Below are 144,179 nucleotides of genomic sequence, written 5' to 3'. Positions count from 1 at the left end.
TCATCTCTTCTTCTTCCTCTGATCCACATAATAATAACTCTTATTCAGATGCTGTCCCGTGTAGTAATTGCATTGGTTCCTCATCCTCCACTGTACAGGTTGCTTTTTATGCTTCTTGTTTGCTTTTCCCCTTGCCTATAGGTGCAACCGATATTGGCACGAATTGGTCCTCTGGTTTAGCTGCAGTGATTATCACTGTGGTTGGAGTAGATGCAGTACCTGTTGTCAGGGTTGGTGCGGCCACTGTGCTTGGGAATTGATATCACCAGCAGCTGCACTGCCTGTTGCTGTTGGGGTTTGAGTAGCTGCTGTACTTGTCCCTGGGGTTGGTGTAACTGCTGTACTTGGAACTGGAGTAGCGGCGTTATCTATTGTAGTCAGAGTTTGGGTAGCTGCTGGACATGTCACTAGGGTTGGTGTAGTTGCTCTATTTGGAGTTGGAGTTGCTGCATTATCTGTTGTAGTCAGAGTTTGAGTAGCTGCTGTACTTGTCACTAGGGTTGGTGTAGCTGCTGTATTTGGAGTTGGAGTAGCTGAGTTGTCTGTGGTTTTGCCATCAGATCCAGAGACATCTTTCTCCCTTTGAAGGTGCTGGACAGTGTTGAACAGTGCTCTGTAAGCATAGGCCAAGCCCCAGCATGTTGCCATGATTTGTCCCTCTCTAGTATGACCAGGATGACAACACACATCATTTAAGTGTTTTACTCGTTTTTCTGGATTTTGCACTTGTTCAGTGGTGAAGTTCCAAAGCACTGGAGAGGCCCAGTGGAGTAGATACTTGCCCGTACTATCCCACACACCCTGCCACTCATGATTTTCCAGCCTTGGGGAAAATCTGCTGGCCCTCCTATATCGCCATCTAACCCTAGACAAGACCCAAACCCGACTCAAATTTAGAGATCAGACAAAATGGTCATAGGTAAAACACATTCTGTATGTGTGCCAACACAGTGATCCCCATCACAATCAGCAGGCAGGTCTCAAGGGTATCCAAAGGCCATTCAAAACATTCAGAACTCTCAAATGATGCTGTAAATAGTCTGGGGGGGGGGGGGGTGCTGGGAAGGTAATGGAATGTCTCCTTCACAGGTTGACCACTCGAGGAGGGGGAAAAAGATGTGTAATTGCTAAACACTTTTATTATATACCTCCCAAAGTATAGAGGTGGTGACCACACTGGGAACATAAACCAGATCAGTTTCATGATCAATGCTTCTATTGTATTGCAAGTCATTACCATAAAGTACAGTGAAACAAGAACCTTAGCCCAAGCCCGCAGCTGATAAGCACTAAAACAGCAAATACCAGCTGTAAGTAAGGTACGACATGCTGAAACTGTGAGATCAAGAGCAACAACTTTGAGAGGCAATAAATCAGCATTGTGATGAGTGACTATTAATCTGAAACAATAAATGCTTATCACAAATACGATTAGACACACTCTGCTCAGATCTGTCGTTATTTCAACCCTTTGTGCCCCACATTGGGCGCCACAAAGAACTGTTGTGGTTTAAGCCCAGCAGGCAACCCATAACCATGCAGGTGCTCGCTCACCACCCCCTCCTTCCTCCTCCCGCTCCTGGGGGCATGGGGAGCAGAATCGAAAGAATATAACTCCCATGGGTTGAGATAAGAACAGTCCAGTAACTAAGGTATAACACAAAACTACTACTGCTACCACCAATAATAATAATGATAAGGGAAATAACAAGGGAAGAGAATACAACTGCTCACCACCTGCCGACTGATACCCAGCCTGACCTGAGCAGTTATCTGGGCCTTCCGGGCAAATCCCTCCAGTTTATATACTGGGCATGATGTGTGCTGGCATGAAATACTCCTTTTGCTAATTTGGGTCAGGTGTCCTTTCTCTTCTTCCTCCCAGCTTCCTGTGCCTCTCCTCACTGGCAGAGCATGAGGCTGAAATGTCCTTGATTGGGGTAAGCATTACCTAGCAAAATATAAAATCATCAGTGTGTTATCAGCACTGTTCCCAGACTCATCAAAACACAGCAGTGCACCAGCTACTAAGAAAGAGAAAAATAACTTACAGCTGAACCCAGGAGAGTATCCACCCCCCTTATTCCATACCATTCACATAATTTCCCACATTTTTCAATATACCATCGCTTTTTATCTTCTACATACACACACACACACACACAAAAGATAGAGATATCATTCCTTAGTCCATGGACCATCCCGAGTTTGCTGAATTCATTCAGCCTATGATGTCAGGCTCCATCTCTTGTAACAGTCTCTCAGGGCAGGGGAGACGGTGTGTAGTGTTGGATTGTTGCCTGCTGACGACACCACCAAACTTGCCTGGTCACTGTTGAACACATCTGGTTTCATCTAAGTTCATTCTTTGTTGGGGTAATCATGAATCATAGAATAGTTCGGGTTGGAAAGGACCTTAAGAACATCTAGTTCCAACCACCCTGCCATGGGAAGGAACACCACACACTAAACCATGCCGCCCAAGGCTCTGTCCAACCCAGCCTTGAACACTGCCAGGGATGGAGCATTCACCACTTCCTTGGGCAACCTGTTCCAGTGCCTCACAACCCTCATAGTAAAGAACTTCCTCCTTATAGCTAATCTAAACTTCCCCTGTTAAAGTTTGAACCTGTTACCCCTTGTCCAACCACTACAGTCCCTGATGAAGAGTCCCTCTCTGGCATCCCTGTAGGCCCCCCTTCAGACACTGGAAGGCTGCTATGAGCTCTCCACACAGCCTTCAAGAGAACCTGCAGGCTGAACAGCCCCAACTTTCTCAGCCTGTCTTCATATGAGAGGTGCTCCAGTCCCCTGATCATCCTCGTGGCCCTCCTCTGGACTTGTTCCAGCAGCTCTGTGTCCTTTTTATGTCTAGGACACCAGAACTGTACACAACATTTAAAGTGAGGTCTCATGAGAGCAGAGTGGAAATCAAGGTCATTCAATAGTGACCTGAGGACAGTTCTGGAAGAATCTTGCTGCTGCTGCAGTCTTTCCCATGATCTTGCTCTCTGCTGATTCTCTGCTGATGATAATGTCATCACATATATTCTTGTGCTGTAGTGTAGTATTCTTTCTGTAGTGTTGGATTGTTGACTGATGATGACACTGCTGATCTTGTCTGGTCACTGCTGAGCTTGTCTGATTTCGTCAAAGTTCATTCTTTGTTGGGTTGATGATAGGAAGGAAGTCAGGGTCAGTCGATGGTGACCCGAGGACAGTTCTGCTGCTGCTGGCTTTCCCATTACTTCATTATCTGCTGATGAACATGACAGTACATATCTTCTTCGAAAAGCCCAGAGTGGTGGAGATGGGAATCTAGCTTATGGGATATAGAAGTGTTATATAGCAGGCAACAGCATATAATGGAGTTCATTGGCTGTTTTCCCCTGAAATTTAATCCCCTTGAGGTGCACACCAGACTTACCCATCTTCCTTCATTACCCACCAAGTACATCTACGTCCCAGTGTGAAAACAATTCCATGAGTGGGTTTGCCCTTACCAGAAGCAGGAATGACCCAGACTCTCTTCCCCAGCAAATTCTTTATGTGTCCCACAGGAACTTTATCCCCTCTACAGAATGTAAAAGTTCTGATTGGGTTGGGCCAACCATGTTGGCAGATACCCTGGTGCTGACCAACCAGGTGGCTTTTCTATTGTTTGAACTCCTGGGACAGTTTTTCTACAGCTGAAATGATGGAAGTGGTGAGATTGTCTTAAAATTCCTTGCGAGGATAATGCACTTCATCTACTGTTGGTGGTGCTACCTCACTCTATGTCATTGATGCCAATGAGTTGGCATATGATGGTGACGCACTCCGTGTAAGTTTCCTTCACATGTGTTGTGTACATTCGACTTCATCTCGATCTACAGGTGCATTCCCAGCATCCAACCTACGACAGATCATCTCTAGTATGGTTGATTCTCTCAGGGACTGGATGCCTCTCTCTGTCAAGGTCCACTTGTCTGAGCAACTCATAACATCATCCTTGTAGGGAAACCTTTCCTTCACAGCTGCCAAGAACTGCCTCCAAAGGCTGAGGGACCATTTATCTTTTGAAAATGCTTTGTCGATTCCCCCTTCCCTAACAAGTGATCCCAGCTTCTTGGCTTCCTTACCTTCTAGTTTGTGACTGTCGGACCCATTGTCCCAGCATGGGAGCAACTAGGTCACGATGTGCTCCCTGGAAGGTGGGTGAAATCTCTTCTCATATTCCATAGCTTGGTTGAGGTCCAGGATCGAGGAGTCACCTATTTTTCTTCTTCCTCTTTCTCTGATTCATGTATTAATAAATAACTCTTGTTCAGATGTCATCCCCTCTAGTGCATGCATTGGGTCTTCATCTTTCTTCACTGTATGGGTTGTGGCTGTCGTTTGTTTTTCCCCTTGCTTCTAGGGCAACTGATATTGCCACAAATTGGTCCGTCGGGTTATCTTCATTGTCTGTCACTGGGGTTGGAGTGGCTGCAGTGTCTGTCACCGGGGTTGGAGTGGCTGCAGTGTCTGTCACCAGGGTTGGAGTAGCTGCAGTGCCTCTTGTCAGGGATGGTCTAGCTGCTGTGCTTGGGGATTGAGTAGCTGTGTTGTCTTGCTGTCAGGTTTGGAGTAGCTGCTGTGATTGTCGATGGAGGTGGTGTAGCTTCTGTACTTGGAGTTGGAATAGCTGTGTTTGTTACAGTCAGGGATTAAGTAGCTGCGGTGCTTGGTGCTGGAGTTGGAGTAGCTCCATTGTCTGTTGCTTTGCCAACAGATCCAGGGACATCTTTTTCCTGCTCCTTACAGAACGGGGCCCTATAAGTGTAGGCTAAACTCCAGCACATTGTGGTGAGTTGTCCCTCTCTGGTACTGCCAGAACAACAGCACACCTCGTCTAAGTGTTCTGCTAATTTTTCTGGATTCTGCATTTGTTGGAGTGAAATTCCGAAGTACTGGAGTGGCCAAATGGCCTAGGAGCTTGCCCATGTGATCCCACAGACCCTGTCACTTATGACTGCCCAGCCTCGGGAAAGATGTCTTGGTAATATTCTTAAATAGTTGTTTAACCTTAGATAAGACCCAAGCCAGACCCTGCTTAGCTTCTGAGATCGGACAAGATCGGACGTTCTCAGGGTTGTCACACCGTAGGCAAAACATAGAGAGCATATGCATCAACAAGCTGGTTTCCCAACAAAAGAATGCTTTCAAGGGCATTGAAAGGATATTCAAGGTCTTTAACTTTTTATGAATCTACTTCTACCGTAAATGACCTGATGGGGGAGCAGAAGGTGTGAAGGAATATCTCCTTCATAGGTTGACACTGCAAGGGAAGTTAAAAAAAGATGTGTAATTGTTTAAAATTCCCATTACTTGCCTCCCATAGTATAGAGGTGATGACCACACTGAGAACGCATACCAGCCAAGTTTCGTGATCAATGAGTCTATTGCATTACAAGTCATTACCATGAAGTACAGTGAAAAAATAACCTTAGCCTAGGCCGCCCAGCTGATAAACACTAAAACAGAAAATACTGGCTGCAAGTAAGGTATGGCATGTTGATACTCTGAGATCAAGCGCAACAAGTCTGAGATCAAATAAATCAACATTGTAACAAGTGATTATTAATCTTCCCGTGCCTCTCCTCACTGGCAGAGCATGAGACTGAAATGTCCTTGATTGGGATAAGCATTACTTAGCAAGAACTAAAAATCCTGTTGTGTTATCAGCACTGTTCTCAGACTAAAGTCGAAAACACAGCACTGCACCAGCTACTAAGGAGAAAAATAATTTACAGCTGAACCCAGGACACCTTTATTGCTGAAGAGTTAGACCAAACCAAATAAGCCTATCTAAACTTACTGTATGGAAATAACCACTGAGTTTTGTTTATTTGTGAGCTTATGTAACATTGTAAGTATGCAATACAGATAATTTTTCACACAAGAGTGGAGAATGTTTGTAATGACATCGTCAGCTAACAATCCTGGATTGTTTTTTATTATCTTGGGCAGCATCCCAGTTACACTTGTTTTTGTGCACAAACTAGGCCGTTCTCATTCTAATTCTGAGTAAGGAAACTGCCGCGGCCAGGTGGAGGGGAGAAAACACCGACACGATGTAGGTTCACAAAATGCTCCGTTTATTGATTACAAGGCTGCTCTTAATATACTGTCTTACACGCAATCACGCATTACTTGATTGGCTGCTTCACTTTGCCCGCGAGAGGTACACGCTCCACTTTGCCTCTCCTGATTGGTTTCACACCTTCGCTTCAGCTTAGCGTTACATCATGCTTCTGGCATCTTGTTATTGCGCTCCTGTTTTGCTGACCTTGACGCTTCCTCTTCCAGCCTGGGGTCAGAGGTTCACTTTCTCACAGCTTGCTGCAAGCCTGTTAAAGCGCCCATGCTCGACCCCCAACAGGAAACATATAATTTTCTGTTCTCGTTTTAATAATGCAGTTTCGGAGCATGTGTTGGCTAAGTACCCCTCTGAAAATTACTATCCAGTACCTTTCCACTGTCTATTTTTCCTCTCTAATGCAGAAATCTTTGGCATGTGTTCTCCATCTTAGTCCCCTGGACTGACTGTTAGTTCTGTTTCAGCAGTAAAGGCAGATGACTTAGGTGAGAACTGGCCTCAGAGTGTGAATTTAACATTGCCCTAGAGGCTGGGACCTTGCATCTGATGTCACTATGCTATGTAAGATAACTTTCAACCCTGTTGATGCAAATCAGTTCAGGGTGTGGACACACTAATGGATATGGTGTGATAGCAGTTGGGCTATTAAAGGTGTCTGGGGAACTGAGAAACTCCTGGAAGAAGGAGCTGAGGGACAAAGGCTTGCTTAGTCCAGAGAAGAGAAGCCTAAGGTGGGTCTAACAGTTGTCCTTAGAGGTGGTAATAGGGAGGATGTGCCAGACTTTTCTGGGAGATGCACAGCAAAAAGATGAGGGGCAATAGTCATAAGTCATAAGTGGAAGTAACATGTTTTTTTTTACCTGTTTAAAATGACTTTTTTTTTTCAATTGTGAAGCATTGGAGAGACTTTGTTGCTTTTTCTTCAGAAAATAAACAAGTCTCTCACCTTACTCTACATGTCTCTGAGACTGTGCATAACACTGGGACAGGAATTATTCCAGTATCTTGTACAGTGGCAAAACAGAAATATTTCACCTGCTGCCCCCTAAGCTTGAATCACAGACTCAATGAATTGTTGAGATTGGAAGAGACATCTGGAGAATTACACTCCAACCCCCCTGCTCAAAGCAGGTTCAGAATATCAGTTAGTTGAATATCACTCAGCTCAGTGAGTCAGCTTAATACTCAGTAATGATTAAAAATAGAAAAAAGATATTGAGAAAAATCAGGAAAAATATAAACAAAAAAGAAAGTATAATATCACTGTATGCTGTGCACTTTAATCTGTAACATTGTGTGTAAACTTTTGGTTCTATGCATCAAAGGAAATGCAGTAGAAATCCAGAAGGTGGGAAATCATGGAAACAGCATGCCAAATCAAAGCAATGAAACTGCTTCCTCTTGGAGAATGACTGAAGAGTAGGACTTCTTAGCCTCTAAGTGAAGAATATGATAGAAATCCATAAAATCAGAGTGGAATGGAAAACCTGAGGAAGAGATTGCTCAAGTTGACAAGTTTCAAATCCCACGTTGCATTACAACTTACAGCCTTCTGAGTTGTTTATACACTGCCATTTGTTGCTTAACAGAAGAAACCACTTGAGCTATCCACTTCACACTTCTGTTTCTACCCTCATAAAAATAAGGCCATAAACCAAAGTCTCTGAAACTGGACTCTTACCTGATGTTCAGGCTATACAGCAATATAAGAAAACAATGTCTTCCATTTGCTCCTGCTTGATGTATATCATAATTTCTTAAATCTATTGAAAACTCAACTGTTGAGCCGTCAATTTTGAAAGCTCTGCACACACAGGAGTTCCCATACGAAATGGACTTCTACATGGTCTATGCTTTCCCACTTTTTTCACCTTAATTAGAAAGTTATCAAATCTTTCAACAGGAGTGTTTTGGCACCTTTCTATTATCTATGACAACACGTCAGGTGAAAAAACAGAATTTGCAAAAAAGAGGGAGCAGGATATGGGAATATGTTATTTTTGGTGTCATTAGGAGGTACTGGAAAAGAATCAACGTGTTCAGACAAAGACAAAACTATCTTAATTTTCAACATAAGACACAAAAACTGTGGGAATTCTTAAAGTGCCAAGGCCACATAGTGAGCGATCCCGATACCCTGAGCCTTATTACTGTAAAGTAAGAAGATTCTTGGCAGGCATAAGCAAGGTCAACTGTCTCGTTAGGCCTCTGTTATTTTCCAATGAAAACGTGCAGAGAATGATCTCTGCCAAGGTTGTAGTTTCCCACTGTATTTTTAGAGTAAGGTATTTAATTGCAATTGTAACAAGTTATAAACATTAGCTTTGTAAACGGTAGTAACCTCTAGACTAACCAATTAGAGCTCAGTATCCAAGGCTGTTACATAAGAAACCTAAGGGTGTAAGGGTATAAAAGGAGCACTGTATCTGAATAAAGTTTGGCAATCGTTTGATCATATTGATCGTCTCTGCGTTGTCCGGGACTCCTGCGTCAACAAACAACGACTATCTTCAATCCTTGTTGCCAGATATTGTTCTAGTTTCATAAAGTAAGATGGTGAATGATACAACTGTATAGCAATAGGAACCAGAAAAGGGAGAGATGTGGGGAAGGCACCTAAATCCACAGAGGTTAAAAGAATTCTTCCACTCATTTCCATGTTTTTTGATTGAGGCCCTACATAGAATCATAGAAAGTTTAGGGTTGGAAAGGACCTTAAGATCATTCAGTTCCAATCCCCCTGCCACGGGCAGGGACGCCTCACCCTAGACCATGTCACCCAAGGCTCTGTCCAACCTAGCCTGGAACACCGCCAGGGATGGAGCATTTACCACTTCTTTGGGCAACCTGTTCCAGTGCCTCACCACCCTCACAGTAAAGAACTTCCTCCTTTTATGTAACCTGAACTTCCCATTTACTTTTAAACCCATTACCCTTTTTCCTATCACTACAGTCCCTGATGAAGAGTCCCTCTCTGGCATCCTTGTAGGCCCCCTTCAGATACTGGAAGGCTGCTATGAGGTCTCCACGCAGCCTTCTCTTCTCCAGGCTGAACATCATCATTTATGTTTCAGAACAAGCATGTGACCTGGGAAAGCATCTTTTACAATGGCTGTTATGTGGCTGTGATAATAATGCATGGAAAATATATCTTTGTTGACTCACAGAAGAAACTAAATCTGTACCATTTCTATCTGATGCAATGTCTTACTACCAGGTTTTCTTCAGTGACTCCCACTATGGAGCACTCTTTGTACTGGTTTAGGGAAACACTGTTTTGACAGCAAAGTCTCCTTTTGAAGGTTCATTTCTGTACTCACCTGTTTTTCTTGTAGTGGTGTACATGATACTTAACAGAATAGAACAGAATTGTAAAGTCATAAGAAGTAAAGACAGTTTTCAGAACAGCTGCCATTAAAATATACCTTCAACTCTTGAAGAGTTCTGCTCCATGGCATATGCTGTACACCAACAAGTAAACATTACTTTGTTTTCTATATATTATTGTTTGTTTCATTATACTGTGGTATTTCAGATTCTATTTCAAATGCTTCCTCTTGATGATAAGTAATTGCATGTTATAAGATCCAAAGAAGGGTTTGGAGAAAGAGATTAATTTAGCATTGGAATCAAATGATAGCAACTACTTGTTTGCTTCCAAAGACAGCATGGCACAGGGCAAAGTATATTGGGCTTTTCCCAGGTCTGCTTCTTCTTGTCACACAATAATGCAAATTCAGTAAAATGGCACCTTCCTATTTTCCTTTCACATTCACCTATTCTCTAATTTTTAGATGATATATGTATGCTAAGGATGTCCTCATCTTGTTTTGCAACTCTTATTTGACTTTGCATCTTGGATAATTTTTCTGACAAGCTTCCTGGCATATTTTAGCTCTCTCTCAGACCTAACAGGTGAGTACACAACCATCACAGTACCAAGCACTAGGAAATCCATTATCCTATTACCCAGCCAGAACAGAGCATCATAAGTGGCTCTCCTCTTGCTGCTGTAGCTACTCACCACTTCCTGTCAACTCTTCCTTTATGAATTCATTAAAACACTTTCTTTCATTTTCACCTTCACTGACTTTTTCCATGTTCTGGTCATCCCCCCTTCTTTGGTTAGAGACAAACATCTTGTTACCCTCTTCCCTGATTTCACTTCCAGTTGCTGCTGCTGAAATATTCCCTTTTGCCTCATATTTTTCCACACAGCCAAGGCTTTGCACAGCTTTCTCCTTGCATTTACCTTTGGCTCCTTGTCTTTCTCTCCTTCCTCTCACTCATGCCTTTTCTTCACCTTTTTCTCATTTAATTTTCATACCTTAGTACAGGAATTTTCTCTATTTACCAAATCAGGCATCTTCCTCTTTAGCAGACAATGCAGCCCTTTACAGCCACTTTTCATAAAGCTTGCTGCCAAAATGCACTGCTCGACTGTACCCTCCTTGAGGGAACTGTATTATTGACTGAAGAGTATCCACAGTATTTGTATAGCACTGGACAAGCTGATTAAACAATTGATAACAAATCAATGGCACAGCTATGAGAACAGTATTTTAGCTTTCTGAAACAGAATAGTTTTCTTTTAAAGTTTATTCAGTCAGAGAGATAATTCCTGTAATTAAAGTAGTGGAAACCAAAGCATCAACCAAATGAAAATAAGTGATTTAATGTGACATATCACACTTGGAATGCCTCCCTTGCATTGCTCTCATGGGATGGGAAATAGAAGAAGGTGGTGAAACAATAAGAGTAATGAATAATCACACCTTTAGCAAAAATATTGAGTTTAAAGTTCATAATTTGCACAAAAATCTGGATTTTTGCAGCAATTTCATTTCAGAGCAAAGATATTTTTATTTAAAGGCAATTAAATTGGAAAATATGTATTTACAGATTTTTTCTTTAATAGTAATAAGTTTAAATATTTCTATTTTTTCCAAAGGACTTGGAGGTGTACAGCATGACTTGACTAGTTACAATAGAGACTTGCTGGGAAAATGAAGGTCACTTGTATTTTTTAAAACGAAACCTTGTTTTCTGCTAAGCAAGGAAATGCACTGAAACCACCATCAACTTTTCCTGGGTTTGACAATCACAAAAGTCCTCTTTCTGCTCCTCACTATTGACTCACACACCAGTGCATCCCAAGGGACTGTGTACAATAAAACAAGGGATGAGTAATCAGGGAAAGGATGTTTCCCCTCTTCAAGGTATTCACTAAAGCATTCATCCTTTCAGGACTTCCAAACTAATATTTGTTTGGGTTGTAAATCCAATACTGACAATGTTAACATGATCTAAAGACTGTACCATTATCCTGGGTTCAGCTGTAACAGTTATTGCTCTCCTTAGTAGCTAATGCAGTGCTGCATTTTTTACTTCAGTTTAAGAACAATGCTGATAACACACCAATGTTTTTAGTTCTTGCTAAGTAATGCTTACCCCAATCAAGGACTTTTCAGTCTCATGCTCTGCCAGTAAGGAGGGCACAAGAAGCCGGGAGGAAGCAGAGACAGGACCCAAACTAGCCAAAGGAGTATTCCATACCACAGCACATCATGCTCAGTATATAAACTGGGTGGAGTCACCTGGAAGGTCCAGATCGCTGCTTGGGTCGGGCTGGGTATTGGTCAGCGGGTGGTGAGCAATTGTGCTGTGCATCACATGTGTTTACTGTTTTTTTCTCCTTCCCCCTTTTAGTTTTATATTCTCTTCCCTTGCTATTTCCATTATCATTATTATTAGTGGTGGTAATAGTAGTTCTGTATTATACTTTAGTTATTGGACTGTTCTTACCTCAACCTGTTGGATTTACATTCTTTTGGTTCTCCTCCCCGTCCCTCTGTGAGTGGGAGGGAAGAAGGGGGGGAGTGAGCAAGTGGCTGCATGGTTCTGAGTTACCAGCTGGGCTTAAACAACAACAGTCATGTAAATTAAATTTCCTAAAATACATACCAGGTTATGAATATTTCTTCCATTATGGTGCAGGGTCTGTTCTAATTTAAGCTCTCTGAAAGCAGAGTTAAGAGCAAAGCCCAGTAAGAGCAGTCTGATTATTAGACCTGTCTCAAAAGAAAAGACGTATATTCTTCTACAGCTTGGAAAGGGTTATTTTTCAGTTCATTCAAGACACCTTTGGAACAAGTTGATACAATGAAGAAAGCCAACAAGTCCAGAGAAAGAATATTTTAGAATGCATCTGAAAATTTACTCACTGGATTTGAATGTAAACAATAAAAGTCACATTACAATAAGACAAAATAACTGATTTATCAAGAAGAAGCCATGGAGTGTGATTATTAAGTAATGCATTTATTGGGAATTAAGAATTTTCTTCTGCACGAATTACTTAAATCACTACAGGCATGGGTAGTTTGCAGTATTTCTTAATCCTTCCAAAATTTTAATCTTCAAATCTCAAATCCCAACCATCCAAATATGGCTGGCAAATTGGAAAGCAAAGAACAACACTCCAGTTAGTGAATATAAATAAATCAGCTACATTTTATGTAAGCAGAGTGGCTTGTCTTTAGGAATTCAACATTAACACACCACCCAGCAGACCACACAAACCATAAACATCTTTTAGCTCCAAACTACCACAAGCTAGGATTTATTGAACTGTAAGTCAATACTAAACTGGTCAGCTGGAAAGTTCATAATCATCAGAGGTAGTATTCACAGTTCAGGAGATGGGGTCAATCAAGAGCTGGATGCGCATGTGTTATTTTCTACCTTCATGATAAAAAGTGACAACATTCAAAATACTTGATATCAGTATGTCTGAACCTGTGGAGACAGTGTTCTCACAGGAGAATGGATATTTGGTACATGAGCTCTGAATAACTCCGAGGGATACAGCAAGGCCGTGGGAGGCCCGAGGAAGCCTAAGCAAGCAAGATAAGAAGAAGCTGTAATTCACTGAGTGATGAGAACTGTGGACTGTTGGCAAGCGTTCGAGGTCAAGTTCCGACACCTGTGCTTAACCAATTATATGTTAGTCACTAAGGGTCCTCAAGACAAGTATCCAATCATGATATGCCAAATTGCTGTAGGTGTGTGTAAGCAATAGGAGTTAATGCTTTGCAATAAATGGCTTTTTGTCTGATCATATTGATCTCTGACTGAGTCCATTCCGCGGCAAATGCCACCCAAACAGGGACCCTCTATAAGTTCACATTGAAATGGAAGAGGGTGTGAATCGCTGGGCCGCGAAGAAATCGGCTAGAATCGATCTGGCTGGACCAAGATCGGGAGGCAGAAGCCTCGGAGGAGGGAATCCTTGGATCGGAGCCTTGTGAGCCCAGAAGACACTGCGCAGCGCAAATAAGGTGAGCAGCCGGACGGTTGGAAGGGAGCTTAAGGATGGGAAAACAGTTAAGTAAAGAAGAAGTAATGCTTAAGCTCTTCCAACATATCCTCTCTGTGAGAGGGACAGACTATGATGAAGCTATGCTAAAAAGATTGTTGCTCTGGAGTAAGGAGAAGGAGTTAATTGTGGGAGTCGGCGAAGCCTTTAATCTCGAGACTTGGGAAAAAATTACTAAGGAAGAAGCCTCTGATTTATGGATGTTTTCAGTCCTTCTTAAAGTGAAGGGAGCAACCCTTAAAGAGACAGACTTAAAGTTAATGTTGAAATGGTCGAAGACACGTTACACACAGATTGATGAGTATATCGGACTTGAGATCTTTTTGTGGAATGGGGCAGGAGTTAAGCTGTGGAATGCGGCCACTAAAGGTAATGACGCTGTGAAAAGTTTGTTAGTCATTTGGAGAATTGTCTTAGAGACGTTAAAGTCAAAAAATGAGATCATGGAGAGCAGTTGTCCCGTGTCCCCCCCCCCAAACCTCCGCCGGTTGCCGCTGCGGCAGCGAAGACTGAGGACGGGGATGAAGATGATCCTTTCAGCTCAGACCCTATTGACCCCAAGAAGGAGCCTGTGCACATTCACCAGTTTGCTGTTGCTGCTCCTGAGATTCTGACACCTGGTAATGCCAATGCTGACCTGGATGGTGCTTTTGACATGGAGCCTATTCATCCAGAAAAGAAGCCTGATTTGTATCCCCCAGATCCTCGTGATAAATGGGCAGCTGTAAAGGGAGAAGTGAGATGGGTGGGGGATGCAGATGTATTGCGCAGTTTCCCATGGTGTGTGTGCTTCCCACCCGAGATGGAAAGGTCTCCTGTATGCTCTTATCAGGGGTATCGGGCAGAATGTGTCAGACCGTGGAGTTGGGACCCCATATACAAATCCTTTGATACAGTCTGTCGTGGTTTAAACCAAGTCCCCCCACTCCCGGAGAGTTAGGAAGGAGAATCCAAAGAATGTAGCCCCCACGGATTGAGATAAGAATGGTTTAATTGCTAAGGCATAACACAAAACCCCTACTGCCATTTACTACTACAAATAATAATGATACAGCAAACAGCAAGTGAAAAGAATACAACACCCCACCAGCCACCGACCCATAACTCACTCCACCCTGCCTGGCCGAGCACCATGTGCTCCCTCCTCCATTTTCCTCCAGAGCTCTACCCCTCCAGCTTTCTCTTTCCCAGTATGCATCCTGGGCATCACATGCTATGGTATGGAATACCTCATTGCCTAGCCTGGGTCAGGTGCCCTGTCTCTCCTTCCTCCCGGACTCCCCTCCTCCACCTGGCTGGAAAAAAACTTGAACAAAAACACCCTCAAAACATGCTCAAACCATGACAAGTCTCTCTGTGATACTCGTGTACTAGAAGTTGGTAAATATAAGTATGTCCATGTTTCTATCAACCCTTGGAAACCTTTATAGATATTGCTGGCAACTTCTTCCAACATAGGCTGGCCACCTGTGTCAGAACGAGTGTGCATTTTGGTCAGTATAAAAGCCCATGCCTCATGCGATGTGAGGGAGGCAGAGCCTCTGCGGGGACGCCTGCTAAGGTTGAGCCTGCCACCTCGCGCTGCGATGATGCTTCTTGGAGCTGGTTTCCTGATAATCTTCACAAGGTCCTTGTGCCACGTTCTGTATGTGGTACCGTGTAGTGGGAGCAATGATTGTCTGGATTTTGTGTTTCAAATATTGTAGTTGTGTGGAGTGTGCTTGTGGGATCCCAAGCGTGTGTGTGTGTGTGTGATGAGGGCACACGGTGTTCTGTATAATTTTTGTTGTCAGGTTCATGTAAAAGTCTTAACAGGTAGCAGTTTAACATTTTGGGCAAGAAAAGGTTAATGCAAAAGCACGGTTGCTGGCAGATATTTGTTGCTGCTGCCGAGCAGGCTGTGCAAAGCAGGGTGAGCGACTTTGAGAAAAAAAAAAAAAAAAAGAAGGGGAGAACTTCATTGGAACTTCTGGGATCAGCTGATGGGCTGAACCTGCCTTCTCCCCATAGGGACACCTATTGGGTAAGAATTTTATGCATGCTAAATAATTAACTCATTCTAGCTGTTATTAATGACTGTAGGTTTGATGTATATTGCTTCAAGCTTGTTTTCCAGACAATATGGTCTGAGCCATAGGGGTTAGAAAGTATTGCTTTTGATTCTGCATGTGTGATAAAAAAAAAAAGGTAAAGCTACAGCAAACATGACTGTTAACACTGTACAGTATACTTCTGCAGCTGCTTCACAACCCCTTTGCATCAGAATGCTTCTGCTTTAAGGAGTCCCTTTAACCTGTCTATTTCTCAAGAACTGATAACCTGGGAGAGGGGGTATATTTGTGTCCTCCTACCTAGAGGTCCATGGCAGCTGCCTGCAAAGTTTGTCAAGCCTTGCCATGAGCTGGACAGATGAGTGGAAGAACTCGATGCATCATCTACAGAAGCTGACCGTGAAAACCCCAAGCAGAATGAGATAGAGAGAAACAAATGATTGCAAAACCTCACTTGGGGGCAACTGAAAAGCAACAGATTGAATATGTGTGCTTGTAAAGTAGCTATTATTAGAGGTTGGGATTTTGCATATAAAACCACCTGCATTTACTAGCCAGTTGCTAATAAGAAACTATACCTTGTATTGTATGGATTTGTCACTTGTAAGAGATGTTAAAGAATGCAAATTTGCAGCAGATGCTAGAAAATGCTAAGGCAAAAGCTAGAAAGATTTTAGTATGATGGTACTGTTACAAAGCAGGTAGTGGAACAAATTAAGAGGGTGGGAGAACTCCACTGGTAGGAAGTTTCTTTGGTTAGTCACCCACTGCCATCAGCATCTTCAGCATGCTGATGCACTCTGTAATAGTTACTCTGCTAATGTAAATCTGTGTGTGCTTTGCTGTAGTAGTGACTTGTTACTGGATGAAGCAGGTGAAACTCTTAATTGACAACAAGGTTCAAGGACTGGTGTTGACCAAACGCCTGCTACCACAGTCAAGGGCAAGACTGGGTTGGCCTCTGTGTCTGCCACCAAGAAGAACCTTTAGCTCTGCTGCTGGCTGCAACCCAGCAGGCGTCGAGTGATTGGAGACACATGCCATGCCAGACCTTGATGTGAGGGATGGCCTTCGCTGTTATCAGAGAGCCATCCAGGAGAAAAAGGGCAGGCCCAGTTGTGTACAGCTATCGACAGGACCATACTGGCTGCCAGCGAAACGTACAAAGCCCTAGAACTCAACCACATAAAGAAACAGCAATGGTACAAATCTTTGTAAAATCTTTGTAATATCTGTTTTATTATGTGTGACATGGACAAGTATACTGAGCAGATCTGTTAAATCCCCATTAGTCCATCCTGTTACATGGTGTGTAGGATTTACTGGTATGCCACGTGTTATAAAGGTGACTTCAAGTGACTTCAAATCAGACTAATCTTACTGAAATAATGCTACCTAGAGTAGTGGATTGTTCTGTTACACAAGTCAAGCAGTGATAGAGCAGACACAACAAATTGCAAAAACTTGTAGTAAAACTAAAAAGGGGGAGATGTGGAGACAGTGTTCTCACAGGAGAATGGATATTTGGTACATGAGCTCTGAATAACTCCGAGGGATACAGCAAGGCCGTGGGAGGCCCGAGGAAGCCTAAGCAAGCAAGATAAGAAGAAGCTGTAATTCACTGAGTGATGAGAACTGTGGACTGTTGGCAAGCGTTCGAGGTCAAGTTCCGACACCTGTGCTTAACCAATTATATGTTAGTCACTAAGGGTCCTCAAGACAAGTATCCAATCGTGATATGCCAAATTGCTGTAGGTGTGTGTAAGCAATAGTATATAAGGAGTTAATGCTTTGCAATAAATGGCTTTTTGTCTGATCATATTGATCTCTGACTGAGTCCATTCCGCGGCATGAACCCATGACACAGTATTTCTAACAGGAATCCTCTCAGGAAGTAGAGTCTTTGGCTTCACCTTACTGAGACTGCTCTGAGATTTTTGGTCATAAATGAAATTTGAGAAATAATTCAACACTTGATAGCAGCAACATTTATGCTGAGACTTACTGTATAATACTCAATAACCGGCTACAACCTGCCACGTAGATAATCACAGAATCCCAAGGGTTGGAAGGGACCTTGAAAGATCATATAGTCCAACCCCCCTGCAAGAGCAGGGTAACCTAGAGTACATCACACAGGAACTTGTCCAGGCGGGCCTTGAAGATCTCCAACATAGGAGACTCCACAACCCCCCTGGGCAACCTGTTCCAGTGCTCTGTCACTCTTACAGTAAAGAAGTTCTTCCTGATGTTAAAGTGGAACCTCCTATGCTCCAGTTTACACCCATTGTTCCTTGTCCTACCACTGGATATCACTGAAAAAAAGCCTAGCTCCATCATCCTGACACCCACCCTTTACATATTTGTAAACACTGATGAGGTCACCCCTCAGTCTCCTCTTCTCCAAGCTAAAGAGACACAGCTCCCTCAGCCTCTCCTCATAAGGGAGGTCTTCCACTCCCCTAATCATCTTTGTGGCTCTGCGCTGGACTCTTTCAAGCAATTCCCTGTCCTTCTTGAACTGGGGGGCCCAGAACTGGACGCAATCCTCCAGATGCGGCCTCACCAAGGCAGAGTAGAGGGGGAAGAGAACCTCTCTTGACATACTAACCACACCCTTTCTAATGCACCCTAGGATGCCATTTGCCTTCTTGGCCACAAGGGCACATTGCTGGCTCATGGTCATCCTCCTGTCCACCAGGACCCCCAGGTCCCTTTCCCCTTCACTACTTTCCAGCAGGTCAACCCCCAACCTGTACTGGTACATGGGGTTGTTCTTCCCCAGATGCGAGACTCTACACTTGCCCTTGTTGAATTTCATCAAGTTTCTCCCCGCCCAACTCTCCAGCCTGTCCAGGTCTCGCTGAATGGCACATGTCACAGACCTCCAGCTAGATTCTGCCCCATTGACGACAACTCTCTGCCTTCTTCCTTTCAACCAGTTCTTGATCCACCTGATCATCAAGACCACACTTCCTTAGCTTATCTATGAGAATGCTGTGGGAGACAGTATCAAATGCCTTACTGAAATCAAGAAAAAACACATCTACTGCTCTACCATCATCCCTCCACCTAGTCACTTCTTCATAGAAGTCTGTAAGGTTGGTCAAACATGACTTCCCCCTGGTAAAACCATGTTGGCTGTTCTTAATGACCCCCTCATCCTTGATATGCCTAGAGATGGAGTCAAGAATAAGTTGTTCCATCACCTTTCCAGGGACAGAGGTAAGGTTGACCGGTCTATAATTACCCGGGTCCTCTTTCTTGCCCTTCTTATAGACAGGCGTGACATTTGCCATCTTCCAATCCTCAGGCACCTCTCCCGTTTCCCACGGTTTACCAAAGATGATGGAGAGTGGCCTAGCAATGACCTCCACCAGCTCCCTCAGCACCCGTGGGTGCATTCCATCCAGACGCATTGATTTCTAGATGTCCAGATTGCATAGCTGATCCCTAACCCAATCCTCATCTACCAAAGCAAACTCCTCCTTTGTCCTGACTCCTTCTGGGGCTATAGGAATCTGGGGCCCCCAAGGAGAGTCTGCAGGAGTAAAGACAGAGGCAAAGAAAGCATTCAGCACCTCTGCCTTCTTTATATCCTCTGTCTCCAGGGCACCCACCTCGTTCAGCAGCGGGCCTATATTGCCTCTTGTGTTAATTTTATTTGCTATGTATTTTGATTCGGAGAAAACTCCAGGAACATACTTGCCAACAAAGATTTCAAGCTGACAAGCAGGTCTTCTTTCTTGCGGCGCCAAGAAACATGGGGGATAACTCCTCCTAACGTGTGTCTCCCTATTACTACACAAGCCATCCTTTTATAGTCCCTGGGCATACATACATATTCATGAGGCTACGTATGGATTACATCACTTTCCAGAAAGCTCCCCGCTTGTGTACAGAATTGTGGTGGTGTTCACTGAGGGTCGTTTACTTCTTCCAACAATCTTCATCACTTCTGGCAGCCTTTGAAGCACGCACAGTAGATGCTTACACCACAGACATAATAACCCTCATATCCTCCTACTTATCAGTTAGTTTACCTGTAGCATATACTGGACACCTGCTATTCCCAGATACTCCTTATCCCTGCGTCCTGTTTTTCTAGACTGTTTTTTTAAGACTACATCAACTACAACTATTTATCTTCTGCCAGTATGTTCTCTATCTGTACTCTATTTTTTTTCTATGTATTATGCACCTCAGTAATTTTCCACTGCTACTGTTACAAAGCCATCGAACTTAACATTGCTTAAAACTAATTCTAAAGGTCTATATATTCAATTTTGTGATTTTGTGTTCCCCTTGTTTCAATCCCCCCTTTTTCTGTCCTTTTGCAAATTCTTTTGCAACATTTTATATATTACCATTACCACCAAAAGTCCTTTGAAATAATTTCCCATTTCTACTCGGTGCTTAATTTCATTCTTTTCCAATCTTCATAACTGATCATAGATAGTTTACAACACCAGAGGGAACATTATATCATACCACAAGTAGTCAATATTAAAATAATTAACATCAGTATTCTTTCAGCCAGTTGCCTCAACCAGGAGGTATTTGGTAACCATGAAGTTAACTTTTTCCATATTTCTTCAAAACCCCAGGAGGTGTCTTCCACAGCCATCTCATGAAATATCTTAGTTTGTTTCCAAATTTCCTCCAGATCTGTTTCAATTCTGCCACTTTGGTCTATGTAGGAACAACAACTTTCATTGATTATGGAACAAACTCCTCCTTGTGATGCCAATAACATGTCTGGAGCCATTTGTTTTTATACCACTTTAGATAGGCTCGTTATGTTTTCTTGTTCTGCCTGCATTATATCAATATCTTTACTTTCCATTTCCTCTATGGCTGCTGAGATATTTACAATTGCTTTCTCTAATTCACTTACTCCCAAAGATGGAATTAGCCCTCTCACAAAACTATGAAATGCAGTGTGCCGTTCAATAATAGGATTAAACCCTCACTTAATCCGTTTAACAAAACTTCAAATCCAGGTTCCGGAAGGATACCTGTCAATAATAGTAAAATTGGGTATTACAGCACCTAAGGTGCATGCCCCGTTCCAGTTGGGGAGTAAGGTCTTATAACCATTTTCTCCACATAACCAATACCATCCTTTCCCTTTAGGAACGGGCCACCACTGAACTACGATACCATCTATTTTAATAGTGTGATTGCAATTTGAATGGTGACCTACATCTGTGGGATTTAAGCAAGTATAGTCTCCTACCCTGGTTCCTGGTGTAATACATCTTTGTGCACAGGTGTAATATTTATTGCCTGGATTAGGATTAACTATTCCAAATCTCAACCTTCCCTTTGAATACAAATTGCTAGTGTTCACCCACAGATTTGTCCATGAAACAGTGTTAGGAATCGGAACTCCAATTAATGGGAGTTCCAGGCTTTCTCCTGATTTAGGCAACTGTGCACACACTCAACAGTCACTACGATTAAAGACTTCAGTAACATTTTGCATTAATTTCAGGTATAAATTCTGGTTTCAAACTTGTGCACCAGTTATCATATGAGTCCAAATTATGACCAACGCAATTTCATACGTAAGGGTCCTGAAGGTTCGATCTGCCATGTCTTCTCTGGTTCTGGTGCTTTCTTTATTCTTGAATAATGTATCCAAGCAGGTTTTTCCTTTATCTTCAATGCTGTAAAGGTGATCAGTAATATCTGGTACGGTCCACTCCACTTCTTCTGTAGAGGATCTCCTGAAAAATTCTTAACATAAACCCAGTCTCCAGATCTGAAAGGGGGAATCGGATAATCCAAACCTCTTGCTCTTGTCCCTGCTATTCTCTTATTTATCTCCTCCAACTGTTTTCCCAGATTGATTAAAAACTCACACAGATAGTTTTCCCCCACATCCTGAAGACTTTCTCCTTCAAACTGGGTCTGATAGGGTTTTCCATATAAAATTTCAAATGGGCTAACCTCTTCTTTCGACCGAGGTTTAGATGGAATTCTTAATAGAGCCAGTGGTAAACCTTGGTACCAATATAATTTCATTTCCTGACATATTTTACTAATTTGTTGTTTGATCAGATGGTTCATCTTTTCTACTTGTCCACTGGCCTGAGGCCTGTATGGAACATGTAATTCCCAATCAATTTCCAATTTTTGCTAATTTCTTGTAACAATTTTGCACTAAACTCTGAACCTCGGTTGGAAGAAATTGCTGCTGGTACTCCAAAGCAAGGTATTATCTTGTTAGATAATGTTTTAAACAGTTGTCTTGCATTATTTATCCTAGAAGGGAATGCTTCTGGCTAGCCGGAAAAAGTATCTGTTAACTCCAACAAATATCGATAACCGTTTTTCTTGATAATTCAGAAAAATCTATTTGCCAGTGCTGTCCCTGGTAACTTGCTCTCACAACTGTCCCAATTTGGTTTCTATTTTCAGTTTTATGCTTATTCTTAAGACATAGCTGACATTGTTTTGTCACGGATTGAACTGTGGTGTATAGATTTCTTCCTACAATTTGTTTGTCTAAATATTTATATAAAGAGTTGCTACCCCAATGAGTTTTATTATGTTCTCCCTGAACTAACTTCCAGAGTTGGTTATAGGAGATTACAATTCACCCATCAAGTATCTGAACCCAATCTTCTTTATTTTCCTGTCCTTTTAGATCTTGAATCAATATTCTGTCCTCTTTTGAATACCTAGGTTTAGATTTTTCAATTGTTAGTTTGCCACCACGGAATAAGGACATGATTTGTGATTGTTCAACTGCTTGTTTGGCTTCAAAATTGGCCAAATTAATTCCAATTTCCTGATCAGAGTCACCTTGTTGATGTCCTTTACAGTACATAATAGCTACTTCTTCAGGTAGCTGAACAGCCTCCAGTAATTGTGGAATTTCTGTAGCATGTTTGTTCAAAAGTCCTCATTCTTTCCAGATAGCACCATATACATAATCAGTCCAAATATTTATCCTTTTGTCTTTAGCCAATTCCAGGGCTCTCATTAACGCTGTTATTTCTGCCTTCTGGGCAGAGGTGTTCAATGGTAAAGGTTTAGCCCCTGTTACCTGTGAAGTGGTGTTAATGGCATATCCTGCCTTTTGTTTACCATTTTTCATGAAGCTGCTACCATCTGTAAACCAGGAATCAGCATCTTCCAGAGGTTTTTCTTTCAGGACTGGTCAGCTTGAATATACAGTCTCTATGGTGGCCAAGCAGTCATGTGTTAGTGGTTCTGTCGATTGTTCCTGCAAAAAGGATGCTGGATTGACAACATTAGTGACCACAATTTCTATAGCATCTTGTTCCACAAGGGTGGCCTGGTATTTAAAAAAACATGAAGGCGATAACCAGTGGGCTCCTTTCTGTTCCAGGACTGCTGATACCACATGGGACATTAACACAGTAATTTTTGTCCCAAGGTGAATTTGCATGCCTCTTCAATATTCATGACAACGGCTGCCACAGCTCTTAGGCATCTGGGCCATCCTTTGCTCGCTTCATCCAACTTTTTTAAAAACACGTCACTGCCCTTTTGTAGGGTCCTGGTTTTCAAGCAAGGACCCCCAAAGCTATTCCCTGTTCTTCATAGGAATATAGCCAAAAGGATTTAGTTACATCCGGAAGTCACAGAGCTGCAGCTCTCATTAGCTCTGTTTTTAAATTTCTAAAAGCCCCTTCTCCTGAATCAGTCTATTCTAAAGAGGGAGGGTTTCCCTTCAACAGTTCATATAGTGGTCTTACCAGAACACCTTAATCATGGATCCAAAGTCTGCACCATCTAGTCATTCCCAGTAATGTCCGGAGTTCCTTTCCGGTTGATGGAAATAAATTTTGGCTTTCTTTGGCCAATGGTAAGCAAAAGAAAGCATCCTATAAATCTAAGATGACAAACCATTTCTGATTATTATTCAATTTAGTCAATAAATCATACAAATTAGCTACTACTGGACAAATATCCTCTGCAATTCTGTTGACTGCTCTGAGATCTTGAACCAGTCTGCAACTTTTATAATCCTATTTCTTTACTGTCCAGAATATTATATTCCAATTCACATTCAATTCAATAATATATATTTTAAAATTTATCAATGACTTTTTTTTTATTCCCTTTGATCTTCTAATTTTAAGGCATATTTTTTTATTCTAATTGGGCAGGCCCCCCTTTTTATTTCCACTTTGACAGGCAAAGCATTTTTCACCTTACCTGGAACTTAAGATGCCCATACTCCCAGATATACCTGATTAAGGATTTCTTCTATTTCAGGGAGGTCCTCCTGTTTTCTTTTCTGCTGAATTAAAAGATAAACTCAAAACTGCAATTAACTGTTTGTTTTTAACTCTAAATTCCATTCTGCCTTCTTTAAATGTTGCTTCTCACCCTAAGAAAGATTTTAGAGAATTTGGCATGCATAAAATTTTATGCATTCCTATTTGTTTTCCCAATTTATACATTAAGGGTTTCAGAAAGAATGCCTCGTTTTGTTTGTGGGGTTTTTTTTGTTTGGTTGTTTTTTTGGGTTTTTTTTTGGTGGCCAGTAGCTCCCACATCTGTAACAAATTCTTTTCTCTCTGATTTAACACCGAATAAGTTGCTCCTCTATCCACTAAAATTCCACTTTATTTCCTCTAGTTCCTACTTTTAATTTAACCAGTGGATCTGCTAGGGTAGATTCCTCAGGTCCCTGTCAGCCTAGTTCCAATTCAGTTGCTGGAGCCACACCATGGCACTACTCCCCCCCCCCAGGGTCCGATCTCTCCCCCCTCTCTTTCAAAGCAACCAATGCAGCCGAGGCTATAGCACGACCCAGCTTTTTCTTTTCTATCTGTTCCCGATTCCTATACGCTCTCCATGCTTTCTCCAGTCCACATTTATTCAACAACCTCTCAGTCTCGTCTGTCAACATGTCTGTTCCCACTTGTTTGCCTGCCCCAGCACTCATCCCATGCTCAAAGAAAGCAGCTGCTTGAGCTCCCCTCCTTTCCCCCTTGGTTTTCCCTTTTTTTTTTTTTTTTCTCACAGTCACACACCCTGCTCTGCAGGGGCTGCAGATGCCTCTGCAACAGCACTTCTGGTTTAACCCTTTCTGAACTCGGAATGTGCATCTGCCGCTTGGTGCCAGTGACAGTGATCTCTTGCGCCTTATGAATATCAGATAGGACAGATGCAGAGGTTGCTCCTCTCGGACATACCTGTGATAATTTTACAGCCTATCTTCCTGATTACTGTTTTTTAAATTTAAACATCTTTCCCCAGTATCACAGGCTGAACAACACCTCTCCATCTTAACTTTCAGTTTTTCCCTGTCCTTTTCCAAAGCCAAAATTAAGGGATCTGGCGGAGCCATATTAATTTTGCATTGCATCTGTCACTCCACGTGGTCTCTTAAAGTGAAAAACATATCGGCATACATAACTTCATGACATTTTCCTTGCAGCCTCAAAACAACATTAATTGTAGCAAAGTTCAGGTTCCATTTTTAGGCCATTTTTCCTCATCTTCCAAAGTATACAAAGGCCACAATCGGTTACAATATTTTTCAAACCAGCTGGACAACATTTTCTTATTTATCGAGCCCCCAGGAGACTCTCCAAGTTCCTTTCCGTGTGACAAAATGCACCCTAACGGGCTCTTTTGCACGATCTCTTCACTCTGCTGATTTTCCATTATTAATCTCTCACTCACACACACACTAGGGATCCCACAGACACACTCCACACAGTTACAACACTTGAAACAGAGAGAGTAAAATTCTATCAAACAAACCACAATTAATAACACAGTTATAACATCCTGTCATCGATACCAAAATCACAAGACCAAAATCCTTACTGTAAAAAGCCACAAGATCCAAAACCATTTCCACGAGACACCCCCTGCATATTGCAGGACCCAAACCACAAGAAGCCCACTGCTTCTTGAGGGCGTACACCAGTAAAATCCAAAACCTTTTCTACAAGACGCCCACTGTGTCTTGCAGAACCCAAACCACAAGAAGCCCCCTGCTTCTTGTGGGTGTATACCAAAGGGACGCTAGCAGCCGGGTATACGCCTTTACCTATGAGATTTCTTATCTCGATTTACGGAAGGCTTCCAAACCTTGCGTATGCTTACCAAACCAACCCAATTACCAATGTAGTCTTTATGCAAGATGCGCCCTGCACCTTACAGATTATACAAAAGAAAATAATACCTTTTATGAAGATGGTCCTTGTCTGCTCCCACAGTGATCCGAATGAGTCGAGGGGTCCCTCTGGGAAAAATTCCCAAGGGCCCTATGGAGCCCAGTCCCCAGCAGGTCCTGCAGCCGAGCAGAGAGGGTCCCATCTGGGGTGCCAAACTGATTCGGAGAAAACTCCAGGAACAAACTTGCCAACAAAATTTTCAAGCTGACAAGCAGGTATTCTTTATTGCGGCGCTGGGAAACATGGGGGAAAACTCCTCTTAACGTGAGTCTCCCTATTGCTACACAAGCCATCCTTATACGTCTTGTTTAATATCTTTGTTGCTGACATGGACAATGGAATTGAGTGTGCCCTCAGCAAGTTTGCCGATGACACCAAGCTGTGTGGTACTGTTGATACGCTAGAGGGAAGGAATGCCATTCAGAGGGACCTTGACACACTTGTGAGATGTCAAAGGAGGTGATCCTGCCCGTCTACTCTGCTCTCGTGAGACCTCACTTGGAGTATTGTGTTCAGTTCTGGTGTCCTCAACATAAAAAGGACATGGTGCTGTTAGAACATGTCCAGAGGAGGGCCACGAGGATGATCAGGGGACTGGAGCACCTCCCATATGAAGACAGGCTGAGAAAGTTGGGGCTGTTCAGCCTGGAGAACAGAAGGCTGCATGGAGACCTCTTAGCAGCCTTCCAGTATCTGAAGGGGGCCTAGAAGGATGCTGGAGAGGGACTATTCATTAGGGACTGTAGTGATAGGACAAGGCGTAATGGGTTGAAACTTAAACAGCAGAGGTTTAGACTGGATATAAGGAAGAAATTCTTTTCTGTTAGGGTGGTGAGGTACTGGAATGGATTGCCCAGAGAGGTTGTGAATGCTCCATCTCAGGCAGTGTTCAAGACCAGGTTGGTTGAAGCCTTGGGTGATAAGGATTAGTGTGAGGTGTCCCTGCCCATGGCAGGGGGGTTGGAACTAGATGATCTTGAGGTCCTTTCCAATCTGAACTATTCTATGATTCTATATAGTCCCTGGGCATATATATGTATTCATGAGGCTATGTATGGATTACATCACTTTCCAGAAAGCTCCCCGCTTGTGTACAGAATTGTGGTGGTGGTCTCTGAGGGTCGTTTACTTCTTCCAACAATCTTCATCACTTCTGGCAGCCTTTGAAGCACACACAGTAGATGCTTATACCAGTTTAATTGGTTCGTTAGCACCACAGACATAGTAACCCACCTATCCACCTACTTATCAGTTAGTTTACCTGTAGCCTATCCTGGAAACCTGCTATTCCCAGATACTCCTTACCCCTGCGTCCTGTTTTTCTATACTGTTTTTCTTAAGACTACATCAACTATAATGATTTATCTTTTGCCACTATGTTCTCTATCTGTACTCTATTTTTTTTCTATGTATTATGCACCTCAGTAATTTCGCACTGCTACTGTTACAAAGCCACTGAACTCCACATTGCTTAAAACTAATTCTAAAGGTCTATATATTCCATTTTGTGATTTTGTATTCCCCTTGTTTCAAATTGAAGAAGCCCTTTCTATTGCCCTTAACACGACTAGCAAGATTAAGTTCCAAGGAGGCCTTAGCTGTCCTAGTTGCATCCCTACATCCTCTAACAACTGTCCTATATTCCTCCCAAGTGGCCAGCCCCACTTTCCATAATCCAAAGAATCTCTTTTTTTACTTCAATTTGCCCAGCAGCTCCTTGTTTAACTACGCTGGTCTCCCAGATCCCTTACTTGATTTCCTACCCATTGAGACACTCCGATCCTGAGCTTGGAAGAAGTGGTCCTTGAATGCTGACCAACTATCATGAGCCCCCTTACTGCCTAGTACCCTTTCCCATGAGACTTCCCTTAGCAGTTGATTGAAGAGGCCAAAGTTGGCCCTTCGGAAATCCAGAACTGTGGCCTTGCTAGGTATTCTATTCCTCCCACACAGGATCCTAAACTCCACCATCTCATGGTCACTGCAGCCAAGGCTGCCATTGACCATCACCACTTCAACCAGACCCTCCTTGTTGGTGAGTACTAAATCTAGCAGCGCTCCTCTCCTAGTTGGTTTGTCCACCATTTGCATTCAGAAGTTATCATCAATGCACTGGAGGAACCTCCTAGACTGTGAATGATTGGCTGTGTGAGTCTTCCAGCAAATATCAGGGTAGTTAAAATCCCCCATGAGGACTAAGGCATGTAGTCGTGAGGCTACTTCCAGTTGCCTGTAGAAAGCCTCATCAACTCCTTCGTCCTGATCAGGAGGTCTATAATAGACTCCCACAACTGTATCACCCGTACCAGTCTGTCCCTTAATTCATACCCACAGACATTCCACTTTCTCCTCATCTGCCCCTGGACAGAACTCAATACATTCTAGTTGCTCTCTCACATAAAGAGCAACTCCACCACCTCTCTTTGCTGACCTATCATTCCTAAAAAGGACATAGCCATCCCTGACCACATTCCAGTCATGTGAGCTGTCCAGCCATGCCACTAGAACACAACCTTTAGACTGCACACAGACTTCTAACTCCTCCTGTTTATTCCCCATGCTGCGTGCATTGGTGTACAGGCATTTCAGGGAGCGAGAAGAGCACGCTGATGGAACCCTTGGGAGGCAGGAGGCCTTCTGGTCTTCATTAATAGTAGAACAATGCCCCACTAGTTCAGCTACGACCCCCTTGCACTTTGAATCTAACCTGAAGCTCTGTGAGTTAGCTCTGCTAACTCTTGTCCTAGTACCCTTTTTCCCCTCGGGACAGGGTCTAAACTATCCTTTCCCACAAATGAAACAATAGATTGATAGTCCTCCCTAGTCCACCATCCTTCAAGCCCTAGCATGTTTCTCTTGGGCTTGTCCCTAAGAGGCCCAGTTAAATCCCCTCCCCCCTTCATATCTAGTTTAAAGCCCTGTCAATAAGCCCTGCTAACCCCTGCCCCAAAACCCTTTTCCCCCTCTGGGACTGGTGTTTCCCACCTGCCACCAGCAAAGCAGGTGTCTCATACAGCAGCCCACAATTGAAGAACCCAAATCCCTGCCTTTAGCACCAGTCACGTAGCCATACATTAATCTGCATACTCTTCCTATTTATCTCTTCACCCTTGCTTGTAAGAGGTATGGAGACAAACACCACTTGCACTCCAGACCCTTTAACCAGCCATCCCAGGGCCCTGAAGTTTCTCTTCATTGCCCTTCCCCTCCTTGGAATAATTTCATCACTGCCAACCTGAAAAACCAGCAGTGGATAGTAGTCAGAGGGCTGCACCAGATCAGAGAGTTTCTTTTTAAGATCTCTAATCCAAGCCCCAGGTAGGCAGCAGACTTCCCTGTGGGATGGATCCGGTCAACAAATGGGCCCTTCTGTTCCTCTCAGAAGGGAGTCACCCATCACAATTACTCTTCTTTTCTTCTTGGTTGGGGAAGTTCTAAGGCATGGGGGTGAGTGACAAGCCCTAGGTGACTCACTAGATAGATGTACCTCTCCATCTCCATTTACCTGTCTCTGTAGTTCCAAGACCTCATACCTGTTATTCAAGGGCAACTGGGACGGAGGAAGGGATTGAGAGGGTTTTCGCTTACCTCTCTGAGGAGGGACCTCCCTCCATACATCCTTATCCCTTAAGTTCTCTCCTTCTGTCTGATGGTAGGAGGGAAGGGGATCCATCACTTGTTCAACCACTTCCCTCTGCCTCAGGGTGTGGCTCCACCAATCTATTTCATTTTTGCATTCTCTGATGGCTCTCAACCTTCCTACCTCCTCCCTCAGTTCAACCACCTGCCTCAGCAGACCGTATATTTGCTCACAGCAAACACAAGCAGTGTCACTGGCTCCCTCCAACACAAGTGCCGGGCTCAGGCATTCGCTGCAGTCAGAGACCTGCATGGCCGCGTGTCTGCAGGAAGGCTCAGTCTGGATACCCACATTATTACTCACTACAGCTTTTGATCGTGTTGTAACCATGATCTATCTGGTCGATCGATCCGTTTACATCTCTCCACACAAACAAGCACTCCTTCCTCCTCCTGCGCTCCAGGCGAGTCCTGTTGATGAGGCGGTTAGCCCACTTGCCAGCCCACTTGCCAGCCCACTTGCCAGCCCTCTCGCCTGTCCCGCAAACTGCCGCGTAAAGTGCTTCGACCTGCTCTGTTCGCCGCGCTCCCTAGGTAGGTTTTTAACCACTCACAGCTGTTGCCACTCCTGCTGGCTCCGCCCCCGGTGAGTCAGCCCCTCGCGTAGGCTGAGCAGCCAGCTCCTGGGCATGTCCTGTTGAGGATTTGGGGCTCCCTCCTTAGTGGCTCTTGTCGCTCTGAGGTGAGGCTCCTGGACGCTGATCTCTCCTCGCTCCTAGTCAGGGCAATGCCAAGTTCCACATTAACATGGAGTGCAGCGCTACAGAAAGAACTGAAATCAAACGGATGAAAAATGCCAACACAGTATTATAAAAATTTCGTCTTAGCCATGATCTAATCCAATTAATTTTATTTACAATTGATCAATATCGAGAGGCAATAAGCAAGCAGCACTGGGTGTGCCTGGGAAGTCTCTGCTCCACCAAGGACTCACACCAGGATCTTTGGAGTATAGTCTCTTATTCTTCTCAGTCTTGGGTTTTAGCCAATCCTGTTGTCTTTATCTGAACGTCGACGTGGCCCCTTTCCTTTGTTCTTTTCTTGTTTGCTGGGGTCTTTCTCTGGTGAAGACGTTCCTGAATTTTCTTAGTAATGTATTAACAGAAAAATGCTTACAAGCTTAACCGTAGTCTTAACATTTTGTTCTATACCTTATATGGTTATTTGCCTAGTACCCAAGTTTGCAACATCCTGTAACAAAATGTATCTCTTGGTTATCTAACCTCCTTAAGGCAGTCAAACCGTTAAAGGGAAGCCCCCTTTGAAAAACAAAGCGATTGATTAGGAGAGATTATCCCCTTTGTTTCTCCTTATTGACAGGAGCACTTATGGTAATCATGATCACAAAGGAGGGCTGGTTTCACACAAAGTGCAATGGCAACAAGGAAGCCTAAATTCCTGACACGATCATTCCTATATATTTCACAACAGTGAAGACAAACAAAAGCCATGACTACCGCAAAGCCAGACCTCACAGCATTCAGTGTGTCTCCCAGGCTCCAGGAGAATGGTTACCTCAGGTCATCCATGAGGTGAGAACATGAGGTTTAAAAGCTGGTAACAGCTACAGCAGGCTGTCTACAAGACAAGAGCTGGTCAGAGCAAACCCTAAGGCACTCTTTCCTATCAAGAACAATAATATTCATAGGACACTCGACACCTTACATGGAGATACAAATCCTTCACATCGTGAAGCCATGGGAAGACAATTTGATACTCAAGCAGCCTCCCCAGAGCACAGCCATTTCCTTCACACCAGCTAGGGTGTTGTGCTAAGAGCCATTTGCCACACATCAGCAACTACTTCTGCAAGACTCCATCATGTCTGGTGGAAAGCAGGGCTTCCTCTTTCAATGAGCTAGTTAATCTTCACTCATGGCCAAGCTGGTGTGAAGATACTTCCTCATCCTGGGAATCCCTGATGTGAAATACGAATTCACTCCTCAACAACGTTTTATTGAGGGACAAAGTCAATCAAGCAAAAGCAAACAGCGCTGGGCGCATGACCATAGCCAGAGGCGCAAATGATTAGTATTTGTTACAGGTTTATATACTTTCACTATTGCATTAGTCACATACATATTCATAATTTCTTCAGATAGGCAGGGAACATTATAACTAAGTCTAGTAATTTATTATCATAAGTCTCCTCCTCTTGGCGTCTGCGCACTGCTCTCAGGTGATTGAGGGCAGGGGTCTTGAGGATGAAGTAAGCAGTCTTCCTCATGTGAGCAGGGGTCTTCAAGATAAAGTAAGCAGTCTTCCTCACAGTGTAATTTTCAACTTTGGCACAGTTGGACGCCCCAGTAATCACACAACTGGCTGAAACCATCCATATCAGCAATTATTCTGATAACTAGCAAAGATTTGAAACAGTGTGACCTTCCTGCAAAATTTATTGCAGGACGGGCATGATACAGGGGTAACCAATGTACAAGGGGGTTAAAGGAATTCCTTTGCTTAAACAAAAGTGTTGTCTGTCCTAAGTACCTGCCATTGCCATCTTGCCAAGGCATTGATTACTGCTGGAGGGGGAAAAGCAGATGCTAGTTCTACTTACAAGGGACAAAAGCAGATGATTGGTTCTACTGATAAGCCGGGGAGAGGCAGACTGGTCGTCGACCAAACCCTAAGGCCATGTCTGAAGGTTAAAAGGTATAAAGTTTAAGAAGAGGAAGACTCATTTACTTCATCCTGAGACACCTGCCCATGACCAGAAGGGGCACTGCGCAGGTGCAAAGGACCTTCTGGCTCATTATAATATGAAGCGGGGATAGATAATAAATATGTATAGGCAGATTGAGCAACCTCATGTCTATGTATACCTGAAGAGAATAAATGTAAAGGGAGAACAACCCTGAGGTGTGCATGCTTTGGAGGAGCTATCCCCATGCACCTCAGTGCTGAATAAAAGCATACCTACTTTACAACTTTAACTAGTTGTGAAGTCTATCTGTGCATCAGGCAGACAAGGAGTATCCCAAGATAGCAGATGTTTGGGAGGCTCTGTCTCTAAACTAACTGGTAAGTAGAAGGATGGTGTGAAATAACTCATTCATGTTTAGTGGGGTCACTAAATCTTGTTATCTCACCACAGACTTACAACACAAACATTGTTCTTTAAAACTAAAAGATACTTTAGAGGACTAGTGTGAAACAATTAACTCATGTTTTAGTGGGGCCACTAAATTCCACAGGCTAACAACATAAACATTGTTCTCTTTCTACAACCTAAGTTAAACTAAAAAGTATTTTATATTTTCCAGGTACTAGCTTTTCTTATATCAAGCACACAACCCACCCCCCCTTTTCTTTACCTTTACAGATTCTTCTACTATGTGACTCCATTTTGCTCAAGAGTTCTGACCTTTTTTTTTAACTTGTCTAATCTTGTGTCTTCATGTTATATAGTACTCGGATAAAATCAAAGAATCAATTGAGTAAAATAATATATATCAATTTATTACAATAAATTTGGCAAGCGATAGCAAGCAAAACAGCGCTGGGCGGCCGAGAAGCCTCTGCTCCACCAAAGGCACGCGCCCCTTTCCTTGAGATTGTGGTTCTTATAGTCCTTTACTTCCAATATACGTGTTCTTCCGTGGTGTACTCTGCATCTGTGCCAGTCTGTTGTTAGGGGGTCTTTTCCTGCCTCCCGGTGGTCGCTGGGATGAAGGCCCCAAGTCTTTTTCTTGTAATTGTCTTGTGACCTTCGCTTAACAAATGGTAATTCATCATGTCTCGCAAAAAAAAATACAGAGCTTGCACAAGTATTCTTTACATTACCGGATATCTGTGGCTAATATAAAGGCCTATTCCTTATCTATCCAAGGCTAACATTTGGTTTGTTTGCATTACGGATGTCTGTGGCTAATATAAGGCCTATTCCTTATCTATTTAAGGTTGACATCGTTTTGGTTTGTTTTTTCTTTTTTTACTAGTATAAGCATAATTTGATTAACAAGTATTATCTCTTTTATTACATTTATCGAGCTTTGTTTTTGTTACTGTAAACTTGTATAGTTATATCTACATAACCACACCTATGATTTGCGAAAGCCAATACATTTATGCATTTATCATACCCGAGCAGGAGACATTTAGCAGTGATGGTGGATAAAGACAGGTGGGAGGTCAACATGCTGCCTGCCATGCCACAGTTTCCCTCGCTCAGGAAAGCTGCATGAAGAAGCCAGCAGCTATGGGACCACCCTTTCCCTCAGAGAAAGGATCCAGAAGGCTCTAACGTAGCAACAGACAAGGGTTTTGTGCTGCCTCACTTCCACAACCACCTCAGACCATTAGCCACCCTATGCCTCCTAGTGGAATCCAGGTGGCAGGATGTCCGTAGCTTTCATTTCCTGGAGAGGGTTGGCTAATTGTCAAAATGGCTGCAAAGAGTGAGTGAGGATAGGCCCAGGCTGAGGTGAGAGATGGCCCTGGAGCCTATCATGCTCCTCGGGGGCTTAGAGATTTCCCGCTACCTCCATTTCCTTGGCGATGGCCAAGGGGTGATTGGGGTGGGTATGCAGTACCGAGGGAGCAGGAAGGTGGCCGGCAGGGCCACTCGACGTCGGCGGCTTGGATCTGGCCCTGTGCCCTCCTCTCCCGTGAGGACCTTAGGCGGGCGGCACGGCCCTCCCCGCCGCGCGGCCGCTACTCACTCACACACACACACACACACCACCACCCCTCCCCCTTATTATTATTATTGTTGTTGTTTTTATCAAGTTTTTATTTATGTATTTTGGCCGCAGAAAGAGTTTGAAGCGCTCCCGGCTCGGAGCGGGGCAAGGAGTGGAAGGAGGTCGTTTTCCGGTCCCGTGACTTTCCCTGACAGAGGGCGCGGGGTGACCTGTCCTGGACCCGGTGGCGGGGGGGAAGCGCTGAGCTGCTGCTGATTATGACAGCCCCGCCGCCTGCCTCTGCTCGCCTCTGATTCTGCGCACAGCCAGCCCTAAAGCCTGTCATTCTGCAAAACAGTTTACTCAACAGAGAGAGCGAGTGGGGGAGCGGTGGAGAGAGGGAAACGGCGCAAAGGAACCCAGTCCCGCAACCCAGCATGGCTTCAGGGGGCCTTTACGAGGTAGCGGGGAGCCACAGGGCGGAGCAGGGCACCGCGGGGGGGTGGGGGGCGGCCGGGGGGGGTGCGCCGGACGGGCGGGCGGCGCGGAGGGCAGCCGTGCAGCAGCTGGGAGTCCCTCCGCCAAGCCGCCGTAGTTAGAATCATAGAATCATATAATAGTTAGGGTTGGAAAGGACCTTAAGATCATCTAGTTCCAACCCCCCTGCCGAATAGCGGAGGAAATCGCCGAGGGAAGGGGCTGGGGTTGGGGGGAAAGGGCTGGAGTGTGCTCCATGGTGTGGGGATGGAAGGATGGAGCAGCTTCCCTCCCTTCCTTCTGCTTCTCTCTTTTTCTTTCCCTTTTTCTACTTTCCATCGGGCTTGATCTTAGCAGGCCTTGTAAGAGAGAAGGAGGAAGGAGTGAAGGAGAGCGATAGCGATAGGATGGGGAGGCGATCGCAGTATCATGAGCCCGGGGAGTGGAGAAAGTCCAGATAAAGTCATAGGCGCCCTGGACGTGCTGAATGTGCAGATTAGTGCGAAAAAAAATACGCCTTAGCGCTGCCTGGAGGCGGCTCTGCACCCGCTGTGCAAAGTGCAGGAGCCTGCGCCAGGTTGCTTCACCTCCAGCACTGGGGGCGGCGGCAGGGCCTGGCCCCCAGCACCGCACAGCACCGCGCTGGGCGGCAAAGTTTGGCGGGAGCCCCCCTGCGGCGCAGTCGGGCGGCCCGGGATGCGAAGTGGAGCAGTTGCCTTCGCAGTGCCGGCCCGCCGCAGCTCGGCGTGCGGTGCCCCAAAGGGAGAGTGGTGGGGCATCGGGCGACGGCCGTCCGGGGTCCAGTAGGAGGGAGAGAAGAAGGAGCTGGAAGGCAGTCACGAGACCCAGCCAAATTTTGACTTCGGGCACGCAGTTCTAATGCCCAAACTGAGAACAAGTCAAGCCATTCTTGCCGTGCCAGAAAAGAGGAAGGAGGAAGTAGAAATTAAAAATAAGACAGACTGGACCCAGGTGTTTAAATATCCAGCTCCAGTAAGTGGAAGCGGGGTGGAAGTCTACCATCTAAAAAGCCCAACTATGACTTGATGCCCAACAGCTCTTAGTGTGGAGCACTTCCTCAGGCTCCACGTTTTCTGCTGAAACAGCTGTTTGTGTTGTGATCATCTGGAGCACACAGTGTGAGGGATAGGACAGGAATGATCCCCTTCCAGTTGGAACTGCTGCTGCAGTTGGTTGGACGTTTGGACTTAGTCTCCATTTGATGATCTTGATGATCAGCTGTAGGGTCTTAAGTGCAAGAAGTGGAGGATCTGACGGATTCCACATAGTGTTTACTTTGACATGGTCTTTTAAAGTCTTTAACAAAGGTCATAGTTAAGTGATGACATTGCTCTGTTAGAACTGTATTTTGCTGTGTGGGACACAGAGTTCCTCTGAAGTGTGGTGCTAAATTATCAGAAGTACATGGTGATTTGAATATGTCATTGGCCTTTCCCCACCATTTTGCAATATCTGTCATATTACTTTGCAGTTCTAAGGATATTGCATGTCAGCTTCTCCTGGGTTCAGCAGTAGCAGTCATTTTTCTCCTTCTTAGTAGCTGGTGCAGTGCTGCGTTTTCGACTTTAGTCTGGGAACAGTGTTGATAACACTGACTGTTTCAGTTCTTGCTAGGTAATGTTTATCCCCATCAAGGACTTTTCAGTCTCATGCACTGTCAGTAAGGAGGGCACAAGAAGCTGGGAGGAAGCAGAGACATTACCCAAACTAGCCAAAGGAGTATTCCATACTACAGCACATCATGCCCACTATATAAATTGGGGGAATTACCTGGAAAGCCCAGATTACTGCTCAGGTCAGGCTGGATATCGGTTGGTGGGTGGTGAGCAATTGTATTCTCTCCCCTTTTTATTTCCCCTATAATTATTATTATTGGTGGTTGCAGCAGTAGTTTTGTATTATACCTTAGTTACTGGACTGTTCTTATCTCAACCCATGGGAGTTACATTCTTTTGATTCTCCTCCCCATCCTTCCGGGAGTGGGGGGAGGAAGAAGGCGGGAGGGGGGGAGTGAGTGAGCGAGCAACTGCATGGTTCTCAGTTACCGGCTGGGCTTGAACCAGAACACAGCTGTATTGCTGTTGTGACTCTGGAATAGCCAGTGGGAGCTCTGTGAAGAACAACTTTGACCCATAGAAGTTAACAATATAGTTCATATTATGTGTAGAGGATCTTTGCCTGGTATTGCCCAAGTTTTCTTTAGATGTTGGGATTAGTTCTAGAAAGAAGTAAAACTAGTACCTCTCAGGTTAGTGCTGGTTTAGCTCCTACTCATCTTTAAAAAATTCTGCTTTTTTATGACGTTTGTGTTATTTCAAGACAGCAAATGTTTGGCAGTTCTATGTGAGCTGTGCATTCAGCGCGCTAGTGCATGACATACAAGTGCTGTTACTCAAGTAATATCCTGGCATGTAGGGTTTCTATGGGAGAGTATTCTTACGACCCAGTTTGCAGTGAATTTTAGGCCCAGTCCCTCTGCAGGCATTTGCATGGATGAATGCAAATTTAGTGCTGTATTTCAAAGCCTCTAAAACATGCTTTCTTTCTTTGTTACTCCATTTGAACTACTTTTGCTTATCAGTGTATAATATACAAGGATTGTATCCACCAGGACAGCTAAGTGGAAAAGGTATGGCTATTAATTTCTTGTTGTGTGAGATGTTTGGAATATGACCTTCTCAGCTGGTCATGGTGTAAAATCTACATCTACATGTTGGACTTGTGGGAAGTGCTATGTGAAGGCTTTGCTTATCAGTCCATCCACAGTTTGCATCTACACAGTGACATTCTCAGTGACAGAGCAGAAGAAATGTCTAGAAAGCTGAAGAGTTTGTATATCTAATATGTACTAACTGAGTAGATGGTAGTAGCTTCATTTAAAAAATTACTCAGCTTTGCTTCCCTGCTTCTTCCCATCCCAGAAAACCAACTGCATCAAAGGGACTTCGTAGAAAGAAGCTCTTCCAGGTGCATGTGATGTCCTGTTCCACACCAGTTAGCACATGAAATCATAGAATCATAGAATAGTTCAGATTGGAAAGGACCTCAATATCATCTAGTTCCAACCCCCCTGCCATGGGCAGGGACACCTCACACTAAACCATATCACCCAAGGCTTCATACAACCTGGTCTTGAACACTGCCAGGGATGGAGCATTCACAACCTCCCTGGGCAACCAATTCCAGTACCTCACCACCCTAACAGGAAAGAATTTCTTCCTTATATCCAGTCTAAACCTCTGCTGTTTAAGTTTCAACCCGTTACCCCTTGTCCTATCACTACAGTCCCTAATGAATAGTCCCTCCCCAGCATCCCTGTAGGCCCCCTTCAGATACTGGAAGGCTGCTATGAGATCTCCACGCAGCCTTCTGTTCTCCAGGCTGAACAGCCCCAACTTTCTCAGCCTGTCTTCATATGGGAGGTGCTCCAGTCCCCTGATCATCCTCGTGGCCCTCCTCTGGACTTGTTCTAACAGTACCATGTCCTTTCTATGTTGAGGACACCAGAACTGAACACAATACTCCAAGTGAGGTCTCACGAGAGCAGAGTAGAGGGGCAGGATCACCTCCTTTGACCTGCTGGTCACACTCCTTTTGATGCAGCCCAGGATACGGTTGCTTTCTGGGCTGTGAGTGCACACTGCTGGCTCATGTTCATTTTCTCATTGACTAACACCCCAAGTCCTTCTCCGCAGGACTACCATGAATTTCCTTTTTGCGCAACCTGTAGCTGTGCCTGGGATTGCTCCAACCCAGGTGTAGGACCTTGCACTTGTCATGGTTAAGCTTCATGAGGTTGGCATCAGCCCACCTCACAAGTGTGTCAAGTTCCCTCTGAATGGCATTCCTTCCCTCTAGCATATCAACAGAACCACACAGCTTGGTGTCATTGGCAAAGTTGCTGAGGGCACACTCAATTCCATTGTCCATGTCAGCGACAAAGATATTAAACAAGACCGGTCCCAACACCGATCCCTGAGGGACACCACTTGTTACTGGTCTCCAGCCAGACATTGAACTATTGACCACAACTCTTTGAGTGCGACCATCCAGAAAGTTCTTTATCCACCGAGTGGTCCAACTATCAAATTGATGACACTCCAATTTAGAGACAAGGATGTCGTGTGGGACAGTGTCGAATGCTTTGCACAAGTCCAGGTAGATGACGTCAACTGCTCCACCCCTGTCCATCACTTTTGTAGCCTCGTCATAGAAGGCCACCAAATTGGTCAGGCAGGATTTTCCCCTAGTAAAGCCATGCTGGCTGTCACCAAGCACATTTCTCTTTTTCATGTGCCCTAGCATGCCTTCCAAAAGAATCTGCTCCCAGATTTTGCCAGGCACAGAGGTGAGACTGACTGGTCTGTAATTCCCTGGGTCATCCATTTTCCCCTTCTTGAAAATGGGAGTTATATTTCTTTTTTTCCAGTCATCAGGAACTTCACCTGTCTGCCATGATTTATCAAATATGATGGCCAGTGGCTTGGCAACTTCATTCACCAGCTCCTTCAGGACCCGCGGATGGATTTCATCAGGTCCCATGCACTTGTGTACATTCAGGTTCTTAAGATGGTCTTGAACCAGATCCTCTCGTACAGTGGGCCCAAGGTCTAGGATTTCACAGTCCCTGCGTCCGCTTTCCAAGACTCGGGTGCTGCGGTCAGAGCCTTTGCCAGTGAAGACCGAGGCAAAGAAGCCATTCAGAACCTCAGCCTTCTCCCAGTCCTGTGTAGCCAGCTCTCCCGAAAGTTTCTGGAGGGGGTCTACATTGTCCTTAGTCTGTTTTTTAGCTGCTACATACCTATAAAATCCCTTCCTATTATCTTTAACATCCCTTGCCAAGTTTAGCTCCAATTGGGCCTTAGCTTTCCTAACTTGGTCCCTAACTACCCTGACAACATCCCTGTATTCATCCCAGGCCACCTGTCCTTGCTTCCACCTTTTATAAGCCTCTTTTTTCCTGTGAATTTTTCTCAGCAGCTCCTTATCCATCCAAGGGGGTGTCCTGGCCCTTCTGCTGCACTTCCTTCTAGTCGGGATGCAACACTCCTGAGCTTGGAGAAGGTGATCCTTGAATATTAACCAAGAGTCTTGGGCCCCCTTGCCCTCTAGGGCTATATCCCATGGAACCTTGCTAAGCAGGTTCCTGAAGAGCCCGAAGTCTGCTCTCTTGAAGTCCAGGGCAGTGAGCTTACTGCACGCTCTTCTCACTGTCTTGAGGACCTCAAATTCGACCATCTCGTGATCGCTGCATCCAAGACTTCCCTGGAGAGTCACATTTCCAACGAGCCCTTCCCTGTTGGTGAGCATGAGGTCAAGCAGGGCACCTCTCCTTGTCGGCTCCTTTATTGCTTGCAGAAGGAAGTTGTCTTCCACACAATCGAGAAACCTCCTGGATTGCTTGTGCCGGGCCATACCGTCGCCCCAACAGATGTCAGGGTGGTTGAAGTCCCCCATGAGAACAAGGGCCTGTGAGTGTGAGGCTTTTCCTATTTGTCTGTAGAGTTCTTCATCCACAGGTTCCTCTTGGTCAGGCGGTCTGTAACATATCTCCACAGTAATGTGTCCCGTCACCGATTTCCCCTTAACCCTGACCCACAAACTTTCTGTTAACTGATCACCTGTCCCCAGACAGAGTTCCATACTCTCTAGCCTGTCCCTAAAATAAAGGGCAACTCTCCCTCCCCTCCTACTGGGCCTGTCTTTTCTAAAAAGCCTATAACCCTCCATTCCAACACTCCAGTCAAAGGAGCCATCCCACCATGTTTCGGTGATGCTTATTATATCATAGCCCTGTAGATGTGCCCACATCTCTAATTCCTCTTGTTTATTCCCCACGCTACGGGTATTTGTATAGAGGCATCTGATCCGAGCTCCAAATGAAGCCGGCTCAGTGGCTGGAGCGGCTAGAATATTACTGCATTGCTCAGAGTATTTATTATAGGTGCTGGCAACTGACTGGGTGTGTTGGGATGGAATGATGCTCCCCTCTCCCAACACAACTAGTTTAAAGCATCCTTGACAAGTCTGGCAAGCCTCTCAGTAAAGCCACTCTTCTCTTTCTTTTTCAGTGCAGTTCCACCAGACCCCAGTAGGCCTGGCCTACAAATGTGGGCCCCATGTCCAAGACACCCAAACCCTTGACTATGACACCACACTTTTAACCATTTATTAACCTGTCCAATCCTCCTTGCCTTTAGAAGGTCCTCCCCTGTGTCTTGGAGAATTGTCGAAAAGACTATCTGAGCTCCAGAACCCCTGACCACCTCTCCCAGAGCTCTGTAGTCCTTCTTTATACTCCTCAGGCTACTACTATCTATATCCCTAGCACCCATATGTATCACTAGAAGCGGGTAATAGTCCGTGGGACTTACTAGAGCAGGCAGCCTCTCCGCAACATCCCTGATCTGTGCCCCAGGTAGGCAACACACCTCCCTTGCGACCGGGTCAGGCCGACAGATGAGTGCTTCTGTCCCTTTCAAGGCAGAGTCCCCTACTACTACAACCCGCCGCTTTTTCCTGGTGGCACCAGTAGAGATCTTCTGTACCAGTGCACCAGCTGACTGTTTCTGATGCAAGTGCATTTCCTCATCAGCCCCCTGCAGGACAGCAAAGCGGTTCTGGGTGGGTACAGCAGATTTAGGAGGAAGCCCCTTGCTTTTAATTGCTCTCTTCCTCCTTTTGTTTTTTTTTTTGTTTGTTACTAGTTACCAGCTTCCCTGATCAACAGCCTCCTTCTTTCCTCCATGAGTTAGAGGGGAATCTTGAGGCCCCTGTGCTGTTTGGGCCTGGAGCAAGCAGTCCTGCTTCCTCTTAGCTTCCCTGACATCTTGCAGCTTACTGACAGCATGCCGTAGCTCAGCCACCTGCTGGAGGAGGACCTCCATCAGGGAGCATCGAATGCAGCCCTGCCCATTCTGCACCTTTCCCTCACAAGACCAGTGCAAGCACTCTCTACACTCCAAGCTCTGCACTGCAACCTCCCCACTTACTGGCTCTGTCTGGGTGCCTACGCTGGCCACGAAGCGCATTGTACCTTCAGAGCTGACACCTCCATACTTGCTTGGGTACATCCCTCTTTTCTTTCCTCCTGAAGAAGTAAAACATGATGTGTTCAAGGCCAGGTTGGACAGAGCCTTGGGTGACATGGTGTCGTGGTTTAAACTAAATCTGCACAGTTCCCCCTTTGTTTCCCCTCCCCCCCTCACCTTCCCACTCCCGGAGGGATGGGAAGGAGAGCCGGAGGAATACAACTCCCACGGATCGAGGTAAAATCAGTCCAGGAATCAAGGTAAAACAGAAATAACTACCAGTACCAATAACAAATCAATGTTAGAGGAGACAAACAGGGAGAGAGAATACGATACCACCCGCCGCCACGAGGCCAGCCAGGAAGAGGAAAAAGAGCTTCCCCCCTCCCCTCCTAGCCAGCTTCCAGTTGCCTCCCCGAGCCCAGCCCGGCGTGTTAACCCCTTCCCTCCCGGCCAGCTTCCAGTCCCCTCCCCGAGCAGGACGTGCTGTGGCATGGAATACCTCCCCGACTAGCCCAGACCAGGCTCCCTATCTCTCCCTCCTCCCTGGCAGAGCATGAGCTACTGCTGAACCCATGACACATGGTCTAGTGTTAAGTGTCCCTGCCCATAGCGGGGGAGTCGTAACTAGATGATCTTACAGTCTTTTCCAACCCTAACCATTCTATGATTCTATGTGGATGGCAGGATGACTGTTAAACAGTTCCAGGATTTTAGCTTTAAATAATTTGAGGCTGTTGGTGTAAATAAATAATTTGGGACTTATGTTGACATTACAAAGGTATACTACACTCCTCATTCTCCATTAGTAATATCCAAGTCCTTCAATGATTCTTACTGAACTTCAACAAATAAGACAATAATTACCTTTGCAATTTGGAGTATTTAATACTGCAAAATTATTTTGTTAAAGCCAATCATGATTTAGGAGATATGGTAAACCACATTAAAAAGTACAGTGTGTATTACCTATACTAACTTCTCATACTTTGGTGGCACCCAAGAAACTTAGGTATAACATTTTAAGTTTTGGAAATAGATGCGCATATTTATCCTGTCAGTTCATTTATTTTCTACTGCTGTGTTATTTTAAAAGGCCTTTCAGCCTTTTAAACTTAAATTCAATTAATATCTTTATGTTGAAGCAAAATAAGATAACAGGCAATATAACCTCAGTGTTTGGTTTACTAAGGGCTTTTTTCTAGTTAGAAATGGCTTCCAATAATCTGAAAAACCTCCTATTATATTAATTTTAGGGCTGTGAAACAGGTACCAGTTTATTCCAGAAGCAAAAGAACTCCCGTTGTGAATTCTATGTCAGTTCTAGATTTGTGTATTAGAAGCAAGAAACTTTACACCCAAAGAGAGTTGTTTCCACTGTGGGATAGAAGATAGGTGTTAGTTTTGAAGCTTTATTTTTAAGCAATGGGATTTTTTTTCCTTTAACAGTAAGGAAAGATGTATATATTTTAGTGTAATTTTCAGGCTATATAAAATACTAGTTTGGCTTTGCTTGACTTCCGTGTGCTTATGACTTTAAGCTTTTCTGAGTGAGTGAGGGAGTCATGGAATATTCAAGGGTTTTTTTACTTTGTCTTATAAGAGGCAACCTGTTAAATATTAAAGAACTATGGTGCACATTCCTTAGAAATAAAATGAAAATAATGGAGTGACAAAAGGGTATTCTCAGCAGCCTTCAGGAAGGCAGCCCTACTTTGCTTTATAATTCAAATGCAGTGTTGGATGCATTGATAGGAAATCCTCGTTCATTTTGGTAACAAACAGAAAGGGTAATGTATTTACTCATAAATATCAAGTTTGTTGATTCACATTAAAGTTGTTATCAGTAATTTGAAGTAATATTTTGTATTTTCCATGTACAATTTAGTTCTCACATTACCTGAACCTAAGTAGTTCTCTCATAAAGGCTCTGGTATTAAAAGTTATGAAATGGCCTTGGAAGGGAAAAAAAAATCAATATGAATAGTGTATCTAACTTTATTTTTCCTAGCACAAAGGATCCCATTTACTCCAGTAAAATTCCACTTTATTGACGATTATATGAATCAGTTATCAGTAGCACAGAGGTGCTCATGAAACTGATGCTTTTCTTATTTAATATTTTGCAGATTTATATGCATTGAACACAATTAGACATTCAGGGACAATGATATTGAAATCTAACGTCTTATTTATACATTGTGTCAGATTATACTACACCACCTTAGGTAAGTGATCTAAAGATTATAGCTAAATCTCTGAACGGGAATGTCACATATATGTTTCTGGATCACAGTAATAAAATCAGTCTTTAAAACTCAGCAGTTTTTGCACTAAAGTGTTGCTCTTTGAGGAAAAGTGGTGTTTTAAAAAATGGCGTCTTCTCACTGAAATGATATAATCCCATGGATAGAAGGCTTGTCTGCCATAGTGACAGGATTCAATTAAATCTTACTGCGTTTATGCAGCTGTGTAAGATAGAGCTGCTGTTTATTTTAGCTCACGTGATCCACTAGAAAGACAATGTATTTCCAGATGAGTTCCAACATCTCCCATTTGTACCTTCACTCAGGTACCAGCAAAGTCAAAACTTGAAGATAATAATGGCACTTTTGGGCCTGCTGAATCCCTGTTACATGTGGAGACATGCAGGTGGGAGAGAACACAACTGAGCTTTTGGATGCTAGGTTTGGTTTGCAAATCACAGAATCCCAAGGGTTGGAAGGGACCTCAAAAGATCATACAGTCCAACCCCCCTGCAAGAGCAGGGTAACCTAGAGTACATCACACAGGAACTTGTCCAGGCAGGCCTTGAAGATCTCCAACGTAGGAGACTCCACAACCTCCCTGGGCAACCTGTTCCAGTGCTCTGTCACTCTTACAGTAAAGAAGTTCTTCCTGATGTGAACATGGAACCTCCTATGCTCCAGTTTACACCCATTACCCCTTGTCCTATCACTGGATATCACTGAAAAAAACCTAGCTCCATCATCCTGACACCCACCCTTTACATATTTGTAAACACTGATGAGGTCAACCCTTAGTCTCCTCTTCTCCAAGCTAAAGAGACACAGCTCCCTCAGCCTCTCCTCATAAGGGAGGTGTTCCACTCCCTTGATCATCTTTGTGGCTCTGCGCTGGACTCTTTCAAGCAATTCCCTATCTTTCTTGAACTGGGGGGCCCAGAACTGGATGCAATCCTCCAGATGCGGCCTCACCAAGGCAGAGTAGAGGGGAGGAGAACCTCTCTTGACCTACTAACCACACCCCTTCTGATGCACCCTAGGATGCCATTTGCCTACTTGGCACATTGCTGGCTCATGGTCATCCTCCTGTCCACCAGGACCCCCAGGTCCCTTTCCCCTTCACTACTTTCCAGCAGGTCAACCCCCAACCTGTACTGGTACATGGGGTTGTTCTTCCCCAGATGCAAGACTCTACACTTGCCCTTGTTGAATTTCATCAAGTTTCTCCCCGCCCAACTCTCCAGCCTGTCCAGGTCTCACTGAATGGCAATACAGCCTTCTGGTGTGTCAGCCACTCCTCCCAATTTAGTGTCATCAGCGAACTTGCTGAGGGTACACTCAGTTCCCTCATCCAGGTCATTGATGAAAATATTAAACAGCACTGGTCCCAGCACCGACCCCTGAGGGACTCCACTAGTCACAGACCTCCAGCTAGATTCTGCTCCATTGACCACAACTCTCTGCCTTCTTCCTTTCAACCAGTTCTTGATCCACCTCACTACCTGATCATCAAGACCACACTTCCTTAGCTTATCTATGAGGATGCTGTGGGAGACAGTATCAAATGCCTTACTGAAATGAAGAAAAAACACATCTACCACTCTACCATCATCCCTCCACCTAGTCACTTCCTCATAGAAGTCTGTAAGGTTGGTCAAACATGACTTCCCCCTCATAAAATCATGTTGTCTGTTCTTAATAACCCCCTCATCCATGATATGTCAAGAGATGGAGTAAAGAATACGTTGTTCCATCACCTTTCCAGGGACGGAGGTAAGGCTGACTGGTCTATAATTACCCGGGTCCTCCTTCTGGCCCTTCTTATAGACTGGTGTGACATTTGCCATCTTCCAATCCTCAGGCACCTCTCCCGTTTCCCACGACTTACCAAAGATGATGGAGAGTGGCCTAGCAATGACCTCTGCCAGCTCCCTCAGCACCCGTGGGTGTATTCCATGCAGACCCATCGATTTCTAGATGTCCAGATTGCATAGCTGATCCCTAACCCAATCCTCATCTACCAAAGCAAACTCCTCCTTTGTCCTGACCAGAGTTCAGAAAAGAATTCCTGCTTCATAAAGGGAGGAAATGCAAGTTGTTGAGTATTGTGGCTTTCCATCTTGCATGTCAGTCAATGGAGACACTTTTTTAGGAAAGATACATACTTACACCTGGTTATTTAAGTGGAAAGCAGAAATCTATTTCTGAAGTATGTCACCCAGTTCTTTAAGACAGAGGTGACTTGCAAGATGGTTTATTTAAGTAAATGATATTATTTCTCAAGGTAAATCAACCTTTATTGCTATAACAGTTCCATGGTGAAGGAAAAAGACTGATGTCACAAGCAGAAAACAGTGACTTTGAAGTAGGATCTGGGGAATATAGAATAGTCAAGCACCTATTCCTGTAGAACAGTAAGCTGTGGACCAGGCTTGTTCCCACACACTAAGCACCTGTAATTAACACCTTATTTTTCTTTTAGTGAAAAGCTTTGCTAAGGACTATTTTGAAGAATCAGATATTTATCTATACATTGTCTTTGAACTGTTATCAAAATCCTTATTTAGTAGACAACTGTCCTTAAAATGCAGTAACTTGTGAGCAGTGTTACTCTCAGTAGAAATCTTGTTGCCTGATGAAAGTTTTCAAGACTGTTCCAAATTAGGTGTGATTTGCAGTGCAGACAGTATTCTTCAGTCCTAAAAAGGGCAATTATCTGGACAATAGGTTACACTGAGTTATAAAGCCAATAACAAAGAGTCCCTTCTGCCTGGGTCTTGTAGTTCTCTAAAGAGCCTGAGTTTCAAAAGCGTAATTGGATAACTGTGGCAATATTCATTATCTTACTAATAAATTTCAGTGTTGAGGCACATATGCAACATTAGAATGCACATAATGACTTTGGTTTATCTACAGTGTCATTCTGTTACCACAATTCCAACTTCTTCATTACATTGTAAACCACTTGGCGTATTTTGGGATAATGAAAACCAATTGATTTCTTATGCATGTTATGCATGCTGCAGTTCTTCTGATGAAGTGTTTTATCTGAATCAAGTGTAATTTATCTCAAAATACATGTCATAAGCATACTCCTTTGGGGAAGGGCTACTGGAAACACACTCTTTACCATTCTAGAAAGCCTTAACATTTGCAGTGAAGACTTTCCCACCACCAAAGACACTGAACTGAACTCGCTTCCCTTTGTTGTCCAGGTTCAGTGCTCATACCTCTCTGAAGATTAAAATTACAAGAATTTTTGTAATGCTTTCCAAATGACAACTGCAGTGCTTTACTTCGGACTGGTATCGTGGTTTAAGCCTAGCTGATAACTCAAAACCATGCAGCTGCTCGCTCGCTCAATCCCCCCACTTCTTCCCTCCTCCCCCCACCTCCCAGAGGGATAGGGAGAAGAATCAAAAGAATGTAAATCCGACAGGTTGAAATAAGAGTCCAATAACTAAGGCACCATACAAAACTACTACTACTGCAACTAAGAATAAGAATAATAAGGGAAATAGCAAGGGGAGAGAAAATGAAACTAAAAGGAGAAAAGGAAAAGAAAATAATAAACACAAGTGATACAATCGCTCACCACCCAGCCTGACCTGAGCAGCAATCTGGACTTCCAAGTGACTCCCCCCCAGTTTATGTACTGGGAATGATGTGCTGTGGTATGGAATACTCCTTTGGCTAGTTTGGGTCAGGTGTCCTGTCTCTGCTTCCTTCCGGCTTCCTGTGCCCTTCCTCACTGGCAGAGCATGAGACTGAAATGTCCTTGATTGGTGTAAGCATTACTTAGCAAAAACTAAAACATTGGCATGTTATCAGCATTGTTCTCAAACTGAAGTCAAAAACACAGCACTGCACCAGCTACTAGGAAGGCGAAAAATAACTGCTACAGCTGAACCCAGGACAGTATCCACCCCTTATTTCATCCCATTCACATCATACTCAGATCCCACATTTTTTAATATATCATTGCTTTTTGTCTTTTATATATATATATACACATATATATATGCACACACACCCGAAGGGACAGATATCATTCCTCAGTCCATGGACCATCCCTATAAAGTTGCTGAATTTATCCAGTCCATGACATCAGGCTCCACCTGTTGCAAAATTCTTTCAGGCAGGAGAGACAGTGTGTAATGTTTAATTGTTGCCTACTAATGACACTGCTGAACTTGTCTGGTCACTGCTGAGCTCCTCTGGTTTATTCCAAGTTCATTCTTTGTTGGGGTGATGATTGGAGGGAAATCAGGGTCAGTTGATAATGACCTGCAGACAGTTCTGGGAGACTCCCGCTGCTTCTGCTGGCTTTTCCCATGACTCTGCTGATGATCATAACAGCACATACCTACTTTTCAAAGCCCAGAGTGGACATGGGCATCTCGCTGATAGGCTATAAAAGTATTACACAGCAGGCAGCAGCACATAATTGAGTTCATTGGCTGTTTTCCAAAAAAATTCAATCCCCTTGAGGTACACATCAGACTTCCCCATTCTCCCTCATTACCCAACAAGTATATCCAGGTCCCAGAGTGAAAACAATTGCACGAGTGGGTTTGCCCTTACCTGAAGCAGGAATGACCCAGACTGTCTTCCCCAGCAAATTCTTTATGTGTCCTACAGGAACTTTATCCCCTCTACAGTATGTAAAAATTCTGATAGGGCTAGGCCAGCCCTGTTGACAGATTCCCTAGTGTTGATCAACCAGGTGGCTTTTGGTAAATGTGTATCTCAATGTTTAAAAGTCCAAACTCCCATTGCTCTCAGTGTAGTTTTTAATAGCCCATTGAGCTATTTGATTTTCCCGGAGGCTGGTGCATGGTAGGGGATGTGATATAGCCACTTGATGTCATGCTCTTTGGCCCATGTATCTGTAAGATTGTTCCGGAAATGAGTCCCACTGTCTGACTCCATTCTTTCTGGGTGTCATGGTTTAAACCAAGTCCACACAGCTCGTTCACTCACTCCCCCCCTTCCTCCCCCAACTCCCGGAGAGTTGGGGAGGAGAATCCAAAGAATGTAGCCCCCACGGGTTCTGATAAGCACAGTTTAATAGCTAAGATATAGCATAAATCACTACTGCTACTACTACTACAAATAATAATGATAAAGCCAATAACAAGTGAAGAGAATACAACACCTCACCAGCCACCGACCCATAACTCACCCCACCCTGCCTGACCGAGCACTGACCGATACCTCCTCCATCCCCTCAGAGCTCCATCCCTTCCGGGTCTCTCCCGGTTACATCCTGGGTAGGACACGCTATGGTATGGAATACCTCTTTGGCTAGCCTGGGTCAGGTGTCCTGCCTCTCCTTCCTCCCGGCTTCCCCTCCTCCCTGGCAGAGCATGAGCTCAGAAAAGGCCTTGGACAAACCAAACATTTGAGCAGTAACTCAAAACATACTTGCTATCAGCAACCATTCTCAGCCCGAAAGTCAAAACACAGCACTGCACCAGCTACCAAGAAGGAGAAAAATGACTGCTACTGCTCAAACCAGGACACTGGGGTGCCGCGTCACCATGGAATTTGTTTCTCAAGGCCAGGGATAGTGTTCTGGGCAGTGTCATGGGGCACAGCATATGTTTCCAGCCATCCGGTGGTTGCTTCCACCATGGTAAGCGCATGGCGCTTGCCTTGGCAGGTTGGTGGTATAGTCAATTTGCCATGCCTCCCCATATTTGTACTTCAGTCATCGTTCTCCATACCAAAGAGGCGTTAACCACTTGGCTTGCTTAATTGCAGCATGTTTCACATTCATGAATAACCTGGGCAGTATTGTCCGTTGTTATATCCACACCTAAGTCATGAGCCCATCTGTATGTTGCATCTCTGTCTTGTTAGCCTGAGGTGTCATGGGCCCACCAGGACAAAACTAATTCACCCTTATGTTGACAATCTAAATCCACATCAGTCTTAGCAGCTTTATCCACCTGTTGTTGTTCTGATGTTCCTCAGCCCCCCCACTCTTGGATACATGTGCATCTACATGGCTTACCTTCACCACCAGGTTCTGCACCTAGGCAGCAATATCTTGCGACAGTGTGACTGCCCAGATGTGTTTATCTCTGCATTGCCACTTACTCTGCTTCCATTGCTGCAACCCCCCTGACAGCATTTGCAACCATCCATGAGTCAGTATAGATATAAAGTACTGGCCACTTTTCTCATTCAGCTATGTTGCTCAGGGCCCCATTTGAAATCATTGTTCCTCCAAGTCATGTGATAGAGGGGGCTTACAATCAGACTGTAATTTGGGATGTGCATTCTCCAGAACCTCACAACACCCAAGAAAGCTTGTGTTTCTTATTAGTTGGTGCAGACATTGCTGTTATCTTCTTGATCACATCTGTGGGCATCTGGTGACTTCTATCTTGCCATTTTATTCCCAAAAATTGAATCACCTGTGCAGGTCTCTTGACCTTACTGATTTATGGCAAATCTGGCTTTCAGCAGTATTTGGATTATTTACCTCCCTTTCTCAGAAACTTCTTCTGCTCTGTCGCCCCATATGATAATGTCATCAGTATACTGCAGGTGTTCTGGAGCTTGCCCCTGTTCCAGTGCAGTCTGGATAACTCCATGGCAGATGGTAGGGCTGTGTTTCCACCCCTGGGGCAGTCGGTTCCAAGTGTACTGGAAGCCCCTCCAAGTAAAAGTGAACTGTGGCCTGCACTCTGCTGCCAAAGGAATTGAGAGAAAAGCATTGGCAGTATCACTTGTGGCATCCCACTTGGCTGCCTTTTACTCCATTTCATACTGAAGTTCTAGCATGTCTGGTACGGCAGCACTCAGTGGTGGTGTGACTTCATTCAGGCCACGATAGTCTACTTTTAGTCTCCACTCCGTTAAGAGTTTTGCACTGGCCACATGGGGCTATTAAAGGGTGAGTGGGTCCTGCTGATCACTTCTTGGCTCTCCAGTCTGTGGATCAGCTTATGGATGGGAATCGGGGAGTCTTGGTCGGTGCTTTATTGCCGCCAGTGCACTGTTGTGGGCACAATTGGCACTTGTTTTTCTACCTTCAGCAGCCCCCCAACAGAAGGATCCTCTGAGAGACCAGGCAAGGTGGACAGCTGCTCAATTTCCTCTGTCTCCAATGCAGGTACACCAAAAGCTCATCAGTACCCTTTTGGGTCTTTGAAGTACTCTCTCTTGAGATAGTCTATGCCAAGGATGCATGGAGCCTCTGGACCAGTCACAATGGGGTGCTTTTGCCACTCCTTCCCAGTTAGGATGATTTCAGCCTCCAGTACAGTCAACTCTTGGTATCCTCCTGTCACTCTAGAAATACAAATCGGTTCTACCCTTTGATAGCTTGTTCAGACGAGATCAGGCATTCTCAGGTTGGTATGGCTGTGGGTAAATCATGTGCAGTATATGCCACAGCATGCTCATTCTCAGTGAAAGAAGCAGGCTGGTACACTTGAGGGTTTCCTGTGCTCCTTCTCACTGGCAGAGCATGAGAGACTGAAATGTCTTTGATCTGGTAAGCATTACTATAGCAACAACTAAAACATTGGTGTGTTATCAGCATTGTTCTCAGACTAAAGCCAAAACTCAGCAGTGCACCAGCTGCTAAGAAGGCGCAAAATAACCGTTACTGCTGAACCCAGGATGATGATCTACTATGAAACTGCTGCAAGCAGCAGCTATCACAAATACTAAATGCAGATATACATCAAATGTTAATCTTTTATTTTTTTCTTATTTTTATATTGCTCACTTGGCTTCAAAAGAAATTTGCTTCATCAACATTTTCATTTTGTACACTGCTGTACATAAAAATTATTTCAGTGCACCCTTCCCCTTTTCAACATCAGGTCTGAAATTACTTTACAGTGGGTGTTCTTTTCAGATTTGGCATATAAACATGAAGAGAACAGCTGATGTATTGAGAAGGACTAGAAACAGAAACATAGACTTTCAAGACCCATCTTAGCATCTAGTTCTGCAGAGCACCTGTTACTGTCTTAGCACAATCCTCTAGGATAGGTACAAGAACTACAGGTGTATTTTTATTAGCATGCTTCCTCTTTGTGGTAAATGTATGGTAACTTACCCCTTTTATCCCTGCCTTCAATTCCTTTGTATTGAATGAAGAACAAATATAGAGCCATTATCATGGAATGCTTTATGTTCACACCGCAACTTAGCACGTTCCTTGTTTTGCTTGTACCATAAATATTGAATGTTCATAGAAACACTGAAAATACACTGAACGATTACTTCATAATGTATCTCAGCATTAAAAAATATCCATTTAATGACTACGAAAATCTTTTTAACCTCATGATTGGCTGACCTTGATCCTCCAACCCATCTCTCCTCTGTACAGCTCAGAGAGTAGATTGTTCTTGCCATATGACCTGAAAGTCAACAAACCCTGATGGTATCAGGTCAAGGAAAGTAGGAAGTTCAGAGCTGCTTGTGGGAAGCTCTGTTCCAGCTGCCTGGTAAATCTAAACTCAGTTTTATTGAGGTAGTTCATACACCCACTTCCGCAGACTGCATAGAACTCAGTTTTCCAAATGGAGCTGCTTTTTTTTTTTTTTAATAAAGAAGTAGTAAATTTTTAGTAAATATTGAAGACAAAATTTATATCTCATAGAATCATAGAATAATGTCAGTTGGAAGGGACTTTCAGAGATATCTGATCCAACCACTTGCTTAAAGCAGCACCAACTTAATTAGGTAACTCAGGGTCTTGTTCAGTCAAGTTCTAAGCATCCCCAAGGGTCAGTATTCCACAACCTCTCTGGAAATCTGTTCCAGCATTTGACTACATGTATAGCTTGTGCTAGGGATGACAGCAAGTATATCAGAACATTATAATGGATATTGTCATGGACTCACTAGAATTAGAAGACTAATTAGGTGTTAGATTCGTAAGAGTATCTACCAACTTATTAGCCATGTGTTAAAACTCCTTTTTGTAGTTTCATAAACCCTTTGCAAGGATCTCAGTACTAGTAAATCTGATTCAGCAGTTTAGAATCATGGAATCATAGAACAGAATAGTTTCTTATACTAAAGTGTGAATATAAGCTCCATTAATAAAGTATCTGGAAAACAATATGGGTGTTGGAGCACCAATGTATGTTGGTTTCTGCACAAACCCTCAACTAATAACAGACAGCTGCAGCCTTCCACAGCTTCAGTTTGTGACTGGCATAGTGCCATGAAGAGAACATACACTAGCCTAATGACAGTAACACAAATGTAGGGAATGAATCTCAGAAACCCTACATTTATAAAAATATTGTGCCCCATTCTATGGAGGCGCATGGAGCAAAGCCACATCATTTCTGTAACTGCATCCAGGAGCATCTGAGGTATTAACACAACCACAAAGTTAGGAACCTGACTAACAAATACATGGAAAATTTCCTTAGTAATATATTCACTACTTACATATTCAATACTGCTTCAAGCACAGACATTTCTAAATGGTTCCACAGCTTCATCAGAGTTCCAGTCTCACCCTGATGCTTGATCCATCTGCATCATCTTTCAACAGAAAAAAAAGATAGCTATCAGCACAGACACATGGCACATGCCTCCCCAGTAACCCTCTGAGTGATCTGGCAGGAGTTTTGAGCAGGATGGCAGGATCTGTAGCTTTCCACCAGAGAACCCCTGGTGTTATTCCTAGGACCTCCCTGAAAGGAGTAATGTCTATAGCAACCCCTACAGCTGGAAGTACTGCCAACACTTGGCTGAAACCCTATCAGCAGGAATAATATTATTAAGATCTAAAAGAACTCTAGACTCATCAATTAACACTTCCTTAGCTTGTGTGAATTACCAGGGCTGAGAAAGGACCCACTGAGGTCAAGGAATGGTGACCATCTGTTGCCAAAGACAGCTTTCAAGAGGATCTAGGGCTTGAGGACAGCAGAAGGATAACCTGTGACTGTCTTCTCCATAGCACACCACTCCGATAGCAGCTCCCAGGGACTCTGCCATAGCCAGAGGAATTGCATGGTAGCACATGGTCACACGCAGTGTGGTGTAGTCAGTCTGACTCACTGCAGACATTTGTACAAACACAGATGGCTTAGTGCCTTTCATCCGCACTGTAAGCAAATGTCCTTCTCACAGCGTCCATCTAATTGCTCCAAAGCACAATCTTATGTTAAATCAATGAATATGCTTTTTATGCCTTTGCATCTCCATGCTTAGAGCACTTTCCTGTCTTTTTAAATGCAGATTTCTAACTAGCTGTACTCTCAGATGGTTTAAAATGGATCCATTCGATGAACACTGACAGCTTTCATAACTATGTTTACTACTCCCTGTAAAATAGTTTGTTCCTTCCAGGCACCAGTAATAAAACCAGTTGGTTTTACACTGGACAGAATTCATATCTTGAACAGAAATTAAATCTGCAGTGAAAACCAATGCAATAATTGAGGCCAGAACTTGGCTTACTGATCCTGCTCATCTGAATGCTATTTCTGAGGCGATAATGATGTATTATTCTTCCTTTTTGACAATTACTCCTTCACAGTTAATTTTTGAAATTTTATGTGCCATTTTTCTGTGATGTTGCACTGGTATCCTGGATACTTACTTGTAAAATTCTGTGCTCCTATCATGCCATTATAGTTGACTAAAGCATGTTTCTTTATTCCTTTTTTCTGCTCTTTCTTTTTGGCTCCTTCCTGTATTCTGCCATCGCATGAACTTCATTTGTGTAGCTGAGAAAATGAAGAATTCTACTGAATTCTGAAAGAAATTTTGTGCTTCATGACTTCTCTTATGTTGTGGTTTAAGTCCAATCAGTAATTCAGAACCCCATAGTTGCTTGCTCACTCCCCCCCTTCCTCCTCCCCTTGCTTCTGGAGGGATGTGGAGGAGAATCGAAAGAATGTAACTCACACAGGTTGAGATAAGAACAGTCCAGTAACTAAGGTATAACACAAACCACTACTGCTACCACCAATAATAATAATATTAAGGGAAATAACAAGGGAAGAGAGTACAACTGCTCACCACCTGCCAACTGACACCAAGCAGTGATCTAGCCCTTCCTGGTAACTGCCCCCAGTTTATATAGTGGGCATGACGTGCTGTGATATGGAATACCTCCTTGGTCAGTTTGCATCAGATGCCCTGTCTCTGCTTCCTCCTGGCTTCCCCTCCTCCCTGGCAGAGCATGAGACTCAGAAAGTCCTTGGTCACAGTAAACATTACTGAGCAACAACTGAAAACGTCGATGTTATCAGCACTGTTCTCAGACTGACAGTCAAAACCACAGTACTGCACCAGATACTAAGAAAAAAAATGACTGCTACTGCTGAACCCAGGATATCTTATTATCCCACTACTTTACAAACTGCTACTTCAGCTTTTCACTCAAAGGATTGCCCCTCAACCTTCTATATTGTACAGTTATCTATTTTTAGCTCTTTCCTTCTAAAACCTATCCCTGCATGATATTATTCACAAATTTGACTGTTTCTACCTTTGCTATATGGATGCTCCAAACCAGTTGCCTCCTATTACAGTTTGGATAGAAAGCATGAAATGGATATATGATTTATCCTTCTGACATGTCCTTATCCCCCTTATTCAGCAGAGAAATATTTGAGGAAGCAGTCCACATTGGTAGAAAGCTGAGAGCCATACATGTGTCCAAAGCAGCCAGCTCTTTGTAGAGCTTAGCAAAATATTTTGTTTCCTTGAGTTTAGATTTCTCATCTATCTTTTAGTCCTCTGTGCTTATCACAGAGACTGTACAAGAACAGTTCTGCTTAACACAAATTTCATACATGTCTCAATGGTCTTAGATTAGCAGCATACATTAACTGTGTGTTTAAATCTCTCTTCTCATAGTAAATAAGGACAGCATTTATTTTTTACTTTGTTCATCTACAAACCAGGAAAATATCTGTTTTTTCTAATTTTAAAGTGTGCACTATAATGTACTGTCCTGGGTTTGGCAGTAGCAGTCGTATTTTCTCCTTGGTAGCTGGTGCAGCACAGTGTTTTGACTTTCAGGCTGGGAACATTGTTGATAGCATGTATGTTTTGAGTTACTGCTCAAATGTTTGGTTTGTCCAAGGACTTTCTGAGCCTCATGCTCTTCCAAGGAGGAGGGGAGGCTGGGAGGAAGGAGAGACAGGACACCTGACCCAAGCCAGCCAAATAGGTATTCCATACCACAGTGCGTCATGCCCAGGATGTAATGGAGAGTTACCCGGAAGGGCTAGGACTCTGGGGGTTGGAGGAGATATCGGCCGGTGCTCGGTCAGGCAGGGTGGGGTGAGTTATGGGTTGGCGGGTGGTGAGGTGTTGTATTCTCTTCACTTTTTATTTCCGTTATCATTATTATTATTATTAGCAGTAGCAGTAGTGATTTGTGTTATACCTTAGTTATTAAACCGTTCTTAACCTGTGGGAGCTACATTCTTTGAATTCTCCTTCCTAACTCTCCGGGAGTTGGGGGAGCAATGGGGGGGTGTGAGTGCATGGGCTGTGCGGATTGGTTTTAAACCACGACACGTACAAACCAAATTTTGCAGTACAGTACAAATTGACAGCTGTACTTTAGTACTGAAATAAAAATAAGCATTTATTATCAAATTCAAGTGTTGTTCTAGTAGCATTCTAACAGGTTCATGCTGAAATAAATTGTACTGGCAAGTTTGTAGAGGGTGTGTTCAGAACTGACCACTATTTAACATAAAGGACACGAAGAATTTGGTATGCCCTGCTTCTTGCTTTCCTTTTCTTAAATATCAACACTGAAATACAACAATTAACTGATTTATTGTACAAAAGAAAACGGGGATATGATAAATTCAGTGCATCATTATGCTTTAAAATAAATAAAAACCCCAGTGTTCTTTGAATTTCCACATGTTGCATGTGGTGATTAATGTTTGTAAGTGAAAGGGTTTACAGAGGAACAGACAGACCTAAAGAGGTATTCCCCACATTCTATAACAGTTCTTTGAAGAAATGGATGCACACTTGTTGGACTGAAAAGAAAAAAAAATGCTCTTCCTTGATATAAGAACATTGTCAAGATTACATTAGCCTATTGCTAAATAATGTAATATCTTTTTTCTTTTTTTTTTGCACTTTTCTTGCACCTTTGAAAATTGTCTTGCTTTCCAAATGAAAACCTAAAATATTTTTTGCAAAATCATTACATTTAAGACTGAACAGTTGTTTGCTGTGCAATCTATCAACAAAAAGCCCATGCAGTAATATGTTCTGTATCATGAACATTTCCAATATGAAAGGGTTTATATGATGTAATTGCCTACAGTGACAGGGACTAAACATGTTGACCGGAAAGTCCCTTTCTGATCCCTGTGTCATCTGTCAATTTTCCTTTTCCAGTCATTTCCCAAGGGACAGTGTATACAAAAAGGCCAGTGCAAGCTTCTTGTGTACGTTATTATTCCTGTTTGCTCCTGTCCTGGGTTCAGCAGTAGCAGACATTTTTTCTCCTTCTTCGTAGCTGGTGCAGCGCTGTGTTTTGACTTTTGGCCTGGGAATGGTGCTGATAGCACCTATGTTTTTAGTTACTGCTCAAATGCTCGCTCTGGCCAAGGACTTTGTGAGTCTCATGCTCTGCCAGGGAGGAGGGGAAGCTGGGAGGAAGCAGAGGCAGGACACCTGACCTAGGCTAGCCAAAGAGGTATTCCATGCCACAGCATGTCATGCCCAGGATGTAACCGGAAGGGCTATTACTTCCGGGGGGGGGGGTTGGAGGAGGTATTGGTAGGTGCTCGGTCAGGTGGGGTGGGGTGAGTTATTGGTCAGCGGGTGGTGAGTTGTTATATTCTCTTCACTTGTTATTTTCTTTATTATTATTATTATTATTATTAATTATTGTAGTAGCAGTAGTGATTTGTGTTATACCTTAGTTATTAAACTGTGTCCTGGGTTCAGCAGTAGCAGTCTTTTTTTCTCCTTCTTGATAGCTGGTGCAGTGCTGTGTTTTGACTTTCAGGCTGGGAACGCTGCTGATAGCACGTATGTTTTGAGTTACTGCTCAAATGTTTGGTTTGTCCAAGGACTTTCTGAGCCTCATGCTCTGCCAGGGAGGAGAGGAAGCTAGGAGGAAGGAGAGACAGGACACCTGACCTAGGCTAGCCAAAGAGGTATTCTGTACCATAGCACGTAATACCCAGGATGTAACCGGGAGATACCCGGAAGGGCTGGAGGTCTGAGGGGATGGAGGAGGTATCGGTTGGTGCTCAGTCAGGCAGGGTGGGGTGAGTTATGGGTCGGTGCCTGGTGAGGTGTTGTATTCTTTTCTCTCATTATTTGCTTTATCATTATTGTTTGTAGTAGTAGCAGCAGTAGTGATTTATGTTATACCTTAGTTATTAAACTGTTCTTATCTGAAGCCGTGGGGGCTACATTCTTTGGATTCTCCTTCCTAACTCTCTGGGAGTCGGGGGAGCAAGGGGGGGAGTGAGTGCACAAGCTGTGTGGATTGGTTTAAACAATGACAAACTGTTCTTATCTCAACCCGTGGGAGCTACATTCTTTTGATTCTCCTCCCCAACTCTCCAGGAGTTGGGGGAGGAAGGGGGGGAGTGAGTGAACGAGTTGTGTGGCTGGGTTTAAACCATGACAGCTCCAAAAACCACAATTATGTGTCACTTCTTCCACAGGATTTATTTACACGCATCCACTGAAATATCCTAATAAAAAAAAGTGATTTAGATTTCATCCTTAAATTTATAGTGGGAGAAGGAAATGGCTTTAACAGACCAGGGGATGTGAGCACTATAAGTTCTAACCAGAAGGAAGCTGACATAAATAAAACAATAGGAGACAAAGGGCACAAAAATGGTATCTGTTAGTAGAGTCAGCAACAGGGACAGATGGCATCAAGGGGGGAATCATAGCCCTTGTGTGGAATTGGAGATGTGGTACCAGGGCAGTTTGCAAAAGATCCAGAAAGAACAACTGAGATAGCAGACCAGAATTTCCATTTCAATGAGACTGAGTTTCAGAGAAAAGTGGGACTTCCAAGAAAATGGATGTAAGGTCACAAGAGATAGGAGTCTTCATGGAGACTGTGGTTGACAGCTTTTCTGCAGGCTATCAGCCTTCATTTGATCTACACTGGTAATAAGGCAAGCTCTTTCTGCCAGAAGACCCCTTACACAAAGAGGAAATCATGTTGCATAAGGATGGAGCATGGCTTACCTTTCATATTCTTCAAAATACATGGATGCCAGGAAAGGTAACAGAGTGTACTTGCACAGGTGAAATGCCCAGCGTCTAGAAGAGCTTTAGGAAGGTGAAAACACCACTTCCAGCAGTAATTTCTGATACAATTGCTGCATCACTAGTGTAAAATACAACTAAATTGTGGTGTGCTTCTGGTTTTCTGTATAAACCTGGACTAATGAATCACATAGCAGAAAGCCTCTGCAGTGCTGCTGCTTGTCAGGAGAGGAGGATCAAAGATACAGGCTTACATCCAGGGAGCAGCAGGAGTTTTAATGGCATTTATTTGTTATGTTCTAAGCCTTCATATGTGTGTTGGAGGACACATATGCCTAATGCAGTGGTTTGCAACCATGATAATATGAGGCTATGGGATTTTTTCCAGTGTAAATGCAAAACTCTCAGGATTTCCCTAGCAAGTTTAACACCTCCTCTGGTTCTAAGAAGATTGTAGAAAATTAAAAAATCATAAGCTTAAAAAGAGAAAAGAGGAGTACTGTATGTAGTTTTGGTGTCCTCAACTTAAGAAGGACATGAAGCTGTTGGAATAAGTCCAGAGGAGAGCCACAAGGACGATACGGGGGCTAGAGCACTTCCCCTACAAAGATGGGCTAAGAAAGTTGGGGCTTTTCAGACTGGAGAAGAGGATCTTCATGGAGACCTCATAGCAGCCTTCCAATATCTGAAGGGGGCGGACAGGGATACTGGAGAGGGACTCTTCATCAGGGAATACAGTTATAGGACAAGGGGTAATGGGCTTAAACAGGGTAAATTCAGGTTAGATATAAGGAAGAAGTTCTTTACTGTGAGGATGGTGAGGCATGGGAACAGGTTGCCCAGAGAAATGGTAAATGCTCCATCCCTGTCAATGTTCAAGATCAGGCTGGACAAAGCCTTGGGCAACACGGTCTAGGGTGAGGCATCCATGCCCATGGCAGGGGGGTTGGAACTAGATCTTAAGGTTCTTTCCAACCCTAACCATTCTATGATTCTACGACTCTATGAATAAAAAGCAGCGTCTTCTTGACATTAAGAGGGCATTCACTTAACATCCTGGGAAGATAGCATTTGATGTCTTCCCTGCAAATAATTTAGATGAGGAATGTCTTCCCTGTCATTCTTCTGACTACCTATCCCTTTTGCTTTCATTTTGAAGTACCAGGTAACTCCGTGTCCTGGGTTCAGCAGAAGCAGTAATTTTTCTCCTTATTAGCTGGTGCAGTGCTGTGGTTTTGACTTTCAGCCTGGAAACAACACTGGTAACACTGATGTTTTTAGTTGTTGATAAGTAATGTTTGCTCTGCATAAGGACTTTCTGAGTCTCATGCTCTGCCAGGGAGGAGGGGAAGCTGAGAGGAAACAGAGACAGGGTACCTGATGCAAACTGACCAAGGAGGTATTCCATACCACAGCATGTCATGCCCAGCATATAAACTGGGGGTAGTTACCCAGAAGGGCTAGATCGCTGCTCGGGTTGGGCTGGATATTGGTGGTGAGCAGTTGTATTCTCTTCCCTTGTTATTTCCCTTATCATTTGAAGGGGGGCTATAGGGATGCTGGGGAGGGACTATTCATTAAGGACTGTAGTGATAGGACAAGGGGTAATGGGTTGAAACTTAAACGGGGGAAGTTTAGATTGGATATAAGGAAGAAGTTCTATACCGTAAGGGTGGTGAGGCACTGGAATGGGTTGCCCAGGGAGGTTGTGAATGCTCCATCCCTGGTGGTATTCAAGGCCAGGGTGGACAAAGCTTTGGGTGACATGATTTAGTGTGAGGTGTCCCTGCCCATGGCAGGGGGGTTGGAACTAGATGATCTTAAGGTCCTTTCCAACCCTAACTATTCTATGATTATTATTATTAGTGGCAGCAGTGGTGGTTTGTTTTATAACTTAGTTACTGGACTGTTCTTATCTCAACCCATGGGAGTTACATTGTTTAGATTCTCCTCCCCATCCCTCCGGAAGTGGGGGGTGGAAGGGGGGGAGTGAGCAAGCAGCTGTGTGGTTATCGGTTACCGGCTGGGCTTAAACCACGACAGTTCTTTTTGGCTCCCAACATGCGGCACAAAGGGTTAAGATAATGACAGATCTGACCAGAGTGTGTCATATCATATTTGTGGTAAGCATTCATTGTTTTCTGTTAGTAGTCACTCGTCACAATGCTGATTTTTTGGCCCTCAAAGTTGTTACACTTGATTTCAGAGTTTCAGCACGTCATACCTTACATCCGGTATTTGCTGTCTTAGTGTTTATCAGCTGGGGGGTCATGGGCTAAGGTTCTTGTTTCATTGTACTTTATGGTAATGACTTCTAATACAATAGGATCATTGATCATGAAACAGATCTGGCTTGTGTTCCAAGTGTGGTCACCACCTCTATATTTTGGGAGGTATATAACAGAAGTGTTTAGCAATTATACATCTTTTTTCCCCTCCTCGGGTGTGTTTTACCCACGTCCATACGATATCTCAAGTTAAGCAGAGTCGGATTTGCGTCTTGTCTAGAGTTAGACAATGATATAGGAGGACCAAGAGATTTTCCCCAAGGCTGGACAGTCATGAGTGGCAGGGTGTGTGGGATAGTATGGGCAAGTATCTACTCCACTGGGCCCCTCCAGAGCTTTGGAACTTCACCACTGAACAAATTCAAAATCCGGAAAAACGAGTAAAACACTTAAATGATGTGTGTTGTCATCCTCGTCATACCAGAGAGGGACAAATCCTGGCAATGTGCTGGGGCTTGGCCTATGCTTAAAGAGCACTGTTCAACACTGTCCAACACTTTCCAGCACCTTCAAAGGGAAAAAGATGTTTTTGGATCTAATGGCAAAGCAACAGACAACACAGCTACTCTAGCTCCAAGCACAGCAGCTGCACCAGCCCCAGTGACAAGTACAGCAGCTACCCAAACTCCGACAACAGATATTGCAGCCACTCCAAACACAGTGATAATCACTGTGGCTAAACCAGAGGACCAATTCGTGCCAATATCGGTTGTGCCTGTAAGCAAGGGGAAAAGCAAACAAATAGCAAGAAAGTTGAAGCAAGATGAAAAAACAATGCACTTAACCCGGGACAGCATCTGATCAGGAGTTGTTATTATTATATGAATCAGAGAAAAAAGAAGAATAGGTGACTTCTCGACGTCGGACCTCAACAGAGCTACGGAATATGCGAAAAGTTTTTACCCGTTAACCAGGGGAACACATCATCTCCTGGTTGCTCCAATGCTGGGACAAAGTGGCCGACAGTCACAAACTAGAAGGTAGGGAAGCCAAGCAGCTGGGATCACTTGCTAGGGAAGGGGGAATTGACAAAGCATTTGCAAAAGAGAAATGGTCCCTCAGCCTTTTGAGATGGCTCAGCTGTGAAAGAAAGGTTTCCGTATAAGGATGATGTTATGTGTCGTTTTGCCAAGTGGACCACATTAGAGAGAGGCATGCAGTCTCTGAGGGAATCAGCCATTGCAGATATGACCTATCTCAGGCCGGATGCTGGAAAAAGACCGATAGATTCAGATGATGTTGAAAGTACACAACCCATGTGGCGGAAATTTGCACGGAATGCACCATCATCATATGCCCACTCTGGCAGGAATAACCTGGAATGACATAGCACCACCCACAGTGGATGAAGTGATTTCTCAAATCTGACAGTTCAGTCTCACCCCTTTGATCATTTCAGCTGTGGAAAACCTGTCCCAGGACCTCAAACAACTGAGAGACGATCTAAACTAATCAATCCAGCTTCCCATGTATACCAACACAAGTCTCAGCTCTTAACAAAAGGTGTCCTGCTGCTCGAGATAGAAGATATAGGAAGTATACACGCTGGGCCACCCTATGGTTTTACCTGAAAGACCAGGGAGAAGACATTAGGAAGTGAGATGGAAAACCTACCTCAGATCTGGAGGAATGAGTGTGTGAATCCAAGAGGAGAACAAAGGTCAAGGATGATCATCCCATGAAAGCTGCAGCTTCAGTCTCTGGTGAGCAGGTTCCCAGATGAAGTGGAAGAGCTGATTTTACTCCAGCTACTGTGATAAAGACTAATCCCTTTCTACAAGACGTAAGTGATCAATGTTGTGATGACTATTAGAGGGGCCCTGCCTCCAGCCAGGTGGAGGTAGGGGACAATTAGATTTACTGGACTGTGTGGTTCAGATGGCCTGGCACATCAGTCCCACAAAAGTATAAGGCTCTAGTAGATAAAAGTGCACAGTGTACCCTGCTGCCATCAAGCACTCAAGGGGTGGAACCCCTTTATATTTCTGGAGTGACGAAAGGATAGCACGAGTTGACTGTACTGGAGGCAGAAATCAGCCTGACTGGGAGGAAGTGACAAAAGCACCCCATTGTGACTGGTCCAGAGGCTCCATGCATCCTTGGCATAGACTACCTCAAGAAAGGGTACTTCAAAGACCCAAAATGATATCGATGGGCTTTTGGTATACCTGCATTGGAGACAGAGGAAATTGAGCAGTTGTCCACCTTGCCTGGTCTCTCAGAGGATCCTTCTGTTGTAGGGATGCTGAAGGTCGAAAAACAAGTGCCAGTCGTGACCACAACAGTGCACTGGCAGCAATATCACAACACCCAAGACTCCCTGATTCCCATCCATAAGCTTGTCCATAGACTGGAGAGCCAAGGAGTGATCAGTAGGACCAGCTCACCCTTTAATAGCCCCATATGGCCAGAGCAAAAGCCTAATGTAGAGTGGAGACAAAATGTAGACTTTCGTGGCCTGAATGAAGTCACACCACACTTGAGTGCTGCTGTACCAGACATGCTAGAATTTCAGTATGAAATGGAGTCAAAGGCAGCCAAGTGGTAGGCCACGATTTTCCGCAGAATGGACTCAGTCAGAGATTAATATGATCAGACCAAAAGCCATTTATTGCAATGCATTAACTCCTTCTCAGGGGACTGGAGCAAGTCACATATGAAGATAGTCTGAGAAAGTTGGGGCTGTTCAGCCTGGAGAAGAGAAGGCTGCATGGAGACCTCATAGAAACCTTCCAATATTTGAAGGGGGCCTACAGGGATGCTGGGGAGGGACTATTCATAAGGGACTGTAGTGATAGGACAAGGGGTAATGGGTTGAAACTTAAACAGCAGAGGTTTAGACTGGATATAAGGAAGAAATTCTTTACTGTTAGGGTGGAGAGGTACTGGAATGGGTTGCCCAGAGAGGTTGTGAATGCTCCATCCCTGGCAGTGTTTAAGGCCAGGTTGGATGAAGCCTTGGGTGATATGGTTTAGTGTGAGGTGTCCCTGCCCATGGCAGGGGGGTTGGAACTAGATGATCTTAAGGTCCTTTCCAACTCTAACTATTCTATGATTCTACATACTGCTGCTTACGCACACCTACAGCAACTTGGCATATCATGATTGGATACTTGTCTTAGTCTCTGCACTGATCTCCATGATCTCATTTCTTGACTTTAACGTCTCTAAAATACTTCTCCAAATGACTAACAAACTTTTCAGTGTCATTGCCTATTGTGGCTGTTTCCCACACTTTAAGTCCTGCCCCATTCCACAAAGAAATCTCAAATACGATAGACTCATCAATCTCTGGGTAATGTGTCTTCAGCTATTTCAACATTAACTTTAAGTCTGTCTCCTTAAAGGTTGCTCGCTTCATCTTAAGAAGGACTGAAAACATCCGTAAAACAGGCTTCTTCCTTAGTAATTATTTCCCAAGTCTTGAGATTAAAGGCTTCACCGACCCCCACAATTAACTCCTTCTCCTTATTCCAGAGCAACAATCTTTTAAGCATAGCTTCATCAGTCTGTCCGTCTCACAGAGAGGATATGTTGGAAGAGCTTAAGCATTACTTCTTCTTTACTTAACTGTTTTCCCATCCTTAAGCTCCCTTCCAACCGTCCGGCTGCTCACCTTATTTGTGCTGCGCAGTGTCTTCTGGGCTCACAAGGCTCCGATCCGAGGATTCCCTCCTCCGAGGCTTCTGCCTCCCGATCTTGGTCCAGCCAGATCGATTCTAGCCGATTTCTTCGCGGCCCAGCGATTCACACCCTCTTCCATTTCAATGTGAACTTATAGAGGGTCCCTGTTTGGGTGGCATTTGCCGCGGAATGGACTCAGTCAGAGATCAATATGATCAGACAAAAAGCCATTTATTGCAAAGCATTAACTCCTTATATACTATTGCTTACACACACCTACAGCAATTTGGCATATCATGATTGGATACTTGTCTTGAGGACCCTTAGTGACTAACATATAATTGGTTAAGCACAGGTGTCGGAACTTGACCTCGAATGCTTGCCAGCAGTCCGCAGTTCTCATCACTCAGTGAATTACAGCTTCTTCTTATCTTGTTCTCTAGCTGTACTCTATTTTTCTTCTATGTATCATGCACCTCAGTAATTTTCCATTGCTACCGTTACAAAGCCATCGAACTTAACATTGCTTAAAACTAATTCTAAAGGTTTCTATATTCCATTTTGTGATTTTGTGTTCCCCTCGTTTCATGAAAAAAGACCTCAATTTAAAAAAACACATAAAACAGCACAAGTCCTGTAATTTATAGTAATGAAAAGCAATTTTTCTAGTGTATGTCATTAAATTGGTCTGCTGCTCTGTATAGTGCACTAACAGAGACCATCTGAGCATCACAGATTGCAGTTTAAATTGTTTACATAGATGCATAACAAGAGAAGATTGTGGAAATAACTAAATAGATACACAGTCTTCCAAACCTTTCTGGAAGTTCACTGTCTCCTGGAAGGTGGTTTTTTTTGAGCTTAAGGATTTCATTTATGGTCTTTAGAGCTGTGAACTGTGAGATGTGTATCCTCTGCTCTGACTTCAGTTATATCTTTAGAAATAATTCAATAGGACTTACCCTTTTTTAAGTTAGCCTAGATTTCTTTTTTTTTTATAAATGGACAATAACACTGCAGTGTTAAATGAATGACTTTGACCCTGAATCTTCTGTGAAGGAAGATTTGTGTGTGTTGTGCTCTGCATATATAAGTACAACACTAAGTTTTTGATGCTCTACATATTTCTACTGTAAATGATTAGAGGATTATTTTCACAATAAGTTTAGAAAACAATTAAAAGGCTTTTATTACAACTTACACCCCACTTTGTGCTGCTGTCCATAGAGCTAGGCTTAAGGCTTTTGGAAGCCAAAAAATGCATTGCAAATGCATTTGCACAGATGCCATGGTCTCGTTCTATTTGTTCTCTTTTAACTTATCAGCATCCAAATTCATCTGGTGCTGCAGAATGGACTCAGTCAGAGATCAGTATGATCTGACCAAAAGCCATTTATTGCAAAGCATTAACTCCTTATATACTATTGCTTACACACACCTACAGCAATTTGGCATATCACGATTGGATACTTGTCTTGAGGACCCTTAGTGACTAACATATAATTGGTTAAGCACAGGTGTCAGAACTTGACCTCGAACGCTTGCCAACAGTCCACAGTTTTCATCACTCAGTGAATTCCAGCTTCTTCTTATCTTGCTTGCTTAAGCCTCCTCGGGCCTCCCACGGCCTTGCTGTATCTCTCGGACTTATTCAGAGCTCATGTACCAAATATTCATTCTCCTGTGAGAACAGTGTCTCCACATCTCCCCCTTCTTAGTTTTATTAAAAGTTTTTTACAGTTTGGTATGTCTGCTCTATTACTGCGTGACTTGTGTAACATAACACCAACTGCTCTAGGCAGCATTATTTCAGTAAGACTAGTCTGATTTGAAGTCACTTGAACCTTTATAACATGTGGCATAGCAGTGAATCCTATACACCATGTAACAGGATGGAATATTTGGGATTTAACATATGTGCTCAGTATACTTGTCCATTACCCATGGTCACACATAATAGAACAGATATTACAAAGAATTCAGTCATTGCTGTTTCTTTATGTTGTTGAGTTCTGGGGCTTTGTATACTTCTCTTGCAGTCAGTATGGTCCTGTGGATAGCTGTAGGCAGCTGGGCCTGCCTTTTTTTTCCTGGATGGCTGTCTAATAACAGCGGAGGCCATCCCCCACATCATTACACTTCCCCCCCCCTTTTTTTTTTTTTACTCATGTATATTTGATCAGCCTGTCAATGCCTCAAGAAAGACGAGACCCTTGTGTCCAACCAGCCTGTCTGCATCCCATTGTGTGATTGTGGGAACCGTACTGGACAGCCCACTGTATCGGAGGGCGACTCGAACAACCTATTCAGGGACCCACGCTGAAAATGTCACTGAATCAAATCCCTTACATGCTGTTGATAGTACACTGGCTGGAAAACAAGCTTGAAGCAATACACAACAAAACTACAGTCACTAATAACAGCTAGAATGAGTTAATTATTTAGCATACATAAAATTCTTACTCAATAGGTGTCCCTCTGGGGAGAAGGAAGGTTCAGCCCATCAACTGATCCCAGAAGTTCCAATGAACTTCTCCCCATTTTTTTTTTTTCTCCAGAGTTGCTCACCCTGCTTTGCACAGCTACAAACACCGGCCTATTGGCAGCAGCCTTCTCAGCAGCAGCAACAAATACCTGCCGCACTTTTGCATTAACCCTTTCTTGCCCGAAATGTTAAACTGCTAGCCGTTAAAAACTTTTACATGAACCCGACAACAAAAAATATACAGAACGCCATCTGCCCTCATCACACACATACACACAAGCTTGGGATCCCACAAGCACACTCTACCTAACTACAATATTTGAAACACAAAATCCAGACAATCATTACTCCCACTACACAGTCCCACATACAGAACATGGCACAAGGACCCTGTAAAGACTATCAGGAAACCAGCTCCAAGAAGCATCATCACACTGCAAGGTGGCAGGCTCAACCTTAGCGGGTATCCCCACAGAGGCTCTGCCTCCCTCATATCGCATGAGGCTTGGGCTTTTATACTGACCAAAATGCACACTCATTCCAACACAGGTGGCCAGGCTCCATCGGAAGAAGTGACAAGCCGTATCTATAAAGGTCTCCAAAGGTCACTAGAAACATACTTATATTTACCAACTTCTGGTACATAAGTATCACAGAGAGACTGTGTCAAAGGAGTTCTATATGGGGTCCCAATTCCACGGTCCACTACAGTCCACCCAATACCCTTGATAAGAGCATATGAGAAACTTTTCCACTGCGGAACTTGAACCAGCATATACACAACAGGGAAACCATGCAATACATCTGCATCCCCCACCCGTCTCGCTTCTCCCTTTACAGCTGCCCATTTATCATGAGGATCTGGGGGGTATAAATCAGGCTTATTTTCCGGACGAATACGCTCCAGGTCAAAAGGACTGAGTAGCTTGAGAAAGGACGCCTGTAACACCGGAGCAGAGCCGGGGGAGATCAGAGTCAAGAAGCCTCACCACAGACCGACAAGAGCCACTGAGGAGGGAGCCTCAAGTCCTCGACAGGACTTGCCCAAGAGCTCAGCTACCGCAAGGAGGTGACTCACCAGGGGCAGAGACAGGAGGAGTGGCACTAACTGTGAGTGGTTAAAAATCTACCCTGGGAGCACAGCGACCAGGAGCGCAAAGAACAGAGCGGGCAAACACAGCAGGTCGAGGCAGTTTGCGCGGCAGGGTCCAGTCTGGGAGCTCTGCACTGGCCACCCAGGTGGCGGCCAGTGTAGGCACCCAGACAGAGCCAGTAAGTGGGGAGGCTGCGGTGCAGAGCTTGGAGTGTAGAGAGTGCCTGCACTGGTCTTGTGAGGGAAAGGTGCAGAATGGGCAGGGCTGCATTCGATGCTCCCTGATGGAGGTCCTCCTCCAGCAGGTGGCTGAGCTACGGGATGCTGTCAGTAAGCTGCAAGATGTCAGGGAAGCTAAGAGGAAGCAGGACTGCTTGCTCCAGGCCCAAACAGCACAGGGGCCTCAAGATTCCCCTCTAACTCATGGAGGAAAGAAGGAGGCTGTTGATCAGGGAAGCTGGTAACTAGTAACAAACAAAAAAAAAAAACAAAAGGAGGAAGAGAGCAATTAAAAGCAAGGGGCTTCCTCCTAAATCTGCTGTACCCACCCAGAACCGCTTTGCTGTCCTGCAGGGGGCTGATGAGGAAATGCACTTGCATCAGAAACAGTCAGCTGGTGCACTGGTACAGAAGATCTCTACTGGTGCCACCAGGAAAAAGCGGCGGGTTGTAGTAGTAGGGGACTCTGCCTTGAAAGGGACAGAAGCACTCATCTGTCGGCCTGACCCGGTCGCAAGGGAGGTGTGTTGCCTACCTGGGGCACGGATCAGGGATGTTGCGGAGAGGCTGCCTGCTCTAGTAAGTCCCACGGACTATTACCCGCTTCTAGTGATACATATGGGTGCTAGGGATATAGATAGTAGTAGCCTGAGGAGTATAAAGAAGGACTACAGAGCTCTGGGAGAGGTGGTCAGGGGTTCTGGAGCTCAGATAGTCTTTTCGACAATTCTCCAAGACACAGGGGAGGACCTTCTAAAGGCAAGGAGGATTGGACAGGTTAATAAATGGTTAAAAGTGTGGTGTCATAGTCAAGGGTTTGGGTGTCTTGGACATGGGGCCCACATTTGTAGGCCAGGCCTACTGGGGTCTGGTGGAACTGCACTGAAAAAGAAAGAGAAGAGTGGCTTTGCTGAGAGGCTTGCCAGACTTGTCAAGGATGCTTTAAACTAGTTGTGTTGGGAGAGGGGAGCATCATTCCATCCCAACACACCCAGTCAGTTGCCAGCACCTATAATAAATACTCTGAGCAATGCAGTAATATTCTAGCCGCTCCAGCCACTGAGCCGGCTTCATTTGGAGCTCGGATCAGATGCCTCTATACAAATACCCGTAGCGTGGGGAATAAACAAGAGGAATTAGAGATGTGGGCACATCTACAGGGCTATGATATAATAAGCATCACCGAAACATGGTGGGATGGCTCCTTTGACTGGAGTGTTGGAATGGAGGGTTATAGGCTTTTTAGAAAAGACAGGCCCAGTAGGAGGGGAGGGAGAGTTGCCCTTTATTTTAGGGACAGGCTAGAGAGTATGGAACTCTGTCTGGGGACAGGTGATCAGTTAACAGAAAGTTTGTGGGTCAGGGTTAAGGGGAAATCGGTGACGGGACACATTACTGTGGAGATATGTTACAGACCGCCTGACCAAGAGGAACCTGTGGATGAAGAACTCTACAGACAAATAGGAAAAGCCTCACACTCACAGGCCCTTGTTCTCATGGGGGACTTCAACCACCCTGACATCTGTTGGGGCGACGGTATGGCCCGGCACAAGCAATCCAGGAGGTTTCTCGATTGTGTGGAAGACAACTTCCTTCTGCAAGCAATAAAGGAGCCGACAAGGAGAGGTGCCCTGCTTGACCTCATGCTCACCAACAGGGAAGGGCTCGTTGGAAATGTGACTCTCCAGGGAAGTCTTGGATGCAGCGATCACGAGATGGTCGAATTTGAGGTCCTCAAGACAGTGAGAAGAGCGTGCAGTAAGCTCACTGCCCTGGACTTCAAGAGAGCAGACTTCGGGCTCTTCAGGAACCTGCTTAGCAAGGTTCCATGGGATATAGCCCTAGAGGGCAAGGGGGCCCAAGACTCTTGGTTAATATTCAAGGATCACCTTCTCCAAGCTCAGGAGTGTTGCATCCCGACTAGAAGGAAGTGCAGCAGAAGGGCCAGGACACCCCCTTGGATGGATAAGGAGCTGCTGAGAAAAATTCACAGGAAAAAAGAGGCTTATAAAAGGTGGAAGCAAGGACAGGTGGCCTGGGATGAATACAGGGATGTTGTCAGGGTAGTTAGGGACCAAGTTAGGAAAGCTAAGGCCCAATTGGAGCTAAACTTGGCAAGGGATGTTAAAGATAATAGGAAGGGATTTTATAGGTATGTAGCAGCTAAAAAACAGACTAAGGACAATGTAGACCCCCTCCAGAAACTTTCGGGAGAGCTGGCTACACAGGACTGGGAGAAGGCTGAGGTTCTGAATGGCTTCTTTGCCTCGGTCTTCACTGGCAAAGGCTCTGACCGCAGCACCCGAGTCTTGGAAAGCGGACGCAGGGACTGTGAAATCCTAGACCTTGGGCCCACTGTACGAGAGGATCTGGTTCAAGACCATCTTAAGAACCTGAATGTACACAAGTGCATGGGACCTGATGAAATCCATCCGCGGGTCCTGAAGGAGCTGGTGAATGAAGTTGCCAAGCCACTGGCCATCATATTTGATAAATCATGGCAGACAGGTGAAGTTCCTGATGACTGGAAAAAAAGAAATATAACTCCCATTTTCAAGAAGGGGAAAATGGATGACCCAGGGAATTACAGACCAGTCAGTCTCACCTCTGTGCCTGGCAAAATCTGGGAGCAGATTCTTTTGGAAGGCATGCTAGGGCACATGAAAAAGAGAAATGTGCTTGGTGACAGCCAGCATGGCTTTACTAGGGGAAAATCCTGCCTGACCAATTTGGTGGCCTTCTATGACGAGGCTACAAAAGTGATGGACAGGGGTGGAGCAGTTGACGTCATCTACCTGGACTTGTGCAAAGCATTCGACACTGTCCCACACGACATCCTTGTCTCTAAATTGGAGTGTCATCAATTTGATAGTTGGACCACTCGGTGGATAAAGAACTTTCTGGATGGTCGCACTCAAAGAGTTGTGGTCAATAGTTCAATGTCTGGCTGGAGACCAGTAACAAGTGGTGTCCCTCAGGGATCGGTGTTGGGACCGGTCTTGTTTAATATCTTTGTCGCTGACATGGACAATGGAATTGAGTGTGCCCTCAGCAACTTTGCCAATGACACCAAGCTGTGTGGTTCTGTTGATATGCTAGAGGGAAGGAATGCCATCCAGATGAACCTTGACTCACTTGTGAGGTGGGCTGATGCCAACCTCATGAAGTTTAACCATGCCAAGTGCAAGGTCCTACACCTGGGTTGGAGCAATCCCAGGCACAGCTAGAGGTTGGGCAAAAAGGAAATTCATAGTAGTCCTGCGGAGAAGGACTTGGGGGTCTTGGTCAAGGAGAAAATGAACATGAGCCAGCAGTGTGCACTCACAGCCCAGAAAGTCAATAGTATCCTGGGCTGCATCAAAAGGAGCATGACCAGCAGGTCAAAGGAGGTGATCCTGCCCCTCTACTCTGCTCTCATTTGGAGTACTGTGTTCAGTTCTGGTGTCCTCAACATAGAAAGGACATGGTACTGTTAGAACAAGTCCAGAGGAGGGCCACGAGGATGATCAGGGGACTGGAGCACCTCCCATATGAAGACAGGCTGAGAAAGTTGGGGCTGTTCAGCCTGGAGAACAGAAGGCTGTGTGGAGACCTCATAGCAGCCTTCCAGTATCTGAAGGGGGCCTACAAGGATGCTGGGGAAGGACTATTCATTAGGGACTGTAGTGATAGGACAAGGGGTAACGGGTTGAAACTTAAACAGCAGAGGTTTAGACTGGATATAAGGAAGAAATTCTTTCCTGTTAGGGTGGTGAGGTACTGGAATGGGTTGCCCAGGGAGGTTGTGAATGCTCCATTCCTGGCAGTATTCAAGACCAGGTTGGATGAAGCCTTGGGTGATATGGTTTAGTGTGAGGTGTCCCTGCCCATGGCAGGGGTTTGGAACTAGATGATCTTGAGGTCCTTTACAATCCTAACTATTCTATGATTCTATGATTCTGAAAATGTCAAGGTATTTGTCCATCCTTTCTGAGGTTCTTCCTTCAGTGAGGAAGTGGAGGAATTCAGCTGGTGTAATCCCTCTAAAGAACGACAAGTTACTTCGAGGTAACATCAACCGAACACAGAGATGGTGTTCCATCGCCAAAGTCCTGATTTAAAAAAGGAGGGGAATGCATGTATTGGTGAGCTAGTGTAGACAGAATAGCACAAGACAGAGCACAGGAACAAGCTGCTTGGGATATTGCAGTTGAGTGCCCTTGGAGATGCAGGAAAGCTGTTCACTGTCACTCTGACTCAGATATCTTAACACATTCCCCATGTAAATGAATTTAGATAGAATTATAATGTTTAGTTACTAATTACATTTAGACACCTTTGGGGAGCCCACCAAGATTTCTATGAATGTACGGTTCTAGCTAGTTAACAGACAAAATTAATCCATTGGTTTGTTCTAACAAGGGACCTAAAAAGAACAATTACACTGCTGTGATTCCCCTTCTTCAAGCTGAAATTCTCCATACACACTTGTTCTTCATGTGAGATGATTTTGCTTTGAAGAGCATCAAAGGGTATTACATTTGCTATCCACTTATTTATTTTTCTAAATTAGCAATAGTGCTTTTGGTTAATGATAATGATTTTTTTTTCATTAGTGGCATCTTTATCCCTATCCTTTAAGACACATCTTAAAAAATAAAGAATTTGAAAATAAATCTCAAAAAGTTTTCTCATCATAACCTGATTTTCCAGCAATGACTTTTCATGGCAGATGTTTATCTAACAAAAACTGTTTGTTCTAAAATCCTTCCATACCTTCCCCATGTTACCTGTTCTCGTGCTTATTCTTACTACTGTTAAAATGTTTTTTCTAATGTCTTGATATGTTTCACTTGATGCGATTTAAACCCATGACTTGCTGTCCACTGATTGCACTTGGGTTTTCATATGCACTCTGCCTCTAGTTGAGATTTTGCCAGTGCTGAGATGACACTGTCCTGGGTTCAGCAGTAGCAGTAATTTTTTCTCCTTGGTAGCTCGTGGAGTGCTGTGTTTTGACTTTCGGGCTGGGAACAGTGCTCATAGCATGTATGTTTTGAGTTACTGCTCAAATGTTTGGTTTGTCCAAGGACTTTCTGAGCCTCATGCTCTGCCAGGGAGGAGGGGAGGCCGGGAGGAAGCAGAGGCAGGATACCTGACCTAGGCTAGCCAAAGAGGTATTCCATACCACAGCATGTCATGCCCAGGATGTAACTGAGAGTTACCTGGAAGGGCTGGAGCTCTGGGGGTTGGAGGAGGTATCGGTCAGTGCTCGGTCGGGCAGGGTGGGGTGAGTTATGGGTCGGTGGGTGGTGAGGTGTTGTATTCTCTTCACTTGTTATTTCCTTTATCATTATTATTCTTATTGGTGGTAGCAGTAGTGATTTGTGTTATACCTTAGTTATTAAACTGTTCTTATCTCAACCTGTGGGAGCTACATTCTTTGAATTCTCCTTCCTAACTCTCCGGGAGTTGGGGGAGCAAGGGGGGGAGTGAGTGCATCAGCTGTGCGGATTGGTTTAAACCATGACACTGTTGACACTGTTGTCGACACTTATTAATAATAATGATAAAGCAAATAACAAGAGAAGAGAATACAACACCTCACCACCCACTGACCCATAACTCACCCCACCCTGCCCGACCGAGCACCGACCGATACCTCCTTTAACCCCCAGAGCACCAGCCCTTCCGGGTAACTCCCGGTTACATCCTGAGTATGACGTGCTATGGTATGGAATACCTCTTTGGCTAGCCTAGGTCAGGTGTCCTATCTCTGTTTCCTCCTGGCCTCCCTTCCTTTCTGGCAGAGCATGAGACTCAGAGAGTCCTTGGACAAACCAAACATTTGAGCAGTAACTCAAAACATACGTGCTATCAGCACCGTTCCCAGCCCGAGAGTCAAAACACAGCACTGCGCCAGCTACCAAGAAGTAGAAAAAATAACTGCTACTGCTGAACCCAAGACAGACAGGCACAAAGATTTATTCAGTTCTACAGGCTGTTTTCCACAGCAGCACGATACTGTTAATTCACATTCAGCTTGCAGTTCCAATATAGTCCCTTATCCCTTGTTGCAGAAATGTTCCTTAAACTGACATTTCTCTAGCATAGGTTCATGAAATTCATTACTTCTATAAAGAATCCTGCCTTTATGCCTTTTATTTGCCTTTTCTTTTTTAAAATAGGTGCACTCACAAATTTTGTGGATTTACTCAAATATTGCACTCATAAGAAATGGGTATGGGGATGTTTATAGGGACATAATGCATGTGTGGACTCAGGAGAGTGTTCAGTAACTGGCAGTATTGCAAAAGATGCTTGTTTCAGCTCTTTCAAAGAAGAGGTAGCTTAATAGTCTCATTTTGCAACCAGATTTACAAAGTAATGCTTTCATAAATGATCTTCAGTCTCTCTCTTGTTAATTCACATTGTGGCTATTGCAGGTTCCCAGATCAGATTTGATCAGGTGTTTTATGTTTCATCTTAATATTTTCAGAAGGGGAAATGGCTTTGATCTCTTCATCCTTCTCCTGTATTGCCAGGTCTGTTCATGGGAATTTCTGTTGATCAAAAACATGTAACACTGATTCCTAAATGTTGTGTCAAGCAGTTTATACACCAAGTAGCTTCTCATCAGCAGTCAGTATAGTCTATATAGGATCCAATGGGAATGTAATGTTGGGTAGCATCTTATGACAATAAGGTGAATTTAAATCTCTGAAATAGGTCACTACATTTTGGCTACCCTGGGTGAGCTTTCCATGTCAGAGCCAGATCATATTTTCAGCACAATATTTTCAGAGAGTCTCATGAACACTACTGCACTTTTGTACTGTCAAGGAGGCCTTCCTAGCTGTAAATGAAGAACTTAATTTCCATATCCAAACTATTACTCTTTCTAATGTAATATGTTTGTATTTTTCTTTTAGGTAGAGAGGATTGTAGACAAAAGGAAGAACAAGAAGGGCAAATGGGAGTATCTCATCAGGTGGAAAGGCTACGGAAGCAATGAAGACACCTGGGAACCTGAACATCATCTACTACATTGTGAAGAATTTATTGATGAGTTCAATGTACTACATGTTACTAGAGAAAAGCGATCAAGACATGGGAAACAGGGCAGCACTCAAAAATTTTTACGGGAAAGCCGAGGGTCATCTCTTGAGAAAATATCACATAGACCTTCTGAAAGTGGGAAGTCTAAAGGGTCAACAAACAAAAGGAAGAGAATTAATCCATCTCTTCAAAAACAGAAAAGAGGATACACAGCAAAGCCAGCAGCTGCTAATGACATGGCTGCTAAAACTGTGACTTACCGAACTTCTCCTAGTGGTTTACAGATTATGCCACTGAAAAAGCCACATAATGGTCTGCAGAATGGAGATGGAAGCCATGAAAATGATTCTAGACATTTTGGGAATGGCTCACAACAGCAAAATGTGGATTTAAATGATCATGAAGGAGAACAAAATTTGCCCAGCATGTTGGAAGTTAGTAACGATTCACCTGTTGTGAATGGAATAGGTATGTGATTTAAACAACTACAGTCTCGGGGGTGGGGGGGTGTTAATTGCAGCAACTGCAAATAGAGAGCCCACTCATGGAAAAATCATTATCATGCTACACAAGGGGTATGGTGAGAAGCACAAAAATAAGTTTCACACTCGTTCCCCATATATTACTCCATGTTTTAGCAGCTGGCTTCTCTCCTTCCATTTCTTATGGAGTTATATGAAGCAGTGTGGGCTTTGTTCCATGCCTTTGCAGTAGAAAGTCCTTGGGGGGAAATGATGGGACACGGAGCAGGAATGATGACTGAGGCATGTATAAAACTGCAACTTGGTTTTGTGTATTGCCAAGTAACAAATCACTTCTCAGTTATGGGAACACAAGCCAGATCAGTTTCATAATCAATGAGTTAAAAAAAAAAAAGTACATAAAGTACAGCAAAACAAGAACCTTAGCCCAAGGCCCCCAGCCAATAAACACTAAAGCAGCAAATATAGGCTGTAAGGTAAGGCATGCTGAAACTCTGAGATCAACAGCACCAACTTTGAGAGCCAATAAATCAGCATTGTGATGAGTGACTATTAATCCAAAACCAACAAATACGATGAGACGCTCTGCTCAGATCTGTCGTTATCTCAACCCTTCGTGCCTCACATTGGGTGCCACAAGGAACTGTCATGGTTTAAGCCCAGCCAGCAACACAGAACCATGCAGACGCTTGCTCACACACCCCCTCCTTCCTCCCCCTGCTCCCGGACGGATGGGGACGAGAATCAAAAGAATGTAACTCCCATAGGCCGAGATAAGAACAGCCCAGTAACTAAGGTATAACACAAAACTACTATTGCTACCACCAGTAATAATAATGATAAGAGAAATAAAAAGTGAAGAGAATACAACTGCTCACCACTTGCTGACTGAGACCCAGCCCGACCCGAGCAGAGACCTAGCCTTCCATTAACTACCCCCAGTTTATATGGTGGGCATGACGTGTTATGGTACGGAATACCTTCTTGGTCAGTTTACATCAGGTGCCCTGTCTCTGCTTCCTCCCAGCTTCCCCTCCTCCCTGGCAGAGCATGAGATTGAGAAAGTCCTTGGTCAGAGTAAACATTACTTAGCAACAGCTAAAAACATCGGTGTTATCAGCATTGTTCCCAGGCTGAGAGTCAAAACCACAGCACTGCACCAACTACTAAGACTGAGAAAAATGACTGCTACTGCTGAACCCAGGATACCTATCACTACAGTCCCTAATGAAGAGTCCCTCCCCAGCACCCTTATAGGCTCCCTTCACATACTGGAAGGCTGCTATGAGGTCTCCACGCAGCCTTCTCTTCTCCAGGCTGAACAGCCTCAACTTTCTCAGCCTATCTTCATACAGGAGGTGCTCCAGTCCCCTGATCATACTTGTGTCCCTCCTCTGGACTTGTTCTAACAGTTCCATGTCTTTTTTATGCTGAGGACACCAGAACTGCACACAATACTCCAAGTGAGGTCTCACAAGAGCAGAGTAGAGGGGCAGGATCACCTCCTTCAACATGCTGGTCATGGTCCTTTTAATGCAGCCCAGAATACGGTTGGCTTCATGGGCTGTGACTGCACACTGCTGGCTCAAGTTTCTCATCGATCAACACCTGCAAGTCCTTCTCCACAGGGCTGCTCTGAATCTCTTCTGCCCAACCTGTAGCTGTGCCAGGGATTGCCCCAACCCAGGTGTAGGACCTTAAACTTGTCATGGTTAAGCTTCATAAGGCTGGCATCAGCCCACCTCATAAGCATGTCAAGGTCACTCTGGATGGCATTCCTTCCCTCCAGTGTATCAACCGAACCACACAGCTTGGTGTCATCGGCTAACTTGCTGTGGGCGCACTCAATCCCACTGTCCATGTCATCCACAAAGATGTTGAACAAGACTGGTCCCAACACCGATCCCTGAGGGACACCACTCGTTACTGGTCTCCAGCTGGACATTGAGCCATTGACCAGAACTCTTGGCATGCAGCCATCCAGCCAGTTCTTTATCCACTGAGTGGTCTATCTATCAAATTGATGTTTCTCCAATTTAGAGACAAGGATGTCATGTGGGACAGTGTTGAACGCTTTGCACAATTCCAGGTAGATGTCGTCAACTGCTCTGCCCCTGTCTATCAGTTCCATAGCCCTATCATAGAAGGCCACCAAATTGGTCACAGAATCACAGAATCCCGAGGGTTGGAAGGGACCTCAAATGTCATCTAGTCCAACCCCCCTGCAAGAGCAGGGTAACCTAGAGTACATCACACAGGCACTTGTCCAGGCGGGCCTTGAATATCTCCAACGTAGGAGACTCCACAACCTCCCTGGGCAACCTGTTCCAGTGCTCTGTCACTCTTACAGTAAAGAAGTTCTTCCTGATGTTAACGTGGAACCTCCTATGCTCCAGTTTACACCCATTGCCCAGGATTTTGCCCTTAGTGAAGCCATGTTGGCTGTCACCAAGCACCTTGTTGTTTTTTCATGTGCCTTAGCATGCCTTCCAGGAGAATCTGCTCTGAGATTTTGCCATTTATCCCCAGAAGAGTTCATGAATGGCATCCACCAGCCCTTGTTTGAATAATCTCTGTAAGAGAGCTCTATTTCAGTAGAAAGCTGCTTTGCCTTAGCAGCCAGGTTTTCTGCCATGCACAGCAGGCTCCTGGCCTAACAGCTGATGTGTGTTTTTTAAAACATTTATTAATGATGGTTTTTGCATTCTCCAAATCCATCACATCTGTTCTGTATTTGGTGTCCTTTATCCCTTCCATTCTGACCTCCCTGTAGTCAAAAGCAAGAGATCTTTAAATCCCTACCTGGTTCTCATCTGAAAAATCCTTACTCAGCAACACTCCCAAAGTCAGAGATGTCTCTAGTTCTGCTTTGTGATACCCAGCACATGCATAGTGGGGAAAACTACAAAGAGGAAAGATGAGACTACCAAAGGAAGGGCAGACAGAAACTGGTGAAGAAGGGTCAAAATAAAAATACTAGCTATTAGAAAAAACTAATATTGTCCTACAAACTTAAGAGAAGTTGCCGCGGCCAGGTGGAGGGGAGAAAACACCGATACGATGTAGATTCACAAAATGCTCCGTTTATTGATTACAAGGCTGCTCTTAATATACTGTCTTACACGCGATCACACATTACTTGATTGGCTGCTTCACTTTGCCCACGAGGGATACACGCTCCCCTTTACCTCTCCTGATTGGTTTCACACCTTCGCTTCAGCTTAGCGTTACATCATGCTTCTGCAATTACTGGCATCTTGTTATTGCATTCCTGTTTTGCTGATCTTGACACTTCTTCCTCTTTTAACCTGGGGTCATAAGTTCACTTTCTCACAGCTTGCTGTAAGCCTGTTAAAGCACCCATGTTCGACCCCCAACATCTCCCCCTCTTTTTTCAAATAAGGCGTTCGTCATCTGCTGCATACATTGCATAATACATTGTAACAAACAAGGTCCAAAAAACAAAATTAACAACATAATCGTTATTGGTCCGCTAAACATCATGATTAAACTCCTTAACCAACTACTTATTCCTAATGATTTTAACCAAGAGTCTATAGGATTTGTTTCTACAGTAAGTTCTTTCATATTTTCTTTAAGTTCAAACAATTTCTTGTGAATAGATTCAGAATGATCAGAAAGATTCATACAACACATGCCCAGAAGCATTCTAATGCAAAGGGGATGTGAAGCAGCTGCAGAGGTAAACTGTACAGTGTTAACAGTCAAGGAGTTACACTCCCCCTTTTTTTTTTTTTTTGATCAGACAAAAAGCCATTTATTACAAAGCATTAACTCCTTATATACTATTGCTTACACACACCTACAGCAATTTGGCATATCATGATTGGATACTTGTCTTGAGGACCCTTAGTGACTAACATATAATTGGTTAAGCACAGGTGTCGGAACTTGACCTCGAACGCTTGCCAACAGTCCACAGTTCTCATCACTCAGTGAATTACAGCTTCTTCTTATCTTGCTTGCTTAGGCTTCCTCGGGCCTCCCATGGCCTTGCTGTATCCCTCAGAGTTATTCAGACCTCATGTACCAAATATTCATTTTCCTGTGAGAACACTGTCTCCACATCTTCCCCTTTTTAGTTTTACTAAAAGTTTTTGACAATTTCGTATGTCTGCTCTATCACTGCTGGACTTGTGTAACATTACAACCCACTACTCTAGGCAGCATTATTTCAGTAAGATTAGTCTGATTTGAAGTCACTTGATGTCACCTTTATAACATGTGGCATACCAGTGAATCCTACACACCATGTAACAGGATGGAATAATGAGGATTTAACACATGTGCTCAGTATACTTGTCCATTACCCATGGTCACACATAATAGAACAGATATTACAAAGATTTTACAAAGATTTGTATCATTGCTGTTTCTTTATGTTGTTCTGCGGCTTTACACTTTTCGCTGGCAGTCAGTATGGTCCTGTTGATAGCTGTACACAGCTGGGCCTACCCTTTTTCTCCTGTATGGCTCTCTGATAACAGTGGAGGCCATCCCTCACATCAAGGTCTGGCATGGCATGTGTCCCCACCACTCTACGCCTGCTGGGTTGCAGCCAGCAGCGGAGCTAAAGGATCTTCTTGGTTGCAGACACAGAGGCCAACCCAGTCTTGCCCTTGACTGTGGTAAGCAATCTCAGTCCTTGCACCTTGTTGTCAGTGCAGAGTTTCACCTGCTTCACCCAGTAACAAGTCACTACTACAGCAAAGCACACACAGATTTACATTAGCAGAGTAACTATCACAGAGTGCATCAGCATGTTGAAGATGCTGATGACAGCGAGTGACTAACCAAAGAAACTTCTTACCAGTGGAGTTCTCCCACCCTCTTAATTTGTTCCATTACCTGCTTTATAACACTATCATAATCTTAGAATCTTTTAGCTTTTACCTTAGCATTTTCTAGCAGCTGCTGCAAATTTGCATGTTCTAACATCTCTTTTACAAGTGACAACTCCATACAATACAAGGTATAGTTTCTTATTAGCAACTGGCTAGTAAATACAGGTGGTTTTATACACAAAATCACAACCTCTAATAATAGCTACTTTACAAGCACACATATTCAATCTGTTGCTTTTCAGTTGCCCTCAAGTGATTTTTTTTTGGTTGGTTTTTTTTTTGTTTGTTTGCTTGTTGTTTTTTTTTTTTGGATTACACATGCATATTGTCTGGAAAACAAGCTTGAAGCAATATACATCAAAACTACAGTCATTAATAACAGCTAGAATATGTTATCATTACCCTTTTTTTCTATTTTTTTTCTATTTTTTTTCTATTTTTTTCCTATTTTTTTTCTAATTTTTTTCTATTTTTTTTCTATATTTTTTAATTTTTTTTTCTATTTTTTTTCTTTTTTTTTAATCTTTTTTTTTGTTTTGTTTTCTGTTTTTGTTTTTGGTTTTTTTTTGTTTTTTTTTTTTAAAGTCGCTCACCCTGCTTTGCACAGCTAAAACCACCGGCCTATCGGCAACTGCACTTTTGCATTAACCTTTTCTTGCCCGAAAGGTTAAACTGCTACCTGTTAAAACTTTTACATGAACCTGACAACAAAAAATATACAGAACACTGTCTGCGCTCATTACAAGCACACACAGACACACATATATGCACATGGGATCCCACATACACACTGCACACAACTACAGTATTTGAAACTCAAAATCCAGACAATCATTGCTCCCACTGCACAGTCCCACATACAGGACGTGGCACAAGGACCCTGTAAAGACTATAGGAAACCAGCTCCGAGAAGCATCATCGCAGTGCAAGGTGGCAGGCTCAACCTTAGCGGGCGTCCCCACAGAGGCTCTGCCTCCCTCACATCGCATGAGGCTTGGGCTTTTTTACTGACCAAAATGCACACTCGTTCCGACACAGGTGGCCAGCCTATGTTGGAAGAAGTTGCCAGCAATATCTCTAAAGGTTTCCAAGGGTCGATAGAAACATGGACATACTTATGTTTACCAACTTCAAGTACATGAATATCACAGAGAGACTGTATCAAAGGAGTTGTATACGGGGTCCCAACTCCACGGTCTGACACATTCTGCCCGTTACCCCTGATAAGAGCATACAAGAGACCTTCCCATCTCAGGTGGGAAGCACACACACCACGGGAAACTGTGCAATACATCCACATCCCCCACCCATCTCACTTCTCCCTTTACAGCTACCCATTTATCATGAGGATATGGGGGATATAAATCAGGCTTCTTTTCCGGATGAATAGGCTCCAGGTCAAAAGCACCATCCAGGTCAGCATCGGCATTATCAGGCGTCAGAATCTCAGGATCAGCAACAGCAAACTGGTGAACGTGCACAGGCTCCTTCTCGGGGTCAATAGGGCTCAGGTCGAAAGGATCGTCTTTATCCTCATCTTCAGTCTTCACAGCCATGGCAGCAACCAGCGGAGGTTTGGGGGGGGAGGGGGGGCACGCTGGTCTCCATTATCTCATTTATTTTTTTTTTTTGACTTTAACGTCTCTAAAACAGTTCTCCAAATGACTAACAAACTTTTCACAGCTTCATTGCCTTTCGTGGCTGCATTCCACAGCTTAACTCCTGCCCCATTCCACAAGGACATCTCAAATCCGGTAGACTCATAAATCTCTGGGTAACATGTCTTCGACCATTTCAACATTAACTTTAGGTCTGTCTCTTTAAGGGTTGCTCCCTTCACCTTAGGAAGGACTGAAAACAGCCATAAATCAGGGGCTTCTTCCTTAGTAATTTTCTCCCAAGTCTCAAGATTAAAAGCTTCACCGACTCCCACAATTCTTCCCCTATCTTACGCCATCGATCTTTGGAGAATAACTGTCCCGTATTTTCTAACAACCCCCTTCGTTGGCACCAAAATAAAAAGTCCACAAGTTCCTGTCGGGGTATCGAGTACCCTGTTTTCTTCGCTACGCATAGCACTCCTTCTATCGTAGCCTTTTCTATCGCTGATACAGCGAAACCCATCCCGAACCAGACCGCAGTCTGCCTGACTCACCGGTCAGCCGTGGCCACGTAATTTGAGCTCTTTTCCTGCCTCTCTCGTACAGCCTGCCTCTCTCGGGCAGCCTGCCTCTCTCGGGCAGCCGGGATCTCCACCTTCTCTCGTCCGCGGTCTCTCTCTCTCCTGGTATCACGTCGGGGTCACCAGAATGCCGCGGCCAGGTGGAGGGGAGAAAACACCGATACGATGTAGATTCACAAAATGCTCCGTTTATTGATTACAAGGCTGCTCTTAATATACTGTCTTACACGCGATCACACATTACTTGATTGGCTGCTTCACTTTGCCCACGAGGGATACACGCTCCCCTTTACCTCTCCTGATTGGTTTCACACCTTCGCTTCAGCTTAGCGTTACATCATGCTTCTGCAATTACTGGCATCTTGTTATTGCATTCCTGTTTTGCTGATCTTGACACTTCTTCCTCTTTTAACCTGGGGTCATAAGTTCACTTTCTCACAGCTTGCTGTAAGCCTGTTAAAGCACCCATGTTCGACCCCCAACAAGAAGTAACATTCCCTGATACAGGATTTTGCATCATTTGAAATGTCAAATTTCTTGCACTACTCTTCAACAAGTCCAATAATTTACTGAATTCCCTCAGTATTCACACTCCCAGGGAGTGTGAATACTGAGCACAGAAAATGCCACTGTGATTCTGCCATGTGTCCTGTTAGTATCACAAACTCATTTTCATCAGGATAGATGTCACACTAGAACTGGTCTGAAATTTTATAAATGACAAATGAAGAAAGTTTCAGAGGAAGAATGCCAATTTTTGAACAACAGAAGGTTTGTTCCAAACATCTTGAGTTTCAAAACTCTCCAAATCTCAGCCAAGGTCCCAAGGCTTTGTCCCTTGAGAACAGGAGCAGTGTGGCAGTCTGCTTGGCAGGACTCCCACATCTAGCTCTGAGTCAGCCAGCTATGCCAGAGGTTTCAGTCTGACAGAGTCTGGCAGTGAAATGCCTGGCATGAACCATTAACACTCACAGGGCTCCCAAACACTATATGTAGAACAAACAGGGAGCCTGGAGGAACTGGGTTTGGGTACCAGAAGCTGTGGCTCCTGGGCAGCCCTGTGCAGAATCAGAGGAATTAGACATTTTTGTCAGCCTTGAGATTGTCTATATGGAGCCTAAGCAAATGTCAGATGTACTTCACAGTTAACTGCAGGAGTGCACAGAAAATGTATACATAAATTTTTAATTAGTCTTGAGATGAAGCCTTGTCCAAGTTTCAGCTGTAACAGTTATTTTTCTCCTTCCTAGTAGCTGTGCTGTGCTGTGTTTTGGCTTTAGTCTGAGAATAATGCTGATAACACACTGATGTTTTAGTTGTTGCTAAGTAATGCTGAGACTGCCCCAGGGATAGAAACACAGCCCTACCATCTGCCATGGACTGATCCAGACTGCACCGGAACAGGGGAAAATTCCAGAACACCTGCAATACATTGATGGCATTATTGTGTGGGGTAATACAGCAGAAGTTGTTTTTGAGAAAGAAATCCAAATCCTTCTGAAGGCCAGTTTTGCCATTAAGCAGAATAAAGTCAAGGAACCTGCACAGGTGATTCAATTTTTAGGAATAAAATGGCAAGATGGACATCGCCAGATCCCAACAGATGTGATCAACAGCAGTGCCTCCACCAACTAATAAGAAAGAAACACAAGCTTTCTTAGGTGTTGTGAGGTTCTGGAGAATACACACCCCAACTTAAAATGCAGAACTGTTGTTCACTAAATCTCTTAATAGCAGAACTAGGGACCACTCACTGAAACTGGTAGAACATCGGATAAAAGCACAGATGAAAGAAAATTCTTCGATGTGTAGTGGCTACACAACTTCTCAAACTCGTACCACAGAAAGCTATGGAAACAAACGATGTCAACAGTCTCAGAAGGGAATTAGAGAAATCCATGAAAAGGTCCAAGAGAAAATACTGAAGGAAATGGGAAGGATGAATCCTCTCCTATTACTGTACAGCACTTAGGGATGATACTAGGGGAAAGGAATGCAGAAAGTGGCCAAGTTTGCATTTGCTCCGTAAGTAGCATCCTTTACTGCCTTCTTGGAGAAGGATTACTAGATGCACCAGTGGTCTGGGAGTATCTTATGTTCCTTTAAAAAGTACTGAAACTTCTTCTAAATATCAGTGTTGGTTTAGGTATTCCACAAGTTCTACTGCTGATTAAAAACAAGATAATAATTAGATTAAAATTCCATTAAAAGAAGGAATATTTTAACCCATTCTGTTTTCTTTTTTGTACTTAGTCTGAATGTCAAAGACACACTACTAAACCAATGAACCACACTTAGAGATGCCTAAAGCTTCCTTAGTTAATTTGTGGCATCCTTAATTTGTTTCAGATGCAGTATAGTTTGCTTTGTGAACATCTCTTTTTTCCTATGTCACACTCATTTTTCATCTTGACATATTAAGGTACTGTCACCCTTGTGCACATTAAGCAGGTGCTAAGTATTAACCCTCATGCAGAGACAATCTGGATGCTTTAGCGGCTCTAGAGCAAACCTTCAGGAGCTCCATCACATTCACACACAGACATGCTCAATGAGCCTGGTTTCACATGAGTGTTATCTTTAGATTTTGCTGATCATTTTCTCCAGTTTGTCAGATTAAATAAAATTACAGGGATGCATTGTATACACCGAAACAACAATTTGCTCACTATATGTTGATCTGTTAATCGTTAATTCTAGGAAATGTCACTTTTTCTATTTAAGTTTCTCTCATATTTAATTTAGATCTTTCTTCTGGTTAAATTTCTGTCAGCTAGCATGCAGGTAGTTAAAATACTGTGATAAGATCTATAGTTTCTTATATCATATATTAATTTACAAACTGAATATAGTTCTCAAACAAAGAAGAATATAACAAAAAATAAAATTATTACTATAAGGCTTTTTTTTTGAGTTGGATTGTCTGTGAGAATTAATCTTCTACTATTTTCTCTTCCCAACAGTATTTAAAATAGAATCATAGAATCATAGAATAGTTAGGGTTGGAAAGGACCTTAAGATCATCTAGTAATAGATGTGGCATAATCTTCAAAACTAGGTAGATAATCAGTACAGTTGGTCTGACACATCTTCCATTCAGTGTTCATGTGTGCCTTTGAATTTGTAAGTTCTTTAAACTTTTTTGGGAGATTTAACTCTCTAACTACATATAAGTAGCTTATTAGCAATAAGCAACACAGAAACACAGGGTCAAGCAACACAGTAAGGACTGAATAGATAAAAGTGAAATACATAAAATTCTGCCTCAATCAGATAATTGCTTTCAGTATATTATTCCCAATTATATTAGTTTTCTATTATTAATTTCACAAGTTCATTTTTGTTTGTAAGAATATTTGTCAAAATATATGCAGTAGCAAAACCTTATCAAAAAGAAACATGCCATAAGAAATTATTCATAATTTTAAAAATTCAAGCATATGGTGATTTCTACACTTGTAGATAACTGAAAACAAATTTCAAGTTCTGCTGGCTTCAAATGATATTTTTTTCAAATTGATGATCTAATGTAATTTGTCAGTGTTTGCATTGCACCTGTTACATCCTCTATTCACTGTAGTAAAGGCGATGCTTTAGATGGTGTCTCTTCATTTAACAATGAAAAAGAGTTTTATGATTGACTGAAATAACAGACTTTTTAACAAACGTGTTTCTGTGTATAAATACATGTGTACGCACATGCACATGTTATATGATGAGGCCAAATGATGCACCAATCAAATACTGTTAACCACACTATGTATTTTAGCATCACACATTGTAACTGCAGTGTATATACAGGCATTTCACACACTGTGAGCAATTCCATGGGCCATTGCCAGCTGAGAGGTATCAGACACTTCAGGTACCTACATAAACATCAAGTTTTGCTAATTTAAAATCAGGGTAAGTGATTTTGGTTTAGAGAGTCATCTGTTATGAATTCGCCATTCATTCCTATTCCAAAAGAATTTTTACTTGGATAGTGGTCATTTAAACTATAAAATTTAAATCTATGTTCTAATATTAATGTCATCTGCCCTTTAAAAATTCTTGGCTATTTGATACCAGAAGCTGGAACAGGTCAGCTTTGTCAGGAGTAAAGAACAGAACAAACAAAGGTGCTTCTTAAAAACAGTGTATTGTGGATTTATATCTATTTAAACAACAGATTTGGAGAATGTGCTGGTTTTGGCTGGGATAGAGTTAATTTTCTTCATAAAAACTATTTTAATGAACAGAGTGACTTTAAACTCTTCCTCAATGTCCTACCTCTGCTTTATTTTTCATGGCAATAGTGTGAAACATCTGTAATTAGAAAAAGAGCATTGCATAAAAATCTTGTAAAGATATTTTCAACACTCCAGCTCAGCATTGTTACCAATCATTATATATTGCCTATTACCGAGGAACTGTAAATGTAAGCAAAGTAATAGTTTACAACTCATACACAGTGTAATTCAGAATAAAATCTCTTTTAAAATTGATGTACTATTATTCTCATTCATTTTTAAGGAGGGACTGTATCTTCTTTGTCATAGTTCCCTTTTTTCCATACTGCTGGGTACCTTCCAAAAATGGCATCAGCACTAATATTTTATATGTACAAAGTACAATATCATACCCATTAGTCAAAAGTCAGTAACTACTTTTGACTGTAAATGTAATGAGCAGAAGCTTGGGGTGAGGGCAGAGGATGGCCAACTGCTGCTTCTAACACTACCCACAAGGGTAAGTGGAAGAGAATGCCAGTTGTGTCATCTTATTAGGAAGTCCCCCAACTTACTGACATGTAGAGATGTGCCATAACTTTGTATTCAGGTTGTCACTTGAAACTGATAATGACATTTTGGTCACCATAAAAGGAAGAAGATGTACCTTTGAAAGACGGGATTTGAACTAAACCTGTCAAGTTTTTCCAAAGCTGATCGCCCCAAATTCATATGAAAGTCTATGATACACTTGCTTTTCAAAGCAGAACTGGATCCCATTAACAGTACCAGTCCCACATGCTATATAATTCACTGGATCTACAGGTTGTCTGATAAGAGAACAAAAAGTATTGCATATTGGAATATAGTAAGAATGGCTTGAGGCCACATTTGACTAGCCAGGCACATTTTTTATTTATCAAATTTATCATGTAGAGGCTACTGTAAATACTGAGCTGTATTTAAGCCAAAAGAAAGTATCACTCCATTTTTTTGAAGATTGAGATATAATTGTGCTTTGATTCTTTCCCTCTGAAAGGTTCTTCTTTGGCCAGTGGAAGCTTGAATCTGCCCAGCACTGTGAAAAGGAAACTAGACAGGGAGAAAGATTATGTCTTCGATAAGAGACTAAGATACAGCGTGCGTCAAAACGAAAGTAACTGCCGGTTCAGGGACATTGTAGTCCGGAAAGAAGATGGTTTCACACATATTTTGCTGTCGAGTCAGACTTCAGATAACAATGCACTGACCCCAGAGGTAAGCATGTAGCCATAAAAGCCAAAGAAAGCCATCCTAATGCGTGGGTTATCTTGAAAACATTGCACTTCAACTGGATTTTATGTATATTTTCCCTAATTAATTCTCTTAGAAAAGAAATACAGAGTTCAGATATATCTAACTTTTTCATGCTTGGGATTCCAATCTAAAAGAACGCAAAGGAAATAAATTTTTAATTTACTTGTCTGAAACCAAAAATCAGAAGAAAGGAATGGCAGAATTAGTATGTTCAGCAAGGAGTTGAGTGAAGCAATTTTTCTCATGTTGAAGTTACTGATACTTACTATCCTTGGGAGAAATCTGGTCTTTTTAATAATTTAAATAGTGCTCCAGTTGTTGCAAATGGAGAATTTCAGGCTATATGCTGAGACAATAATTCTAAGAGTGTGTCTTGATTCCCAATTACTTTTTTTCTGAATCACATTATGAGCCCTTATTTGTGAAATCTTAACCAATTAGGGGCTCTCTTCTCAGCTGAATTCATACAGTTGTACAACATATAAGTGATATTAATGAATCCCCTTGTTCCAAATCACAGAATCAGAGAATCCCAAAGGTTGGAAGGGACCTCGAAAGATCATCTAGTCCAACCCCCCTGCAAGAGCAGGGTAACCTAGAGTACATCACACAGGAACTTGTCCAGGCAGGCCTTGAAGATCTCCAACGTAGGAGACTCCACAACCCCCCTGGGCAGCCTGTTCCAGTGCTCTGTCACTCTTACAGTAAAGAAGTTCTTCCTGATGTTAATGTGGAACCTCCTGTGCTCCAGTTTACACCCATTGTTCCTTGTCCTATCACTGGATATCACTGAAAAAAACCTAGCTCCATCATCCTGACACCCACCCTTTACATATTTGTAAACACTGATGAGGTCAACCCTCAGTCTCCTCTTCTCCAAGCTAAAGAGACCCAGCTCCCTCAGCCTCTCCTCATAAGGGAGGTCTTCCACTCCCCTAATCATCTTTGTGGCTCTGCGCTGGACTCTTTCAAGCAATTCCCTGTCCTTCTTGAACTGGGGGGCCCAGAACTGGACGCAATCCTCCAGATGCGGCCTCACCAAGGCAGAGTAGAGGGAGAGGAGAACCTCTCTTGACCTACTAACCACACCCTTTCTAATGTCCCCTAGGACGCCATTTGCCTTCTTGGCCACAAGGGTACATTGCTGGCCCATGGTCATCCTCCTGTCCACCAGGACCCCCAGGTCCCTTTCCCCTTCACTACTTTCCAGCAGGTCAACCCCCAACCTGTACTGGTACATGGGGTTGTTCTTCCCCAGATGCAAGACTCTACACTTGCCCTTGTTGAATTTCATCAAGTTTCTCCCCGCCCAACTCTCCAGCCTGTCCAGGTCTCACTGAATGGCAACACAGCCTTCTGGTGTGTCAGCCACTCCTCCCAATTTAGTGTCATCAGCGAACTTGCTGAGGGTACACTCAGTTCCCTCATCCAGGTCATTGATAAAAATATTAAACAGCACTGGTCCCAGCACCGACCCCTGAGGGACTCCACTAGTCACAGACCTCCAGCTAGATTCTGCCCCATTGACCACAACTCTCTGCCTTCTTCCTTTCAACCAGTTCTTGATCCACCTCACTACCTGATCTTCAAGACCACACTTCCTTAGCTTATCTATGAGGATGCTGTGGGAGACAGTATCAAATGCCTTACTGAAATCAAGAAAAAACACATCTACCGCTCTACCATCATCCCTCCACCTAGTCACTTCCTCATAGAAGTCTGTAAGGTTGGTCAAACATGACTTCCCCCTCATAAAATCATTTTGTCTGTTCTTAATAACCCCCTCATCCATGATATGTCAAGAGATGGAGTAAAGAATACGTTGTTCCATCACCTTTCCAGGGACAGAGGTAAGGCTGACTGGTCTATAATTACCCGGGTCCTCCTTCTGGCCCTTCTTATAGACTAGTGTGACATTTGCCATCTTCCAATCCTCAGGCACCTCTCCCGTTTCCCACGGTTTACCAAAGATGATGGAGAGTGGCCTAGCAATGACCTCTGCAAGCTCCCTCAGCACCCGTGGGTGCATTCCATCCAGACGCATCGATTTATAGATGTCCAGATTGCATAGCTGATCCCTAACCCAATCCTCATCTACCAAAGCAAACTCCCCCTTTGTCATGAATCCGTCTGGGGCTATAGGAATCTGGGGCCCCCGGGGAGAATCTGCAGGGGTAAAGATAGAGGCAAAGAAAGCATTCAGCACCTCCATATATATCCAGCACCTCTTCTTTATATCCTCTGTCTCCAGGGCACCCACCTCGTTCAACAGTGGGCCTATATTGCCTCTTGTGTTAGTTTTATTTGCTATGTCTTTGAAGAAGCCCTTTCTATTGTCCTTAACACGACTAGCAAGATTAATTTCAAAGAAGGCCTTAGCTGTCCTAATTGCCTCCCTACATCCTCTAACAACTGTCCTATATTCCTCCAAGTGGCCAACCCCTCCTTCCATAATCCATAGATTCTCCTTTTCCACTTGAGTTTGCCCAGCAGGTCTTTTTTAACCACACTGGTCTCCTAGATCTCTTACTTGATTTCCTACTCATTGGGACGCTCTAATACTGAGGTTGGAAGAAGTGGTCCTTGAATGCTGACCAACTATCATGAGCCCCTTTACCACCTAGTAACCTTTCCCATGAGACTTCCCTTAGCAGTTGATTGAAGAGGCCAAAGTTGGCCCTTCAGAAATCCAGAACTGTGGCCTTGCTAGGTATTCTATTCCTCCCACACAGGATCCTAAACTCCACCATCTCATGGTCACTGCAGCCAAGGCTGCCATTGACCATCACCACTTCAACCAGACCCTCCTTGTTGGTGAGTACTAAATCTAGCAGCGCTCCTCTCCTAGTTGGTTTGTCCACCATTTGCATTCAGAAGTTATCATCAATGCACTGGAGGAACCTCCTAGACTGTGAATGACTGGCTGTGTGAGTCTTCCAGCAAATATCAGGGTAGTTAAAATCCCCCATGAGGACTAAGGCATGTAGTCGTGAGGCTACTTCCAGTTGCCTGTAGAAAGCCTCATCAACTCCTTCGTCCTGATCAGGAGGTCTATAATATACTCCCACAACTGTATCACCCGTACCAGTCTGTCCCTTAATTCATACCCACAGGCATTCCACTTGCTCCTCATCTTACCCCGGACAGAACTCAATACATTCTAGTCGCTCTCTCACATAAAGAGCAACTCCACCACCTCTCTTTGCTGACCTATCATTCCTAAAAAGGACATAGCCATTCATGACCACATTCCAGTCATGTGAGCTGTCCCACCATGTCCCTGTAATTGCCACTAGAACACAACCTTTAGACTGCACACAGACTTCTAACTCCTCCTGTTTATTCCCCATGCTGCGTGCATTGGTGTACAGGCATTTCAGGGAGCTAGCAGAGCACGCTGATGGAACCCTTGGGAGGCAGGAGGCCTTCTGGTCTTCATTAATACTAGAGCAATGCCCCACTAGTTCAAACCCAGCTACAACCCCCTCGCACACTGAATCTAACCTGAAGCTCTGTGAGTTAGCTCTGTTAACTCTTGTCCTAGTACCCTTTTTCCCCTCGGGACAGGGTCTAAACTATCCTTTCCCACAAATGAAACAATAGATTGATAGTCCTCCCTAGTCCACCATCCTTCAAGCCCTAGCATGTTTCTCTTGGGCTTGTCCCTAAGAGGCCCAGTTAAATCCCCTCCCCCCTTCATATCTAGTTTAAAGCCCTGTCAATAAGTCCTGCTAAACCCTGCCCCAAAACCCTTTCCCCCTCTGGGACTGGTGTATCCCACCTGCCACCAGCAAAGCAGGTGTCTCATACAGCAGCCCATGATTGAAAAACCCAGATCCCTGCCTTTGGCACCAGTCACATAGCCATACATTAATCTTGGTATGTTCAGCCTGATCAGACATATCTTTACGGTGCTGGCTGTGCTGTTCCACATCAGCAGTGTTCAAATTCCGTAACCAGTGAATTAATTCAGGTTCTTCAGGTCTGCCTAACTAATCCACTTAATTCCTTAGAAATTTTCAATATGCTGGGAAGCCACCTCTGTAGAAGAATAGATGGTAAGCATGTAATAGTCCTTCTCTTGCATCACTGGCGTAGACTATTTCTAGAACCTTTATTGAAGCTTACTTGAAAACTAGGAAATACCTTTTACAAAACTACATTACTGACCAGGATCTGGATGGCTAGGAATTAATCAAGGTAATGAGTTCTCCACATTGATAATGTCTGTTGAAAACACATCGAAGCTGAGAGCAATTGAAAGCTCTTGCCCTCTGAAGACTGCTTCATGGCAAACATGAAACAACTTCTTTGGCCTGGATCCAGGCTGCTGCCCATGATCATTCACACCACGAAATCCAGCACCTCCAATACTAGTAAATCTACATCCTTGCTGGCAATTACAGAAAAAATCCAAGGAACTGAAAGGAGGAATATGTTGAATTCCTTGTCCCTGCAGTTTGTCACCCATAGCCATAGGTGAGACAAACTACCAGAGTATTTTAGAGATGTTTACAACATTTTCAATTTTGATGTCTCTTATCACAAGTGAACAGAAAGTACAAATACAAAACTCCTACAAAGTAAAGAAAGGTAGTTTCGTTTTGCAAAAGAAACATTAACTTCAAGCTTAATTAGACATTCAGTAAATTATACATGCCAAGTAGTAAATGATTAATTTACTCAGAGTAGGTCTACTTGATGTGGTTAAAATAGTGGTGTGGTTATTCTCAGTCATATATGTTAGGAGAAAAAGACAAGGTGTGCACTGCCCACAATCATTATAGAATTAAACTTATACAAAATCACTCATCCCTAAACAGCCCTGCTTGCCTTTGTGCTTTATCTTAATCTTCAGATGAAATGCAATAGTTTTGTTCAACCATGGGCCTCTACTATTTATGCCAATCTAATAAAAATAACACAGAACTTACTAAAAAAAAAAAAAGAAAATAAAAAAGAAAATAAAAGCTTAGAGAAGTCTACCTGAATCTTCATCCTGTGCTTTTGGTAACCACATCACACCTGTGGGTATGTGCAGGTGATTTTAGCATGAAATAGGCCTATGCTCCTTCCGTCCCATTTTGTGCTGATTGAAGTTGGCTCATTGCCACTTTGGTAATTGAGTTTTTTTTCAAAAAAAAAAAAAGGAGGCAGGTACAAGTTTACTGTTCTCTGTATTTTTGCTCTCATACAAAGACAACATGTGGGTTTTGGCCAGTACTTCTGTCTGAAGCAAGCCTTATAGGTTCCTACATCCTTCATTGATCCAACAGAAAGGTGTCAGAATCCTTTCTTGCACAGAGTCAGGAAGTAACAAAATAGATTTATGTAAAAAGGTGCAAGTGAGGAAGGGGTTCTAAGAACAACTGAATGACTTTAAGATTCTGGTTTACTATAATGCTCTAAAAAGTAATGCTATTAATTTAATGCTCTGACCACACACCCAAGTCTTGGAAGGCAGATGCAGGGACTGCAAGAAGGAAGACCTTCGGCATACTGTAGGAGAGGATCTGGTTCGAGACCATCTTAAGAGCCTGAACATGCACAAGTCCATGGGACCTGATAAAATCCATCTGCAGGTCCTGAAGGAGCTGGCAAACGAAGTTGCTAAGCCACTGTCCATTACATTTGAAAAATTAGGGCAGTCAGGTGAAGTTCCCAGCAACTGGAAAAAGGGAAATATAACTCCCATTTTCAAGAAGGGGAATAAGGATGACCCGGGGAATAACAGATCAGTCAGTCTCACCTCTGTGCCTGGCAAAATCGTGGAGCAGATTCTCCTGGAAGGCATGCTAAGGCACATGAAAAACAACAAGGTGGGTGTCAACAGCCGATATGGCTTCACAAAAGGGAAATCCTGTCTGACCAATTTGGTGGCCTTCTATGATAGGGCTATGGAACTGATAGACAGGGGCAGAGCAGTTGACGACATCTACCTGGAATTGTGCAAAGCGTTCAACACTGTCCCACATGACATCCTTGTCTCTAAATTGGAGAAACATCAATTTGACCAATGGACCACTCGGTGGATAAAGAACTGGCTGGATGGCTGCATGCCAAGAGTTCTGGTCAATGGCTCAATGTCCAGCTGGAGACCAGTAACGAGTGGTGTCCCTCAGGGATCGGTGTTGGGACCGGTCTTGTTTGACATCTTTGTCGGTGACATGGACAGTGGGATTCACTGCACCCTCAGCAAGTTTGCCGATGACACCAAGCTGTGTGGTTCGGTTGATAGGCTAGAGGGAAGGAATGCCATCCTGAGGGACCTTGACACGCTTGTGAGGTGGGGTGATGCCAACCTCATGAAGTTTAATCATGCCAAGTGCAAGGTCCTACACATGGGTTGGAGCAATCCCAGGCACAGCTACAGGTTGGGCAGAAGAGATTCAGAGCAGCCCTGTGGAGAAGGACTTGCAGGTGTTGGTCAATGAGAAAATGAACATGAGCCAGCAGTGTGCAGTCACAGCCCATGAAGCCAACCGTATTCTAGGCTGCATTAAAAGGACCATGACCAGCATGTTGAAGGAGGTGGTCCTGCCCCCCTACCCTGCTCTTGTGAGACCTCACTTGGAGTATTGTGTGCAGTTTTGGTGCCCACAAAATAAAAAGGATATGGAACTGTTGGAACAAGTCCAGAGGAGGGACACAAGGATGATCAGGGGACTGGAGCACCTCCTGTATGAAGATAGGCTGAGAAAGTGGAGGCTGTTCAGCCTGGAGAAGAGAAGGCTGCGTGGAGACCTCATAGCAGCCTTCCAGTATCTGAAGGGGGGCTATAGGGATGCTGGGGAGGGACTATTCATTAGGACTGTAGTGATAGGACAATGGGTAATGGGTTCAAACTTAAATGTGGGAAGTTTAGATTGGATATAAGGAAGAAGTTTTTTACTGTAAGGGTGGTGAGGCACTGGAATGGGTTGCCCAGGGAAGTTGTGAATGCTCCATCCCTGGTGGTGTTCAAGGCCAGTTTGGACAGAGCCTTGGGTGACGTGGTTTAGTGTGAAGTGTCCATGCCCATGGCAGGGGGGTTGGAACTAGATGATCTTGAGGTCCTTTCCAACCCTAACTATTCTATGGTTCTATGATTCTATAATATTTATGGAATATTTACCTTTAAGAATATCAACAGGGAATCCTTAGAGATTCAGAGAAATATGTTTAAAGCACTATTCCTGTTTATATGAAAAAGATACTTGTGTTCAAGAGACTTTGTGCAATCATGGTAATAATTTCTCAGCTCTGTGATTTCCCCAGAATGCAAGCAAGAGTGAAAGCAAAGGGCACCAAATGCTTTTTAAAATTTTCTACTTCCAGTTTAAAAAGGCATTAAAATATGCTCTTAGAAGTTTAATTAAGTTTTTAAACATTTTATGCTTATTATGCAATATAAAGTGTCCTGTTAAGGAAAAAAACAGTTTATTTCCTTGACAGGATTAAAAAAATAAGGAATTTTTGAGAAAGTGATAATTTTATTAAATATTTGGGTTTCAGTAAAACAGTGGGTGAAGCATTAGGCCTGGTCTATATTTATAATTCAGTCAATTATCACAAGCTAAATAACTGGCCCATTGTAAATATTTCCTCGGAAATTTTAGTCAAATGTGTTCTAATAGAAATACTGTCCCCACAACTGAAAATTAACTAAACGACCATAAAGAGCTAGTTTAAAAAAACAAAAACGTGGAATAGGAGAATAATGCTATAGAGTCTTGCAAATTTTAGATATGGTCCACTAGGAAAAATAAAATTTTATTGGGCAAATGCCATAGTTATACCAAAATGAGGGAAGGTTTAAAGACTATGGAAGAGAAAAAAGGAATATGGAATTTGACACACTGTCCTGTGTTCAGCTATAGCAGTTATTTTTCTCCTTCTTAGTAGCTGGTGCAGTGCTGTGTTTTCAACTTTAGCTTTAGAGCAACGCTGATAACACACCAATGTTTTCAGTTGTTGCTAAGTAATTCTTACTCCAATCAAGGACTTTTTCATTCTCATGCTCTGCCAGTGAGGAAGGGCACAGGAAGATGGGAGGAAGCAGAGACAGGACACCTGACCCAAACTAGCCAAAGGAGTATTCCATACCACAGCACATTATGCCCATTATATAAACTGGGGGGATTTACTTGGAAGGCCCAGATTGCTGCTCGATTCAGGCTGGGTATTGGTTTGCAGGTAGTGAGCCATTGTATTGTGCATCACTTGTGTTTCTTGTTTTTTCCTTACCCCTTTTAGTTTCATATTCTCTCCCCTTGCTATTTCTCTTATCATTATTCCCTTCTTATTTCCCTTGTCATCATTATTATTGGTGGTAGCAGTAGTAGTTTTGTATGGTACCTTAGTTACTGGACTGTTTTTATCTCAGTCCATGGGATTTAAATTCATTCAATTCTCCTCTCCATCTCCCCAGGAGCAGAGGTGGGGGGGAAGAAGTGGGGGAGTGAGCAAGCAGCTGTGTGGTTCTGAATTACCGTCTGGGCTTAAACCATGACACACATAGTATCTCTATCTTTGCAAACTGAATTAACTACAGTATTAAATGGAAATTTGTGCTTAAAACCAGACTGCAGTTCTGACCTAAAATTACATTTACTTTACAGTATTGCAGTTTAATACAGTTCTACAACCCTACAGACAAACCATCTTTTTTGTCTTTATTGTCAGTAGCTTTCCTTTAACCATATAAACATCTGTCGCTATGAATGCTTGGTTTACTCACACTTACAAAGCCCTGTAGCGACAGGTGAGGGACAAAACGGCAGGTGACAAGATGCATTGGAAGCTGCAGATCCAACCTTGCATGCGGGCAGTTCAGGATATCAGTTGCTCAAGATTGTTCCAGGAGATGACAGTCCTGTTCGGAAACATCCTGAATGCCTAAGCAGCCTTTTTTTCCAACCAGATTTGCCTACCCCACATTGCCCTTATTCATCGTGCTTGTAGTAAGCATGGGTAAACCCTTTCCCAGGTCTTCGCTTGTGAAGCCAAGCCATCAATCAGTAAACATCTGTGGAGAAATACCCATGCCCAGATAATGGGTGAGGAAAGCCATGATGACAAAGCATTGGGAAACAACAGTGGACATCAAGGTTGGCTAGAATCAGGCTGAATGACAAGGTGGCTAGGTGGATTTTGGACTACACCAGCAAAGGACTGGGCATAGAACAAGGGAGTGAAGATTGACTTTGCTGGCATTGGTGTATTCTAATGAGTTTCTGAGCTCCTTTTCATTATAATGTTAATGACAAACTTACAGTTGTAAAAGAAATAATAATTTTTGGACCCTGAAAACACCAACACATTATGGTTTCCTGTTTATTTATATTGTTTTCTTTTGCTATAAACTAGTGGAGCAGTGGAACTAAATTTCCACTCCTGCTCAAACATACTATCCAAAATACTGTTGAAGCCCACCCATTTTTCACCATATCTGGGAAATCAGTTCCTCATAACGGGCTTTTCATATCAACCTTTCCAAAACATTGGGCAGTGATAGCAGAATATTGGGTTTTCCTTCAAGTAGCGTCAGCTGTGCTCAAAAGTTTGGTATACTTTCAGATGGCTTTAGCCATTCAAATCAATAAGGGGCAAGATAAAAAAGAGACAGTTTTGGAATGATAACAATGTGTATGAAGGATAGCAGCAGTAAAATCAAGGAGATGGTACATGCACAAATATCACTGGAGGAAGGGGAATGGTAAAGAAACTTGCTGAATGATAAACAACACTCTTGTATATAAAATGTTTGACTGGTATTCCCTGATATTATTTATACATCCTCCCTAAGAGCAGATTTTGAGAACGTTTAAAATAAACTAAGTGGACAGTCTTGCATTCACATGGAACTAGGACTATCAAAATACTTGTTTTGTATTCTAACATCTGCCACCTTCTAAAGTTTGTTTTTTAAATTTGAACAAAGGTTTTACTGTTTTTTCCTCTGTTTCCCCTTTATAAAATGTATAGGTTTGCTATGTCTTTACCAGGTGAGGGCTGATACAGCCTCTGAGACTCTGGGAATACCCGGTACTTATAAAATTGCTGATGACATTTTCATACCTGCTCAAGAATTTCAAATACACTTACAAATTCTGCTGCTTTTAATCACTTCTACCCACAGAATCCCAAGGGTTGGAAGGGACCTCAAAAGATCACCTAGTCCAATCCCCTTGCAAGAGCAGGGTAACCTAGAGTACATCACACAGGAACTTGTCCAGGCGGGCCTTGAATATCTCCAATGTAGGAGACTCCACAACACCCCTGGGCAACCTGTTCCAGTGCTCTGTCACTCTTACAGTAAAGAAGTTCTTCCTGATGTTAACGTGGAACCTCCTATACTCCAGTTTACACCCGTTGCCTCTTGTCCTACCACAGGATATCACTGAAAAAAGCCTAGCTCCTGTCACATACTTGGTATTACAGGCATTCTGAAGTTCAATTATAAAAGTGAAGCATCGGAAAGTTCACTATCTGCTTTCTCCTGTCCTGGTTTCAGCAGCCAGTAGCAATCATTTTTATGCAAACACATATGGAAAGCAAGCAGGTAGCATTACACTGCAGGGTTTGAAAATACTGGTTCAAGCTTGGTCTCACAGGCCACAGGACTCCTAAAAAAAGGCTACCTAGAATTGTATAAGCAGAAGTTCTGTGTTTAGGAACATTTCTTAAATAAGGCACTTCAGTGATCTAAAGAATTTTTGGAAACAGGAAGTAGTAAAGAAAAATACTCACATGCTCAAAAACTTGGGTTTCTCTCACATGGAAACCATATCTAATTCCCCAACCACATTCTGTTATCTTTTACCTAAATTTACACTAACAGCAAATCTTGCAGTACAAAGGAGAATAAATTGACTCAACAGGACCCTGTCTATAGGGAATACTTTGACACATGAGTATGTTTAAGCACAGGAAGTGTCACACTTGATGAACTCATGGCCCTTGAATGAGGGGCAAATCACTAAAGGGAAGAGTAGAAGCTGAAATGGCTCAAATCAATGACAACTGACAAGTCATGCTGAATGGTGACCAAACAAGAAGTTACCATCAGAAGTTCATGAAATAATATTTCCTTCTAAAAATCATTAGGCAAACAATTCTCTGCTCCCATGAAACGACATTTTCTTGGAACACCAGCAGCTCAGTTCTATAAAGATTTTGATTACATTTGTGTCGTGGTTTAAAATCAGCTGCACAAAGCTCGTGCAGTCACTCCCCCCCCTTGCTCCCCCAACTCCCGGAGAGCTGGGAAAGAGAATCCAAAGAATGAAGCTACCACGGGTACAGATAAGAACACTTTAATAACTAAGGTATAACACAAATCACTACTGCTACTACTACTACAAATAATAATAATAATGATAAAGGAAATACAATACAAAGTAAACAACACCTCACCACCCACCGACCCATAACTCACCCCACCCTGCCCAAACGAGCACCGACTGATACCTCTTCCAACCCCCCGAGTCCTAGCCCTTCCGGGTAACTCTCGGTTACATCCTGGGCATGACGTGCTGTCGTATGGAATACCCCTTTTGCTAGCCTGGGTCAGGTGTCCTGTCTCTCCTTCCTCCTGGCCTCCCCTCCTCCCTGGCAGAGCATGAGGCTCAGAAAGTCCTTGGACAAACCAAACATTTGAGCAGTAAATCAAAACATACATGCTATCAGCAACCGTTCCCAGCCCGAAAGTCAAAACACAGCACTGCACCACCTACCAAGAAGGAGAAAAAATGACTGCTACTGCTGAACCCAGGACAGTTTGATACTGTCACACACAACATCCTTGTCCCTAAATTGGAGAAACATCAATTTGATAGGTGGACTACTCAGTGGATAAAAAACTGGCCGGATGGCCGCACTGAAAGAGTTGTGGTCAACAGTTCAATGTCTGGCTGGAAACCAGTAATGAGTGGTGTCCCTCAGGGATCAGTGTTGGGACCGGTCTTGTTTGACATCTTTGTCGGTGACATGGACAGTGCGATTCAGTGCGCCCTCAGCAACTTTGCCGATGACACCAAGCTGTGTGGTTCGGTTGATACAGTGGAGGGAAGGAATGCCATCCTGAGGGACCTTGACACGCTTGTGAGGTGGGGTGATGCCAACCTCATGAAGTTTAACCATGCCAAGTGCAAGGTCCTACACATGGGTCGGAGCAATCCCAGGCACAGCTACAGGTTGGGCAAAAAGGAAATTCAGTGCAGCCCTGCGGAGAAGGACTTGGGGTGTTGGTCGATGAGAAAATGAACATGAGCCAGCAGTGTGTGCTTACAGCCCAGAAAATATTCTGCGCTGCATCAAAAGAAGTGTGACCAGCAGGTCGAAGGAGGTGATCCTGCCCCTCTACTCTGCTCTTGTGAGACCTCATTTGGAGTACTGTGTGCAGTTCTGGTGTCCTCAACATAAAACGGACATGGAACTGTTAGAACATGTCCAGAGGAGGGCCACGAGGATGATCAGGGGACTGGAGCACCTCCCATATGAAGACAGGCTGAGAAAGTTGGGGCTGTTCAGCCTGGAGAAGAGAAGGCTGCATGGAGACCTCTTAGCAGCCTTCCAGTATCTGAAGGGGGCCTACAGGGATGCTGGGGAGGGACTATTCATTAGGGCCTGTAGTGATAGGACAAGGGGTAACGGGTTGAAACTTAAACAGCAGAGGTTTAGACTGGATATAAGGAAGAAATTCTTTTCTGTTAGGGTGGTGAGGTACTGGAATGGGTTGCCCAGGGAGGTTGTGAATGCTCCATCCCTGGCAGTGTTCAAGGCCAGGTTGGATGAAGCCTTGAGTGATATGGTTTAGTGTGAGGTGTCCCTGCCCATGGCAGGGGGTTGAAACTAGATGATCTTGAGGTCCTTTCCAATCCTAACTATTCTATGATTCTATGATTTATGGTGCAATTAATAGCTTTGATCCAGTTGTAAATTAGAGTCAAAATGTCTCACAAGTGTCTTTTTTTTTGCTCTAACTTTTGTAGGCTTTAACAATATCATTGAACACAGAAAAATGAATAATATATTTTTCATGTTGATGTGTGTGATGTCCTCTTGTTCCGCTTTGCTCTGGTTGAAGTCATATAAACCAAAATAGTTGAGGAACTGAAAACTGGTGTTTATAGATTTTGCTTACAGCCTGTTCAGGCTAATAGGCTATTGTGATAGCCATGTTACTGAGGATACAGTGATGGACACTGAATACACCTGATGAAAATAAAAATGTGATATTTGAAATTATCAAATTGCAACCAGATAGCATAAGCTGGCTAGAATTTCCCATAGAAAAAGCAAAGAACAGCCAAGTCCTAAAAACTCTTTGAATTAATAAACATCAACAAAGCACTTCCAAATACAAAATATTTTGTAAACTCTCAGTGTTCTCATTCTAAGTCTATTAAAATTAGATAAATATATATAGTTGATGTAAGTATTAATAGTGCCCAAAAGTTAAGTCGCTCAAAATCAATAAGGTTTGTAAAACTAAGGAAATGATATTGCAATGGCATGCATGTTGAATTGTTTACTTTTCTTTATCCACAGATCATGAAGGAAGTTCGGAGAGCATTGTGCAATGCATCAGCTGATGACAGTAAACTCTTACTTCTCAGCGCAGTGGGAAGTGTGTTCTGTAGTGGCCTAGATTATTCATATTTAATTGGCAGGTTATCCAATGACAGAAGAAAGGAAAGCACTAGGATTGCAGAAGCTATAAGGTGATCCAAGCTTGCCTATGATCTCTAAATTATGAAATGCAGTGTGTGATTATAAAGATATTCATCAGGTCCAAAAAATGTTGCATATTTAAGTGTTGGTTGCATTCTAATTATAGTCCTACAAACTTTTTAGAAATAAGAACCTTGAACCTTTTTTTTTTTTTATAAAACAATGCACATTCATTCCAGTGGTGATATCCACAGGGATTTCTTTTATTCAATTTCTCTGTATTTAATATTTGAAATCATTACTTCAAATTCAAATCCAACTTTGCTGTTTATCCAAACTAGTTATTGCTTCATGTTCTAAAGTGGTTCCTGAAAGGCAGATACTTTGTTTTGATGTTCATCATTGTAATGAATTGCAGTACAAGCAAGAATCCATGGCTTACTCATGTTCTGTTGAAATAGCAGTCTGACACTGTATTTCAGAACCTTAATTAGAAGGGCCTCCACTCTTTTTCTTAAACTTAAATAACTTAATATATATGCAAATGTAGTTTTATTTTCATAACTAAAATGTGACTTTCCTTTTATATATATGTGTATATATATATATGTATCACATTACCTTAGTAGAAATGCAGGGTTTATGACATGCAGGCTACAAATCAATCTGCACACTATATCACCAAATATTTCCATTATCCACAAGGTATTCTTTATACATATTTGGCAGATCTGCCAGTATAAATCAACATCACTCCACTAAAGCCAATGGTATTTCACCAATCTGTACCAGGAGAGGGTTTGGTCCATATTTTTTCCCCCACTTCCTACAAATAAATATTACTCTTCCGAGAGCAACAGTTTTATACAACTGTTTGATGAAGGAATATTAAAGAATTTGTTTTACAACAGATTTATCTTTTGCATATGTTAGTATAACGTAAGATGAGGTTTAGTTATTACATGACATGTATTAACCACGAATTTTCTTGGTTACAACTACTGCAGATCAGTTTGGATTCATTTTAATGCTTTTGAAATTCTCAAAGTAGTAATTATTTTGACAGAATTTAAAATGTACTTGTTAATTATAACAAATGTTGACATGCTTTTAAGACCCTAGCTATGCTTTAATATCATCTTAGTGATAGTTGAAAAAATAAAAACCCCTTGAAGGGCACATCCTTTTTTTTTGTGAGGAATTTTTAATAATGTGAAACCAAAATAAGTGAGGAAAGAAAATCACTATTCTTGTTTGAAAACACAGGTATACTTGCACTGCATTAGAAGACACAAATTTAATATTATTCATAGGTATCATTACATATGTATAAATTTATCCACACACATTTAACATATAGGTATACTTATCAATTCAACTTATAAATGAGTATAAACCAGACTATGATACTCAGTTTTTCTATCCTTGGACTCACAGAACACTCTTGAAATACTGGTACAATGTACTGCTCCTTGTCAAGAACAATATTGGCTTCAGGACCACTGAAAATATTTATTGTTCTTCTGGAAGCTACATTTTCCATTTAGCACTCTCTGTGCAAGGACTTAACTAAGGACTCAACTCATGGAAAATATACTGTAATAAGAGTAGAAAAAAAATGTAAGCTTTGCTTTTTCAGTAGTTAGGATGTCCTCAAACACATTAACAGACCTCTGCCTCCACTGCTGTACGTCAAGTTAGACTTACATCAAAATGACATTAAATTCTTAATTACTGTATGTTTCTGAAGTATGGATCTCATACAGTGATCACAAGTCAAAAATGAAGTTTAAATACCCATCAAGTTTCATCTTATATGAATGTTTTATTCACTTGGCCCCTGTCCTCATCCACTGCCTTTGGTGCTTGTGTGTGGCCCTGTAGCTCCTCTCCAGGTACTGAGCATAGATCCATCAGCCTGAGCTGCCACCATCCAGACATGTGTCTGGCATTACACTCTGGGAGCAAGGAAGAGGTAGGCAGACAGCCTGCACTTCAACTGTATGTATGTGGCCTGCAGAGCCCAGCAGGAGAAAGCCCCACTAGAAGGCATTCTCAGCATCAGTCTCACATCATCAGTCAGACATTGTTATGTGACCCAATGCATAAAATTCTGTGTGTGCTCAAAAGAAAACAAAGGAGGACTTCACTCATTCAAGTTCTTTATAGCCTTTGACATACTTACAAGCCCTGGCCTGCAGCATCCCAAAGTGTATTTGATGGTCAACTTCGCAGATATCCTCTAGCAAAACCAAAAGCCTTCTGCATGTGACACTTTCCTGTCTTTGAGCTTCTGGCTCTACTGTGGAACAGCAGTTACAATTTTAAGTCCTCTTCAAAGACTGCCTTGAATTGAAACAAGAGTCTTCTAGCCCAGAAACTACAGATGTGAATATACAGTTCAGAGATGCAGAAACGTAACAGATTCTGTGTACAAAGACTGAAACAGGTAATGTACCAAACAGGGAACACAGATAAGTGGAGTGCTGGACACTGCAGCTTCTGTAGACCAAATGCAGGCATTTCTTCCCTTCATAAGCTCCCAATATCATAGCCTTCCACTCCATCCTACAGGTGGCACGTTCCACACCCCTCCATGTTACCATCCTCTGCATTCCCACCCTTCCCTCATGACAGAGGCTCATTGTATCTACTCAATGTTCTGTTCCACTCTCTCCCCATCTCCAGATGCTCCCTTCCTTGCTCACTCATATGAAGATTTTATATTTCCTTCAACCCTTCCCCCCACTAATGTGTTCTGCTTTGTTCTTCCTCCCCATCATCTGCTTCCTCTGCACATTCCTAATTGCTTTTCCATATTCAATTCCAGTCCCATATATGAACACATCCTTCCTGCTTTCCTCCACAACACTGTTTTCTTCTGCCTCCACATGGTCCTCAGATATGCTGCTAACATTTATCCATAGTTTGTTCTTTTTACCTATTATTCATCGCATCCCTATTCCCATCTGTAGACCTACTTGGAAAGCTCACTTACTAAGGCTCTCAAAATTCTGGAATTAATAAGGTGCAGTGATCCACAGTCATTACTCAACCATAAACAACCAAAGAAATAACAAGATAAAGGAATAGCATTGCTTCTGCAAGAAAAAATGAACCACAACTCTCCATAACCCTACTTCTAGAAACGGTCTTGAACAGAAAATACGTTTCTTATTTTGCTCTCTGTCTTGCCATTTGATCTGTTTTACTACTCACAGTGTGAAGAAAGCTGCATCAAATCCCATGAGGATCTGTTTTCCCCCCAGTTTATATACTGGGCATGATATGCTGTGGTATAGAATACCCCTTTGGCTAGTTTGGGTCAGGTGTCCTATCTCTGCCTCTGCTTCCTCCCAGCTTCCTGTGCCCCTCCTCACTGGCAGACCATGAGACTGAAATGTCCTTGATTAGAGTAAACATTACTTAGCAACAACTAGAAACATCAGTGTGTTATTAGCATTGTTCTCAAGCTAAAGTCAAAATCACAGCACTGCACCAGATACTAAGAAGGAGAAAAATAATTGTTACAGTTGAACCCAGGATACCATCAAAGGGCACATTTGACAAAATGTTCTTTCCCCAAATCTGTCAGCAAAGATGCACTCTGGATCTAATAAATACCCAGTGTAGGAAGAGACTCTTCTCTTTTGTTTTGAATTTGATTTATAAATGTCTCTTTTCTTGTTATTGAGCATCTTATTTCCCTCCATATACCTGTTGTGCACTGAGCTGCTAGAGCCCATAATTTGCCTACAATTACACTCATGCTTTTTCCTAATTGTGGTACAGACTGTTACATTCAACAGATGTCTTTCCACCGTTGCTGGTAGGTAGCTTATTTTAAATATCTCCTCATTGCACAGAATTTAACATGTTCTAGTTCATTCATCCAGATGAATCCAATCACATTTACTTCCCCATTATTTTCCATCTCTTCACATTTACTGTTGTGCAGTCAAGGGCATCTACTTTGTTATGCCTTTGCCGATGACATTTGCAGTGAAGACCCAACAGATCACTTGGCTAACTCTTTCTCTGTTCAGACATTTCTCTCCCTGATGTCCCTTTGTGAGTCTTGTTCTTTCTGCTGGTGTGCCAGAAACATTTACTATCTCTTAATCCATGGATGGGACTTGCAGTAACCTCTGACATAGGGTCTTAAGAAAACTTAGAAAAAAATGAATATTCATCAATCCACCTATGAGGTTTCTGTCTTTCACACTATATTATGTTCAAGTTAGCAAAACCAGATTGCCAGATTTCATACTAGCCATTGTGGAGCAAGCCGAGAAGCACTATGTGTGCAAACTCATGAATTACTAATCCAGAAGTAAAACTAAACCTGAGCAAACCAGACTGCAAAAAGTCAGTGCATTCCACTTAATCAATTCACATACAACATATACAGAACTATTTAATACTCTGGATACTCAAAAGATTAAATAACTAAATATAAGCAAGTTTTTCCATGCACAAACTAGAAAGTATCTTGCAATTCTGACCTCATAAAACCAGGCCACGGGATTTATTGTTTTCATCTGTGGTTCTAATTTGTGTTCAGATTAAATACGTTAAGCTTGGGTGTTTATCTGAGTGTTACTTCTGTATTCAAGGTCTTTATTTTTTATTTTAGGGATTTTGTAAAAGCTTTTATTCAGTTTAAGAAGCCCATTGTGGTTGCTATCAACGGCCCTGCTCTTGGGTTAGGAGCTTCTATTTTACCACTATGTGATATCGTTTGGGCAAGTGAGAAGGCATGGTTTCAGACACCATATGCAACAATCCGACTCACTCCAGCTGGCTGCTCATCATACACATTCCCACAAATTCTGGGGGTGGCACTGGTAAGGTTTTCCACCTCAGTTTGCTGAAGAAACTTTCTTAAATTCATGCTCTTCTTTATCTCTTTAAAAAGTAAAACAGAAAACAACTGTTTCTCTTAATTGTCATGAATAGAAATGAAATCTCTAGAAAGTTCATCTAATCCCTACAATTTCTTATAAAAAAATTACCTCAGAATTCAGTATATTACACATGCCGAATACAAGAAGGATTGAACACAGGTTGGAAAAGCAAAGATTGTCAAGCTCATGGTAGAAAATGGAAGAAATTCATTAGAGGAGTAGAGCTAGAGTCCTTGCCTGTACCATGGTAGGACTGTGCAGTAACAGACCAAGATGCTGTCCTCTGCTCTCTAAAGACAATCCATACTAATGCCAGTAAGGCTGTGTAGATTTTACCAGCATAACAAAGCAGAATTTGTCCCACAGAGTATTTTATACAAAGGTCCCTGACTCTTTGCACAGTAGCACTGACAGTTACTCTTGTAAAACTGGCAATACAGATTCATAGAATCATAGAATCATAGAACAGTTAGGGTTGGAAAGGACCTTAAAATTATCTAGTTCCAACCCCCCTGCCATGGGCAGGGACACACTGCACTAAACCATAACACCCAAGGCTTTGTCCAACCTGGACATGAACACTGACAGAGATGGAGCATGCACAACTTCCCTGGGCAACCCATTCCACTGCCTCACTACCCTCACAGTAAAGAACTTCTTCCTTATATCTAAGCTAAATTTCCCCTGCTTTAAGTTTTAATCCATTACCCCTTGTCCTATCACTACAGTCCCTGATGAAGAGTCCCTCACCAACATCTTTATAGGCCCCCTTCAGATACTGGAAGGCTGCTATGAGGTCTCCACGCAGCCTTCTCTTCTCCAGGCTGAACAGACCAAACTTTCTCAGCCTTGTCTTCATAGGGGAGGTGCTCCAGTCCCCTGATCATCCTCGTGGCCCTCCTCTGGACTTTTTCTAACAGGTCCATGTCTGTTTTATGTTGAGGACACCAGAACTGAACACAATACTCCAAGTGAGGTCTCACAAGAGCAGAGTAGAGGGGCAGGATCACCTCCTTCGACCTGCTGATCATGCTCCTTTTGATGCAGCCCAGAATGGTTGGCTTCTTGGGCTGTGACTGCACACTGCTGGCTCAAGTTTCTCATCGATCAACACCTGCAAGTCCTTCTCCACAGGGCTGCTCTGAATCTCTTCTCTGCCCAACCTGTAGCTGTGCCAGGGATTGCCCCGACCCAGGTGTAGGACCTTACACTTGGCATGGATGAACTTCATGAGGTTGTCATTGGCCCACCTCACAAGTGTTTCAAGGTCCCCCTGGATGGCATCCCTTCAGCATATCAACCAAACCCCATAGCCTGGTGTCAACAGCAAACTTGCTGAGGGCGCACTGAATCGCACTGTCCATGTCACCAACAAAGATGTTGAACAAGACTGGTCCCAACACCAGTCCCGAGGGACACTACTTGTTACTGGTCTCCAGCTGGACATTGAGCTATTGACCACAACTCTGCATGCAGCCATCCAGCCAGTTCTTTATCCACTGAGTGGTCCATTCATCAAATTGATGTCTTTCCAATTTAGAGACAAGGATGTTGTGTGGGACAGTGTTGAATGCTTTGCACAAGTCCAGGTAGACGACGTCAACTATCGATCAGTTCCTTAGACCCATCGTAGAAGGCAGATAGGTCAGAAAATATTTCCCCTTTGTGAAGCCATATTGGCTGTTGCCAACTACCTCATTGTTTTTCATGTGCCTTTGCATACTTTCCAGGAGAACCTGCTCCAAGATTTTGCCAGGCATGGAGATGAGACTGACTGGTCTGTAGTTCCCTGGGTCTTCTATTTTTCCCTTCTTGAAAATGGGGGTCATATTTCCCTTTTTCCAGTCATCAGGAACTTCACCTGACTGCCATGATTTTTCAAATATGATGCACAGTGGCTTAGCAACTTCATTCTCCAGCTCCTTCAGCACCTGTGGATGGCTTTCATCAGGTCCCATGGACTTGTTAGTGTTAACATTCTTAAGGTCTCTAACCAGATCCTCTCCTACAGTGGGCCCAAGGTCTTCCTTCTCACAGTCCCTGCATCTGCCTTCCAAGACTTGGGTGGTGTGGTCAGAGCATTTGCCAGTGAAGACTGAGGCAAAGAAGTCATTGAGAACCTCAGCCTTCTCCAAATCAAGGATAGCCAGTTCTCCTGATAGCTTCCGGAGAGGGCCCACATTGTCCTCTGTCTTTTATTTTCTATATACTTATAGAAGCCCCTCCTGTTATTTTTCATATCCCTTACCAGATTTAATTCTATCTGGGCCTTAGCTTTCCTGACGTGTTCTCTAGCTTCCCAGATATTATCCCTGTATTCTTCCCAGGCCGCCTGTGCTTGCTTCCACCTCTATAAGCCTCTTTTTTCCCTCAAAGTTTCCTTAGCAGCAGTTTCCTCAGCAGCAGTTTCCTCAGCAGCAGTTTCCTCATGCATGCCAGCACATTTCTCTTAAATGAAACCCATGCTGTGCTCTGGCCACCTGTATAATCCTTAAATGGGTACTGAAACTCCTTTTAAACTATTTTGCAGTATGGAAAGATACAGGAAACCATTTGTAAATTTAATCCTGAAAACTGCAGGCAAGTATGGAAAAATTTTGAAGAGAATGATAACACACAATCACAAGTAATCTTTTGATTTCACAGGCCAATGAAATGTTGTTCTGTGGGAGAAAGCTGACAGCACAGGAAGCCTGCAGCAGAGGACTAGTGTCTCAAGTATTTTGGCCAACAACATTTAGTCAAGAAGTGATGCTACGAGTGAAAGAAATGGCATCCTGCAGTGCAATGGTAAGAAACCAAACTCCTCTGTGATTAAACTACATTTCACAGAGATAAGGTATGCTCCAAAGGCTCATCACATGGTGAGTCCTCAGTTTCCACAACCATACCTGTGAAAGAAGACTAATAGTAGACAATCTGGATGGGAATCAGTGTGCTCGTGGAGTTTCACAGTTTTCATAGTCAGGGAGGGTTATTTCCTTTCCCCATCTTCACATCTATTCAATATGAGTGGAACCTCCTTGCCCCAGATTTTGAAAGGGGATTTTAGCATAGGATTTCTTCACAAAGGTGGAAGAGACTGAAAATATACAGCTGGACTGGGAAATCTCTGTAATGACAGTAAGAAAATATATTTGCCTTTCACATTGTCCTGATCTATTACATTTCAATTGAATCTGCCTTCTTTTCTGCACCTGCATAGTTCCTGATTCTGAAAAATGTGCAGAAGAAGGCACCAGAAGGGTAGGATAGTGCCAGCTAAGCTCTGCTGTTAAGGAGGTGACATCCAGACACAGAGGGATTTGAACACAGTCTGGTCACAGTGTATTATAACTTTCATTTTGTTTACATAGAAGTTGAAAGAAAATCCTTTCCTATTTCTGCTTCCTAAGGTTTTTTCCCTTCAGGCAAATATACTCCTAGTCTGGGCACATCCTTGTTTAAAAAAAATGCAGTGAAGAAAGTGATACTGGCTGCAATAAAACTGCACTAGCTAAAGTGCACACTGTTGCCTTTTCTTGCTATACTACTTATGCCTGAAACTCTTAGCATCCTTTCATTTCATTTAAGAGATCTGTTGTAAAAGAGAAGGAAGAGACATGGGAGATTTTTCATTAAATGAAGCGTAGATCAAATCTTCTGAAAAGACATTCAGAATGAAACTCTGTAAATGTAGCATAAGCTTATTTGATCATGCTGATATAATGTGTTTTATATGAGTTAGGAAACTTCTGAGCCTCACTGTTAACTATTCCTTCCTTCACTGTTCCTGGCTGTCAATGGAATTTTCTCTTGAGATTTGTTAGAAAGACTGATGCTGACTTGTGGACAAAGATGAGTGTTAAAAGTGTCAGATACAAGGTTTACTCTCTGAGATCCTAAATGCAAATCAGGATCAACTCACAAAAGCAATTAATATGATGAGCTCATCTGAGTGCATAAACAGACCAAAAAGAATACACAGGCCCTGGGATTTGCAATTAACACTATCTACTTGAGCTAAAGAGAAATGTTACTTTGGAATAGCAGTGTTAAAACCTAAACCAGGTAAGAACTGGGCTTAGCATGTAGGTGTTGACAAAGCTGAATTTTAAAGGCTGCAATCTGTGCTTAAAAATTGATGTAGGAAATAAAAGGTATTTGCAGTAAAGGCCCTTTCCTATTCATCTCTGTTTTGATAAGGAAATGATGCATGAGGGAAAATTGTTAAAGATGATGGACATCCACACTGGGGTTTCCAACCTCTGTAACCTTTAAGACTACCATCCAGAAAGCAGGTAGTCAGTATATTGTGCCTCACACATTTTCATTTCAAGGGGTAACATTTTCAGCAGGAGGGAGTTCAGCTCCGTCTGCTGCTTCATGGCTTCAATAAATTAAGGTACTTCAGAATCCTTCATTCCTTTTAAAAATTTTGGCACTACCACATAAACTTCAGAAGTCCTTAATTCTTAAAGAAGCTGAATATCAGCAAGTGGAATTATAGTTGTAAATCAAATCTAGTTTCTGTGCCCAGATGAGTTACTTAAATTGTAAAACAGTCAGTAGTGTAAAAATTCTGTTCATGCCATATTTTTTTCAGATGCAAAATGCGATACTGAGTGTTATTTTGGCTTTAGGTACTGGAAGAGTCCAAATATCTCATGCGGAGCCTCCTGAAATCTGGACTTGAAGATGTGAATGAGAAAGAGTGTCAGATGTTAAAACAGCTGTGGAGTTCTTCCAAAGAACTAGATTCATTATTCAGCTATTTGCAAGACAGAATATATGAAGTCTGATGTCTTGGCCTAAATTAAAGAGAAAATGTTCCACTTGTGAACGGATTCAAACATTGCCTGTTTTTGAAAAGCAGAGGCAATGCATCAATGAGGAATTTGTGACAGTGTATCCTAATCATATGGTTGTGTCCTTATTGTGTCACATTTCCCTATGAGCTATACAGCTGCTTGTAACTGGTCTGATTTTGTGTAACTGAGATGTAGGCAGGCTTGTTCAGTGCACATAATAACTAGAGAGGGCTTCATCTTTCATATTGCTCATCCTGATAAAAGTATACATTCCATGTGCTGAGAAGCACCAATGAGGCCCAATAAGGCACATCATCTGAAGGGGGCCTACAAGGATGCTGGAGAGGGACTCTTCATTAGGTACTGTAAAGATAGGACAAGGGGCAATGGGTTCAAACTAAAACAAGGGAAGTTCAGGTTCAATATAAGGAAGAAGTTCTTTACTGTGAGGGTAGTGAGGCACTGGAACAAGTTGCCCAAAGAAGTGGTAAATGCTCCATCCCTGTCAGTGTTCAAGGCCAGCTTGGACAGAGCCTTGGGCGACATGGTCTAGTGTGAGGCGTCCCTGCCCATGGCAGGGGCATTGGAACTAGATGACCTTAAGGTCCTTTACAACCCTAACAATTTTATGATTCTATGATTCTACAATTTATTTTGTCTGCCCTTCTTAACTTATTCTTGCTGTTGCCACACATCTGGGCTGACACAGAGGGCTCAATCTAAAAACTGGGTCAGCACAATATTTTGCAGACCAAAACACCATGCTTTAAAAATATTTTAATTTTTTTTTCTAAGTTCTAACAGTGTACTGAAAAAATCTGATAATTGACATGTATAATATGTAGTTAATTTTACAAAAGCTACTAGGACTTTTTTCTTTGTTGAATTTATATATTTGTTTTGTGTTCATGTTCAGCTGTTTATTGATCACAAAACTTATTTTCATACTACCCTTGACTGAATTAATGTCATCACATGAGAATGCAAACACATTTTTAGCAGCAAATTACGTAGTAAAATTAGGAATATATAGAAAACACACAGAATGCTGTGGGAAGTAAAAGAAACAGCCGCATGCATGCTCCTGTGTATTATGTTGAACAGAAAAATGTATGGAATAGATTCATTTTCCAGGCATAAGGGAAAAAAAAGTAGATCCTGAAACAGTGAGTCCCCCTTAAGTCTCCCTTCACTTTCTGCCTTCTTGAGGAGCATTTTTTTTTTCCAAGAAGATGATTTATTTAAGTTTATTATATTCCTGTTAGCCAGATATCAGTAATAGGATGAGTGGTGCCATTATGTGGCATTGTACTGTTTTTCAGGTTTAAACATCCCCTTTTTGTCTGAAGTCTAATTGATACTTATGAGCCTTAATCTAGTTGCCTGATTCCTCAGGTGTGAGATAATTTCTGCTCTGGAGGCCTTTGGGTGTAGGTCAGCAGTTTATACAAGGTGCTTGGTATTGAATTAAGTGGAGGGAGTGGTTTTGTTTTGCTTTTCCCAACTCTCCACATCTGGCCACCCCACCATCTGGTACAAGAACTTAAGGCTATCCATAAAAGCAATCCATAGTAAATGACAAAAATCCAATCTGATATTTTAGAATGTGATTCTAGTACCTTTCAGTGATACTGACTGAATCCTGAACACTGGATCTCTCAGTTCTTTCTTGCTAGTGAAGCAATTAATATGGAACTAACACAAGCATGCTCTGTGACTTCCTCTGCCATTGCAGTGTGCCCAAACCAGCACCTCTTGAAACAGGAGCTTTGCACATTTGTTTGCTTTGTGATTTGTGCACTTGCTCTCCATCCTTCAGCTCAGTGACTTGTTTATGGTTTAAACCTCTGCAAATGAAACTGCTAGGTTTTCTCCCTCCTGGTATTTCCATTAAGAGTTTCAAGCCTTTGTAAAGTTAACAGGTGATTACAACACATTAATATAACATTCTTTTTCCTCAAATAATTAAAAGTGCTGTTTCTATAGCCTAACTGTACCACTGAATTTTAAGGAAATCTGTACCTTAAATGCAGAAGTTCTCATGGAAATTCTTAATTAAAAAGACAAAATCTGGCTTCTAGTTGGCCTGTTTTAATGGTTTTCAAAAAAAAATATCAGAACAAGTAACTTGTTTTTAAATGTCTGAAACAGAGCTCTTTCAATAACTATTTGAAGCGATGGATGCACCACTTGTTTTATACTAATATTTTCTTATTTCCACAACCTGCTGGCAAGGCCACATAGTGCAGGGATGTCGCTGGATCAAGGCCAAGGGACCCCCTACTCTGCTGCTGTGTGTACATGAGTCACCTGGATGGAATTAAATTAGAGGAGCTGCTCAAATGCAAACCACTCACATGGGGAGTGTTTGCACAGTCAGGCCTCCAGCATACAACTTCAGAAAAAGAAAAAAAAACAATGAATGGAAAGTACCATGATTCCTCAATTTCCTTTATTTCATTTATTCCCATCCAGAGAGCCATAACTCCTAGTCATGTGATAATAAGATATTAGGAAGCTTATTTCAATACTATGCTTGGGGTTTGCAGATAGAGAAATTGCTCAGCAATGTTAAGGTATGCTTTCCAGATGAGATTTTCAAAGAATCATAAGTTGTTAGAATTTTAAACTGCATCATTTCATCTGAATTTTCAGATATCTGTATCTTAGCATTTTTTATAACAAAGGAATGGTTAAAACACATTTTCTATGATTAATTTTCCATTAAAGCATAGTTAACATCTTTAATTATTCATATCTATGCAGACACAATCTAGTTTTCATGAAATCTATTGCCCCCTCCAGAAAGAATAATAACAATGTCAAAAGCTTCTTTTCAGGTATTTAAAGATCAGAAATCAATTTTCTCTTGTGCTTCTGTCCGGACTAGGTATTCAGATATCTAGATGTACTGTACATATTAGTCTGGGTACCTTTACTTATATTCACAGTATTTAAGATTATAAATGCAACTTGTTGTTAAGTATGTTATTTTATTCTTGTGTAAATTGTTTTGTACAATCTTTAAAAATCTACAGTTTTGTATTTGTATATATTAAAGGTAAGCAATTTATTTTGTGTTGTCCTGCATGTAGTTTTGCTGTAGATAATTATTGCTTAGTTTACTATTACAGTACATTTTGGTTTAAATGAATAAGCTTACAAACTGTAATGCAGTATATATTTTCAGAATATAAACTTTTATATTTCTGTGGTAGGTTAGGGTATGTGTTTTAGGCAATCTTTTTCACTACTATTAACTGTTCTTTTAATCTCTAATATAATGGTTTTGTGCCAATAGGTTTTCATTAGAATAAAATGCTATTTTAATGGTAGGGATAAACAGACAATTTTGGTTGGGTTTGTTTTATTTCGTTTAGCTTTGGGTTTTATTATTTTGCCAGCTTTTATAGTTTTAAATGTAATTTATTAATATATTGCATTTGTGAATAAGCCTTACCATTAGGTACAAGAAATCCTTAAAGCTACATAATTACTTATGTAGTGCTAAGGACTTCCCCACATAATTGCTGTAAGAAAGTTAGGAAATCAGAGTATAGGGCCTTAATTTTTTCTTGTGAAAAGTGTAATACGGGTTGTTTCTTTTGAACAACATAGGTAGACTTGTCAGCATGGGCTTTGTTATATAAAAACTGTGCATTTGTGCTCCCAAACAGTAGTTTATCTCAAGCTTTATATGACTGAGTCTATAAAAGTCAAATCTGGCTAAAGCCAGCACTCTTTAGGAGACACTAAAGAAGTTTACATAAGAGACTTACAGACAATCTTATAGTACATTTGGGTACTCGGTATCCTAGATGTGCTGTGTCTGCCCAATTAACCATATGTTTTAAGCCATATTAAATCTCTTTATTGCTTTAAATACTTTAAATACTCCACTGAGAGACATTCACTGTCTTGCTTACTCACAGAAAGGATTTCAGTTTTTAGTGAATAAAAATATTATGCCTTCCATAAAAAAAAGGACCAAAGAAGGAATTGCATTATTCTAAGAAAGCATTAGTTCCTTTGCCAGTGAACTAGTCTGATATTTGTACTGAAGATCAGTCTTTCTGCTACAAGCACTGCATTCTCATCCATGTCAAGCATAAGGGGAAAAGATGTATCCACTGACTTATTGGGAAAGAAGTGATGTTCAGCTAGGATGGCATGTCTATTGGTAAGGCTTATTACCAAACCTCTGAGATGAAGCAAAGAACCAAAAATTCACAAATTATGTCAATGTAAATTTATTCTCAGAACTTGCACAAAGCATTAATTGTAGAACTTTGCAAATTAGGACCTTAAGTTATTTTGTCAAAATGGCATTGAACAGACTAAAACAGTTTTTAATATTTGTAATGATGAGTACATATTATAATATTATGAGGGCACAGGCACCCCTATGTCACAGTGTTGTAAATATTTTCTGATACTGGTACAGTACTGAGGAACTTGTATCTTCTGATATATCAAATACTGACTGTCTAGATCAAATTGTACACTATTTACTTCTCGATGGCCCTGTAACTAGTGTATGGACACATTTCTGGGTGCCTTAGCAGTTGTATTTTTCATGTGTGTTAATATGAAGTATTTATATATTGTGAGAAGCTGCTTTGAATAAAAACATTGAGACTTCATTTCAGTGCAGTGATCTTCAGTTTTACAGAGTCAGAATGAATGTGATAAGTAGTAGCCACAGACCTTAGTATTATATATGATAAAGCTATTCATGTACTCTGGCCTTTCCAAAGGAAGCAGGCACACAGCAGGATTTATAAAAGAGAAATTAAACTTAAAACATTTTTTTTAATGGCAAAACCTGGGGCACTAAAAGACTGGATAAGAACTGTTTGAAATCATCCATCATGATCCATCTTGTTTATTATTTCATTGTCAAATCCAAGAAAACCATCAAGAACTGTCTTATAAAGACACTTCTAGTATACCTTCTCCACCATTATCACTTCCACTATCTGATATCTGCACATCACCAACTACTGCAGACAGTATTTCGGCTTCACATGAGGGAATCTGATATTAAAGTTATATTTTCCAGGGAGGCCAAGATTCAGCCCAGAATCCCTTGGTGCAGTGTGAAGCTGAGTTATCCTGTGATCCTCCTGCATGGTTATAGACAGCAGTCCTTCCATGAGGGCTTTTGTATACAAGGTGATAGTTTGGCTGTAGCATCCATGAATGCTGTTTCAAATCATGTACCTCCCATGATTAGAAGACTAACTATAAAGTACTTCTGCTAGGGGTAGAAAAGGAAGGATATTTTTACAGGGAGTCAGTGTTACCCAAACCACCTATACAACAAGGTCTGAAAAAATTACTTACACTTGATTCAAAGGACAGCAACTATGTTCTAGCAATTATATTGGTTAGATTTAATCTGACAGACACTGCCGCGGAACGGACTCAGTCAGAGAGCAATATGATCAGACAAAAAGCCATTTATTGCAAAGCATTAACTCCTTATATACTATTGCTTACACACACCTACGGCAATTTGGCATATCATGATTGGATACTTGTCTTGAAGACCCTTAGTGACTAACATATAACTGGTTAAGCACAGGTGTGAGAACTTGACCTCAAATGCTTGCCAACAGTCCACAGTTCTCATCACTCAGTGAATTATAGGTTCTTCTTATCTTGCTTGCTTAGGCTTCCTCGGGCCTCCCATGGCCTTGCTGTATCTTTCAGTTATTCAGAGTTCATGTACAAAATATCCATTCTCCTGTGAGAACACTGTCTCTGCAAGACACCATTAGTAAAAACTGGTCAGCTATTTAGAGCAGAGGATTGAACAATTTAGTCTTGCTTCACTTTCAAAAAATCCAATTATTTATTGTGGTGATGCTTGTCAGGAATTAAATTACTGTAGCTAGCACTGGACTGTAAGCCATGTGCACATGATGAAAAGAGCATGGCACTGTTCCTGTCCAACAGTTTTATTGATATGTTCTGGTCTTAACATAGATTGCCAGCATGAGCATTTTATTTTAAATAACTGTTTTTTTTTTTTAATCATAGAATCATAGAATAGTTAGGATTGGAAAGGACCTCAGGATCATCTAGTTCCAACCCCCCTGCCATGGGCAGGGACACCTCACACTAAACCATATCACCCAAGGCTTTATCCAACCTGGTCTGGAACACTGCCATATTTTAAAGGAAAGCAAAAATCCTTTAAAATTAAAAAATCCACTCAAATAGTTAGTCAAGTCAATGTTTTTTAAAGCAAGATAATTGTTAGTCCTTCTGGCTGTAAATTAATACATGAACAAACTACATGGAAGGGGAACCCACTAAGTAGATATAAAGATGGTCTACAAATTTAAGCAGACAAAAGACTAGTCTATGAATTGTATGTATAAAAGAACAGGCAGGTATTAGTTCCAAAGATATAAAAAGTACTCAAACAGATCAAAGCTCTACATATATTAAGACATGCCATTTTCCCATTTTGAGTTTTGAATAAGAGAAACTGCCGCAGAAAGGACTCAGTCAGAGATCAATATGATCTGACCAAAAGCTGTTTACTGCAAAGCATTAACTCCTTATATACTATTGCTTACACACACCTACAGCAATTTGGCATATCATGATTGGATACTTGTCTTGAAGACCCTTAGTGACTAACATATAATTGGTTAAGCACAGGTGTGAGAACTTGACCTCGAATGCTTGCCAACAGTCCACAGTTCTCATCACTCAGTGAATTATAGGTTCTTCTTATCTTGCTTGCTTAGGCTTCCTCGGGCCTCCCACGGCCTTGCTGTATCTCTCTGAGTTATTCAGAGCTCATGTACCAAATATCCATTCTCCTGTGAGAACACTGTCTTCACATCTCCCCCTTTTTACTTTTACTAAAAGTTTTTTACAATTTGTTGTGTCTGCTCTGTCACTGCTTGACTTGTGTAACAGAACAATCCACTACTCTAGGTAGCATTATTTCAGTAAGATTAGTCTGATTTGAAGTCACTTGAACCTTTATAACATGTGGCATAACAGTGAATCCTACACACCATGTAACAGGATGGAATAATGGGGTTTTAACAGATGTGCTCAGTATACTTGTCCATTACACATGGTCACACATAATAGAACAGCTAGTACAAAGATTTCTGTCATTGCTGTTTCTTTATGTTGTTGAGTTCTGGGGCTTTGTATATTTCGCTGGCAGTCAGTATGGTCCTGTGGATAGCTGTACACAGCTGGGCCTGCCCTTTTTCTCCTGGATGGCTGTCATGGGTTCAGCAGTAGCTCATGCTCTGCCAGGGAGGAGGGAGAGATAGGGCGCCTGGTCTGGGCTAGTCGGGGAGGTATTCCATACCACAGCAGGTCCTGCTCGGGGAGGGGACTGGAAGCTGGCCGGGAGGGAAGGGGTTAACACTCCGGGCTGGGCTCGGGGAGGCAACTGGAAGCTGGCCAGGAGGGGAGGGGGGACCTTGCTCTCTCTTCCCGGCTGGCCTCGTGGCGGCGGGTGGTATCGTATTCTCTCTCCCTGTTTGTCTCCTCTAACATTGATTTGTTATTGGTACCGTTAGCGATTCTGTTATACCTTGATTGCTGGACTGATTTTACCTCGATCCGTGGGAGTTGTATTCCTCCGGCTCTCCTTCCCATCCCTCCGGGAGTGGGAAGGTGAGGGGGGGAGGGGAAACAAAGGGGGAACTGTGCAGATTTAGTTTAAACCACGACAATGGCTCTCTGATAACAGCGGAGGCCATCCCTCACATCAAGGTCTGGCATGAAGATAGGCTGAGGAAGTTGGGGCTGTTCAGCCTGGAGAAGAGAAGGCTGCGCGGAGACCTCATAGCAGCCTTCCAATATCTGGATGTTTGGGAGGGACTTTTCATTAGTGGGAGGTGTTCCTGCCCATGGCAGGGGGGTTGGAACTAGATGATCTTAAGGTCCTTTCCAACCCTAACTATTCTATGATTCTATGGCATGTGTCTCCACTGCTCTACACCTGCTGGTTGCAGCCAGCAGCGGAGCTAAAGGTTCTTCTTGGTGGCAGACACAAAGGCCAACCCAGTCTTGCCCTTGACTGTGGTAGCAGGCATTTGGTCAGTCTCAGTCCTTGCACCTTGTTGTCAGTGCAGAGTTTCACCTGCTTCATTCAGTAACAAGTCACTACTACAGCAAAGCACACACAGATTTACATTAGCAGAGTAACTATTACAGAGTGCATCAGCATGCTGAAGATGCTGATGACAGTGGGTGACTAACCAAAGAAACTTCCTACCAGTGGAGTTCTCCCACCCTCTTAATTTGTTCCATTACCTGCTTTGTAACAGTATCATCATATTAAAATCTTTCTAGCTTTTACCTTAGCATTTTCTAGCATCTGCTGCAAATTTGCATTCTTTAACATCTCTTTTACAAGTGACAAATCCATACAATACAAAGTATAGTTTCTTATTAGCAACTGGCTAGTAAATGCAGGTGGTTTTATATGCAAAATCCCAACCTCTAATAATAGCTACTTTACAAGCACACATATTCAAGCTGTTACTTTTCAGTTGCCCCAAGTGATGTTTTACAGTCATTTGTTTCTCTCTATCTCATTCTGCTTGGGGTTTTCACGGTCAGCTCCTGTAGCTGATGCATCGAGTTCTTCCACTCATCTGTCCAGCTCATGGCAAGGCTTGACAAACTTTGCAGGCAGCCGCCATGGACCTCTAGGTAGGAGGACACAAATATACCCCCTCTCCCAGGTTATCAGTTCTTGAGAAGTAGACAGGTTAAAGCAATTCCTTAAAGCAAAGCATTCTGATGCAAATGGAATGTGAAGCAGCTGCAGAAGTAAACTGCACATTTTTAACAGTCAAAGGGGTTTGCTCCATCATTACACTCCCCCCATTTTTTTATTTATTTTTTTTGTCGCACAAGCAGAATCAAAAGCAATACTTTCTAACCCCTGCGGCTCAGACCACATTGTAACATTATAAGGGGGGTTTCCTTGAACCCTTTATATTTGATCAGCCTGTCAGTGTCCCAAGAAAGACGAGACCCTTGTGTCCGACCAGCCTGTCTGCATCCCATTGTGGGAACCGTACTGAACAGCCCACTGTATCGGAGGGTGATTCGACCAACCTATTCAGGGACCCACGCTGAAAATGTCACTGAATCAAATCCCTTACATGCTGTTGATAGTACACTGGCTGGAAAACAAGCTTGAAGCAATACACAACAAAACTACAGTCACTAATAACAGCTAGAATGAGTTAATTATTTAGCATGCATAAAATTCTTACTCAATAGGTGTCCCTCTGGGGAGAAGGAAGGTTCAGCCCATCAACTGATCCCAGAAGTTCCAATGAACTCCCCATTTTTTTTTTTCTCCAGAGTTGCTCACCCTGCTTTGCACAGCTACAAACACCGGCCTATTGGCAGCAGCCTTCTCAGCAGCAGCAACAAATACCTGCCGCACTTTTGCATTAACCCTTTCTTGCCCGAAATGTTAAACTGCTACCCGTTAAAAACTTTTACATGAACCCGACAACAAATAATATACAGAACACCATCATCTCCATGATCTCATTTTTTGACTTTAACATCTCTAAAACAGTTCTCCAAATGACTAACAAACTTTTCACAGCATCATTGCCTTTCGTGGCCACATTCCACAGTTTAACTCCTGCCCCATTCCACAAAGAGATCTCAGGTTTGGTAGACTCATCAACCTCTGGGTAATGCATCTTCGACCATTTCAACATTAACTTTAAATCTGTCTCTTTAAAGGTTGCTTCCTTCACCTTAAGAAGGACTGAAACATCCATAAATCAGAGGCTTCTTCCTTAGTAATTTTCTCCCAAGTCTCGAGATTAAAAACTTCGCAGACTCCCACAATTAACTCCTTCTCCTTACTCCAGAGCAACAATCTTTTTAGCATAGCTTCATCATAGTCTGTCCCTCTCACAGAGAGGATATGTTGGAAGAGCTTAAGCATTACTTCTTCTTCTTTACTTAACTGTTTTCCCATCCTTAAGCTCCTTTCCAACCGTCCAGTTGCTCACCTTATTTGCACTGCGCAGTGTCTTCCGGGCTCACAAGGCTCCGATCCGAGGATTCCCTCCTCCGAGGCTTCTGCCTCCCAATCTTGGTCCAGCCAGATCTATTCCAGCCGATTTCTTCGCGGCCCAGCGATTCACACCCTCTTCCGTTTCAATGTGAACTTATAGAGGGTCCCTGTTCGGGCGCCATTTGCCACGGAATGGACTCAGTCAGAGATCAATATGATCTGACCAAAAGCCATTTATTGCAAAGCATTAACTCCTTATATACTATTGCTTACACACACCTACAGCAATTTGGCATATCATGATTGGATACTTGTCTTGAGGACCCTTAGTGACTAACATATAATTGGTTAAGCACAGGTGTGAGAACTTGACCTCGAACGCTTGCCAACAGTCCACAGTTCTCATCACTCAGTGAATTACAGCTTCTTCTTATCTTGCTTGCTTAGGCTTCCTCGGGTCTCCCACGGCCTTGCTGTATCCCTCGGAGTTATTCAGAGCTCATGTACCAAATATCCATTCTCCTGTGAGAACACTGTCTCCACAAGAAACAATATTGCATATGGAAAGAACAAGAATAGGTTTCTGAAATGAAAGGATGTGAGAAAACCAGAAGGACACCATCTCAGAAATTGGACAAGGGAACAGTTTGGCTGAGAAGGAGAAAGTCAGGGTAAAATTCTGGGCCTGTTAACATCAGGAATTCACCTCTCCTTGGTGCATTATTTTTCATGAAAGGTTATAAAATTTAATAAAACATAATGCATCTGTTCATGACTCCGGTATCTGACTTAATCTCAAAACCAATCCACAGTTATAAGATTAAGAGAGTTTCAAATTACTCAGAAAGCCAGAATAACAGCCCAGTCTAGAATGCAAGCCATTTGCATTGTGTTACCACCACATTGCTTTAATTTATACTCTTCCCTTGGCTTTACAAAATTTGCTCATTACAGATGTATAATAAAAATAGAACCGTTAAAAACTTTGTTGAATCCCAATTATTAACTCCATCTGGCTTGAAACAATAATTTTCACCTGGTGTTGTCAAAAGTACTATGAGAGAAAGAATGGAATTTTCATTTTTGGAAAAGGAAACAGTTTACTTTTTAGTTACTTAAAAATCCTAAGCTAAATTGTATCATATTTCCTTTGTCACTTCCTGGCACTGGTGTTACTTGAACAAATTCACCAAATCCAAGTCAAAAGCCACCAACATCAATGGAGATCTTCCTACTGACTTCATTCTAGATCAACCTGTAGATGTAGACATCTTTTTCAAAAAGTAATGAGGCACCAATCATAAAGACATAAACAGCACAGGAGACAGGGTTCCATATCCTTAGTTCAAAATTCAGCAGCAATGACTAAGACATTTTGAATAAAATTCAACATTTCCAATTTTATCACTGACTCTTGTTAGTAGAAAGTCACGCTCTGCTGGGTTTTAACCTTCCTAAACTCTTCAGTCACATTTATCAGCTTGGATTCTGGATGACTATGTAACATCTGTGAAACATTTTATACCTTGGTCATAGACATACATTGGTGAACAACTATAAAGAGAGAAGTGAAAATGCTTTTTGCAACTAAGAGTCATGTTTGAAACAGGGGCTATTGAACTGCCTCCTAAAATGTTAGATAAAAAGCTGCATCCAGCATTAGAATTTTGTTCTGGGTTCAGCAGTAGCAGTCATTTTTTTCTCCTTCTTGGTAGCTGGTGCAGTGCTATGTTTTGATTTTCGGGCTGGGAACAGTGCTGATAGCACCTATGTTTGTAGTTACTGCTCAAATGTTTGGTTTGTCCAAGGACTTTCTGAGTCTCATGCTCTGCCAGGGAGGAGGGGAGGCCGGGAGGAAGGAGAGACAGGACACCTGACCCAGGCTAGCCAAAGAAGTATTCCATACCGCATCACGTCATGCCCAGGATGTAACCAAGAGTTACCGAGAAGTGCTAGTGCTCGGGGGGTTGGAGGAGGTATCGGTCGGTGCTCGGTCGGGCAGGGTGGGGTGAGTTTTTGGTCAATGGGTGGTGAGGTGTTGTATTCTCTTCACTTGTTATTTCCTTTATCATTATTATTATTATTGGTGGTAGCAGTAGTGATTTGTGTTATACCTTAGCTATTAAACTGTTCTTATCTCAACCTGTGGAAGCTACATTCTTTGGATTCTCCTCCCCAACTCTCTGGGAGTTGGGGGAGAAAGGGGGGGAGTGAGTCAGTGAGCTCTGTGGTTGGGTTTAAACCACAACAAACTTCTATAACGAAAAATTATTTAAAGGCTAACCAGCAGTCTTGACTTGTTAGGATTAAGTTATTTACTATCATCTAGAAGTAAGTTATTCACAGTCATCCAGAAATGTGTTTCTGATGTGTCTGTAAATAAGTGCTACAATTTCTATTGCTCCAAAAAGATCAGCAAATTCATACTGCTGTTCTTCCAGCCTCCTGGTAAGAGATTACACATGCTGCCTATTAGGCTGTAGGGTATTCATGTTCTACAAGAGGTTCATTAAATGGATAAAGGCATTCACAGAAAACTCTTCCCTTGCCTAGTTATTCAAGATCTGCACTATTTTACCCTCTCACTTGTTTATTTTGTATGCAGCTGCAGCAAATTTTTTGTCAGGGACTCAGACTTTGGCAAACAATTCCCAACAAGTCCACTTTTTGCCCATTATCATAGAATCATAGAATAGTTAGGGTTGGAAAGGACCTTAAGATCATCTAGTTCCAACACCCTTGCCATGGGCAGGGACGCCTCACACTGGACCATGTCACCCAAGACCCTGTCCAACCTGGCCTTGAATACTACCAGGGATGGAGCATTTATCACTTCTTTGGGCAATCTGTTCTAGTGCCTCACCACCCTCACAGTAAAGAACTTCTTCATATCTATCCTGAATTTCTCTTGTTTAAGCCCATTACCCCTTGTCCTATCACTATGGTCCCTGATGAAGAGTCCCTCTCCAGCATCCTTGTAGGCCCCCTTCAGATATTGGAAAGCTGCCATGAGGTCTCCATGCAGCCTTCTCTTCTCCAGGCTGAACAGACTCAACTTTCTCAGCCTGTCTTGGACTCATAATGATTAACAATTTCAAACCCCTGCCAGCTGAGCTGCCAAGGATCTCCTTCTGCTTCAAGAGTGAAGGTCAGATCAGCTCTGCTGGTCAGCAGCAGCATGCCCGTTAGTTGGAGTGTGGGGTTTGGAGTCGACAGCTGCTCAGCCCTGATCCTCCCTTTATTTCTGAAAGCAAGCCTTGATAATATCAGTGGTCCAGCCCTCTGTGGGTTTTCCTGCCATAATGAACTTTTATCACTCCTTTGCATAGGGCTGCTCCCTAGAATGACACCTGAAGCAATATAAGTTATTAATTACAAAGCAAGCTACAAGTTCTTTATGCCACTGACTAGGCCATCTGAAAAAAGCAACAGACAAGGTAATCATAACACCCTTATCACCCCCAGCACCATGCTGTGCCTGGCTTTATCAGACCAGAAAAACAGGACATTATATTTTTCCTGTATTTACATGTAACAGGATAAAACAAATATGCTTATTTTCCCAGATGCTAATGTGATACCAGTTGGAAAGAAATATCCTAAAACATGTTAGACCTGGTAGGATTCATCTTACATACATGGCTGTAACTAGTTAGAACACAAACACACTATCCCTCTCTAAATGGTGTTTCTTAAATCTAGTTTCTCTAAAAATCTATTGAAAGATCAAACTGAGCTTTAAAGAAGTAGGCTATGATATAGCTGATCTGAAAGGCTAAAACCGTTTAGTGTATGAGAAAACCCAACAGAACTCCATCTGTGATTCAAGCACTTGGTAAAAACACTCTATAACTGTACCATGGCTGTGTGCCGATGAAATGGTGAGTCAGCAGGTAGGGTAGGGAATCAAGTTTCAAGAATGCATTTAACCCTCACTCAACTGGATTTTTTTTCTCCATTAGTACAGGCAACTATTTCAAATTTCTTCCAAATTATAGAAGCTCTCAAATTTTAACTGGGGCAAATGATTAAGAAAACAGCAATCAGCAAACTGATGAGAAAGAGGTTAATGAACACCTATCAGTCCAGTCCTATGATTGTTATTCTGACAAAAATCCCTCTGATAATCCTGGCAAGGCTGAATGAGGAAGAGTCTCATGAGAGCATTAGAACTGATAATAATAAATACTTGCAGAGATATAAAAAGGAGTACATTTTCCTAATGAAAATACAGTTCAAATGATCTGTCATATTCCCAAAGGACTATCTGTGCATGTTACTTTGCTCACAGTGCTCTTGTGGAGTGTTTGATGAACTCATGAGATTTCCTAAATCAGTTTTAAATTAATCTTTCTTAAGAAATTCCCCACTGAAGCATCACTTTGCATGATCACCCTAGATATTCCCTTTGGGATAGCAACAAAGGATAAAAAAAAAAGGATTAAAAAACAAAACAACTACAACAACAAAATATTTGAATGAGAACCCAATCTTCCACCTAAAAATTTAAACATTCATTTACAAGGCTGTTAAACACTGCCAAACCAGAACAGCAGCATTTTATACCTACTTTCTTATTCACTACTCACAGGTGTAAATAACCACATTGGACATCTCTGGAGGAGGGGAAAGGGGGAACAAACCACAAAAATGTAGTTATCACCTTCACAGTGTTAGTTAAGGGTAATTATAGAGCAGCTGTGAACTTAGAGCTTACTCCCATTAACAAACAAATACAACTCTCAGTCAAAGGCTGAGAATAGCCAGTTCTGCCATACCTCACACTCCTCAATCCTGCAAACATCTACACAAATGAGTAACTTTTTTACACATCTTGCCCCACTGAACTCCACAGCCTGAGCCGTCTTCTACAGGAACTGAACTCATAGCTAGTAACATCCATTTAATGTTAGTGTTTGTCCTGCCCTTATTAAGCCTGGGCTGTGAAATCTTAGAGATAAGAATTAATTTGCACAGACATCTCATGTACGACCAGATCCCTACATGGATCTATGAAAGAATTTTTCTCCCATCTAATAGCTTTCATAAAGAATAAGCCCAAAGTTTAGACAAAACCATCACCTATAGCATTAAGAGACAAGCCCTGCCAAACCCTGCTGGAGTGGTTGAAAAGACTTTTACTCCAAGCTTTAGCCTTGTCTTCCTGCCAGATGTTAGTAACTGTAGCAGAGGCTGTTAGATGGCCACATCTGCACAAAAAAAAATAAATTTGAGCTATGAGGTCAAATGGTTGTCAAAAAACTAGGACACCTGAATGATAGCAACCTGACAGAGAGGAACACAGCAGAAAGAAAGAGGTTATCTCTCCAAACACTGCATTCCCTTCCACCATGATCTCATGAACTGAAATACATAAGTATGACCAAACAATAACTTTGATGAGAAACAGATGTCACTGTGCATGATTCCATCATGGCTCACACTTGGCTTATACAAAATCATTTCCCACAGAACTTCAGTTCTGAAAGCAAATTCATCATGTATGCTGCTAAATTCCTCCACCTGAAATACATAAAGAAAGAGGAATGCAAAAGACTGTCAGCTTGCAGTTTATAGAAGGTGATATGGAGAAAACACCAGGAAAAAACTTGCCAACAAAGTTTTCAAGCTGACAAGCAGGTATTCTTTATTACGGCACAGGGAGAGACAGGCAATAGCTCCTCCTAACGTGTGTCTCTCTATTGCTACAAAAACCATCCTTATATAGTCCCTGGGCATACATACATATTCATGAGGCTACATATGGAATACGTTATTTTCCAGAAAGTTCCCCGCATGCGTACAAAAATGTGGTGGTGGTGTCTGAGGGTCATTCACTTCTTCCAGCAATCTTCATCACTTCTGGCAGCCTCTGAAGCATGCGCAGTAGATGCTTACACCAGTTTAATTGGTTCACTAGCACCAGAGACATAATAATCCGCCTATCCTTCCAATTTATCAGTTAGTTTACCCGCAGCCTATCCCGGACACCTGCTATTCCCAGATACTCCTTATCCCTGTGTCCTGTTTTTCTAGACTGTTTTTCTTAAGACCACATCAACTATAATGATTTATCTTGTGCCAGTATGTTCTCTAGCTGTACTCTATTTTTTTCTATGTATTATGCACCTCAGTAATTTTCCACTGCTACTGTTACAAAGCCATTGAACTTAACATTGCTTAAAACTAATTCTAAAGGTTTATAAATTCCATTTTGTGCTTTTATGTTCCCCTTGTTTCAATCCCCCCTTTTTCTGTCCTTTTGCAAATTCTTTTGCAACATTTTATATATTACCATTACCACCAAAAGTCCTTTTGAAATAATTTCCCATTTCTACTTGGTGCTTAATTTCATTCCCTTTCCAATCTTCATAATTGATCATAGATAGTTTACAACACCAGAGGGAACATTGCATCATACCACAAGTAATCAATATTAAAATAAGTAACATCAATATTCCTGCAACCAGTTGCCTCAACCAGGAGAGATTAGGTAACCATGAAGTTAAATTTTCCATATTCAAAACCGCAGGAGGTGTCATCCATGGCCATCTCATGAAATATCTTAGTTTGTTTCCAAATTTCCTCTAGATCTGTTTCAATTCTGCCACTTTAGTCTATGTAGGAACAACAACTTTGATTACGGAAAAAAACCCTCCTTGTAATGCCAATTACAGGTCTGGAGCCATTGGGTTTTATACCACCCTAGATAGGGTGGTTATGTCTTGTTGTTCTGCCTGCATTATATCAATATCTTTACTTTCCATTTCCTCTATGGTTGCTTAGATAGTTACAATTGGTTTCTCTAATTCACTTACTCCCAAAGATGGAATTAGCCCTCTCACAAAACTATGAAATGCAGTATGCCATTCAATAATAGGGTTAAATCCTCGCTTAATCCATTTAATGAAACTTCTAATCCAGGTCCCGGAAGGATAGCTGTAGATAATAGTAAAATTGGGTATTACGGCACCTAAGGTGCATGCCCCCTTCCAATTGGGGAGTAAGGTCTTATAACCATTTTAGCCACATAACCAATACCATCCTTTCCCTTTAGGAACGAGCCGCCACTGAACTACGATACCATCTATTTTAATAGTGTGATTGCAATTTGAATGGTGACCTACATCTGTGGCATTTAAGCAAGTATAGTCTCCTACCCTGGTTCCTGGTGTAATACATCTTTGTGCACAGGTGAGATATTTATTACCTGGATTAGGATTAAATATTCCAAATCTCAACCTTCCCTTTTGAATACAAATTGCTAGTGTTCACAAACAGATTTGTCCATGAAACAGTGCAAGGAATTGGAACTCCAATTAATGGGAATTCCAGGCTTTCTCCTGATTTAGGCAACTGTGCACACACTCAACAGTCACTACGATTAAAGACTTCAGTAACATTTTGCATTCATTTCAGGTATAAATTCTGGTCCCAAGCTTGTGCTCCAGTTATCATATGAGTCCAAATTATGACCGACGCAATTTCATACGTAAGGGTCCTGAAGGTTCGATCTGCCATGTCTTCTCTGGTTCTGGTGCTTTCTTTATTCTTGAATAATGTATCCAAACAGGTTGTTCCTTTATCTTCAATGCTGTAAAGGTGGTCAGTAATATCTGGTACGGTCCACTCCACTTCTTCTGTAGAGGATCTCCTGAAAAATTCTTAACATAAACCCAGTCTCCAGATCTGAAAGGGGGAATCGGATAATCCAAACCTCTTGCTCTTGTCCCTGCTATTCTCTTATCTATCTCCTCCAATTGTTTTCCCAGATTGATCAAAAACTCACACAGATAGCTTTCCCCCACTTCCTGAAGACTTTCTCCTTTAAACTGGGACTGATATGGTTTTCCATATAAAATTTCAAATGGGCTAACCTCTTCTTTCGACCGAGGTTTAGATCGAATTCTTAATAGAGCCAGTGGTATACCTTGGTACCAATATAATTTCATTTCCTGACATATTTTCCTAATTTGTTGTTTGATCAGATGGTTCATCTTTTCTACTTGTCCACTGGCCCGAGGCCTGTATGGAACATGTACTTGCCAATCAATTTCCAATTTTTGCTAATTCCTTGTAACAATTTTGCACTAAACTGCAAACCTCAGTTGGAAGAAATTGCTGCTGGTACTCCAAAGCAAGGTATTATCTCATTAAATAATGTTTTAATCAGTTGTCTTGCATTATTTATCCTACAAGGGAATGTTTCTGGCCAGCCAGAAAAAGCATCTGTTAACTTCAACAAATATCGATAACCCCCTTTTCTTGATAATTCAGAAAAATCTATTTGCCACTGCTGTCCCTGGTAACTTCCTCTCACAACTGTCCCAATTTGGTTTCTATTTTCAGTTTTATGCTTATTCTTAAGACATAGCTGACATTGTTTTGTCACGGATTGAACTGTGGTGTATAGATTTCTTCCCACAATTTGTTTGTCTAAATATTTATATAAAGAGTTGCTACCCCAATGAGTTTTATTATGTTCTCCCTGAACTAACTTCCAGAGTTAGTTATAGGAGATTACAATTCACCCATCAGGTATCTGAACCCAATCCTCTTTTATTTTCCTGTCCTTTTAGATCTTGAATCAATTTTCTGTCCTCTTTTAAATACCTAGGTATAGATTTTTCAATTGTTAGTTTGCCACCACGGATTAAGGACATGATTTGTGATTGTTCAGCTACTCGTTTGGCTTCAAAATTGGCCAAATTATTTCCAATTTCCTGATCAGAGTCACCTTGTCGATGTCCTTTACAGTGCATAATAGTTACTTTTTCAGGTAGCTGAACAGCCTCCAGTAACTGTAGAATTTCTGTAGCATGTTTAACCTGTTTCCCTTGTGTATTCAAAAGTCCTTGTTCTTTCCAGATAGCACCATGTGTATGAACCACACCAAATGCATATTTAGAATCAGTCTAAATATTTATCCTTTTATCTTTAGCCAATTCCAGGGCGCTCATTAACGCTATTATTTCTGCCTTCTGGGCAGAGGTGTTGGAGGGTAAAGGTTTAGCCTGTATTACCTGTGAAGTGGTGGTAATGGCATATCCTGCCTTTTGTTTACCATTTTTCATGAACCTGCTACCATCTGTAAACCAGGAATCAGCATCTTCCAGAGGTTCTTCTTTCAAGTCTGGTCGGCTCAAATATACAGTCTCTATGGTGGCCAAGCGGTTGTGTATTAGTGGTTCTGTCGATTGTTCCTGCAAAAAGGATGCTGGATTGACAACATTAGTGACCACAATTTCTATATCATCTTGTTCCACATGGGTGGCCTGGTATTTAAAAAAACTTGAAGGAGATAACCAGTGGGATCCTTTCTTTTCCAGGACTGCTGGAAACATGGGACATTAGCACAGTAATTTTGTCTCAAGGTGAATTTCCGAACTTCTTTAATATTCATGACAACTGCTGCCACAGCCCTTAGGCATCTGTCATGGGCCATCCTTTGCTCGCTTCATCTAGCTGTTTTGAAAAACACGTCACTGCCCTTCTGTAGGGTCCTGGTTTTTGAGCAAGGACCCCCAAAGCTATTCCCTGTTCTTCACAGGAATATAGCTAAAAGGGTTTAGTTACATCCAGAAGTCACAGAGCTACAGCTCTCATTAGCTCTGTTTTTAGATTTCTAAAAGCCCCCTCTGCTGAATCAGTCCATTCTAAAGAGGGATGGTTTCCCTTCAACAGTTCATATAGTGGTCTTACCAGAACACCATAATCATGGATCCAAAGTCTGCACCATCCAGTCATTCCCAGTAATGTCCGGAGCTCCTTGCCAGTTGATGGTCATGGAGTCTGACAGATGGCTTCTTTTCTAGAAGCTCCAAGTTCTCTCTGTCCTCCTGTTATTTCATATCCTAGGTAGGAAACTGGGGTTTGGATTAGTTGGGGCCCTATTTTGGATACCTGATAACCATTCAGTCCCAGAAAAGTTAATAATTCCACTGTCCACTGGATACATTGTTCCTTTGTTTCTGTGGCAATTAATAGGTCATCTACATATTGTAACAGAGTCCCTGTCTGAGTAGGCAGCTTCCATGATTCTAGTTCTCTAGCTGATTTCCAAAAATTGCTGGACTGTTTTAAACCCTTTAGGTAATACTGTCCAAGTTAATTGAGTTTCCCTTCCTGTGTCAGTATTTTCCTAGTCAAAAGCAAATAAATTTTGTCTTTCTTTGGCCGATGGTAAGCAAAAGAAAGCATCCTTTAAATCCAAGATGGCAAACCATTTCTGATTATTATTATTCAATTTAGTCAATAAATCATACAAATTAGCTACTCTTGGACAAATATCCTCTGCAATTTTGTTGACTGCTCTGAGATCTTGAACCAATCTGCAACTTTTCCCATCATATTTCTTTACTGTTCAGACACTGTCCAGAATATTATATTCCAATTCACATTCAATTAATAATATATATTTTAAAATTTATCAATGCCTTTTCTTTTTTATTCCCTTTAATCTTCTAATTTTCAGGGATATTTATTCTAATTGGGCAGCCCCTCTTTTTATTTCCACTTTAACAGGCAAAGCAATTTTCGCCTTACCTAGAACTTAAGATGTCCATACTCCCAGATATACCTGATTAAGGATTTCTTCTATTTCAGGGAGGTCCTCCTGTTTGTTTTTCTGTTGAATTAAAGATAAACTCAAAACTGCAATTAACTGCTTGTTTTTAACTCTAAATTCCATTCTGCCTTCTTTAAATATTGCTTCACATCCTAATAAAGATTTTAGAGAATTTGGCATGCATAAAAAATTATGCATTCCTATTTGTTTTCCCAATTTGTAATTTAAGGGTTTCAGAAAGAATGCCTCGGGTTGTTTGGGGTTTTTTTTTTCTGTTTTTCTTGGTGGCCAGTAGCTCCCACATCTATAACAAATTCCTTTCTCTCAGATTTAGCACCGAATAAGTTGCTCCTCTATCCACTAAAATTCCACTTTATTTCCTCTAGTCCCTACTTTTAATTTAACCAGTGGATCTGCTAGGGTAGGTAGTAGATTCCCCAGGTCCCTGTCAGTCTAGTTCCAATCCAGTAGCTGGAGACACACCATGGCACTACCCCCCCCCAAGGGCAGTCTCGCTTCCAGCGTTCAAACTCTCCCCTCAGTTTCAAAGCAACCACCACAGCCATGGTCATAGCACGATCCAGCTTTTTCTTTTCTACCTGTTCCCGATTCCTATACGCTCTCCATGCTTCCTCCTGTCCACATTTATTCAACAGCCCCTCAGTCCCGTCTGTCAACATGTCTGTTCCCACTTGTCTGCCTGTCCCAGCACCCATCCCATGCTAAAACACAGGAGCTGCGCGAGCTCCCTTCCTTTCCCCCTTGGTTTTCCCTTTTTTTTTTTTTTCACAGTCACTCACCCTGCTCTGCAGGGGCTGCAGATGCCTGCCTCTGCAACAGCACTGCTGGTTTAACCCTTTCTTAACTCTTAATGCGCATCTGCCGCTTGTTGCCAGTGACAGCAATATCTTGCTTCTTACCAATATCAGATAGGACAGAAGCAGAGGGTGCTCCTCTCAGAGGTACCTGTGATACTTTTACAGCCTATCTTCCTGATTACTGTTTTTTAACTTTAAACATCTTTCCCCAGTATCACAGGCTGAACAACATTTCACCATCTTAACTTTCAGTTTTTTTCCTGTCCTTTTCCAAAGCCAACATTAAGGGATCTGGAGGACCTATATTAATTTTGTATTGTGTCGTGGTTTGAACCAAGTCCGCACAGCTCGTTCACTCACTCCCCCCCACCTTGCTCCCCTGACTCCCAGAGAGTTAGGTAGGAGAATCCAAAGAATGTAGCCCCCACGGCATCAGATAAGAACAGTTTAATAGTTAAGGTATAACACAAATTGCTACTGCTAATACTACTACTAACAGTAATGATAAAGCAAATAACAAGTGAAGAGAATACAGCATCTTACCAGCCACCGACCCATAACTCACCTCACTCTGCCTGACCGAGCACCGACTGATACCTCCTCCATCCCCCCGATGAGCTCCAGCCCTTTCGGCCAACTTCCAGTTACCTCCCTGAGCATGACGTGCTGTAGTATGGAATACTTCTTTGGCTAGCCTAGGTCAGGTGTCCTATCTCTCCTTCCTCCCAGCTTCCCCTCCTCCCTGGTAGAGCATGAGCTCAGAAAAGGCCTTGGAGAAACCAAACATTTGAGCAGTAACTCAAAACATATTTGCTATCAGCAACCGTTCTCAGACCAAAAGTCAAAACACAGCACTGCACCAGCTACCAAGAAGGAGAAAAAATGACTGCTACTGCTGAACCCAGGTCACATTGCGTCTGTCATTCCACGTGGTTTCTTACAGTGAAAAACATATCGGCATACATTACTTCATGCTATTTTCCTTGCAGCCTCAAAACAACATTAATTGTAACAATGTATTATAGTTCAGGTTCCATTTTTAGGCCATTTATCCTGATCTTCCAAAGTATACAAAGGCCACCATCTGTTACAATATTTTACCAGCATTTTCTTACTTATCAAGTCCCCAGGAGACTCTCCAAGTTCTTTTCAGTGTGCCAAAATGCACCCTAAAGGACTCTTTTGCATGATCTCTTCACTCTGCTGATTTTCCATTATCAATCTCTCACTCACACACACACTAGGGATCCCACAGACACACTCCACACAGTTACAACACATGAAACAGAGACAGAGAGTAAAATTCTATCGAACTAACCACAATTAATAACACAGTTATAACATCCTGTCATCGATACCAAAATCACAAGACCAAAATCCTTAATGTAACAAACCACAAGATCCAAAACCATTTCCATGAGACACCCCCTGCATCTTGCAGGACCCAAACCACAAGAAGCCCCCTGCTTCTTGTGGGTGTATACCAAACGGACGCTAGCAGCCGGGTATACACCTTTACCTATGAGATTTCTTATCTCGATTTACAGAAGGCTTCCAAACCTTGCGTACGCTTACCAAACCAACCCAATTACCAATGTAGTCTTTATGCAAGATGCCCCCTGCACCTTACAGACTATAGAAAAGAAAAGAATACCTTTTATGAAGACGGTCCTTGTCTGCCCCCATAGCGATCCAAATGAGTCGAGGGGTCTCTCTGGGAAAAATTCCCGAGTGCCCTAGGGAACCCTGTCCTCAGCGGGTCCTGCAGCTGAGCAGAGAGGGTCCCATCTGGGGTGCCAAACTGATTCAGAGAAAACTCCAGGAACAAACTTGCCAACAAAGTTTTCAAGCTGATAAGCAGCCGGGAAACACGGGGGATAGCTTCTCCTAATGTGTGTCTCTCTATTGCTACACAAGCCATCCTTATATAGTCCCTGGGCATACATACATATTCATGAGGCTACGTATGGATTATGTTATTTTCCAGAAAGTTCCCTGCATGCATACAAAAACTTGGTGGTGGTCTCTGAGGGTCGTTTACTTCTTCCAACAATCTTCATCACTTCTGGCAGCCTTTGAAGCATGCGCAGTAGATGCTTATACCAGTTTAATTCGTTCGTTAGCACCAGAGACATAATAATCCTCCTATCCTCCTACTTATCAGTTAGTTTAACTGTAGCCCATCCTGGACACCTGCCATTCCCAGATACTCCTTATCCCTGTGTCCTGTTCTTCTAGTGTGAGGTGTACCTGCCCATGGCAGGGGTGTTGGAACTAGATGATCTTAAGGTCCTTTCCAACCTAACCATTCTATGATTCTATGTCAGCATTTCATTTTCCAGCAAGAGAAAGTACACTATTGATAGTGTTACCAGGTGTTTCTGGTAGAGCTGGAGAAATTTTGCTGGGTAGTTATCAATTTATTGCTCTGTATTCCTCTTGTATGTGTATTATTCTAGACATTTGCAGCATTTGAACATGGAAAAACCTCACTGCTTTGACCTTTAGAGGTAAAAAACAATTTAAGCTGCAAGTGATCTTTATTATATTTTTTTTTCACATTGTCTGCCTTGCTGGGAATGAGTTCCTATCATCAGGTGTGTTTATTTTTTCATCATTTCACAAACTGCAGGCTGAGCACTGATGGTGAGAAGGAAGTATTCTGTCAACTTGCAACTGAGCATCCCTGTTGAGGTGCAGCTGTCCAGCTACAATACCAGTCACTCATCCAAGTTTTTCTGAGCATTAATTAGACTCCATCACTTCACCTGGTTCCTGGCCCTGTTTTCTCCATACTGGAAGAGAGACAAGGAAATTAATAGATCAGCTGTTATTATTAAACAGATAAGTCAAATTTAAAAGTGCAGAGAGTGTATTACTCAGGAACAGAAATGATATCTTGTGCAGACAGTGTTCTCACAGGAGAATGAATATTTGGTACATGAACTCTAAATAACTCTGAAAGATACAGCAAGGCCATGAGAGGCCCAAGGAAGCTTAAGCAAACAAGATAAGAAGCTGGAATTCATTAAGTGATGAGAACTGTGGACTGTTGGCAAGCGTTTGAGGTCAAGTTCTCACACCTGTGCTCAACCAATTATATGTTAGTCACTAAGGGTCCTCAAGACAAGTATCCAATCATGATATGCCAAATTGCTGTAGGTGTGAGTAAGTAATAGTATATAAGGAGTTTAATGCTTTGCAATAAATGGCTTTTGGTCAGATCATATTGATCTCTGACTGAGTCCATTCCGCGGCAAATGGCGCCCGAACAGGGACCCTCTATAAATTCACTTTGAAACGGAAGAGGCTGAAACGCGGTGCCACAGGGAGGAAAGAAAAAGAAGAAGAAATCGTCTGGAATCGACCTGGCTGGATCAAGATCGGGAGGCAGAAGCCTCGGAGGTGAAATCCTCAGATCGGAGCCTTGTGAGCCTGGAAGACACCGCGCAGTGCAAATAAGGTGATCAGCCGAACAGTTGGAAAGGAGCTTAAGGATGGGAAACCAGTTAAATAAAGAAGAAGAAGCAATACTTAAGCTCTTCCAACATATCCTCTCTGTGAGAGGGACAGACTGATGAAGCTATGCTAAAAAGATTGTTGCTCTGGAGTAAGGAGGAGTTAATTGTGGGGGTTGGCGAAGCCTTTAATCAAGACATGGGAAAAAATTACTAAGGAAGAAGCCTCTGTTTTACGGATGTTTTCAATCCTTCTTAAGGTGAAGGGAGCAAGCTTTAAAGAGACAGACTTAAAGATAATGTTGAAATGGTTGAAGACACGTTACCCAGAGACTGATGAGTATATCGGACTTAAGATCTCTTTGTGGAATGGGGCAAAAGTTAAAATCTGGGACACAGCCACGAAAGGCAATGACACTGTAAAAACTTTGTTAGCCAATTGGAGAACTGTTTTAGACACGTTAAATTCAAAAAATGAGATCATGGAGACCAGTGAGCTGCCCCCCCCCCCCCCCCCCACACACCCACCCAAACCCTCCCCTACAACCTCCGCTGTTTGCCACCACGGCTGCAAAGACTGAGGATGGGGATGAATCACAGAATCCCAAGTGTAGGAAGGGACCTCAAAAGATCATCTAGTCCAACCTCTCTGCAAGAGCAGGGTAACCTAGAGTACATCACACAGGAACTTGTCCAGGCAGGCCTTGAATATTTCCAACGTAGGAGACTCCACAACCCCCCTGGGCAACCTGTTCCAGTGCTCTGTCACTCTTACAGTAAAGAAGTTCTTCCTGATGTTAACGTGGAACCTCCTGTGCTCCAGTTTACACCCATTGCCTCTTCTCCTATCACTGGATATCACTGAAAAAAGCCTAGCTCCATCATCCTGACACCCACCCTTTACATATTTGTAAACACTGATGAGGTCACCCCTCAGTCTCCTCCAAGCTAAAGAGACCCAGCTCCCTCAGCCTCTCCTCATAAGGGAGGTGTTCCACTCCCTTCATCATCTTTGTGGCTCTGCGCTGGACTCTTTCAAGCAATTCCCTGTCCTTCTTGAACTGGGGGGCACAGAACTGGACGCAATCCTCCAGATGTGGCCCCACCAAGGCAGAGTAGAGGGGGAGGAGAACCTCTCCTGACCTACTAACCACACCCTTTCTAATGCGCCCTAGGATGCCATTTGCCTTCTTGGCCACCAGGGCACATTGCTGGCCCATGGTCATCCTCCTATCCATCAGGACCCCCAGGTCCCTACTTTCCAGCAGGTCAACCCCCAACCTGTACTGGTACATGGGGTTGTTCTTCCCCAGATGCAAGACTCTACACTTGCCCTTGTTGAATTTCATCAAGTTTCTCCCCGCCCAACTCTCCAGCCTGTCCAGGTCTCACTGAATGGCAACACAGCCTTCTGGTGTGTCAGCCACTCCTCCCAATTTAGTGTCATCAGCGAACTTGCTGAGGGTACACTCGGTTCCCTCATCCAGGTCGTTGATGACAATATTAAACAGCACTGGTCCCAGCACCGACCCCTGAGGGACTCCACTAGTCACAGACCTCCAGCTAGATTCTGCCCCATTGACCACAACTCTCTGCCTTCTTCCTTTCAACCAGTTCTTGATCCACCTCACTACCTGATCATCAAGACCACACTTCCTTAGCTTATCTATGAGGATGCTGTGGGAGACAGTATCAAATGCCTTACTGAAATCAAGAAAAAACACATCTACTGCTCTACCATCATCCCTCCACCTAGTCACTTCCTCATAGAAGGCTGTAAGGTTGGTCAAACATGACTTCCCCCTGGTAAAACCATGTTGGATGTTGTTAATAACCCCCTCATTCTTGATATGCCTAGAGATGGAGTCAAGAATAAGTTGTTTCATCACCTTCACAGGGATGGAGGTAAGGCTGACTGGTCTATAATTACCCGGGTCCTCCTTCTTGCCCTTCTTATAGACTTGTGTGACATTTGCCATCCTCCAATCCTCAGGCACCTCTCCCATTTCCCACAACTTACCAAAGATGATGGAGAGTGGCCTAGCAATGACCTCTGCCAGCTCCCTCAGCACCCGTGGGTGCATTCCATCCAGACGCATCGACTTATAGATGTCCAGATTGCATAGCTGATCCCTAACCCAATCCTCATCTACCAAAGCAAACTCCTCCTTTGTCCTGACTCCTTCTGGGGCTATAGGAATCTGGGGCCCCCGGGGAGAGTCTACAGGAGTAAAGAGAGGCAAAGAAGGCATTCAGCACCTCTACCTTCTTTATATCCTCTGTCTCCAGGGCACCCACCTCGTTCAACAGTGGGCCTATATTGCCTCTTGTGTTAGTTTTATTTGCTATGTATTTGAAGAAGCCCTTTCTATTGTCCTTAACCCGACTAGCAAGATTAAGTTCCAAGGAGGCCTTAGCTGTCCTAATTGCCTCCCTACATCCTCTAACAACTGTCCTATATTCCTCCAAGTGGACAGCCCCACTTTCCATAATCCAAAGAATCTCTTTTTTTCCGCTTGAGTTTGCCCAGCAACTCCTTGTTTAACCATGCTGGTCTCCTAGATCCCTTACTTGTTTTCCTACCCACTGGGACGCACTGATCCTGTACTTGGAAGAAGTGGTCCTTGAATGCTGACCAACTATCTTGAGCCCTTTTACCACCTAGTACCCTTTCCTATGAGACTTCCCTTAGCAGTTGATTGAAGAGGCCAAAGTTGGCCCTTCGGAAATCCAGAACTGTGGCCTTGCTAGGTATTCTATTCCTCCCACACAGGATCCTAAACTCTACCATCTCATGGTCACTGCAGCCAAGGCTGGCATTGCCCATCATCACTTCAACCAGACCCTTTTTGTTGGTGAGTACTAAATCTAGCAGCCCTCCTCTCCTAGTTGGTTTGTCCACCATTTGCATTCAGAAGTTATCATCAATGCACTGGAGGAACCTCCTAGACTGTGAATGACTGGCTGTGTGAGTCTTCCAGCAAATATCAGGGTAGTTAAAATCCCCCATGAGGACTAAGGCATGTAGTCGTGAGGCTACTTCCAGTTGCCTGTAGAAAGCCTCATCAACTCCTTCGTCCTGATCAGGAGGTCTATAATAGACTCCCACAACTGTATCACCCGTACCAGTCTGTCCCTTAATTCATACCCACAGGCATTCCACTTGCTCCTCATCTGACCCCGGACAGAACTCAATACATTCTAGTTGCTCTCTCACATAAAGAGCAACTCCACCACCTTGCTTTGCTGATCTATCATTCCTAAAAAGGACATAGCCATTCATGACCACATTCCAGTCATGTGAGCTGTCCCACCATGTCTCTCTAATGGCCACCAGATCATACCCTTTAGACCACACACAGACTTCTAACTCCTCCTGTTTATTCCCCATGCTGCGTGCATTGGTGTACAGACATTTCAGGGAGGGAGCAGAGCACGCTGATGGCACCCTTGGGAGGCAGGAGGCCTATCGAAGACCACCAGAGACCCCCAATTAGCAAGAAAGTGCATATGTAATTAGGATGCAAATATTGGAATGCTGCTATGAGGTCTCCACACATCCTTCTCTTCTCCAGGCTGAAAAGCACCAAATTTCTCAGCCTGTCTTCATATGGGAGGTGTTCCAGTCAACTGACCTTCCTCATGACCCTCACCCTTACTTGCTCCAACAGATCCATGTCCTTCTTATGTTGAGGACACCAGAAGATCAGACATGCCATTGTCATGCTTTAAACCCTGTTGTCAAGTCAGACACGCAGTCCACTCATTCAGTTGCCCCACCTTCCCCACCCCCCGGCTCCCAGATGGACAGGGAGGAGAACAGAAAGAATGTAACTCCCATGGGTTGAGATAAGAGCAGTCCACTAACTATGGTATAACACATACCCACTACTGCTACCACCAATAACAATAATGATAAGGGAAATAACAAGGGAAGAGAATAAAAGCCAGACCGAGCAGTGAGCCAGTCCTTCCAGGTAACTCCCAGTTACACGCCAGGCACGACATGCTGTGGTATGGAATATCTCTTTGGCTAGTTTGGGTCAGGTGTCCTGTCTCTGCTTCTGCCCGGCTTCCCCTCGTCCCTGGCAGAGCATGAGACTCACAAAGTCCTTGGTAAGCGTAAACACGGCTGAGCAGTATCTAAAAACATCGGTGTTATCAGTGCTGTTCCCATGCAGTAAGTCAAAAACACAGCGCTGTACCAGCTACAAAGAAGGAGAAAAATGACTGCTGTTGCTGAACCCAGGAGTGTGTCCACCCCTTATTCTATATCATTCACATCATGCTCAGATCCCATATTTTCAATATACCATTGCTCTTACATACATACATATATCTATATATATATATCCACATACATACACAGACAGATAGAGAGAATTCCTTAGAGCATGGACCAATCCCTATAAAGCTGCTGAGTCCGTTTGGTCCATGATACCAGGTCCCATACCTTGTAACAGTCCTTTGCGGCAGTATTACATAGCAGGCAACAGCATGCAATTGAGTTCATTGGCTGTTTTCCCCTAAAATCAAAGCCCCTTGAGGTACACATCGGACTTCCCCATCTTCCCGCATTACCCATCAAATATATCCAGGTCCCTGAGCAAAAGCAATCCCATGAGTGGATTTACCTTTTCCTGAAGCAGGAATAACCCAGACTGTCTCCCCCAGTAAATTCTTTATGTGCAACACAGGAACATCGTCCCCTGTGGGAATTCTTAAAGAGCCAAGGCCACATAGTGAGTGATCCCGATACCCTGAGCCTTGTTCCTGTAAAGGAAGAAGATTTTTGGCAGGCATAAGCAAGGTCAGTTGTCTTGTTAGGCCTCTGTAATTTTACACTGAAAATGTGCAGAGAATGATCTCTGCCAAGGTTGTAGTTTCCCACTGTATTTTTAGAGTAAGGTATTTAATCACAATTATAACAAGTTATAAACATTAGCTCTGTAAGCGATAGTAACATCTAGACTAACCAATTAGAGCTCAGTATCCCAGGCTGTTACATAAGGGTGTAAGGTGATTCGGAGAAAACTCCAGGAACAAACTTGCCAACAAAGTTTTCAAGCTGACAAGCAGGTATTCTTTATTGCGGCGCCGGGAGACACGGGGGATAACTCCTCCTAACGTGTGTCTCCCTATTACTACACAAGCCATCCTTATATAGTCCCTGGGCATACATACATATTCATGAGGCTACGTATGGATTACATCATTTTCCAGAAAGCTCCCCGCATGCGTACAGAACTGTGGTGGTGGTCTCTGAGGGTCGTTTACTTCTTCCAACAATCTTCATCACTTCTGGCAGCCTTTGAAGCACGCGCAGTAGATGCTCATACCAGTTTAATTGGTTCACTAGCACCAGAGACATAATAATCCCCCTATCCTCCTACTTATCAGTTAGTTTACCCACAGCCTATCCTGGACACCTGCTATTCCCAGATACTCCTTATCCCTGTGTCCTGTTTTTCTAGACTGTTTTTCTTAAGACCACATCAACTATAACGATTTATCTTGTGCCAGTATGTTCTCTAGCTGTACTCTATTTTTTTCTATGTATTATGCACCTCAGTAATTTTCCACTGCTACTGTTACAAAGCCATTGAACTTAACATTGCTTAAAACTAATTCTAAAGGTTTATAAATTCCATTTTGTGATTTTCTGTTCCCCTTGTTTCAATTCCCCCCTTTTTCTGTCCTTTTGCAAATTCTTTTGCAACATCTTATATATTACCATTACCATCCAAAGTCCTTTGAAATAATTTCCCATTTCTACTCGGTGCCTGATTTCCTTTTCCAATCTTCATAATTTATCATAGATAGTTTACAACACCAGAGGGAACATTGTATCATACCACAAGTAAACAATATTAAAATAATTAACATCCATATTCTTGCAATCAGTTGCCTCAACCAGGAGGGATTAGGTAACCATGTAGTTTTCCATATTTCTTCGAAACCATAGGAGGTGTCATCCATGGCCGTCCCATGAAATATCTTAGTTTGTTTCCAAATTTCCTCCAGATCTGTTTCAATTCTGCCACTTTGGTCTATGTAGGAACAACAGCTTTCATTGATTATGGAACAAACTCCTCCTTCTGATGCCAATAACATGTCTGGAGCCATTCGGTTTTATACCACTTTAGATAGGCTCATTATGTTTTGTTGTTCTGCCTGCATTATATCAATATCTTTACTTTCCATTTCCTCTATGGTTGCTGAGATATTTACAATTGCTTTCTCTAATTCACTTACTCCCAAAGATGGAATTAGCCCTCTCACAAAACTATGAAATGCAGTGTGCTGTTCAATAATAGGGTTAAGCCTTTGCTTAATCCATTTAACAAAACTTCTAATCCAGGTTCCGGAAGGATACCTGTTGATAATAGTAAAATTGGGTATTATAGCACCTAAGGTGCATGCCCCCTTCCAGTTGGGGGTAAAGTTTTATAAGCATTTTCTCCACATAACCAATACCATCCTTTCCCTTTAGGAACGGGCCACCACTGAACTACAATACCATCTATATTAATAGTGTAATTGCAATTTGAATGGTGACCTACATCTGTGGCATTTAAGCAAGTATAGTCTCCTACCCTGGTTCCTGGTGTAATACATCTTTGTGCACAGGTGTAATATTTATTGCCTGGATTAGGATTAACTATTCCAAATTTTAACCTTTCACTTGAATACAAATTGCTAGTGTTCACCCACAGATTTGTCCATGAAACAGTGTTAGGAATTGGAACTCCAATTAATGGGAGTTCCAGGCTTTCTCTTGATTTAGGCAACTGTGCACACACCCGACAGTCACTATGATTAAAACTTCAGTAACATTTTGCATTAATTTCAGGTATAAATTCTGGTCTCAAGCTTATGCACCAGTTATATGAGTCCAAATTATGACCGACGCAATTTCATACGTAAGAGTACTGAAGGTTTGATCTGCATTGTCTTCTCTGGTTCTGGTGCTTTCTTTATTCTTGAATAATGTATCCAAGCAGGTTGTTCCTTTATCTTTACTGCTGTAAAGGTGGTCAGTAATATCTGGTACAGTCCACTCCAGTTGTCCTGTAGAGGATCTCCTGAAAAATTCTTAACATAAACCCAGTCTCTAGATCTGAAAGGGTGAATCAGATAATCCAAACCCCTTCCTCTTGTCCCTGCTA

At 42.7% G+C, this 144,179-nt stretch overlaps 1 protein-coding gene across 1 annotated transcript; it reads left to right on the top strand.

Annotated features, from left to right (window-relative positions):
* Positions 1-33,797: 33,797 nt before the first annotated feature.
* LOC117435843 (chromodomain Y-like protein 2) lies at positions 33,798-112,116 on the top strand. The gene is made up of 7 exons (XM_034073863.1): positions 33,798-33,974; positions 75,610-76,204; positions 88,516-88,733; positions 102,306-102,478; positions 107,065-107,275; positions 109,982-110,125; positions 111,958-112,116. The coding sequence occupies exons 1-7, from the start codon at positions 33,798-33,800 to the stop codon at positions 112,114-112,116; spliced, it is 1,677 nt and encodes a 558-aa protein (XP_033929754.1).
* Positions 112,117-144,179: the final 32,063 nt, after the last annotated feature.

The sequence above is a fragment of the Melopsittacus undulatus genome (genome assembly GCF_012275295.1).
Source record: "Melopsittacus undulatus isolate bMelUnd1 chromosome W unlocalized genomic scaffold, bMelUnd1.mat.Z SUPER_W_unloc_9, whole genome shotgun sequence".
Lineage (NCBI taxonomy): Eukaryota > Metazoa > Chordata > Aves > Psittaciformes > Psittaculidae > Melopsittacus > Melopsittacus undulatus.
The sequence above is the reverse complement of the archived record's forward strand: the minus strand, read 5'-3'. Positions and strand labels throughout refer to the sequence as shown.

Excerpts from the sequence above, each read along its gene's own strand:
- LOC117435843 (XM_034073863.1), top strand. The coding sequence starts at position 33,798 with ATGGCCCTGGAGCCTATCATGCTCCTCGGGGGCTTAGAGATTTCCCGC. Across the intron at positions 33,975-75,609 it reads GCCCTGTGCCCTCCTCTCCC|GTAGAGAGGATTGTAGACAA; the intron begins GTGAGGACCTTA and ends TTTTTCTTTTAG. Across the intron at positions 107,276-109,981 it reads AAATTCTGGGGGTGGCACTG|GCCAATGAAATGTTGTTCTG; the intron begins GTAAGGTTTTCC and ends TTGATTTCACAG.